Below are 144,179 nucleotides of genomic sequence, written 5' to 3'. Positions count from 1 at the left end.
TTGAGCACGTCTGGGACCTGTTGGATTGGAGGGTGAGGGCTAGGCCACGTCTGGGACCTGTTGGATAGGAGGGTGAGTGCTAGGGCACGTCTGGGACCTGTTGGATAGGAGGGTGAGGGCTAGGTCATGTCTGGGAACTGAAATGTCTGGGAACTTGCAGGTGCCTTGGTGGAAGAGTGGGGTAACATCTCACAGCAAGAACTAGCAAATATGGTGCAGTCCATGAGGAGGAGATGCACTGCAGTACTTAATGCAGCTGGTGGCCACACCAGATACTGACTGTTACTTTTGATTTTGACCCCCTTCCCCCTTTGTTCGGGGACACATTATTCTATTTCTGTTAGTCACATGTCTGTGGAACTTGTTCAGTTTATGTCTCATTTGTTGAATCTTGCTATGTTCATACAAATATTTACGCATGTTAAGCTTGCTGAAAATTAACGCAGTTGACAGTGAGAGGACATTTCTTTTTTTGCTGAGTTCAGTTCTTACTGACAGACTAGGTTGGTAGAAGGAGCCAGAGGAGGAGGGAGAGAGAGATGAGAGAGATGAGAGAGATAGGACTTATTGACAGACTGAGTTGGTAGAAGGAGACAGGGGAGGAGGGAGAGAGAGATGAGAGAGAGAGATAAGACTGAGTTGGTAGAAGGAGACAGGGGAGGAGGGAGAGAAAGACTGACATTTAAATCAGCTGAATATATTTGTGTCACTGACTTCTCACCAGTGATGTCATCATAACCAGTAACCTTTTCCTCTCTTGGCCCAGCCCAGCCTGACCCTGACATACAGCATCAGGCCTGTTGAGTTGACTTGGGTAACAGACCTCTAGCTTCTACACCACATCCCCCCTTCTCCTGCTCTAACATGAGACCTCATCAGTACTCATTTTGGGTGCTGGTACTGTTTATATTTAGGTGCTGGAACATTAAGCCAATATTCTATAAGAGGTGAACTCAAGCAGTAGAAAGTTAGAGGTGATATTATAGGACACACTATGTGTAACTTTTCTGCTCTGTCAGCAGTTTCCTGTGGAATTTTTCAAATGTCAGTCTTTCCTGTAGGTAGGTGTGTTTAACTGATCTTATCTGCTTAAAGGTTTGTCACATCATATAAGTAAGGAAGAGATGAGCTAGAAGTCATGTAGCCTAGCAATATTTCTCAGGAGGGGGAGGGGGAGAGAGAGAGAGAGAGAGGGAGAGAGAGAGAGAGAGGACTTACTGACAGACTGGGTTGAGAGAAGGAGACAAGGGAGGAGGAAGAGAGATGAGAGAAACTCAGCAAAAAAAGAAATGTCCCTTTTTCAGGACCCTGTCTTTCAAAGATAATTCGTAAATGTCACGCCCTGGTCTTAGTATTTTGTGTTTTTCTTTATTATTTTGGTCAGGCCAGGGTGTGACATGGGTTATTTATGTGGTGTGTTTTGTCTTGGGGTTTTTGTAGGTTATGGGATTGTGGTATAGTAGAGTTGTCTAGGTAAGTCTATGGTTGCGTAGAGTGGTTCTCAATCAGAGGCAGGTGTTTGTCGTTGTCTCTGATTGGGAACCATATTTAGGCAGCCATATTCTTTGAGTGTTTCGTGGGTGATTGTTCTTGTCTCTGTGTTTGTTGTACCAGATAGTGCTGTTTTGGTTTTTCATGTTACGTTTAGTGGTTTTTGTATTGTTCGTCATTATCTTTATTAAAGATGTCTGAAGATAACCACGCTGCATTTTGCTCCTCCTCTCCTTCGACGGAAGAAAACCGTAACAGTAAAAATCCAATTAACTACACAAATCTTCATTGTAAAGGGCTTAACACTGTTTTTCATGCTTGTTCAGTTAACCATAAACTATTAATGAACATGCATCTGTGTAACGGTCGTTAAGACACTAACAGCTTACAGATGGTAGGCAATTAAGGTCACTGTTATGAAAACTTAGGACACTAAAGAGGCCTTTCTACTGACTCTGAAAAACACCAAAAGAAAGATGCCCAGGGTCCCTGCTCATCTGCGTGAACGTGCCTTAGGCATGCTGCAAGGAGGCATGACAACTGCAGATGTGGCTAGGGCAATAAATTGCAATGTCCGTACTGTGAGACGCCTAAGACAGCTCTACAGGGAGACAGGATGGACAGCTGATGATCCTCGCAGTGGCAGACCATGTGTAACAACATCTGCACAGGATCGGTACATCCAAACATCACACCTACGGGACAGGTGCAGGATGGCAACAGCAACTGCCCGATATACACCAGGAATGCACAATCCCTCCATCAGTGCTCAGACTGTCCGCAATAGGCTGAGAGAGGCTGGACTGAGGGCTTGTAGGCCTGTTGTCTGGTGAGGACCTGCGTTACATCACTGGCAACAACGTCACCTATGGGCACAAACCCACCGTCGCTGGACCAAACAGGACTGGCAAAAAGTGCTCTTCACTGATGAGTCGCCGTTTTGTCTCACCAGGGGTGAGGAAGGAATGAGCATTACACCGAGGCCTGTACTCTGGAGCGGGATCGATTGGAGGTGGAGGGTCCGTCATGGTCTGGGGCGGTGTGTCACAGCATCATCGGACTGAGCTTGTTGTCATTGCAGGCAATCTCAACACTGTGCATCACAGGGAAGACATCCTCCTCCCTCATGTGGTACCCTTCCTGCAGGCTCATCCTGACATGACCATCCAGTATGACAATGGCACCAGCCATACTGCTCGTTCTGTGTGTGATTTCCAGCAAGACAGGAATATCAGTGTTCTGCCATGGCCAACGAAGAGCCTGGATCTCAGTCCCATTTAGCACGTCTGGGACCTGTTGGATCGGAGGGTGAGGGCTAGGGCATGTCTGGGACCTGTTGGATAGGAGGGTGAGGGCTAGGGCACGTCTGGGACCTGTTGGATCGGAGGGTGAAGGCTAGGGCACGTCTGGGAACTGAAATGTCTGTTACTTTTGATTTTGACCCCCTCCCCTTTGTTCAGGGACACATTTTTCAATTTCTGTTAATCACATGTCTGTGGAACTTGTTCAGTTTATGTCTCAGTTGTTGAATCTTGCTATGTTCATACAAATATTTACACATGTTAAGTTTGCTGAAAATTAACGCAGTTGACTGTGAGAGGACATTTATTTTTTTGCTGAGTTTAGTTCTTACTGACAGACTGAGTTGGTAGAAGGAGACGGGAGGAGGGAGAGAGAGATGAGAGAGAGAGAGATAGGACTTATTGACAGACTGGGTTGGTAAAAGGAGACAGGGGAGGAGGGAGAGAGAGATGAGAGAGAGAGAGATAGAACTTACTGACAGACTGAGTTGGTAGAAGGAGACAGGGGAGGAGGGAGAGAGAGATGAGAGAGAGATAGGACTTATTGACAGACTGAGTTGGTAGAAGGAGACAGCGGAGGAGGGAGAGAGAGATGAGAGAGAGAGATATGACTTATTGACAGACTGAGTTGGTAGAAGGAGACAGGGGAGGAGGGAGAGAGAGATATTACTTATTGACAGACTGAGTTGGTAGAATGAGACAGGGGAGGAGGGAGAGAGAGATGAGAGAGAGATATGACTTATTGACAGACTGGGTTGGTAGAAGGAGACAGGGGAGGAGGGAGAGAGAGAGATATGACTTATTGACAGACTGGGTTGGTAGAAGGAGACAGGGGAGGAGGGAGAGAGAGATGAGAGAGAGATATGACTTATTGACAGACTGAGTTGGTAAAAGGAGACAGGGGAGGAGGGAGAGAGAGATGAGAGCTAGATAGGACTTATTGACAGACTGGGTTGGTAGAAGGAGACAGGGGAGGAGGGAGAGAGAGACTGACATTTAAATCTACAATGTATTTGTATCACTGACTTCTCACCATTAATGTCATCATGACTAGTAACCTGTTCCTCTCTTGGCCCAGCCCAGCCTGACCCTGACATATAGCATCAGGCCTGTTGAGTTGACTTGGGTAACAGACCTCTAGCTTCTACACCACATCCCCCCTTCTCCTGCTCTAACATGAGACCTCATCAGTACTCATTTTGGTTGCTGGTACTGTTTATATTTAGGTGCTGGAACATTAAGTCAATATTCTAGAAGAGGTGAACTCAAGCAGTAGAAAGTTAGAGGTGATATTATAGGACACACTATGTGTAACTTTGCTGCTCTGCCAGCAGTTTCCTGTGGAGTTTTTCTAATGTCAGTGTTTCCTGTAGGTAGGTGGGTTTAACTGATCTTATCTGTTTAGTTTGTCACGTCATAGAAGTAAGGAAGTAATGACATAGAAGTCATATAGCCTAGCAGTATTTCTCACTCTTCAGTCCTCTCTTCATGACAGTAGACTTGTTTCGCTCATTGGAGCCCCAGTTAGAGGCAGATATGATACCTGCAGTGGTACTGATGACCCTGTTGTGGAGCAGAGGTAGGATGCTCTTATACTGCTATACACTTGTGACAGTTGCTGAGATATGATTTAATATTGTAAGATATATTATAATTTGCAGGGTTAGTAAATTAACATGCAACTGGAAGCAGACAGTAAAAATGTGTCTCAAAGCAGGACAATGATGTGATCACCTGTAAATGTACTTTACTGTAGTCTAACTGTCCATCTGGGGACAAGCACTAATGTCAGTTAAGTTGTGATGGTGTCATGCATCTGACTGTTGTATATTCAGTGTGTCAATGATTGATTGTATCTGTCTCTATGTAAATTAATGAGAGTATATATTATGAATTATATATTATATTGGTATTATGTTAGAGTAGGAGAAGGGGGGGGTGTAGATGATAGAGGTCTATGAGTAGAGTCAAGATCAACAGGTTCACTATGTCAAGAAAAGAGAGAGAGAACATGCGCGAGAGAGAGAGAGAGAGAGAGATGAGCAGCGTGACAGGGAGGAGAGAGTAGTGGAGGGGAGGGGACAGAGAAGGGGAGGGGAGAGAGGTGGGGAGGGGAGAGAAAAGGGGAGTGGAGAGAGAAGGGAGGGTGGAGAAGTGCAGGGGAGATAGATTTTTGGAGGAGAGAGAATGATAGAGAAGGGGAGGGGAGAGAGGAGGGGAGGGGATATTTGTGGAGGAGAGAGAAATTGTCAAGGAAGGGCTCATGATTGCACACTGTGGTATTTTACCTAACAGATACGGGAGCTTGTCAATATTATATTTGTTTTCAAATTATTTTGGGGTCTTTGTAATCTGAGGGAAATATGTGTCTCTTATATCGTTGTACATTTGGCAGGAGGTTAGGAAGTACAACTCAGTATCCAACTCATTTTGTGGGCAGTGGGCACATAGCCTGTCTCCTCTCTGCCTACCTCTCTCAATAGCAAGGCTATACTCACTGAGTCTGTACATTGTCCATTTTTTTCTCCGTTTTCTATCAGTCACGGTGGTCAGATAGTTTGCCATCGTTTATCTATGTTTGGTTATAATTTGTTTGGGCCAGACTGTCTGAGTTCTGTCCTGAGGCTTTGTTGGGTTAGTAGTGGTTTGTGAACTAAGCTTCAGGACCAGCTGGATGAAGGGACTTTTCTCTATGTTCATCTCTTAGTATTTCAGTGCTGGTCTCTTGTTTTTATGTGGTTATAGACATTGAAGTCTTGTTTCTGGGTATTAATTAGTGATGGATATTAATTAGTGATGGATATTAATTAGTGATGGATATGAATTAGTGATGGATATTTATTAGTGATGGATATTAATTATTGATGGATATGAATTAGTGATGGATATTAATTAGTGATGGGTATTAATTAGTGATGGATATTAATTAGTGATGGATGTTAATTAGTAATGGATATGAATTAGTGATGGATATTTATTAGTGATGGATATTAATTATTGATGGATATGAATTAGTGATGGATATTAATTAGTGATGGATATTAATTAGTGATGGATATTAATTAGTGATGGATATTAATTATTGATGGATATTAATTAGTGATGGATATTAATTAGTGATGGATATTAATTAGTGATGGATATTAATTAGTGATTTCTCCATGCAGTATTTACAATCTTGATTGGTTAGTGGACCCCACAGTTTACCTCCATAAAGGGCAATTGGTTCTATTGTAGATTTTAATATTTTGTGTGAGGTTCTAATTGGTGTGTCAATTAGAACTTGTCTTTTGAACAAACGGTGCTCACAGTGGCAGACTGTCTGTTTAGGGCCAAATAGCATTTAAATTCACTTTGAGATTTTGTAGTTGTGTAGTTCTAGATACTGTGTGGTTTATTATATTTCTAGTCAGTAAATATTTAATAATTGTGTAGTTCTAGATACTGTGCGGTTTATTATATTTCCTAGTCAGTAAATATGTAATAATTGTGTAGTTCTAGATACTGTGTGGTTTATTATATTTCTAGTCTGTAAATATTTAATAATTGTGTAGTTCTAGAAACTGTGTGGTTTATTATATTTCCTAGTCAGTAAATATTTAATAATTGTGTAGTTCTAGATACTGTGTGGGTTTATTATATTGTTGCCCACAGCAGTGAATGAAAGAGAAACCAGCAGGAATTTTGCCTCCCTTGATAAATGTTTTATTGATTAATAGCCAATCAGCGTTGAGCTAAACTGAGTGAGCTCAGCTGTGAATCACATCACAAGCCAAACATCGTTTACAGAAAAAATCTTGAATGCATCTCATTGTGTTGTTGTCTAGCTAGCTAAAATAATCACTTTCCTAATTTAGCCATGGGTGGAGGGAGTTGGACTTGTTGTTTTTATTCTCTGTACTGGACAATGATTATAACAGAGATTCTGATCCAGCCACAAATTCAACCTGCAATGGAGCAGGTTGAGAGCTTCAAGTTCCTTGGTGTCCACATTACCAACAAACTAACATGGTCTAAGCACACCAAGACAGTTGTGAAGAGGGCACGACAAAACCTATTTCCCCTCAGGAGACTGAAAAGATTTGGCATGGGTCCTCAGATCCTCAAAAGGTTCTACAGCTGCACCATCGAGAGCATCCTGATGGGTTACATCACTGCCTGGTATGGCAACTGCTCGGCCTTCGACCGCATGACACTATAGAGGGTAGTGCGTACGGCCCAGTACATCACTGGGGCCCAGCTCCCTGCCATCCAGGATCTCTATACCAGGCAGTGTCAGAGGAAAGCCCAGTACATCACTGGGGCCAAGCTTCCTGCCATCCAGGACCTCTATACCAGGCAGTGTCAGAGGAAAGCCCAGTACATCACTGGGGCCAAGCTTCCTGCCATCCAGGACCTCTATACCAGGCAGTGTCAGAGGAAAGCCCAGTACATCACTGGGGCCAAGCTTCCTGCCATCCAGGACCTCTATACCAGGCGGTGTCAGAGGAAGGCCCTAAAACATGTCAAATACCCCAGCCACCCCAGTCATAGACTGTTCTCTCTGCTACCGCACGGCAAGCAGTACCAGAGCACTAAGTCTAGGTTCAAGAGGCTTCTAAACAGCTTCTACCTCCATAAGAAGCCATAAGACTCCTGAACATCTAGTCAAATGGCTACCAAGACTATTTGCATTGCCCCCCCCCCCCCCCCCCCTTACACCACTGCTACTCCCTGTTGTCATCTATGTGTGCATGGTCACTATAATAACTCTACCTACATGTCACTATAATAACTCTACCTACATGTGACTATAATAACTCTACCTACATGTCACTATAATAACTCTACCTACATGTCACTATAATAACTCTACCTACATGTGACTATAATAACTCTACCTACATGTGACTATAATAACTCTACCTACATGTGACTATAATAACTCTACCTACATGTCACTATAATAACTCTACCTACATGTGACTATAATAACTCTACCTACATGTGACTATAATAACTCTACCTACATGTGACTATAATAACTCTAACTACATGTGACTATAATAACTCTACCTACATGTGACTAATAACATTTGATTTGATTTGAAATTCATACGTTGTGGCCCTGGCCTGACAGGATGGAGGTTCAACATGTAGCTAGATGTAGTAGGTTAATGTTAACTAGCTGGCCTGAGAGGATGGAGGTTCAACATGTAGCTAGATGTAGTAGGTTAATGTTAATTAGCTGGCCTGACAGGATGGAGGTTCAACATGTAGCTAGATGTAGTAGGTTAATGTTAACTAGCTGGCCTGAGAGGATGGAAGTTCAACATGTAGCTAGATGTGGTAGGTTAATGTTAACTAGCTGGCCTGAGAGGATGGAGGTTCAACATGTAGCTAGATGTAGTAGGCTAATGTTAACTAGCTGGCCTAACAGGATGGAAGTTCAACATGTAGCTAGATGTAGTAGGCTAATGTTAACTAGCTGGCCTGAGAGGATGGAAGTTCAACATGTAGCTAGATGAAGTAGGCTAATGTTAACTAGCTGGCCTGAGAGGATGGAAGTTCAAAATGTAGCAAGATGTAGTAGGTTAATGTTAACTAGCTGGCCTGAGAGGATGGAGGTTCAACATGTACTGTAGCTAGATGTAGTAGGCTAATGTTAACTAGCTGGCCTGACAGGATGGAAGATCAACATGTAGCTAGATGTAGTAGGTTAATGTTAACTAGCTGGCCTGACAGGATGGAGGTTCAACATGTAGCTAGATGTAGTAGGTTAATGTTAACTAGCTGGCCTGACAGGATGGAAGTTCAACATGTAGCTAGATGTAGTAGGCTAATGTTAACTAGCTGGCCTGAGAGGATGGAAGTTCAACATGTAGCTAGATGTAGTAGGCTAATGTTAACTAGCTGGCCTGACAGGATGGAAGTTCAACATGTACTGTAGCTAGATGTAGTAGGCTAATGTTAACTAGCTGGCCTGAGAGGATGGAAGTTCAACATGTACTGTAGCTAGATGTAGTAGGCTAATGTTAACTAGCTGGCCTGAGAGGATGGAGGTTCAACATGTACTGTAGCTAGATGTAGTAGGCTAATGTTAACTAGCTGGCCTGAGAGGATGGAGGTTCAACATGTACTGTAGCTAGATGTAGTAGGCTAATGTTAACTAGCTGGCCTGACAGGATGGAAGTTCAACATGTACTGTAGCTAGATGTAGTAGGCTAATGTTAACTAGCTGGCCTGAGAGGATGGAGGTTCAACATGTAGCTAGATGTAGTAGGTTAATGTTAACTAGCTGGCCTGAGAGGATGGAAGTTCAACATGTAGCTAGATGTAGTAGGTTAATGTTAACTAGCTGGCCTGACAGGATGGAAGTTCAACATGTAGCTAAATGTAGTAGGTTAATGTTAACTAGCTGGCCTGACAGGATGGAAGTTCAACATGTAGCTAGATGTAGTAGGTTAATGTTAACTAGCTGGCCTGGCACATCGTTGCCCATGAGGAGTCAACATGTGTTTTCTACTCACTCACACACACACACACACACACACACACACACACACACACACACACACACACACACACACACACACACACACACACACACACACACACACACACACACACACACACACACACACACACACACACACACACACACACACACACACACACACACACACACACACACACAAACACACACACACACACACACACACACACACACAATAGGAAAGGTATAACGATTGAGTTTACAGCCACATCATATTCAGAAACATGACCTTGCTTGACCTGCTGTAGGTCATGTATCTGTTTGTTACAGGTAATATGTTTTGTGGACTTCACTGGACAGATGTTGCTCTCTGGTTTTGTGATGAAACAAAGGTGTCTTCTTATAATCTCGGTTTTAGGCTTATAAATCACCAGTCTAGTACATAACTCAACTCTCTCCCTGACACCCACCAGTCTAGTACATAACTCAACTCTCTCCCTTGTTTATTCTCTATTTGATTAGGCCAGGGTGTGACTAGGGTGGGTACTCTAGTTTTTGTATATCTATGTTTCTATTTCTTTGTTGGTCTAGTATGGTTCCCAATCAGAGGCAGCTGTTTATCGTTGTCTCTGATTGGGGATCATACTTAGGCAGCCCTTTTTCCCACCTTAGATTGTGGGATCTTGTTTTTGTATAGTTGCTGTGTTAGCGCTACAAAACTTTACGTGTCGTTTATCTTTCTTGTTTTTTGGTGATCATTTAATAAATGTATGATGTACGCCTACCACGCTGCACCTTGGTCTAATCCATCTTTCAACGAACGTAACAGTAGGCCTATATTTATATTCACGCTGCACCTTGGTCTAATCCATCTTTCAACAAACGTAACAGTAGGCCTATGTTTATATTCACGCTGCACCTTGGTCTAATCCATCTTTCAACGAACGTAACAGTAGGCCTATATTTATATCCACGCTGCACCTTGGTCTAATCCATCTTTCAACGAACGTAACAGTAGGCCTATATTTATATCCACGCTGCACCTTGGTCTAATCCATCTTTCAACGAACGTAACAGTAGGCCTATATTTATATCCACGCTGCACCTTGGTCTAATCCATCTTTCAACGAACGTAACAGTAGGCCTATATTTATATCCACGCTGCACCTTGGTCTAATCCATCTTTCAACGAACGTAACAGTAGGCCTATATTTATATCCACGCTGCACCTTGGTCTAATCCATCTTTCAACGAACGTAACAGTAGGCCTATATTTATATCCACGCTGCACCTTGGTCTAATCCATCTTTCAACGAACGTAACAGTAGGCCTATATTTATATTCACGCTGCACCTTGTCCTATCCATCTTTCAACGAACGTAACAGTAGGCCTATATTTATATTCACGCTGCACCTTGTCCTATCCATCTTTCAACGAACGTAACAGTAGGCCTATATTTATATCCACGCTGCACCTTGTCCTATCCATCTTTCAACGAACGTAACAGTAGGCCTATATTTATATCCACGCTGCACCTTGTCCTATCCATCTTTCAACGAACGTAACAGTAGGCCTATATTTATATCCACGCTGCACCTTGTCCTATCCATCTTTCAACGAACGTAACAGTAGGCCTATATTTATATCCACGCTGCACCTTGGTCTAATCCATCTTTCAACGAACGTAACAGTAGGCCTATATTTATATTCACGCTGCACCTTGGTCTAATCCATCTTTCAACGAACGTAACAGTAGGCCTATATTTATATTCATGCTGCACCTTGGTCTAATCCATCTTTCAACAAACGTAACAGTAGGCCTATATTTATATCCACGCTGCACCTTGGTCTAATCCATCTTTCAACGAACGTAACAGTAGGCCTATATTTATATTCACGCTGCACCTTGGTCTAATCCATCTTTCAACGAACGTAACAGTAGGCCTATATTTATATCCACGCTGCACCTTGGTCTAATCCATCTTTCAACGAACGTAACAGTAGGCCTATATTTATATTCACGCTGCACCTTGTCCTATCCATCTTTCAACGAACGTAACAGTAGGCCTATATTTATATTCACGCTGCACCTTGTCCTATCCATCTTTCAACGAACGTAACAGTAGGCCTATATTTATATCCACACTGCACCTTGGTCTAATCCATCTTTCAACGAACGTAACAGTAGGCCTATATTTATATCCACGCTGCACCTTGGTCTAATCCATCTTTCAACGAACGTAACAGTAGGCCTATATTTATATCCACGCTGCACCTTGGTCTAATCCATCTTTCAATGAACGTAACAGTAGGCCTATATTTATATCCACGCTGCACCTTGGTCTAATCCATCTTCCAACGAACGTAACAGTAGGCCTATATTTATATCCACGCTGCACCTTGGTCTAATCCATCTTTCAACGAACGTAACAGTAGGCCTATATTTATATCCACGCTGCACCTTGGTCTAATCCATCTTTCAACGAACGTAACAGTAGGCCTATATTTATATCCACGCTGCACCTTGGTCTAATCCATCTTTCAACGAACGTAACAGTAGGCCTATATTTATATTCACGCTGCACCTTGGTCTAATCCATCTTTCAACGAACGTAACAGTAGGCCTATATTTATATCCACGCTGCACCTTGGTCTAATCCATCTTTCAACGAACGTAACAGTAGGCCTATATTCATATTCACGCTGCACCTTGGTCTAATCCATCTTTCAACGAACGTAACAGTAGGCCTATATTTATATTCACGCTGCACCTTGGTCTAATCCATCTTTCAACGAACGTAACTGTAGGCCTATATTGCTGTAGTGGTTCTGTGGTTTTCTGTGAAACAAAATGGTTCCTTGGTTCTGGTAAGTTAAAAGATAATCAGAAATACTATGAAACATCCCCAAGACAATAATGAAATTGACAAAATCATAAATGTTATGAAATAAAACTAAACTTGTTGATCAAGTGTAGCAATTTGAAATGCAATGACAGTAAATCAACATTGTAGATGATAAAAGATTTGAATTCAAGTTGAACATTTACTGGTTGTGATAAAGTGCATTCAGAAAGTATTCAGACATCTTGACTTTTAACACATTTTGATATTTTACAGCCTTATTCCAAAATTAATTATATTGTTTATTTCCCCCCTTAGTCTACACACTATACCCCATAATGACATCACTATACCCCATAATGACATCACTATATCCCATAATGACATCACTATACCCCATAATGACATCACTATATCCCATAATGACATCACTATATCTCATAATGACATCACAATACCCCATAATGACATCACTATACCCCATAATGACATCACAATACCCCATAATGACATCACTATATCCCATAATGACATCACTATACCCCATAATGACATCACAATACCCCATAATGACATCACTATACCCCATAATGACATCACTAAACCCCACAATGACATCACTATACCCAATAATGACATCACAATACCCCATAATGACATCACTAAACCCCATAATGACATCACAATACCCCATAATGACATTACAATACCTCATAATGACCTCACTATACCTCACTATACCCCATACTGACATCACTATACCCCATAATAGCAAACCAAAAACCAGTTTTTAGAAATGTTTGCAAATTTGTAAAAAAAATAAAAAATAAGCAACTGAAATATATTACATTATTCATGCCAGGTTTCCTCCAGATGTGACGCTTATCATTCAGGCCAAAGAATGTTGGTTTCTTCAGACCAGAGGATCTTGTTTCTCATGGTCTGAGAGTCTTTAGGTGCCTTGTGGCACCTTTTGGCAAACTCCAAGAGGGCGGTCATGTTCCTTTTACTGAGGAGTGGCTTCCGTCTGTCCATTCTACCATAACGGCCTGATTTGTGGAGTTCTGCAGAGATTGTTGTCCTTCTGGAAGGTTCTCTCATCTCCACAGAGGAACACTGGAGCTCTGTCAGGGTGACCATCGGGTTCTTGGTCACCTCCCTGACCAAGGCCCTTCTTCCCCGATTACTCAGTTTGGCCGGTCGACCAGCTCTAGCAAGAGTCTTGAAGGCAGAGTTACAAAGAAAAAGCCATATCTCAGACTGGCCAATAGAAATAAAAGATTAAGATGGGCAAAATAACACAGACACTGGACAGAGGAATTCTGCCTAGAAGGCCAGCATCCCGGAGTCGTCTCTTCACTGTTGACGTTGAGACTGGTGTTTTGCGGGTACTATTTAATGAAGCTGCCAGTTGAGGACTTGTGAGGCTTCTGTTTCTCTAACTAGGCACTCTAATGTACTTGTCCTCTTGCTCAGTTGTGCACTGAGGCCTCCCACTCCTCTTTCTGTTCTGGTTAGGGCCAATTTGCGCTGTTCTGTGAATGGAGTAGTACACAGCGTTGTACGAGATCTTCAGTTTCTTGACAATTTCTCACATGGAATAGCCTTCATTTCTCAGAACAAGAATAGTCTGATGAGTTTCAGAAGAAAGTTATTTGTTTCTTGCCATTTTGAGCCTGTAATCGAACGCACAAATGCTGATGCTCCAGACACCAACTAGTCTAAACAAGGACAGTTTTATTGCTTCTTTAATCAGAACAACAGTTTTCAGCTATGATAACATAATTGCAAAAGTATTTTCTAATGATCAATTAGCCTTTTAAAATTATAAACTTGGATTAGCTAACACAACGTGCCATTGGAACACAGGAGTGATGGTTGCTGATAATTGGCCTCTGTAGATATTCCATAAAAAATGTGTTGTTTCCATCTACAATAGTCATTTACAACATTTACAATCTCTACACTGTATTTCTGATCAAATTGATGTTATTTTAATGGACAACAAATGTGCTTTTCCTTCAAAAACAAGGACATTTCTAAGTGACACCAAACTGTTGAACGATAGTGTTTTTCTGTTTTTTATTTCTAATAAATTAGCAAAAGATTCTAAATACCTGTTTTTTCTGTGTCATTATGGGGTATTGTGATGTAATTATGGGGTATTGTGATGTAATTATGGGGTATTGTGATGTCGTTATGGGGTAATGTGATGTAATTATGGGGTATTGTGATGTAATTATGGGGTATTGTGATGTCGTTATGGGGTAATGTGATGTAATTATGGGGTATTGTGATGTCATTATGGGGTATTGTGATGTAATTATGGGGTATTGTGATGTAATTATGGGGTATTGTGATGTAATTATGGGGTATTGTGATGTCGTTATGGGGTAATGTGATGTAATTATGGGGTATTGTGATGTAATTATGGGGTACTGTGATGTAATTATGGGGTATTGTGTGTAGATTGATGACGATTGTTTTTAAATTAATATTAGAATAAGGTTATAAAGTAACAAAATTTGAAAAGATAAGGGGTCTGAATACTTTCCTAATGCACCAATATGTACATGAAGGCAGGGTAAAGTGACTAGACATCAGGATAGATAATAATAAGGTATTTGAGGTAGATATGTACATGAAGGCAGGGTAAAGTGACTAGACATCAGGATAGATAATAATAATAAGGTATTTGAGGTAGATATGTACATGAAGGCAGGGTAAAGTGACTAGACATCAGGATAGATAATAATAAGGTAGGAGGGTAGGGGGAAGGAGAGTGGGACGAGAGGGGGAGAAGAGGGGAAGGACGGGAGGGGAGGAGGGTAGGAGGAAGGAGAGGGGGAGGAGAGGAAAGGAAGAGGAGAAGAAAGGAGAAGATTAGATAAAAGGAGAGGGGGAGAAGATGAGATGGGAAGGGGGAGAAGAGGGGAGGAGAAGAGGGGGAAGGAGAGGAGAGGGGGGGCTCAAAACAACTCATGACCTGCAAACATGATATGATTCATGTGTTAGTACTAAAAGCATATGAATATAGTATATTTATTATATATGTGGGTCTCTTAATGTTTGCTGTTTTATCACTCAGAAGAACATGGGCACAATGTAACCAAACACATGTGAAACCTCATAATAAGACTGTCTTCCCATCACATCATGAAAGGTCATGTTGATGTTCATTTTCTCTCTCTTTCTCCTCTGTCTCTCTCTTTCTCCTCAGATCTCCAGGCTCAAAGTGTCAGTCCACCAGGTAGGTAGAGTATAAATCTACAGTGATTATAGCAGTTCAATATTAGTCAACTTTATTATCCCACATGGAGAAATTCATGTGTCCATACAAACTATTCTAAAACCCAATAACAAGTTGTGTTTTATGGAACTACTAATACTTGTCAACCACAAAGCATTACTGCTGTTAGAATAACAGAATCACTGTCATCATCTGTCCTCACCACTGTGTTTTCCTCTCTGCTGTTTACAGCTGAACAATCAGTCAGACTGGTGAATGGGACCACTTCCTGTTCTGGGATAGTGGAAGTCTTCTACAGAGGAGAGTGGTTGGGTCTTTGTAATAGTTGGAGGAGAATGATAAGTGAGACTAAGATTATGTGTAGAGAGCTGGACTGTGGGAATGTTGTAGCTGAATATAGAGTTCTGGTTGAATATAGAAGAAGAAGAGGAGTCAGACTGGGTGGTTGTAGGGGACATGAGTCTACTATTAGAGAGTGTAACAACATCAATGGAGGACCTGGTTTCTGTAATGGTGGATATTATCATCATGTGACCTGTTCAGGTAAGAGACTGGTCATATTGAGAGATGTATTTGTACATTATACAATATTACCATGTATCATGTTTTATGTGTTTTTATTTCATTTAAATAGAGGGAGAGATGTCAGATGTATTTAAACATTATATTTGTGTTTGTCATATTGGTTTATGGGAGATGTTCATGGGCAGATCATTGTAGTTCAGATGGTACTGAAGTGAAGCTGCCTGATGGATGTCCAGCTGTTTATTTTCTATAAAGTGAAGTGAACTTATTCCTGTCTCCTGCCTGCATTATTCCCAACCCTATCCTGAGTGACTAAGAACCCATTTCTACCTCTTACAGTATCAAACATAGCAAACTACTATCTTTTATCCAACATATTTGTATTTAGTCCTTGACAGTGTCATCAACAAACTGATTGAATGTTCAACCAACTCTTTTTCTCCAGAGTCTGTGCGGCTTGTGGATGGAGCTGGTCTCTGCTCTGGGAGAGTGGAGGTGAAGTCCAATCAGTCCTGGGCCTCAGTGTGTGAAGCTGACTTTGACCGGCAGGATGCAGAGGTAGTCTGTAGGGATCTTGGCTGTAGGGCTCCTGCATCTCTACAGGGGGGGCTCTATGGAGAAGGTGAGGGTCAGACCTGGGATAAAGAGTTCCAGTGTAAAGGCAAAGAGGCCCGTCTCCTGGACTGCGACACCTCAGACAGAGAGAACAACACCTGCCTACCTGGTAATGCTGTTGGACTCACCTGCTCAGGTAAGAAACAGTTTGTCACTCAATCTCACCTGGAGTGAAGAATATGAGAGACAATATAGGTGTGTTTTAGTGAGAAAATAGTAAGATTACTGTCTCTCTCTTTTCTTTTCTCAGAGCGTGTTGATGTGAGGCTGGTGGGAGGAGGCAGTCGCTGTGTTGGTGTAGTTGAGCGGTACGACCAGGGAGAGTGGAGGATTGTGGGAGCTGGCTGGGACCAGAAGCATGTAGCTGCAGTAGTGTGTAGACAGCTGGGTTGTGGCTCCAATGTTTCAGTACTTCCTGGACACACTGCTAAAGGGTTTTTAGTGTCCTGTTCTGGGTCTGAGTCTTCACTGAGGGAATGTCTCAGAGGTTATGATCTCCATCCTGGACTCACAGTGATCTGCTCAGGTAATAACAAGATACACTATATTGCCAACAGTAAGGGGACTTTAGTGGATTCGGCTATTTCAGTCACACCTGTTGCTGACAGGTGTATAAAATTGAGCACACAGCCATGCAATCTCCAAAGACAAACATTGGCAGTAAAATGTCCTTCCTGAAGATCTCGGTGACTTTCAAAGTGGCATGTCTAGGAGAAACAACGGCTCAGCAGTGAAGTGGTAGACAACACAAGCTCACAGAACGGACCGCCGAGTGCTGAACCACGTAGAGCGTAAAAATAATCCTCTGTTGTAAAACTCACTGCTGAGTTCCACATACTTTAGTCCATGTATTATATCTCCTTCCTGGACTCACAGTGATCTGCTCAGGAAATATCAACATATTATAATTATATTCAACTGATTTCCTTCATTCATACAACTTCCTCTGCACCTCTCATGATGACTGTTTAGCTTGTCAGTCTGCTTTACTAAATAGATCACTCAGTCAAGTAGGAATCAAATACAACTTAAATATCCCAGAATGCTTTTGCATTTGAGTGTTATCTCATTGAACGTCTCTACTCACTACCACTGTCACAAAGAGAGGAGGAGAGGAAGAGGAAGATGGAGAGAGAATATATTTTTATCACTAAGCTCTCACCAGTGATGTCATCATAACCAGTAACCTTTTCTACTCTTGGCCCATCCTGACCCTGACATACAGCATCAGACCTTGTAGATCAGATGGTACTGAAGTGAAGCTGCCTGATGGATGTCCAGCTGTTTATTTTCTATAAAGTGAAGTGAACTTATTCCTGTCTCCTGCCTGCATTATTCCCAACCCGATCCTGAGTGACTAAGAACCCATTTCTACCTCTTACAGTATCAAACATAGCAAACTACAATCTTTTATCCAACATACTTGTGTTTAGTCCTTGACAGTGTCATCAACAAAACTGATTGATTGTTCAACCAACTCTTTTTCTCCAGAGTCTGTGCGGCTTGTGGATGGAGCTGGTCTCTGCTCTGGGAGAGTGGAGGTGAAGTCCAATCAGTCCTGGGCCTCAGTGTGTGAAGCTGACTTTGACCGGCAGGATGCAGAGGTAGTCTGTAGGGATGTTGGCTGTGGGGCTCCTGCAGCTCTACAGGGGGGGCTCTATGGAGAAGGTGAGGGTCAGACCTGGGATAAAGAGTTCCAGTGTAAAGGCAAAGAGTCCCTTCTCCTGTACTGTGACACCTCAGACAGAGAAAACAACACCTGCCCACCTGGTAATGCTGTTGGACTCACCTGCTCAGGTAAGAAACAGTTTGTCACTCAGTCAACATTGTTTCTCACCTGGAGTGAAGAATATGAGAGGCAATATAGGTGTGTTTTAATTGAGAAAATAGTAAGATTACTGTCTCTCTCTTTTATTTTCTCAGAGCCTGATGATGTGAGGCTGGTGGGAGGAGGCAGTCGCTGTGCTGGTGGAGTGGAGTGGTACGACCAGGGAGAGTGGTGGACTGTGGGAGCTGACAGGAATCAGGAGGATGTAGCTGCAGTAGTGTGTAGACAGCTGGGTTGTGGTTCCGCTGTTTCAGTACTACCTGGAAACACCACTAGAGGGATTAGAGTTTTCTGTCCTGGGTCTGAGTCTTCACTGAGGGAGTGTAGAAGAACATATGATCTCCGTCCTGGACTCACCGTGATCTGCTCAGGTAATAACAAAATACACTATATGGCCAAAAGTATGTGGACTTTAGTGGATTTGGCTATTTCAGCCACACCTGACAGGTGTATAAAATCGAGCACACGGCCATGCAATCTCCATAGACAAATATCAGCAGTAAAATGTCCTTCCTGAAGATGTCAGTGAATTTCAAAGTTGCACGTCTAGGAGCAACAACGGCTCAGCCGTGAAGTGGTAGACAACACAAGCTCACAGAACGGACCGCCGAGTGTTGAACCACGTGGAGCGTAAAAATAATCCTCTGTTGTAAAACTCACTGCTGAGTTCCACATAGTTTAGTCCATGTATTATATCTCCTTCCTGGACTCACAGTGATCTGCTCAGGAAATATCAACATATTATAATTATATTCAACTGATTTCCTTCATTCATACAACTTCCTCTGCACCTCTCATGATGACTGTTTAACTTGTCAGTCTGCTTTACTAAATAGATCACTCAGTCAAGTAGGAATCAAATACACCTTAAATATCCCAGAATGCTTTTGTATTTCAGTGTTATCTCAGTGAACGTCTCTACTCACTACCACTGTCACATGTCATGTTATTGTCACATCTAAATGAGGAAAGTAGTTGAGGAGCTACGTTTTCTTTTTCTCTCCTCTTGTTCCAGATGTCCTGCTTAAGCCTGATATCAACATATGTTGTCTCAGTGACTGTAGGCCCACTACTCATGTTGCCCTGTGAGGGAGGGTGGCTGGCACTGTTACATGCTGATGTTATTGTCATATCTATAGGAAACTAGTTGAAGAGGTTTTTCTTGTTCTCTTTTATTGTTACAGATCTCCTGGTCCAGCCTGATATCTTCCTGACTGACCCAATGGGAGGGGTCTCCAGGGGCCACCAGGGGCCTGAGATGTTCAGGGGCTACAACTTCACCATCACCTGCTCCACTCAGCCACAGTACCCAGGAGGCTCCTTCCTCCTCACGTTCACCGGCTCCAACAGAACCCAGACCCAGCCAGCTGTCAATCACTCTGCTGCCTTCCTCTTCCCTGCTGCAGATGACTCCCACCAAGGGAACTACAGCTGTGTTTATGAGAATTATGTTTTCTCTCATAACTTCTCCTCTGAGAGTGAGCTCCTCTCCCTCACCATCACAGGTAACTGAACATGAACCAGACTTATGACTTTGTCATTGACAGATTTCCCACAGATCTATGTGATGATGACCAGTCCCTTCATCAAAGGTGTTTCTGTTTGCAGCCTCTCCTCTACCAGCCTTCATCATCAGACACGTTGTAGTGCTGCTGATCCTACTGACAGCCATCACCACTTCCTACCTGTACTACAAGGTAAAGACGTTTACTCAGATGTTACAAGTCATTTAAACTAGAGGGAGAGGGAGAGGGGGTGAGGGGGAGGGAGAGAGAATGGAGATACTAGAGAGTAAATGTCTGACTGTTGGTGCTGTGTCTCCCTAGCCCACCAGGAGGCAGAAGAGAGTGAACAGGGTGAGCAGCATGGATCTTTATGTCAATGCCATGGAGATGGTCTCTCTGAGCTCCAGAGCTGAAGCTGGACCGGGAGAGGAGAGAGCAGCCCAGGGGACAGAGTAGGAGTAAAATTTACGCTGACCCTACATGCTGATCTTAGGTCAGTTTTCTGTTTTAAATCGATGGTCAGCAGTGGACTGGTGTTTAAAATGTGGTGACAAACCCGAAGTGGTTCTAATTTTAATAACAAGTTCAGAATTAGTTTCTCTTTCTAGAACCTTGGAAGAAATCTAAAAGGAGTGACTGCAACCACCATTATTCATTTAGTTTGGTTTTTAACACCAGAGAAACATGGGGTTCTGGGTAACATGGGTTTCTGGGTAACATGGGGTTTTGGTAACATGGGGTTTTGGGTAACATGGTGTTTTGGGTAACATGGTGTTTTGGGTAACATGGGGTTTTGGGTAACATGGGGTTTGGGTAACATGGGGTTTGGGTAACATGGGGTTTTGGTAACTTGGGGTTTTGGTAACTTGGGGTTTTGGGTAACATGGGGTTTTGGATAACATGGGGTTTTGGTAACATGGGATTTTGGGTAACATGGGATTTTGGGTAACATGGGGTTTTGGGTAACATGGGGTTTGGGGGAACATGGGGTTTGGGGGAACATGGGGTTTGGGGGAACATGGGGTTTTGTTAACATGGGATTTTGGTAACAATCGGTTTTTAATTATTTTAAGAGAGCAGCTTAATTACGTCTGTTTCATGTTCCAGTATTGCTTCTTATCTTTATTTTTTTTGTCTTATTTAGTGTCTCTTAGATTCTTTATCTTATTTAGTGTCTCTTAGATTCTTTATCTTATTTAGTGTCTCTTAGATTCTTTATCTTATTTAGTGTCTCTTAGATTCTTTATCTTATTTAGTGTCTCTTAGATTCTTTATCTTATTTAGTGTCTCTTAGATTCTTTACCTTATTTAGTGTCTCTTAGATTCTTTATCTTATTTAGTGTCTCTTAGATTCTTCATCTTATTTAGTGTCTCGTAGATTCTTTATCTTATTTAGTGTCTCTTAGATTCTTTATCTTATTTAGTGTCTCTTAGATTCTTTATCTTATTTAGTGTCTCTTAGATTCTTTATCTTATTTAGTGTCTCTTAGATTCTTTACCTTATTTAGTGTCTCTTAGATTATTTATCTTATTTAGTGTCTCTTAGATTCTTTATCTTATTTAGTGTCTCTTAGATTCTTTATCTTGAAGTGTTTCCATTATTAGTCCAGCTATTATTATAATCATCTGTTCATTCTTTGTATTTTGAAAATGTTTTTAATAAAGGGGTTTGTTGTTGTTTACCTCTCATGATGTTATTGATTATAAACGTTATGATTTTGATTATGATGTAGATTAGTGTTATGTTGTTAGTAGTATAGAGATGTTATTGATTATAAATGTTATGATATTGATTATTGATTATGATGTAGATTGTTGTTTTGATGTTGCTCTCTAAACTGCCATGTAATCAACTGAATGTTTTTATTAAAATTACAGGCTGTCAGGCTTGTGTGATTTAATTATTAGACAGACTACAACATACAGTATGAATGAACTGAGATCAGTCTGTGTGATTCCCCTTTTGGACAGACTACAACATACAGTATGAATTAACTGAGATCAGTCTGTGTGATTCCCCTCTTGGACAGACTACAACATACAGTATGAATTAACTGGTCATACATTTGGCAGGAGGATAGGAAGTGCATCTCAGTTTCCACCTCATGTTGTGGGTTGTGGGCACATAGCCTGTCTTCTCTGGAGAGCCAGTACTGACCTGTATATAGTCCTGCTATTGTTATTTTACTGTTGCTCTTTAATTACTTTTTACTCTTTAATTACTTGTTACAGGCCAACCCAAGTGGTACTGTTCAGTAGGATAATAGTAGACCAACCCAAGCTGTACTGTTCAGTAGGATCATAGTAGACCAACCCAAGCTGTACTGTTCAGTAGGATAATAGTAGATCAACCCAAGCTGTACTGTTCAGTAGGATAATAGTAGACCAACCCAAGCTGTACTGTTCAGTAGGATAATAGTAGACCAACCCAAGCTGTACTGTTCAGTAGGATAATAGTAGACCAACCCAAGTGGTACTGTTCAGTAGGATAATAGTAGACCAACCCAAGCTGTACTGTTCAGTATGATAATAGTAGACCAACCCAAGCTGTACTGTTCAGTAGGATAATAGTAGACCAACTCAAGTGGTACTGTTCAGTATGATAATAGTAGACCAACCCAAGCTGTACTGTTCAGTAGGATAATAGTAGACCAACCCAAGTGGTACTGTTCAGTAGGATAATAGTAGACCAACCCAAGTGGTACTGTTCAGTATGATAATAGTAGGCCAACCCAAGTGGTACTGTTCAGTAGGATAATAGTAGACCAACCCAAGCTGTACTGTTCAGTAGGATAATAGTAGACCAACCCAAGTGGTACTGTTCAGTATGATAATAGTAGACCAACCCAAGTGGTACTGTTCAGTAGGATAATAGTAGACCAACCCAAGTGGTACTGTTCAGTATGATAATAGTAGGCCAACCCAAGTGGTACTGTTCAGTAGGATAATAGTAGACCAACCCAAGCTGTACTGTTCAGTAGGATAATAGTAGACCAACCCAAGTGGTACTGGTCAGTAGGATAATAGTAGACCAACCCAAGCTGTACTGTTCAGTAGGATAATAGTAGACCAACCCAAGCTGTACTGTTCAGTAGGATAATAGTAGACCAACCCAAGTGGTACTGTTCAGTAGGATAATAGTAGACCAACCCAAGTAGTACTGTTCAGTAGGATAATAGTAGACCAACCCAAGTAGTACTGTTCAGTAGGATAATAGTAGACCAACCCAAGCTGTACTGTTCAGTAGGATAATAGTAGACCAACTCAAGCTGTGCTGTTCAGTAGGATAATAGACCAACCCAAGCTGTACTGTTCAGTAGGATAATAGTAGACCAACCCAAGCTGTACTGTTCAGTAGGATAATAGTAGACCAACCCAAGCTGTACTGTTCAGTAGGATAATAGTAGACCAACCCAAGCTGTACTGTTCAGTAGGATAATAGTAGACCAACCCAAGCTGTACTGTTCAGTAGGATAATAGTAGACCAACCCAAGCTGTACTGTTCAGTAGGATAATAGTAGACCAACCCAAGCTGTACTGTTCAGTAGGATAATAGTAGACCAACCCAAGCTGTACTGTTCAGTAGGATAATAGTAGACCAACCAAAGCTGTACTGGTCAGTAGGATAATAGTAGACCAACCCAAGCTGTACTGTTCAGTAGGATAATAGTAGACCAACCCAAGCTGTACTGTTCAGTAGGATAATAGTAGACCAACCCAAGCTGTACTGTTCAGTAGGATAATAGTAGACCAACCCAAGCTGTACTGTTCAGTAGGATAATAGTAGACCAACCCAAGCTGTACTGTTCAGTAGGATAATAGTAGACCAACCCAAGTTGTACTGTTCAGTAGGATAATAGTAGACCAACCCAAGCTGTACTGTTCAGTAGGATAATAGTAGACCAACCCAAGCTGTACTGTTCAGTAGGATAATAGTAGACCAACCCAAGCTGTACTGTTCAGTAATATAATAGCAACAGTAGTGATACATGGTTAGGTAGGACACAAGATATCTGTTAGATAGGAGCAACAGTAGTGATACATGGTTAGGTAGGACACAATATATCTGTTAGATAGGAACAACAGTAGTGATACATGGTTAGGTAGGACACAATATATCTGTTAGATAGGAGCAACAGTAGTGATACATGGTTAGGTAGGACACAAGATATCTGTTAGATAGGAACAACAGTAGTGATACATGGTTAGGTAGGACACAAGATATCTGTTAGATAGGAACAACAGTAACGTTAGTGATTCAAACCCTCAATGTGAAGTGATATTAATCCATAAATACAGAGCACAAGTACAACCCTTTTATATAAACCTTTTACGGTAGTAAGAAAATAAACATTAACTTAATATTTCAATAAGTCACCTGCTAGTAAATCACCTGCTGGTAATAACTAGCGTGACATTGTAGTGCAGAGACCAACGGTGCTCGTTAGCTCGTCATTAACACGGCTAGCTAAGACAGCAACAACTTGGTTAACTGGCTGAAATAGGTCTTCAATTCATGAACGGCTAAATAAATATCTACAGAGCCACATTCGCTATTGACTTTAGGATATATGAACCAGTTTTCCAAAACCACTATTGTGTTATACAGTTTGAAACAGTTTTTATGTACAGAGGAAGAGGACTCGAACCTGCTCTCAGAATATCTGTCAGACTGAGGAGCGGGCAGACCAACTTCCCAAATAGGGGAGAAGCACTCAAAACACACTAGTTGTTCTTTCAAAGAAAATTATACAAAAATGGTAGGTCTGAAGACCTCTCGTATTACCAACCTTACTACAATGGCAGCAAATATTTTAATGAATTCAGTAACACATAATGAAAGGAAACGTAATTTATATCACCCTTTTTCCTGAGGTGAATGGTTTCACCCACTACTCTCCCGGAACTGAGGCTTTGACATCAACAGTTTCACTTTGTTCCACCTTTGGTGAGCAAAACAGCTAATAACGTAGCTAAATACTGACATTATCCTCAATCGAGATATCTGTTCATATCTAAATACATGGCTCTGCTTTGGTCTATTCCATTGATATTGTCAAACTGAACATTACATTGAACATGTGAGTCATTTAGCAGACGCTCTTATCCAGAGAGACTTACAGTAGTGACTGGATACATTTTCAGACGTTGCATTGGCAGGACAATTCCATTAGTAGTTGGGAGGAGAGCAGAAACAGCCTAACACCTCCACTGATACTGTGTAACCTGTCTGCAGCCAACCAGCCATCCAGACTGAAGTGAAGGCCTTGTTACAGAATGAAAACACCTTCTCTTTCGTCGGCATGGCAACCTGTAAACATGTCAGTGGCGTCACAATGTTGCACAACAGCAGCAGAACATTGGATGGAGGGTCATTGTATCATTACACAGTGTCCCTGTCTATTCTACTGTATTGGTACATGTGGTATTACAATACATTAGAAGATCTGTAGACGGCAGCATTGAAACAATTTACAACACATCGTCAACTAGCAACCTACTCTGTTTCAGTGCTGTTTAAATATCCCACTTATTTTATTCTGCTGTTAGAGGCCATCAGTAGAGACAGTCAGGAAAATAGTCTTTGTAGCAAGTTTTTTTCTGTCAAACCTGGGAAGTGTGTCTATATAGGTAAGTATATATACAATTAGGATTTTACTTTAAGGTCAAATGTACTGTAACTGTCTAGTTGTGAAGAGAATCTAAATATATTGTTTATTGACCTCTCCATTCTAGCACCATACATTCTGTTATTTTCTGAACTCCTCTCCATTCTAGCACCATACGTTCTGTTGTTTATTGTCCTCCTCCCCATTCTAGCATTCTAGGGCCATTCCCCCCAGAAATGTCTGGGAACTTGCAGGTGCCTTTGTGGAAGAGTGGGGTAACATCCCACAGCAATAACTGGTAAATCTGGTGCAGTCCATGAGGAAATGCACTGCAGTACTTAATGCAGCTGGTGGCCACACCTGATACTGCCTGTTCCTTTTGATTTTGACCCCCCCTTTGTTCAGGGACACATATTATATTTCTGTTAGTCACATGTCTGTGGAACTTGTTCAGTTTATGTCTCAGTTGTTGAATCTTGTTATGTTCATACAAATATTTACGCATGTTAAGTTTGCTGAAAATAAAGGCAGTTGACAGTGAGAGGACGTTTCTTTTTTTGCTGACTTTAGTTCTTACTGACAGACTGGGTTGGTAGAAGGAGACAGGAGGAGAGAGAGAGAGACTGGGTTGGTAGAAGGAGACAGGGGAGGAGAGAGAGATGAGAGAGAGAGAGAGAGAGAGAGAGAGAGAGAGAGAGATAGGACTTATTGACAGACTGGGTTGGTAGAAGGAGACAGGGGAGGAGAGAGAGATGAGAGAGAGATATGACTTATTGACAGACTGAGTTGGTAGAAGGAGACAGGGGAGGAGAGAGAGATGAGAGAGATGAGAGAGAGAGATAAGACTGAGTTGGTAGAAGGAGACAGGGGAGGAGAGAGAGAGAGATGAGAGAGAGATATGACTTATTGACAGACTGGGTTGGTAGAAGGAGACAGGGGAGGAGGGAGAGAGAGATGAGAGAGAGATATGACTTATTGACAGACTGAGTTGGTAGAAGGAGACCGGGGAGGAGGGAGAGAGAGATGAGAGAGAGAGATATGACTTATTGACAGACTGAGTTGTAGAAGCAGACAGGGGAGGAGGGAGAGAGAGATGAGAGAGAGATATGACTTATTGACAGACTGAGTTGGTAGAAGCAGACAGGGGAGGAGGGAGAGAGAGAGAGAGAAAGATATGACTTATTGACAGACTGAGTTGGTAGAAGCAGACAGGGGAGGAGGGAGAGAGAGATGAGAGAGAGATATGACTTATTGACAGACTGGGTTGGTAGAAGGAGACAGGGGAGGAGGGAGAGAGAGATGAGAGAGATAGGACTTATTGACAGACTGAGTTGGTAGAAGGAGACAGGGGAGGAGGGTGAGAGAGACTGACATTTAAATCAGCTGAATATATTTTCATCACTGACTTCTCACCAGTGATGTCATCATAACCAGTAACCTTTTCCTCTCTTGGCCCAGCCCAGCCTGCCCCTGACATATAGCATCAGGCCTGTTGAGTTGACTTGGGTAACAGACCTCTAGCTTCTACACCACATCCCCCCTTCTCCTGCTCTAACATGAGACCTCATCAGTACTCATTTTGGGTGCTGGTACTGTTTATATTTAGGTGCTGGAACATTAAGCCAATATTCTATAAGAGGTGAACTCAAGCAGTAGAAAGTTAGAGGTGATATTATAGCACACACTATGTGTAACTTTGCTGCTCTGTCAGCAGTTTCCTGTGGAATTTTTCTAATGTCAGTGTTTCCTGTAGGTGGGTATGTTTAACTGATCTTATCTGCTTAAAGGTTTGTCACATCATATAAGTAAGGAAGTAATGATATAGAAGTCAGAAAGCCTAGCAGTATTTCTTACTATTCAGTCCTCTCTTCATGACAGTAGACTTGTTTCGCTCAGTAGAGCCCCAGTTCGAGACAGATATGATACCTGCAGTGGTACTGATGACCCTGTTCTGGTTCACAGGTAAGATGCTGTTATACTGATATACACGTGTGACAGTTACTGAGATGTGATTTAATATTGTAAGATATCTTACCATTTGCAGGGTTAGTAAAATAACATGCAACTGGAAGCAGACAGTAAAAATGTGTCTCAAAGCAGGACAATGATGTGATCACCAGTAAATGTACTTTACTGTAGTCTAACTGTCCATCTGGGGACAGGCACTAATGTCAGTTAAGTTGTGATGGTGTCATGTATCTGACTGTTGTATATTCAGTGTGTCAATGATTGATTGTATCTGTCTCTATGTAAATGAATGAGAGTATATATTATGTATTATATATTATATTGGTGTTATGTTAGAGTAGGAGAAGGGAGGGGTGTAGATGATAGAGGTCTATGAGCTGAGTCAAGATCAACAGGTCCAACATTATATGTCAAGAAGAGAGAGAGACCATGCGCAGGAGAGAGAGATCAAGATGAGCAGAGCGACAGGGTAGAGAGAGGAGTAGTGGGGAGAGCAGAGGAGAGAGTAGTGGAGGGGATATTTGTGGAGGAGAGAGAAAGTGTCAAGGAAGGGCTACACTAGGGCCCTCTCAGCCAGCCGGCTCCACTAGGGCCTTCCCAGCCAGGCGTCTCCACTAGGGCCCTCTCATGGCGGCTCCACTAGGGCCTTCTCAGCCAGGCGGCTCCACTAGGGCCCTCTCAGCCAGGCGGCTCCACTAGGGCCCTCTCAGCCAGCTGGCTCCTTGTTACTGTAATTTAATTATGCCAATGTGCTTTCATCAATTGAAAGCCCTTAATCTATTTTATGAGAATTTCTAACATTTCTTGTTTGCATAAAATAGACGCAGACCAGTCTTTCAATAATAGGTAATATAATTTATTCTCGGAGCGCGCTGCCACTTAACCACGAGCAACAGTTTATATACAGATCATGACGTCATTTCATTGCTTTAACAGAATCCCCTCCTCTCGACTGGGACAAAGTAAGGTGAAAAGTTCATTCTAACTTACTAACACACTCCCAGGTAACTTTTGACCCCTCAACATTATCAATCACCACTGAACTGACAGTTGTAATTAACAGAAAACCTAGGAATGCACTCACTGCCTTATCTAAAAACCCCAGAGCTAAGTTTCTGTAGGGTCAACCATAGGCGAACGACCTTATCTGTTTTCACAGTCCACAACCCATTCGTTTTATTCCTAGTTGGAATGGTGTTCATTAACTTTTTATTACACCTTGTCTGTGTCACACAATCCCTTCTTATGAACTCATATTGTTAATCACTTATAAAACAGAGTATAAGTTTACTTAGTTACAATTCTATTTAAAATGGGGATATTGTTTATTAATTTATCCATAATAAATCCAACACTCCTCTAGGGCCCTCTCAGTTAGCTGGTGTGTGTAGGAGAGTGTGAGCTGTGTGTACAACAAGTAGAAGTACAAATGTCAAGGGAAATGAACTAAAGTGATAAATCTAGTCCTAGGTTTTATTTACTGTGGTGTTTGTTCTCCACTGGTTACCCTGTTCTCATCACAACAGGTCACACATTCTGCTGACATGATTGCACACTGTGGTATTTTACCTAACAGATATTATATTTGTTTTCAAATTATTTTGGGGTATTTGTAATCTGAGGGAAATATGTGTCTCTTATATCGTTGTACATTTGTCAGGAGGTTAGGAAGTACAGCTCAGTATCCAACTCATTTTGTGGGCAGTGGACACATAGCCTGTCTTCTCTCTGCCTACCTCTCTCAATAGCAATAGCAATACTCACTGAGTCTGTAAATTGTCAATTATTTTCTCCGTTTTTTTATCAGTTACGGTGGTCAGATGTCATTATGGGGTATAGTGATGTCATTATGGGGTATTGTGATGTCATTATGGGGTATTGTGATGTCATTATGGGGTATAGTGATGTCATTATGGGGTATTGTGATGTCATTATGGGGTATAGTGAAGTCATTATTGGGTATAGTGATGTCATTATGGGGTATTGCGATGTCATTATGGGGTATTGTGATGTCATTATGGGGTATAGTGATGTCATTATGGGGTATTGTGATGTCATTATCTGAATGTCTGAATCCTGGTTTAGGAAGACCACCAAAAATTCAGACATTTTAATTCCGAACTACAACATTTTCAGACAAGAGTTCTGTCCTACTATCCAGGTCTGTACCCAAACAATTTGAACTTCTACTTTTAAAAATCCACCACTCTAAAAACAAGTCTCTCACCGTTGCCGCCTGCTATAGACCACCCTCTGCCCCCAGCTGTGCTCTGGACACCATATGTGAACTGATTGCCCCCCATCTTTCTTCAGAGCTTGTGCTGCTAGGCGACCTAAACTGGAACATGCTTAACACCCCAGCCATCCTACAATCTAAACTTGATGCCCTCAACCTCACACAAATTATCAATGAACCTACCAGGTACCTCCCCAAAGCCTTAAACACGGGCACCCTCATAGATATCATCCTAACCAACCTGCCCTCTAAATACACCTCTGCTGTCTTCAACCAAGATCTCAGCGATCACTGCCTCATTGCCTGCATCCGTAATGGGTCAGCGGTCAAACGACCTCCACTCATCACTGTAAAACGCTCCCTGAAGCACTTCAGCGAGCAGGCCTTTCTAATCGACCTGGCCGGGGTATCCTGGAAGGATATTGATCTCATCCCGTCAGTAGAGGATGCCTGGATATTTTTTTAAAATGCCTTTCTAACCATCTTAAATAAACATGCCCCATTCAAGAAATTTAGAACCAGGAACAGATATAGCCCTTGGTTCTCCCCAGACCTGACTGCCCTTAACCAACACAAAAACATCCTATGGCGTTCTGCATTAGCATCGAACAGCCCCCGTGATATGCAGCTGTTCAGGGAAGCTAGAAACCATTATACACAGGCAGTTAGAAAAGCCAAGGCTAGCTTTTTCAAGCAGAAATTTGCTTCCTGAAACACTAACTCAAAAAAGTTCTGGGACACTGTAAAGTCCATGGAGAATAAGAACACCTCCTCCCAGCTTCCCACTGCACTGAAGATAGGAAACACTGTCACCACTGATAAATCCACCATAATTGAGAATTTCAATAAGCATTTTTCTACGGCTGGCCATGCTTTCCACCTGGCTACTCCTACCCCGGTCAACAGCACTGCACCCCCCACAACAACTCGCCCAAGCCTTCCCCATTTCTCCTTCTCCCAAATCTGCTCAGCTGATGTTCTGAATGAGCTGCAAAATCTGGACCCCTACAAATCAGCCGGGCTAGACAATCTGGACCCTTTCTTTCTAAAATTATCTGCCAAAATTGTTGCCACCCCTATTACTAGCCTGTTCAACCTCTCTTCCGTGTCGTCTGAGATTCCCAAAGATTGGAAAGCAGCTGCGGTCATCCCCCTCTTCAAAGGGGGTGACACTCTTGACCCAAACTGCTACAGACCTATATCTATCCTACCATGCCTTTCTAAGGTCTTCTAAAGCCAAGTCAACAAACAGATTACCGACCATTTCGAATCTCACCATACCTTCTCTGCTATGCAATCTGGTTTCAGAGCTGGTCATGGGTGCACCTCAGCCACGCTCAAGGTCCTAAATGATATCTTAACCGCCATCGATAAGAAACATTACTGTGCAGCCGTATTCATTGATCTGGCCAAGGCTTTCGACTCTGTCAATCACCACATCCTCATCGGCAGACTCGACAGCCTTGGTTTCTCAAATGATTGCCTCGCCTGGTTCACCAACTACTTCTCTGATAGAGTTCAGTGTGTCAAATCGGAGGGTCTGCTGTCCGGACCTCTGGCAGTCTCCATGGGGGTGCCACAGGGTTCAATTCTTGGACCAAGTCTCTTCTCTGTATACATCAATGAGGTCGCTCTTGCTGCTGGTGAGTCTCTGATCCACCTCTACGCAGACGACACCATTCTGTATACTTCTGGCCCTTCTTTGGACACTGTGTTAACAACCCTCCAGGCAAGCTTCAATGCCATACAACTCTCCTTCCGTGGCCTCCAATTGCTCTTAAATACAAGTAAAACTAAATGCATGCTCTTCAACCGATCGCTACCTGTACCTACTCGCCTGTCCAACATTACTACTCTGGATGGCTCTGACTTAGAATACGTGGACAACTACAAATACTTAGGTGTCTGGTTAGACTGTAAACTCTCCTTCCAGACCCATATCAAACATCTCCAATCCAAAGTTAAATCTAGAATTGGCTTCCTATTTCGCAACAAAGCATCCTTCACTCATGCTGCCAAACATACCCTTGTAATACTGACCATCCTACCAATCCTCGACTTTGGCGATGTCATTTACAAAATAGCCTCCAATACCCTACTCAACAAATTGGATGCAGTCTATCACAGTGCAATCCGTTTTGTCACCAAAGCCCCATATACTACCCACCATTGCGACCTGTACGCTCTCGTTGGCTGGCCCTCGCTTCATACTCGTCGCCAAACCCACTGGCTCCATGTCATCTACAAGACCCTGCTAGGTAAAGTCCCCCCTTATCTCAGCTCGCTGGTCACCATTGCATCTCCCACCTGTAGCACACGCTCCAGCAGGTATATCTCTCTAGTCACCCCCAAAACCAATTATTTCTTTGGCCGCCTCTCCTTCCAGTTCTCTGCTGCCAATGACTGGAACGAACTACAAAAATCTCTGAAACTGGAAACACTTATCTCCCTCACTAGCTTTAAGCACCAACTGTCAGAGCAGCTCACAGATTACTGCACCTGTACATAGTCCACCTATAATTTAGCCCAAACAACTACCTCTTTCCCTACTGTATTGAATTTATTTATTTATTTTGCTCCTTTGCACCCCATTATTTTTATTTCTACTTTGCACATTCTCCCATTGCAAATCTACCATTCCAGTGTTTTACTTGCTATATTGTATTTACTTTGCCACCATGGCCTTTTTGCCTTTACCTCCCTTATCTCACCTCATTTGCTCACATCGTATATAGACTTGTTTATACTGTATTATTGACTGTATGTTTGTTTTACTCCATGTGTAACTCTGTGTCGTTGTATGTGTCGAACTGCTTTGCTTTATCTTGGCCAGGTCGCAATTGTAAATGAGAACTTGTTCTCAACTTGCCTACCTGGTTAAATAAAGGTGAAATAAAATAAAATAAAAAATGATGGGGTATTGTGATGTCATTATGGGGTATAGTGATGTCATTATGGGGTATTGTGATGTCATTATGGGGTATTGTGATGTCATTATGGGGTATTGTGAAGTCATTATGGGGTATTTTGAAGTCATTATCGGGTATAGTGATGTCATTATGGGGTATTGTGAAGTCATTATGGGGTATAGTGATGTCATTATGGGGTATTGTGATGTCATTATGGGGTATTGTGAAGTCATTATGGGGTATTGTGAAGTCATTATGGGGTATAGTGATGTCATTATGGGGTATAGTGATGTCATTATGGGGTATCTGGCGGCAGGGTAGCCTAGTGGTTAGAGCGTTGGACTAGTTACTGGAAGGTTGCAAGTTCAAATCCCCGAGCTGACAAGGTACAAATCTATCATTCTATCGTTCTGCCCCTGAACAGGCTGTTCAGGGGAACCCACTGTTCCTAGGCCGTCATTGAAAATAAGAATTTGTTCTTAACTGACTTGCCTAGTAAAATAAATAAATAGTGATGTCGTTATACGGTATTGAGGATAGTTTTTAAATTAATAAGGCTAACAAAATGTGAAAAAGACATGGGGAGAAGTATGGGAGAAGAGAAGAGGAAAGGGGGAGGAGAGGGTGAAAGGGGGACAGGGAGAGTAGAGTAGCGGGGGAGAGGAGAGGAGAGGAGTTGGGGGATAATGAAAGGTGGCATCCTATGATGTTGCCATGTTGAAAGTCACTGAGCTCTTCATTAAGGCCATTCTACTGACAATGTTTGTCTATGGAGATTGCATGGCTGAGTGCTTGATTTATATATCTGTCAGGAAGGGGTGTGGCTGAAATAGAATCCACTAAATTAATCCACTCAGAGGACTATCAAATCTGTCATCAAATCACATTTATTTATTTACTTCTTACATCAGCTGATGTCACAAAGTGCTGTACAGAAACCTAAAACCCAAGATGTTCAAACGTTCATAGACGACCAGCAGGGTCAAATAATAATAATCACAGTGGTTGTCGAGGGTGCAACAGGTCAGCACCTCAGGAGTAAATGTCAGTTGTCTTTTCATAGCCGATCACTCAGAGTATCTCTACCGCTCCTGCTGTCTCTAGAGAGTTGAAAACAGCAGGTCTGGGACAGGAAGCACGTCCGGTGAACAGGTCAGGGTTCCAGAGCTGCAGGCAGAACAGTTGAAACTGGAGCAGCAGCACGACCAGATGGGGAGAGCATTTGAAGGGGTGTCCACATACTTTTGTATATATAGTGTATGTACACATGGGTGTTGTTGCACCATACCAACGATAAGCATGTCTTCCACATCACATCATGAAAGGTCATGTTGATGTTCATTTAACCTCTGTCTCTCTCTTCCTCTGACTCCTCCCTTTCTCCTTTGTTTCTCTCTGTCTCTCTGTCTCTTTCTCTCTCTTTCTCATCTGTCTCTCTCTTTCTCCTCACATCTCCAGGCTCAAAGCGTCAGTCCACCAGGTAGGTAGAGTATAAATCTACAGTGATTATAGCAGTTCAATATTAGTCAACTTTATTATCCCACATGGAGAAATTCATGTGTCCATACAAACCATTCTAAACCCCAATAACAAGTAGTGTTTTATGGAACTACTAATACTTGTCAACCACAAAGCATTACTGCTGTTAGAATAACAGAATCACTGTCATCATCTGTCCTCACCACTGTGTTTTCCTCTCTGCTGTTTACAGATAAATACTCAGTCAGACTGGTGAATGGGACCACTTCCTGTTCTGGGACAGTGGAAGTCTTCTACAGAGGAGAGTGGTCACGTCTATGTTTTAGGTGGTGGAGAATGATGAGAGATGCTAATATTGTGTGTAGAGAGCTGGACTGTGGAAATCCTGTAGCTGAATCTGGAGGACCTCTGATTGAAGATGGAAGAGGAGGAGTCATGATGTGGAGTTGTAGGAGAGATGAGTCTTCTAATAGATGGTGTAACTTAATAGGAGGACCTGGTGTCTGTGATGGTGGATATTATCGTCATGTGACCTGTTCAGGTAAGAGACTGGTCATATTGAGAGATTTATTTATACATTATACAATATTACCATGTATCATGGTTTATGTGTTTTTATTTCATTTAAATAGAGGGAGAGATGTCAGATGTATTTAAACATTATATTTGTGTTTGTCATATTGGTTTATGGGAGATGTTCATGGGCAGATCATTGTAGTTCAGATGGTACTGAAGTGAAGCTGCCTGATGGATGTCCAGCTGTTTATTTTCTATAAAATGAAGTGAACTTATTCCTGTCTCCTGCCTGCATTATTCCCAACCCGATCCTGAGGGACTAAGAACCCATTTCTACCTCTTACAGTATCAAACATAGCAAACTACAATCTTTTATCCAACATATTTGTGTTTAGTCCTTGACAGTGTCATCAACAAAACTGATTGAATGTTCAACCAACTCTTTTTCTCCAGAGTCTGTGCGGCTTGTGGATGGAGCTGGTCTCTGCTCTGGGAGAGTGGAGGTGAAGTCCAATCAGTCCTGGGCCTCAGTGTGTGAAGCTGACTTTGACCGGCAGGATGCAGAGGTAGTCTGTAGGGATGTTGGCTGTGGGGCTCCTGCAGCTCTACAGGGGGGGCTCTATGGAGAAGGTGAGGGTCAGACCTGGGATAAAGAGTTCCAGTGTAAAGGCAAAGAGTCCCTTCTCCTGGACTGTGACACCTCAGACAGAGAAAACAACACCTGCCTACCTGGTAATGCTGTTGGACTCACCTGCTCAGGTAAGAAACAGTTTGTCACTCAATCAACATTGTTTCTCACCTGGAGTGAAGAATTTAAGAGACAATATGTTTTATATGTGTGTATATATGTGTTATATGTGTTTATATGTGTTTTAGTGAGAAAATAGTAAGATTACTGTCTCTCTCTTTTATTTTCTCAGAGCCTGATGATGTGAGGCTGGTGGGAGGAGGCAGTCGCTGTGCTGGTAGAGTGGAGCGGTACGACCAGGGAGAGTGGAGGATTGTGGGAGCTGCTGACAGGGCCAGGATGTTTTTGTCCGCAGTAGTGTGTAGACAGATGGGTTGTGGCTCCACTGTTTCAGTACTACCTGGAAACACCACTAGAGGGTTTGGAGTTAGATGTTCTGGGTCTGAGTCTTCACTGAGGGAGTGTTGGAGAAGTTCTTATCTCCTTCCTAGACTCACAGTGATCTGCTCAGGTAATAACAACATATTATTGTTATATTCAACTGATTTCCTTCATTCATACAACTTCCTCTGCACGTCTCATGATGACTGTTTAACTTGTAAATCTGCTTTACTAAATAGATCACTCAGTCAAGTAGGAATCAAATACAACTTAAATATCCCAGAATGCTTTTGTATTTGAGTGTTACCTCAGTGAACGTCTCTACTCACTACCACTGTCACATGTCATGTTGTTGTCATATCTAAATGAGGAAAGTAGTTGAGGAGCTACGTTTTCTTTTTCTCTCCTCTTGTTCCAGATGTCCTGCTTCAGCCTGATATCAACATATGTTGTCTCAGTGACTGTAGGCCCACTACTCATGTTGCCCTGTGAGGGAGGGTGGCTGGCACTGTTACATGCTGATGTTATTGTCATATCTATAGGAAACTAGTTGAAGAGGTTTATCTTGTTCTCTTTTATTGTTACAGATCTCCTGGTCCAGCCTGATATCTCCCTGACTGACTCAATGGGAGGGGTCTTCAGGGGCCACCAGGGGCCCGATGTGTTCAGGGGCTACAGCTTCACCATCACCTGCTCCACTCAGCCACAGTACCCAGGAGGCTCCTTCCTCCTCACGTTCACCGGCTCCAACAGAACCCAGATCCAGCCAGCTGTCAATCACTCTGCTGCCTTCCTCTTCCCTGCTGCAGATGACTCCCACCAAGGGAACTACAAATGTGTTTATGACAATTATGTTTTCTCTCATAACTTCTCCTCTGAGAGTGAGCTCCTCTCCCTCCCCATCACAGGTAACTGAACATGAACCAGACTAATAATTTTGTCATTGACAGATTTCCCACAGATCTATGTGATGATGATCAGTCCCCTCATCAAATGTGTTTCTGTTTGCAGCCTCTCCTCTGCCAGCCTTCATCATCAGACACGTTGTAGTGCTGCTGATCCTACTGACAGCCATCACCACCTCCTACCTGTACTACAAGGTAAAGACATTTACTCAGACGTTACAAGTCATTTAAACTAGAGGGAGATGGTGAGGGGGAGAGGGAGAGAATGGAGTTACTGGAGAGTAAATGTCTGACTGTTGGTGCTGTGTCTCCCTAGCCCACCAGGAGGCAGAAGAGAGTGAACAGGGTGAGCAGCATGGATCTTTATGTCAATGCCATGGAGACGGTCTCTCTGAGCTCTAGAGCTGAAGCTGGACCGGGAGAGGAGAGAGCAGCCCAGGGGACGGAGTAGGAGTAGAATGAAGTTGATCCTAACATGGGGTTTGGGGTAACATGGCATTTTGGGTAACATGGGGTTTGGGGTAACATGGGGTTTGGGGTAACATGGGGTTTTGGGTAACATGGGGTTTTGGGTAACATGGGGTTTTGGGTAACATGGGGTTTGGGGTAACATGGGGTTTTGGGGTAACATGGGGTTTGGGGTAACATGGGGTTGGGGTAACATGGGGTTTGCAGTAACATTTGGTTTGTGGTAACATGTGGGTTTGGTAAAATGGGGGATTGGTCACTTGTTGGTTTGGGGTAACATGGGATTTTGGGTAACATGGGTTTTGGTAACATGGTGTTTGGGGTAACATGGTGTTTGGGGTAACATGTGGTTTGGGGTAACATGTGGTTTGGGGTAACATGGGGTTTGGTAACATGGGGTTTTGGGGCAACATGTGGTTTTGGGAAAAATGGGATTTGGGGTAACATGGGATTTGGGGGGAACATGTTGTTTGGGTAACATGGGGTTTTGGTAACAATCGGTTTTTAATTATTTTAAGAGAGCAGCTCAATTACGTCTGTTTCATGTTCCAGTATTGCTTCTTATCTTAATTTTTTTGTCTTATTTAGTGTCTCTTAGATTCTTTATCTTATTTAGTGTCTCTTAGATTCTTTATCTTATTTAGTGTCTCTTAGATTCTTTATCTTATTTAGTGTCTCTTAGATTCTTTATCTTGAAGTGTTTCCATTATTAGTCCAGGTATTATTATAATCATCTGTTCATTCTTTGCATTTTGAAAAAATGTTTAATTAAGGGGTTTGTTGTTGTTGTTTACCTCTCAATGTTGTTGATTATAAATGTTATGATATTGATTATGATGTAGATTATTGTTATGATGTTGCTCTCTAAACTGACATGTAATCAACTGAATGCTTTTAATAAAATGACAAACTTTGCTGCTCTGTCAGACAGGGGAGGAGGGAGAGAGAGATGAGAGATATGACTTATTGACAGACTGGGTTGGTAGAAGGAGACAGGGGAGGAGGGAGAGAGAGATGAGAGAGAGAGAGAGATATGACTTATTGACAGACTGAGTTGGTAGAAGGAGACAGGGGAGGAGGGAGAGAGAGATGAGAGAGAGAGAGATAGGACTTATTGACAGACTGAGTTGGTAGAAGGAGACAGGGGAGGAGGGAGAGAGAGAGATAGGACTTATTGACAGACTGAGTTGGTAGAAGGAGACAGGGGAGGAGGGAGAGAGAGATGAGAGAGAGAGAGAGATAGGACTTATTGACAGACTGAGTTGGTAGAAGGAGACAGGGGAGGAGGGAGAGAGAGAGATAGGACTTATTGACAGACTGAGTTGGTAGAAGGAGACAGGGGAGGAGGGAGAGAAAAGCTGACATTTAAATCAACTGAATATATTTGTATCACTGACTTCTCACCAGTGATGTCATCATAACCAGTAACCTTTTCCTCTCTTGGTCCAGACCAGCCTGACCCTGACATATAGCATCAGGCCTGTTGAGTTGACTTGGGTAACAGACCTCTAGCTTCTACACCACATCCCCCCTTCTCCTGCTCTAACATGAGACCTCATCAGTACTCATTTTGGGTGCTGGTACTGTTTCTATTTAGGTGCTGGAACGTTAAGCCAATATTCTATAAGAGGTGAACTCAAGCAGTAGAAAGTTAGAGGTGATATTATAGGACACACTATGTGTAACTTTGCTGCTCTGACTGCAGTTTCCTGTGGAGTTTTTCTAATGTCAGTGTTTCCTGTAGGTGGGTGTGTTTAACTGATCTTATCTGCTTAAAGGTTTGTCACATCATATTAGTAAGGAATAGATAGAAGTCATATAGCCAAGCAGTATTTCTCAGGGGGGAGGGAGAGGAGAGAGAGAGAGAGAGAGAGAGAGAGAGAGCGAGAGAGAGAGAGAGAGAGGACTTACTGACAGACTGGGTTGAGAGAAGGAGACAAGGGAGGAGGAAGAGAGATGAGAGAAACTCAGCAAAAAAAGAAATGTCCCTTTTTCAGGACTCTGTCTTTCAAAGATAATTCGTAAATATCACGCCCTGGTCTTAGTATTTTGTGTTTTCTTTATTATTTTGGTCAGGCCAGGGTGTGACATGGGTTATTTATGTGGTGTGTTTTGTCTTGGGGTTTTTGTAGGTTATGGGATTGTGGTATAGTAGAGTTGTCTAGGTAAGTCTATGGTTGCCTAGAGTGGTTCTCAATCAGAGGCAGGTGTTTATCGTTGTCTCTGATTGGGAACCATATTTAGGCAGCCATATTCTTTGAGCGTTTTGTGGGTGATTGTTCCTGTCTCTGTGTTTGTTTGCACCAAATAGGGCTGTTTCGGTTTTTCACGGTACGTTTAGTGGTTTTTGTATTGTTCGTCATTATCTTTATTAAAGATGTATGAAGATAACCACGCTGCATTTTGGTCCTCCTCTCCTTCGACGGAAGAAAACCGTAACAGTAAAAATCCAAATAACTACACAAATCTTCATTGTAAAGGGTTTAACACTGTTTTTCATGCTTGTTCAGTGAACCATAAACAATTAATGAACATGCACCTGTGTAACGGTCGTTAAGACACTAACAGCTTACAGATGGTAGGTAATTAAGGTCACTGTTATGAAAACTTAGGACACTAAAGAGGCCTTTCAACTGACTCTGAAAAACACCAAAAGAAAGATTTTTAGGTGGTGGCAGACAGGAGGGAGATGGTGGACTGTCTGACGCCCCTGTGTGTCACAAATAGGAAATTAGTGATAGGGGGGGATTTTAATACAGATTTAGGAAGAGGGGGGGATAGCAGTGCAGGCGCCATTGCCAGGCTAATGGCTTGCCATGGTCTGGTAGATGGTGGTCTGCACACTACTCCGAAAATGGACGGTCCTACATGGCGCAACTCCAGGGGGGTTGAGCGGAGGCTCGACTATATTTTTGTACCCAGGTCTTTGGGTAAGTTGTCTGGGCGGCTGTTGCCTGTTTTCTTTTCGGATCACGACGGGGTGCTCCTGCAGGTGGGGTCGCCAGTCTGCCTCTTTGGTAGGGGGTACTGGAAGCTAGATCGGGATGTGCTGGAGGAGCAGGCTTTTGTTGACAGGTTTTATGGTTTCTTTTGGAGGCTTGAGGGTCTCCGGTCCATGTGTGAGGGGGTGTTAGAGTGGTGGGAATTAGTTAAGGGGAGGATAAGGGCTTTTATAATAGGATATTGTAGAAGGAAAAAAAGGGAGGAGAGGAGGGAGGTGGATCGTATACAAAGGTTAATTGAACTCGAGTACGAGGCAGGCAACCTCGGCGGGTCGTTTGACTGGGAGAGATCCGCAACCCTAAAGGCGCAGCTCAGGGAGTTGCAGGAGCGGAAGGCTCGAGCTTTCCTGGAGCGTGCGCATAGTGGCTTTCTAGAACACAATGAGACTTGTTCTGCTATGTTCTTTAAGTCGGTTAGGGCCAGACAGAGTAGGAAGGTAATGCATGGCGTTAGGGAAGAAAATGGTAGTATAGTTAGAGAACCAGAGGATATGGTCAGGGTGACAACTGATCATTTCCAAGGTTTATTTAAGGAAAGGGAAATAGATGTAGAGCAGGGAAATGTGTTTTTAGAACACTTGTCCAGGCGGTTGCCGGAGGAGTGATGGAGGCCCAGATCTCACTAGAAGAGGTTGAGAGCGCTCTTAGGAGGATGGGAAAAGGGAAGGTGCCTGGGATAGATGGGCTGCCGGCTGAGTTTTATCTCAAGTTTTGGGGTATACTTGGACCAGTGGTCCTCGAAGTCTTGAAGGCCATCCTTGAGACAGGGGTCCCGGGGGGATCAATGGCTGTTGGTGTGCTGTCACTTTTATATAAAAAGGGGGAAGTAACAGACCTTGGCAACTGGCGGCCGTTGACCATGCTGTGTGTAGATTACAAGCTACTTGCAAAGGTTTTAGCAGACCGGTTGCGCACAGCCCTTCCCTACGTCGTCCATGAGGATCAGACGTGCGGGGTAGAGGGCCGCTCTATTAGATGGAACCTACAGTTAATCAGGGACTCCATCGCTTGGGTTGACGATAGAGGACTGCCTTTAATGGTAGCAGCGCTAGATCAGGCGAAAGCCTTTGATCGCGTGAATAGATCATTTTTATTCAGAGTGTTAGGTCGATTAGGATTTGGGGAGAAGTTCATAGGATGGATTCGTACATTATATGTCGGAGCGGGGTGCCGAGTTAGTGTAAATAGTCACTTGGGTGACGTTTTTGACCTCTCGTCTGGGGTCAGGCAGGGGTGCCCACTCTCGGCTCTCCTCTTCGTTCTGTACATGGAGCCTCTGGGGGCTGCCATTAGGGCAGACACAGGGGTGGAAGGCTTGTTGATCCCTGGAAGCGGTGGGCTGCGTGTTAAGATGACGCAGTACGCCGACGACACTTCCTTGCTGTTGTGCAAGGACTCGTGCCTGACAAGGTCCCTTGCCATCTTTGGGGATTTCACCCGAGCGTCGGGAGCAGTTCTGAACCATGCAAAGTCTTCCGTCAAGTTTTTCGGAAGATGGCGCGGTAGAACGGATGTGCCCGGGGGGTTATCTCTCTGTGAGGGGGCCCTGAGGATTCTCGGGGTCCATTTTGAGACCTCCGGCTCAGCGACGCTACCCTGGAACATGCGTATCGCAGTGGTACAGAGGAAGCTAGCAATGTGGAAGGCTAGGTATTTGTCTTTTATGGGCAAAGTCCTGGTTCTAAAGGTGGATGTGTTGCCGTCTCTTTTGTATTTGGCGTACATCTACCCATTGCCGGCTAGTCTGAGGAGGCCTCTAGTGAGGCTTGTGTTTCAGTTCATGTGGAGTGGCAGGTGCGAGTGGGTCGCCAGGGCACGCATGCTTTGTCCCATCGGGGAGGGAGGTAGGGGGGTACCACATTTCCCCCTCAAGCTGGACGCAATTTTTGTTTCTTTCTTGTTAACGGAGCTTGCTCATCCAGTGATACACCCGTCCGGTTACCTCCTGCGGGTGTTCTTCTCGTATCAGGCGAGAAGCGTAATGGTGTGGTCTAACACGGGTCCTCGGGCGGAACAGCTGCCGTGGCACTTTGGTCATGCGGCCAAGTGGCTGCGTGAGCACCCTGAGGTTGAAGTTGCCCGAGTAGGTTTAGATCACAGGCACCTGTACGAGGAGGTCAGAAAGGCAGGGAGTCCGGCGCCTGTAGTGGGCATCTCGGAAGTGGTCTGGGAGGGAGTGCAGGCGCGGGGTCTGGACAACAGGCTCAAGGACCTGAATTGGTTGGGCCTCCATAAGTGCTTGCCGGTACGTTCCATCATGTACCGGTATAGTTTGGTGCAATCCCCCACCTGTCCAAGATCCTCTTCTGGCAGGGAGGAGACTGTGAGCCATGTCTTTTGGGACTGTGCCTTTGCCGGAGTAGTATGGGCTAGGGCACGGGTGTTGTTAGGTTTGGTAAGGGGGGATTTTGTATTGACGTGGGCCAGGTTAGAGAGAGGTGTAGGGAGAGCGAGAGGGACGGATAGGGACAGGTTTCTGCTCTGGCTTCTCATGAGTCTCTTTAAAAAGGGACTGTGGGAAGCCAGGCAGAATTTAGTCAAGACAGGGAGAGATTGGGGGGTGGAAGGGATAGTGAGAAGGGTGGAAGGAGATTTGAGGGGGAGGATGAAGAGGGAGGAGAGGAAGTGGGGGCAGCATGCTGCCCGGGAGAGGTGGAAGGGGGGTTTAGGGCTGGGTGTCATTTAGAGTTGTAAGGGGATAGATTAGGGACGGGGAGATAGGGAAAGGTAGTTTGTAGGATGACGGGGAGGGAAGATGCTCCCCTGAGGTTTTGTTTGGGGTTTTTGTTTTGTTTAAATTAAAATACCACTATTTGAGTTTGTATGGAAATTATGAGTTGTAAAGAATGAATGGTATTGATGATAAGAAATTATTTTTATAAAAAAAAAAAAAAGAAATAGGGCTGTTTCGGTTTTTCATGTTACGTTTAGTGGTTTTGTATTGTTCGTCATTATCTTTATTAAAGATGTATGAAGATAACCACGCTGCATTTTGGTCCTCCTCTCCTTCGACGGAAGAAAACAGTAAAAATCAAAATAACTACACAGATCTTCATTGTAAAGGGTTTAACACTGTTTTTCATGCTTGTTCAGTTAACCATAAACAATTAATGAACATGCATCTGTGTAACGGTCGTTAAGACACTAACAGCTTACAGATGGTAGGCAATTAAGGTCACTGTTATGAAAACTTAGGACACTAAAGAGGCCTTTCTACTGACTCTGAAAAACACCAAAAGAAAGATGCCCAGGGTCCCTGCTCATCTTCCTGAACATGCCTTAGGCATGCTGCAAGGAGGCATGACAACTGCAGATGTGGCCAGGGCAATAAATTGCAATGTCCGTACTGTGAGATGCCTAAGACAGCTCTACAGGGAGACAGGATGGACAGCTGATGATCCTCGCAGTGGCAGACCATGTGTAACAACATCTGCACAGGATCGGTACATCCAAACATCACACCTACGGGACAGGTACAGGATGGCAACAGCAACTGCCCGATATACACCAGGAATGCACAATCCCTCCATCAGTGCTCAGACTGTCCGCAATAGGCTGAGAGAGGCTGGACTGAGGGCTTGTAGGCCTGTTGTAAACGCAGGTCCTCACCAGACATCACTGGCAACAACGTCACCTATGGGCACAATCCCACCGTCGCTGGACCAGACAGGACTGGCAAAAGTGCTCTTCACTGATGAGTCGCCGTTTTGTCTCACTAGGGGTGAGGAAGGAATGAGCGTTTACACCGAGGCCTGTACTCTGGAGCGGGATCGATTTGCAGGTGGAGGGTCCGTCATGGTCTGGGGCGGTGTGTCACAGCATCATCGGACTGAGCTTGTTGTCATTGCAGGTTGTCTCAATGCTGTGCGTTACAGGGAAGACATCCTCCTCCCTCATGTGGTACCCTTCCTGCAGGCTCATCCTGACATGACCCTCCAGCATGACAATGCCACCAGCCATACTGCTCGTTCTGTGCTTGATTTCCTGCAAGTCAGGAATATCAGTGTTCTGCCATGGCCAACGAAGAACCCGGATCTCAATCCCATTGAGCACGTCTTGGACCTGTTGGATCGGAGGGCAAGGGCTAGGGCACGTCTGGGACCTGTTGGATAGGAGGGTGAGGGCTAGGGCACGTCTGGGACATGTTGGATAGGAGGGTGAGGGCTAGGGCACGTCTGGGACCTGTTGGATAGGAGGGTGAGGGCTAGGGCACGTCTGGGACCTGTTGGATAGGAGGGTGAGGGCTAGGGCACGTCTGGGACCTGTTGGATAGGAGGGTGAGGGCTAGGGCACGTCTGGGACCTGTTGGATTGGAGGGTGAGGGCTAGGGCACGTCTGGGACCTGTTGGATCGGAGGGTGAGGGCTAGGGCCATTCTCCCCAGAAATGTCTGGGAACTTGCAGGTGCCTTGGTGGAAGAGTGGGGTAACATCCCACAGCAATTACTGGTAAATCTGGTGCAGTCCATGAGGAAATGCACTGCAGTACTTAATGCAGCTGGTGGCCACACCTGATACTGCCTGTTCCTTTTGATTTTGACCCCCTCCCCCCTTTGTTCAGGGACACATATTACATTTCTGTTAGTCACATGTCTGTGGAACTTGTTCAGTTTATGTCTCAGTTGTTGAATCTTGTTATGTTCATACAAATATTTACACATGTTAAGTTTGCTGAAAATAAAGGCAGTTGACAGTGAGAGGACATTTCTTTTTTTGCTGAGTTTAGTTCTTACTGACAGACTGGGTTGGTAGAAGGAGACAGGGGAGGAGAGAGAGAGAGACTGGGTTGGTAGAAGGAGACAGGGGAGGAGGGAGAGAGAGATGAGAGAGAGAGAGAGATAGGACTTATTGACAGACTGGGTTGGTAGAAGGAGACAGGGGAGGAGGGAGAGAGATGAGAGAGATATAGGACTTATTGACAGACTGAGTTGGTAGAAGGAGACAGGGGAGGAGGGAGAGAGAGACTGGGTTGGTAGAAGGAGACAGGGGAGGAGGGAGAGAGAGACTGGGTTGGTAGAAGGAGACAGGGGAGGAGGGAGAGAGAGACTGACATTTAAATCTACAATGTATTTTTACCACTGACTTCTCACCAGTGATGTCATCATAACAGTAACCTGTTCCTCTCTTGGCCCAGCCTGACCCTGACATATAGCATCAGGCCTGTTGAGTTGACTTGGGTAACAGACCTCTAGCTTCTACACCACATCCCCCCTTCTCCTGCTCTAACATGAGACCTCATCAGTACTCATTTTGGGTGCTGGTACTGTTTATATTTAGGTGCTGAAACATTAAGCCAATATTCTATAAGAGGTGAACTCAAGCAGTAAAAAGTTAGAGGTGATATTATAGGACACACTATGTGTAACGTTGCTGCTCTGTCAGCAGTTTCCTGTGGAGTTTTTTTAACATATCAGTTTGCTGTCGTGTGTTCAACCACTGATCCAAGATAAGTTGCTAAGAAGTTAATCTCACATCATTGAAGTTAGGACGTAATGAGAGAGAAGTCATATAGCCTAGCAGTATTTTCCACTCTTCAGTCCACTCTTTTTGACAGCAGACTGTGGAGCCCCAGTTAGAGACAGATATGATACCTGCAGTGGTACTGATGACCCTGTTGTGGAGCAGAGGTAGGATGCTGTTATACTGATATACACTTGTGACAGTTACTGAGATATGTTTTGATATTATAAGATATATTATAATTTGCAGGGTTAGTAAAATAACATGCAACTGGAAGCAGACAGTAAAAATGTGTCTCAAAGCAGGACAATGATGTGATCACCTGTAAATGTACTTTACTGTAGTCTAACTGTCCATCTGGGGACAGGCACTAATGTCAGTTAAGTTGTGATGGTGTCCTGCATCTGACTGTTGTATTTTCAGTGTGTCAATGATTGATTGTATCTGTCTCTATGTAAATGAATGAGAGCATATATTATGTATTATATATTATATTGGTGTTATGTTAGAGTAGGAGAAGGGAGGGTGTAGATGATAGAGGTCTATGAGCTAAGTCAAGATCAACAGGTCCAACACTATACGTCACGAAGAGAGAGAGAATGAGAGAGAGAGAGAGACATGAGAAGAGAGGAGGGGTGGGGAGAGATTTGAGGAGGAGGAGAGAGAGAGGGTAGGGAGAGAGGAGGGTTGGGGAGAGAGAAAGGGAGGGGAGAGAGAGGGTAGGGAGAGAGGAGGTTTGGGGAGAGAGAAGGGGAGGGGAGAGAGAACGGGAGGGGTGATGGGAAAGGAGGGCGTAGAGCAAGATAGGTGAGAGAGGAGGGTAGGGGAGAGAGAAGGGGAGGGGAGAGAGAAAGGGAGGGGTGATGGGAAAGGAGGGCATAGAGCAAGATAGGTGAGAGAGGAGGGTAGGTGAGAGAGATTTGAGAAGTAGAAAAGAGGGAAGGGTAGAGTAGAGATGATGGGAGGGAGGGGATAGAGAGATTTGCGGAGGAGAGAAGAGGGTAGGTGAGAGAGGAGGGTAGGGGAGAGAGAAGGGTGGAGGAGAGAAGAGGGTAGGGGAGAGAGGAGGGTAGGGGAGAGAGGAGGGCAGGGGAGAGAGGAGGGCAGGGGAGAGAGGAGGGTAGTTGAGAGAGGAGGGTGGAGGAGAGATGGGGAATGTGTTTACACATGGGTGTTGTTGCACCATACCACTGTCATCCCCATCATATCATGAAAGGTCATGTTGATGTTCATTTAACCTCTGTCTCTCTCTTCCTCTGACTCCTCCCTTTCTCTCTATCTCTCTGTCTCTCTCTCCCTTTCTCCTCTGTCTCTCTCTTTCTCCTCAGATCTCCAGGCTCAAAGCATCAGTCCACCAGGTAGGTAGAGTATAAATCTACAGTGATTATATCAGTTCAATATTAGTAAACTTTATTATACCACATGAAGAAAGTCATGTGTCCATACAAACCATTCTAAACCCCAATAACAAGTAGTGTTTTATGGAACTACTAATACTTGACATATTATATATTATATTGGTCTGATGTTAGAGTAGGAGAAGGGGGGTGTAGATGATAGAGGTCTGTTACCAAGGCAACAGGTCTGATGTTAGAGTAGGAGAAGAGAAGGGGGGTGTAGATGATAGAGGTCTGTTACCAAGGCAACAGGCCTGATGTTAGAGTAGGAGAAGGGGGGTGTAGATGATAGAGGTATGTTACCAAGGCAACAGGTCTGATGCTATCTGTCAGGAAGAGAGAGAGAGGAACAGAGAGAGAGAGTGAGAAGGCGTGGAGAGAAAGTGAGATGTCAACAGAGATAGGGCTGACAGACTAACATGCTGCCAACTGAATATCTTGTCTTTACTGACTTCTCACCAGTGATGTCATCATAACCAGCAACCTTTTCCACTCTTGGTCCGGCTCAGCTTGACCCCTGACCTCTGAAATTAATGATTTAAAAAATGATTTTTTTTTTTTTTAATTAGATTTAATCTCATCTGCAAAGAGAGTTATACATTTGCATTGAAGGGGAATGTACACTACATGACCAAGAGTATGTGGACACCTGCTCATCTAACATCTCATTCCAAAATCATGGGCATTAATATGGAGTTGGTCCCCCTTTGGTTCTATAACAGCCTCCACTCTTCTGGGAAGGCTTTCCACTAGATGATGGAACATTGCTGCGGGGACTTGCTTCCATTCAGCCACAACAGCATTAGTGAGGTTGGGCGATTAGGCCTGGCTCAGTCAACATTTCAATTCATCCCTAAAGGTATTCAATGGGGTTTAGGTCAGGGCTCTGTGAAGGCCAGTAAAGTTCTTCCACATCGATCTCAACAAACTATTTCTGTATGGACCTCGCTTTGTGTACAGGGGCGTTGTCATGCTGAAACAGGAAAGGGCCTTCCCCAAACTGTTGCCACAAAGTTGGAAACACAGAATTGTCTAGAATGTCATTGTATGCTGTAGCGTTTAGATTTCCCTTCAATGAAACTAAGGGGCCTAACACGATCCATTAAAAACAACCCCAGACCATTATTCCTCCTCCACCAAACTTTACAGTTGGCACTATGCTTTGGGGCAGGTAGCGTTCTCCTGGCATCTGCCAAACCCAGGTTTGTGGTACGGACTGCCAGATGGTGAAACGTTATTCAACACTCCAGAGAAAGTGTTTCCACTCCAGCAGACGCTTGGCATTGCACATGGTGATCTTAGGCTTGTGTGCTGCTGCTCTGCTGTAGAAACCCATTTCATGAAGCTCCAGACGAACAGTTCTTGTGCTGAAGTTTCTTCCAGAGGAAGTTTGGAATTCAGAAGTGAGTGTTGCAACCGAGGACAGATGATTTTTACACGCGACAAACTTCAGCACTCGTGGTCCCGTTCTGTGAGTTTGTGTGAGCTACCACTTCGAGGCTAAGCCACTGCTGCTCCTAGACGTTTCCATGTCACAATAACAGCACTTACAGTTGACCGGGGCAGCTAAAGCAGGGTGGAAACTAGACCAACAGACTTGTTGGAAAGGTAGATTACTATGATGGTGACGTGTTGATTGTCACTGAGTTCTTCAGAAAGGCCATTCTACTGCCATTGTTTGTCTATGGAGATTGCATGGCGGTGTGCTCGATTTTATTCACAGGTCATGAAGGGGTGTGCCTGAAATAGCCACATCCACTCATTTGAAGGGGTGTCCACATACTTTTGTACATACTGTAAGGTGTAGCTGGGTCGGCCCGTCCTCCACCACCCCAACCCAACACATCCCACTCAGCTTTAGGGTTTTAGTGAAACATTCACTATTGGTTCCAGGTGTGTTAGGTCAAGGACAGAGTGACAACACACAGGACAGCAGACCCCCAGGACTGAACAACCCAACAGCTGTTGAAAACAGGAAGTGGTCATGTTTTTTAGACAGAATCCTTTTGTCCTACAGTTGTCCATATAAGGTATCCTGACCTCATGAACGTTGACCAGTAAATCACATCTAGTGATACATAACGAGACATTTCTGCCGTCCATTGTGACATTGTTGAAAGATAACCAACCCTCAAATTCATTAGAATGCATTTCTCAGCCTCTATAAATGCTTGGTTACACAGTTTCTTCTGATAACTGTCTCCGGTATCAACATTTCCAAGCCAACAAATACAGGGAGAAAAGAGAATCTGTAGAGATGCTGAGATAAAAGAGCATCCTCTTTACCAGAATTCAGACAGAATTCACAAGACCACAACATACACAGATATGTCCCCTTTTGTGGATGGGGGGGGGGGGGGGGGTCTTTAATCAACCACAAGGCTGGGAGAGAGAGATAGTTCTTACTCACTGACAAACTGAGGAGGAGACAGGGGAGGAGGGAGAGAGAGAGAGATAGGAGAGAGAGATAGTTCTTACTCACTGACAGACTGAGGAGGAGACAGGGGAGAAGGGAGGGAGAGATAGTTCTTACTAACAGACTGGGTTGGTAGAAGGAGACAGGGGAGGAGAGAGAGAGACAAACATTTAAATCAAATGAATATCTTTTTGTTAGTGACTTCTCACCAGTGATGTCATCATAACCAGTAACCTGTTCCTCTCTTGTCCCAGCCTGAACCTGACATATAGCATCAGGCCTGTTGAGTTGACTTGGGTAAAAGACCTCTAGCTTCTACACCACATCCCCCCTTCTCCTGCTCTAACATGAGACCTCACCAGCACTCATTTTTGGTGCTGGTACTGTTTATATTTAGGTGCTGGAACATTAAGCCAATATTCTATAAGAGGTGAACTCAAGCAGTAGAAAGTTAGAGGTGATATTATAGGACACTATGTGAAATGTTGCTGCTCTGTCAGCAGTTTCCTGTGGAGTTTTTTTAACATATCAGTTTGCTGTAGTGTGTTCAACCCCTGATCCAAGATAAGTTGCTAAGAAGTTCATCTCACATCATTGAAGTTAGGACATAATGAGAGAGAAGTCATATAGCCTAGCAGTATTTTCCACACATCAGTCCTCTCTTCATGACAGTAACCCCAGTTAGAGACAGATATGATACCTGCAGTGGTACTGATGACCCTGTTGTGGAGCACAGGTAGGATTTTGTTATGTTGATATAGAACGAGAGGGAGGAGAGAGGAAGGGTGGGGAGAGCAGAGGACGGGAGGGGACAGAGGAGGGTAGGGGAGAGAGGAGGTAGAGGAGGGAGGAGGGTAAGGGAGAGAAAAGGAGAGGGGAGAGAGAGAATTGTGGAGGAGAGATAAAAAGAGAGAAGGGGGGGAGAGAGAAGGGGAGGGGAGAGAGAGAATTGTCGAGGAGAGAGAAAGAGAGAGAAGGGGAGGGAAGAGAGAGGGGAGGGAAGAGAGAAATTGTAAGGGAAGGGCTCCACTAGGGCCCTCTCAGCCAGCCGGCTCCACTAGGGCCCTCTCAGCCAGGCTGCTCCACTAGGGCCCTCTCAGCAAGCATGCTCCACTAGGGCCCTCTCAGCCAGCCGGCTCCACTAGGGCCCTCTCAGCCAGCCTGCTCCATTAGGGCCCTCTCAGCCAGCCGGCACCACTAGGGCCCTCTCAGTCAGCTGGCTCCACTAGGGCCCTCTCAGTCAGCTGGCTCCACTAGGGCCCTCTCAGTCAGCTGGCTCCACAGGGCCCTCTCAGTCAGCTGGCTCCTCTAGGGCCCTCTCAGCCACCTGGCTCCACTAGGGACCTCTCAGCCAGCTGGTGTGTGTAGGAGAGCGTGAGCTGTGTGTACAAAAAGTAGAAGTGCAAATGTCAAGGGAAATGAACTAAAGTGATAAATCTAGTCCTAGGTTTTATTTACTGTGGTGTTTGTTCTCCACTGATTACCCTGTTCTCATCACAACAGGTCACACATTCTGCTGACATGATTACACACTGTGGTATTTCACCTAACAGATACAGGAGCTTGTCAATATTATATTTGTTTTCAAATTATTTTGGGTGCCTTGTAATATGAGAGAAATATATGTCTCCTATATCGACGTACATTTGGCAGGAGGTTAGGAAGTGCAGCTCAGTTTCCACCTCATTTTGTGAGTAGTGGGCACAGAGCCTGTCTTCTCTCTGCCTATGATGACCTCTCTCAATAGCAAGGCCATGCTCACATTGTCTCTACATTGTCCATTTTTTTCTCTATTTTCTATCAATCACAGTGGTCAGATAGTCTGCCACCGTGTCCTGTCTGTTATGAATGTACATCAGATGGCAACAAGATCCTATTGTACAGCGATTTCCTTAGGTAACATGAATACAAAGCCAGCGGGAGGTGGTGGGAAAAGGATGGGAGGCCAAAAGTCCATGTAACCAATAGAGAGTCAGAGTCCCAAGTGTGGGAACAAACATAGTTTGTAAAGAAAGTTTGTAGTCAACAAAGTCTGCAGGAGTCATGAGGCAAATAGCAAAATAGCAAAATGAGCAATAAAAAAATGCAGTCTATAACGATCAAGTTCAGAGTCAAATCAAATCAAATGTTAATGGTCACATGCGCCGAATACAACAGTTTCCTTACAGTGAAATGTTTACTTACGAGCCCCTAACCGAGAGGGCAGTTAAACAAATACAGAGAAGAATAAGATATAAAAGTAACAAGTAATTAAAGAGCAGCAGTGAAAAATAACAGTATTTACAGGGGGTGTCGGTACAGAGTCAGTGTGAGGGGGTGTCGGTACAGAGTCAGTGTGTGGGGGCACCGGTACAGAGTCAGTGTGTGGGGGTGTCGGTACAGAGTCAGTGTGTGGGGGTGTCGGTACAGAGTCAGTGCGTGGGGGTGTCGGTACAGAGTCAGTGTGTGGGGGTGTCGGTACAGAGTCAGTGTGAGGGGGCACCGGTTAGAGTCAGTGTGAGGGGGCACCGGTTAGAGTCAGTGTGAGGGGGCACCGGTTAGTTGAGGTAGTATGAACATTGAGGTAAAGTTAAGTGACTATCTAGAAGAAAAAGAACGCACACCTATTTAGGCGAGGTGCTGGCTAGAGGTGCTGGCTAGAGGTGCTGGCTAGAGGTGCTGGCTAGAGGTGCTGGCTAGCGGTGCTGGCTAGAGGTGCTGGCTAGCGGTGCTGGCTAGAGGTGCTGGCTAGAGGTGCTGGCTAGAGGTGCTGGCTAGAGGTGCTGGCTAGAGGTGCTGGCTAGTGGAGTAGAAAACCCTGATGAAGACAGCTTGGCTATTGGTAATTAAATATTTGCATCTGAGCTCCTAGAGTGTGCAGCTCTCTTTTATTTTCAAGTTAAGTGACTATGCATAGATGACAAAAGAGAGTGGCAGTGGTTTTGAGAGGGGAGGGGGGGAGGCAATATGAATAGTCTGGGTAACCATTTGACTAGATGTTCAGGAGTCTTATGGCTTGGGGATAGAAGCTGTTTAGAAGCATCTTGGACCTAGACTTGGCGCTCTGGTACCGCTTGCCGTGCGGTAGAAGAGAGAACACTATGACTAGGGTGACTGGTGTCTTTCACAATTTTCAGGGCCTTGCTCTGACACCGCCTGTTATAGAGGTCCTGGATGGCAGCAAGCTTGACCTCAGTGATGTACTGGGCCATTCACACTACCCTCTGTAGTGCCTTGCGGTCGGAGGCTGAGCAGTTGCCGTACCAGGCAGTGATGCTACCAGTCAGGATGCTCTCAATGGTGCAGCTGTAGAACCTTTTGAGGATCTGAGGACCCATGCCAAATCTTTTCAGTCTCCTGAGGGGGAATAGGTTTTGTCGTGCCCGCTTCACGACTGACATGGTGTGCTTGGAGCTCGTTGTCGGTGATCAGGCCTACCACTGTTTTGTCATCAAATTTAACCTCCTATGGAAGAGACGGGCTAAGATCCCGTTGACGGGATCGATTTGACAACAGTCAAACAACAGAAATATCATAATTAAAATTCCTCAAACATACATAAACTTGTTGTTAATCCCGCCACATTGTCCGATTTCAAAAAGACTTTACGACGAAAGCAGATTATGTTAGGTCAGCACCTCGTCACAGAAAAACAGCCATTTTTCCAGCCAAAGAGGAGTCACAAAAAAGCAAAAATACAGATTAAATGTATCACTAACCTTTGATGATCTTCATCAGATGACACTCATAGGACATCATGTTACACAATACATGTATGTTTTGTTTGAGGAAGTTCATATTTATATCCAAAAATCACGTTATGTTCAGTAATGTTTTGCTTCTAAAACATCTGGTGATTTTGCAGAGATCCACATCAATTTACAGAAATACTCATAATAAACATTGATAAAATATACAAATGTTATGCGTGGAATTATAGATCCACTTCTCCTTAATGCAACCGCTGTGTCAGATTTCAAAAACACTTTACGGAAAAGCACACCATGCAATAATACAAGTACGGCGCACAGACACAAAAACAAGCCATACAGACACCCGCCATGTTGTGGAGTCAACAGAAGTCAGAAATAGCATTATAAATATTCACTTACCTTTGATGATCTTCATCAGAATGCAATGTTTTTAACATAAATCTTCAATAATGTTCCAACCGGAGAATTCCTTTGTCTTTAGAATTGCAATGGAACGCAGGTCGCTATCACGTGAGCGAGTGTGATCAGCTCATGCCACTCTGGCAGAGCCCTTACTCAAACAGCTCTCATCCCCCCTCCTTCACAGTAGAAGCCTCAAACAAGGTTCTAAAGACTGTTGACATCTAGTGGAAGCCTTAGGAATTGCAATATGACCCCATAGACACTGTATATTCGATAGGCAATGATGTTGGAACATTGCTGCATGGACTTGCTTCCATTCAGCCACAAGAGCATTAATGAGCTTAGGTACAGATGTTGGGCAATTTGGCCTGGATTGCAGTCTGCATTTCAAATCACCACAAAGGTATTCGATGGGGTTTAGGTTAGCCTCTGTGCATGCCAGTCAAGTTCCTCCACACCGATCTCAACAAGCCATTTCTGTATGGACCTTGCTTTTTGCACAGGGGAATTGTCATGCTGAAACAGGAAAGGGCCTTCCCCAAACTGTTGCCACAAAGTTGGAAGCACAGAATCATCTAGAATGCGATTAGATTTCCCTTCACTGGAACTAAGGGGCCTAACCCGAACAATGAAAACATCCCCAGACCATTATTCCTCCTCCACCAAACTTTACAGTTGGCACTACGCATTAGGACAGGTAGTGTTCTCATGTTATCTGAGTTTTACACCACTCCAGCCAACGCTTGGCATTGACCATGGTGATCTTAGGCTTGTGTGTGGCTGCTCCGTCATGGAAAATTCATCCTGAAGCTCCCAACGAACAGTTATTCTGCTGACGTTGCTTCTAGAGGTAGTTTGGAACTCTGCAGTTAGTGTTGCAACCGAGGACAGACGATTTTTACGCTCTACCAATTCACAGTTGAGCAGCTGTTGCTCCTAGAAGTTTCCACTTCACAATAACAGGTGGCATCCTATGATGGTGCCATGTTGGTGCCATGTTGAAAGTCACTGAGCTTTTCAGTAAGGCCATTCTACAGCCAATGTTTGTCTATTGAGATTGTATTACTGTGTGGAAGGGGTGGGTAAGGGGTGTGGCTGAAATATAATCCACTAATTTGAAGGGGTGTCCACATACTTTTGTATATATAGTGTATGTACACATGGGTGTTGTTGCACCATGAAAGGTCATGTTGATGTTAATTTAACCTCTGCCTCTCTCTTCCTCTGTCTCTCTCTTTCTCCTCTGTCTCTCTCTTTCTCCTCAGATCTCCAGGCTCAAAGCGTCAGTCCACCAGGTAGGTAGAGTATAAATCTACAGTGATTATAGCAGTTCAATATTAGTCAACTTTATTATCCCACATGGAGAAATTCATGTGTCCATACAAACCATTCTAAACCCCAATAACAAGTAGTGTTTTATGGAACTACTAATACTTGTCAACCAAAAAGCATCACTGCTGTTAGAATAACAGAATCACTGTCATCATCTGTCCTCACCACTGTGTTTTCCTCTCTGCTGTTTACAGCTGAATACTCAGTCAGACTGGTGAATGGAACCACTTCTTGTTCTGGGACAGTGGAAGTCTTCAATGAAGGAGAGTGGTTGGGTCTTTGTACTAGTTGGTGGAGCATGATGATAGAGGTCAGGTTTGTGTGTAGAGAGCTGGACTGTGGGAATCCTGTAGCTGAATCTGGAATACCTCTGCTTGAAGATGGAAGACGAAGAGTTATACTAGGTGGTTGCTATGGAAATGAGTCTTCTGTTAGACAGTGTGACATTGTAAGAGGAGGACCTGGTGGCTGTAATGGTAGAACTTATCATCATGTGACCTGTTCAGGTAAGAGACTGGTCATACTGAGAGATTAATTTTGTACATTATACAATATTACCATGTATCATCTTTATGTGTTTTTATTTCATTTAAATAGAGGGAGAGATGTCAGATGTATTTAAACATTATATTTGTGTTTGTCATATTGGTTTATGGGAGATGTTCATGGGCAGATCATTGTAGTTCAGATGGTACTGAAGTGAAGCTGCCTGATGGATGTCCAGCTGTTTATTTTCTATAAAGTGAAGTGAACTTATTCCTGTCTCCTGCCTGCATTATTCCCAACCCGATCCTGAGTGACTAAGAACCCATTTCTACCTCTTACAGTATCAAACATAGCAAACTACAATCTTTTATCCAACATATTTGTGTTTAGTCCTTGACAGTGTCATCAACAAAACTGATTGAATGTTCAACCAACTCTTTTTCTCCAGAGTCTGTGCGGCTTGTGGATGGAGCTAGTCTCTGCTCTGGGAGAGTGGAGGTGAAGTCCAATCAGTCCTGGGCCTCAGTGTGTGAAGCTGACTTTGACCGGCAGGATGCAGAGGTAGTCTGTGGGGAGCTTGGCTGTGGGGCTCCTGCAGCTCTACAGGGGGGGCTCTATGGAGAAGGTGAGGGTCAGACCTGGGATAAAGAGTTCCAGTGTAAAGGTAATGAGTCCCTTCTCCTGGACTGTGACACCTCAGACAGAAAAAACAACACCTGCCTACCTGGTAATGCTGTTGGACTCACCTGCTCAGGTAAGAAACAGTTTGTCACTCAATCAACATTGTTTCTCACCTGGATTGAAGAAATGAGCGACAATATAGGTGTGTTTTAGTGAGAAAATAGTAAGATTACTGTCTCTCTCTGTTCTTTTCTCAGAGCCTGATGATGTGAGGCTGGTGGGAGGAGGCAGTCGCTGTGCTGGTGGAGTGGAGTGGTACGACCAGGGAGAGTGGAGGACTGTGGGAGCTGAAGACTGGGATGTAGCTGCAGTTGTGTGTAGACAGCTGGGCTGTGGGTCCACTGTTTCAGTACTACCTGGAGACACCACTAGAGCGTTTAGACTTTCCTGTTATGGGTCTGAGTCTTCACTGAGGGAGTGTTCCAGAAGTTATGATCTCTCTCCTGGACTCACAGTGATCTGCTCAGGTAAAAACAAGATACACTATATGGCCAGAAGTATGTGGACATTAGTGGATTCGGCTATTTCAGCCACACCTGTTCCTGACAGGTGTATAAAATTGACCACCTTGCCACGCAATTTCCATAGACAAACATTGGCAGTAAAATGTCCTTTCTGAAGGTCTCTGTGAATTTCAACGTGGCACATCTAGGAGCAACAACGGCTCAGCCGTGAAGTGGTAGACAACACAAGCTCACAGAAAGGACCTCCGAGTGTTGAACCACGTAGAGCGTAAAAATAATCCTCTGTTGTAAAACTCACTGCTGAGTTCCACATACTTTTGTCCATGTATTATATCTCCTTCCTGGACTCACAGTGATCTGCTCAGGAAACATCAACATATTATAATTATATTCAACTGATTTCCTTCATTCATACAACTTCCTCTGCAACTCTCATGATGACTGTTTAACTTGTCAGTCTGCTTTACTAAATAGATCCCTCAGTCAAGTAGGAATCAAATACACCTTAAATATCCCAGAATGCATTTGCATTTGAGTGTTATCTCAGTGAATGTCTCTACTCACTACCACTGTCACAAAGAGAATGAGGGAGGAGGAGAGGAAGAGAGAGAGATGTGAGAGATCAAATATATTTTTATCACTGAGTTCTCACCAGTGATGTCATCATAACCAGCAACCTGGCAGGATGCAGAGGTAGTCTGTGGGGAGCTTGGCTGTGGGGCTCCTGCAGCTCTACAGGGGGGGCTCTATGGAGAAGGTGAGGGTCAGACCTGGGATAAAGAGTTCCAGTGTAAAGGTAATGAGTCCCTTCTCCTGGACTGTGACACCTCAGACAGAAAAAACAACACCTGCCTACCTGGTAATGCTGTTGGACTCACCTGCTCAGGTAAGAAACAGTTTGTCACTCAATCAACATTGTTTCTCACCTGGATTGAAGAAATGAGCGACAATATAGGTGTGTTTTAGTGAGAAAATAGTAAGATTACTGTCTCTGTCTTTTCTTTTCTCAGAGCCTGATGATGTGAGGTTGGTGGGAGGAGGCAGTCGCTGTGCTGGTGGAGTGGAGTGGTACGACCAGGGAGAGTGGAGGATTGTGGGAGCTGATGACTGGAACCAGGATAATTTAGCTGCAGTAGTGTGTAGACAGCTGGGTTGTGGCTCCACAGTTTCAGTATTACCTGGAAACATCACTAGAGCGAATGGAGCTTCCTGTTCTGGGTCTGAGCCTTCACTGAGGGATTGTTATAGGATGTATGATCTACTTCCTGGACTCACAGTGATCTGCTCAGGTAATAACAATAGATTATAATTATATTCAACTGATTTCCTTCATTCATACAACTTCCTCTGCACCTCTCATGATGACTGTTTAACTTGTCAGTCTGCTTTACTAAATAGATCACTCAGTCAAGTAGGAATCAAATACAACTTAAATATCCCAGAATGCTTTTGTATTTGAGTGTTATCTCAGTGAATGTCTCTACTCACTACCACTGTCACATGTCATGTTGTTGTCATATCTAAATGAGGAAAGTAGTTGAGGAGCTACGTTTTCTTTTTCTCTCCTCTTGTTCCAGATGTCCTGCTTCAGCCTGATATCAACATATGTTGTCTCAGTGACTGTAGGCCCACTACTCATGTTGCCCTGTGAGGGAGGGTGGCTGGCACTGTTACATGCTGATGTTATTGTCATATCTATAGGAAATTAGTTGAAGAGGTTTTTCTTGTTCTCTTTTATTGTTACAGATCTCCTGGTCCAGCCTGATATCTCCCTGACTGACTCAATGGGAGGGGTCTCCAGGGGCCACCAGGGGCCTGAGATGTTCAGGGGCTACAACTTCACCATCACCTGCTCCACTCAGCCACAGTACCCAGGAGGCTCCTTCCTCCACACGTTCACCGGCTCCAACAGAACCCAGACCCAGCCAGCTGTCAATCACTCTGCTGCCTTCCTCTTCCCTGCTGCAGATGACTCCCACCAAGGGAACTACAGCTGTGTTTATGACAATTATGTTTTCTCTCATAACTTCTCCTCTGAGAGTGAGCTCCTCTCCCTCACCATCACAGGTAACTGAACATGAACCAGACTTATAACTTTGTCATTGACAGATTTCCCACAGATCTATGTGATGATGATCAGTCCCCTCATCAAAGGTGTTTCTGTTTGCAGCCTCTCCTCTGCCAGCCTTCATCATCAGACACGTTGTAGTGCTGCTGATCCTACTGACATCCATCACCACCTCCTACCTGTACTACAAGGTAAAGACATTTACTCCGAAGTTACAAGTCATTTAAACTAGAGGGAGAGGGTGAGGGGGAGAGAATGGAGATACTAGAGAGTAAGTGTCTGACTGTTGGTGCTGTGTCTCCCTAGCCCACCAGGAGGCAGAAGAGAGTGAACAGGGTGAGCAGCATGGATCTTTATGTCAATGCCATGGAGATGGTCTCTCTGAGCTCCAGAGCTGAAGCTGGACCGGGAGAGGAGAGAGCAGCCCAGGGGACGAAGTAGGAGTAGAATGAAGCTGACCCTACATGCTGATCATAGGTCAGTTTTGTGTTTTAAATCGATGGTCAGCAGTGGACTGGTGTTTAAAATGTGGTGACAAACCTGAAGTGGTTCTAATTTTAATAACAAGTTCAGAATTAGTTTCTCTTTCTAGAACCTTGGAAGAAATCTAAAAGGAGTGACTGCAACCACCATTATTCATTTAGTCTGGTTTTTACCACCAGAGAAACATGGGGTTCTGGGTAACATGAGGTTTTGGGTAACATGGGGTTTTGGTAACATGGGGTTCTGGGTAACATGGGGTTTGGGTAACATGGGGTTTTGGGTAACATGGGGTTTTGGGTAACATGGGGTTTTGGGTAACATGGGGTTTGGTAACATGGGGTTTTGGGTAACATGGGGTTTTGGGTAACATGGGGTTTTGGGTAATATGGGGTTTGGGTAATATGGGGTTTGGGGTAACATGGGGTTTTGGTAACATGGGGTTTGGGTAACATGGGGTTTGGGGTAACATGGGATATTGGGTAACATGGGGTTTTGGTAACATGGGGTTTTGGGTAACATGGGGTTTTGGTAACATGGGATTTTGGGTAACATGGGGTTTTGGTAACATGGGGTTTTGGGTAACATGGGGTTTTGGGTAACATGGGGTTCTGGTAACATGGGGTTTGGTTAACATGGGGTTTGGGGTAACGTGGGGTTTTGGGTAACACGGGGTTTTGGTAACACGGGGTTTTGGTAACACGGGGTTTTGGTAACATGGGGTTTTGGTAACATGGGGTTTGGGTAACATGGGGTTTTGGTAACATGGGGTTTGGGTAACATGGGGTTTTGGGTAATATGGGGTTTTGGGTAACATGGGATTTTGTGTAACATGGGGTTTTGGGTAACATGGGGTTTTGTGTAACATGGGGTTTTGGGTAACATGGGGTTTTGGGTAATATGGGGTTTGGGGTAACATGGGGTTGTGGGTAACATGGGGTTTTGGTAACATGGGGTTTTGGGTAACATGGGGTTTTGGGTAACATGGGGTTTGGGTAACATGGGGTTTGGGTAACATGGGGTTTGGGTAACATGGGGTTTTGGTAACATGGGTTTTGGTAACATGGGGTTTTGGGTAACATGGGGTTTGGGTAACATGGGGTTTGGGTAACATGGGGTTTGGTAACATGGGGTTTGGGTAACATGGGGTTTGGGGTAACATGGGGTTTGGAGTAACATTGGGTTTTGTAACATGGAGTTTTGGGTAACATGGGGTTTTGGGTAACATGGGGTTTTGGGTAACATGGGGGTTTGTTAACATGGAGTTTTGGTAACATGGGGTTTGTTTTTTGTTCCAGTATTATTATGGTCATCATAATTTTGGTTTGTTGTTGTTTACTTCATAATGTTGTTAGTAGTACATAGATAATGTTATTGATTATAAACGTTATGATATTGATTATTGATTATAAAGTAGATTATTGTTTTGATGTTGCTCTCTAAACTGCCATGTAATCAACTGAATGCTTTTAATAAATTTACAGGCTGTCAGTCTTGTGTGATTTAATTATTAGACAGACTACAACATACAGTATGAATTAAATGAGATCAGTAAGTGTGATTCCCCTCTTGGACAGACTACAACATACAGTATGAATTAACTGGTCATACATTTGGCAGGAGGTTAGGAAGTGCATCTCAGTTTCCACCTCATGTTGTGGGTAGTGGGCACATAGCCTGTCTTCTCTGGAGAGCCAGGTACTGACCTGTATATAGTCCTGCTGTTGTTATTTTACTGCTGCTCTTTAATTACTTTCTACACTTTAATTACTTGTTACAGGCCAACCCAAGTGGTACTGTTCAGTAGGATAATAGTAGACCAACCCAAGCTGTACTGTTCAGTAGGATAATAGTAGACCAACCCAAGCTGTTCTGTTCAGTAGGATAATAGTAGACCAACCCAAGTGGTACTGTTCAGTAGGATAATAGTAGACCAACCCAAGCTGTACTGTTCAGTAGGATAATAGTAGACCAACCCAAGTGGTACTGTTCAGTAGGATAATAGTAGACCAACCCAAGCTGTACTGTTCAGTAGGATAATAGTAGACCAACCCAAGCTGTACTGTTCAGTAGGATAATAGTAGACCAACCCAAGCTGTACTGGTCAGTAGGATAATAGTAGACCAACCCAAGCTGTACTGTTCAGTAGGATAATAGTAGACCAACCCAAGCTGTACTGTTCAGTAGGATAATAGTAGACCAACCCAAGCTGTACTGGTCAGTAGGATAATAGTAGACCAACCCAAGCTGTACTGGTCAGTAGGATAATAGTAGACCAACCCAAGCTGTACTGTTCAGTAGGATAATAGTAGACCAACCCAAGCTGCACTGTTCAGTGGGATAATAGTAGACCAACCCAAGCTGTACTGTTCAGTGGGATAATAGTAGACCAACCCAAGCTGTACTGTTCAGTAGGATAATAGTAGACCAACCCAAGCTGTACTGTTCAGTAGGATAATAGTAGACCAACCCAAGCTGTACTGTTAAGTAGGATAATAGTAGACCAACCCAAGCTGTACTGTTCAGTAGGATAATAGTAGACCAACCCAAGCTGTACTGTTCAGTAGGATAATAGTAGACCAACCCAAGCTGTACTGTTAAGTAGGATAATAGTAGACCAACCCAAGCTGTACTGTTCAGTAGGATAATAGTAGACCAACCCAAGCTGGTAGTATTATTATTATTGAAACAGAGAAATTTACGAAGAAACAGGTTTCAGAATTTATTCAGTGTTCATAATAGTACAGACACCTGGCACTATTGTTGGATTAGCAGTGTTTCTATAGTACAGACACCTAGCACTATTGTTGTATTAACAGTGTTTATATAGTACAGACACCTAGCACTATTGTTGTATGAGCAGTGTTTATATAGTACAGACACCTGGCACTATTGTTGGATTAGCATTGTTTCTATAGTACAGACACCTAGCACTATTGTTGGATTAGCAGTGTTTCTGTAGTACAGACACCTAGCACTATTGTTGGATTAGCAGTGTTTATATAGTACAGACACCTAGCACTATTGTTGGATTAGCAGTGTTTCTGTAGTACAGACACCTAGCACTATTGTTGGATTATCAGTGTTTATATAGTACAGACACCTAGCACTATTGTTGGATTAGCAGTGTTTCTATAGTACAGACACCTACACTATTGTTGGATTAGCAGTGTTTATATAGTAGACACCTACACTATTGTTGGATTAGCAGTGTTTATATAGTACAGACACCTAGCACTATTGTTGGATTAGCAGTGTTTCTATAGTACAGACACCTAGCACTATTGTAACACAATATATCTGTTAGATAGGAACAACAGTAGTGATACATGGTTAGGTAGGACACAAGATATCTGTTAGATAGGAACAACAGTAGTGATACATGGTTAGGTAGGACACAAGATATCTGTTAGATAGGAACAACAGTAGTGATACATGGTTAGGTAGGACACAAGATATATGTTAGATAGGAACAACAGTAGTGATACATGGTTAGGTAGGACACAAGATATCTGTTAGATAGGAACAACAGTAACGTTATTGATACAAACCCTCAATGTGAAGTGATATTAATCCATAAATACAGAGCACAAGTACAACCCTTTTATATAAACCTTTTACGGTAGTAAGAAAATAAACATTAACTTAATATTTCAACAAGTCACCTGCTAGTAAATCACCTGCTGGTAATAACTAGCGTGACATTGTAGTGCAGAGACCAACAGTGCTCGTTAGCTCGTCATTAACACGGCTAGCTAAGACAGCAACAACTTGGTTAACTGGCTGAAATAGGTCTTCAATTCATGAACGGCTAAATACATATCTACAGAGCCACATTCGCTATTGACTTTAGGATATATGAACCAGTTTTCCAAAACCACTATGGTGTTATACAGTTTGAAACAGTTTTTATGTACAGAGGAAGAGGACTCGAACCTGCTCTCAGAATATCTGTCAGACTGAGGAGCGGGCAGACCAACTTCCCAAATAGGGGAGACGCACTCAAAACACACTAGTTGTTCTTTCAAAGAAAATTATACAAAAATGGTAAGTCCGAAGACATCTCGTATTATCAACCTTACTACAATGGCAGCAAATATTTTAATGAATTCAGTAATACATAATGAAAGGAAACGTAATTTATATCACCCCTTTTTCTGAGGTGAATGGTTTCACCCACTACTCTCCCGGAACTGAGGCTTTGACATCAACAGTTTCACTTTGTTCCACCTTTGGTGAGCAAAACAGCTAATAACGTAGCTAAATACTGACATTATCCTCAATCGAGATATCTGTTCATATCTAAATACATGGCTCTGCTTTGGTCTATTCCATTGATATTGTCAAACTGAACATTACATTGTGTAGCTCCCTTCAGTAACCACGAGCACAACCGTTCCTTGATTTTAACTGGCGGCTTTATTCTGTAGTTTTAGTCAGAATTATCACCTTCCGTGAGAACTATAAAGTAAATGAAAAATACAGTTAAGCACACTCTTACAACCTTATCTTACGAGTGACTTATTAGCTTGGTATAACTCTGAAGTGCTTACATACATAACAGTTTAACCGGCGTTATAACGGGTTCAAATTAAACACATGAATAAAGGAGAAAATACCTCTTGAAAAAATACGGCTGCTTATTACAGAAGGGAGGAAATCAAACTTCACACTTATTATTCCTGGCATGAATTCACACTTCATCCTAACATACACTCTTCAACCTTTATGAACTACACCCGATGACATGAAAACTTAGCTGACGCAGCGCAGGATTGCCTTCCCTCCAAAAGTGTGTTGCTACAATAAGGATCCCCGTTACAACAATTACAATTAGCTACGTAGTTCCGCTTGTATTATCATTTCCCCCGCACAGCGGACACGTAAACAATTCAAACAAAAGACAACGACATAACCTGTAAGTCTAACTGTCAGTTACACATTGAACATGTGAGTCATTTAGCAGACGCTCTTATCCAGAGAGACTTACAGTAGTGACTGGATACATTTTCATACGTTGCATTGGCAGGACAATTCCAATAGTAGTTGGGAGGAGAGCAGAAACAGCCTAACACCTCCACTGATACTGTGTAACCTGTCTGCAGTCAACCAGCCATCCAGACTGAAGTGAAGGCCTTGTTACAGAATGAAAACACCTTCTCTTTCGTCGGCATGGCAACCTGTAAACATGTCAGTGGCGTCACAATGTTGCACAACAGCAGCAGAACATTGGATGGAGGGTCATTGTATCATTACACAGTGTCCCTGTCTATTCTACTGTATTGGTACATGTGGTATTACAATACATTAGAAGATCTGTAGACGGCAGCATTGAAACAATTTACAACACATCGTCAACTAGCAACCTACTCTGTTTCAGTGCTGTTTAAATATCCCACTTATTTTATTCTGCTGTTAGAGGCCATCAGTAGAGACAGTCAGGAAATTAGTCTTTGTAGCAAGTTTTTTACTGTCAAACCATGGGAAGTGTGTCTATATAGGCAAGTACATATACAATTAGGATTTTACTTTAAGGTCAAATGTACTGTAACTGTCTAGTTGTGAAGAGAATCTAAATATAGTGTTTATTGACCTCTCCATTCTAGCACCATACATTCTGTTATTTGCTGAACTCCTCTCCATTCTAGCACCATACGTTCTGTTGTTTATTGTCCTCCTCCCCATTCTAGCATTCTAGGGCCATTCCCCCCAGAAATGTCCGGGAACTTGCAGGTGCCTTGGTGGAAGAGTGGGGTAACATCCCACAGCAATAACTGGTAAATCTGGTGCAGTCCATGAGGAAATGCACTGCAGTACTTAATGCAGCTGGTGGCCACACCTGATACTGCCTGTTCCTTTTGATTTTGACCCCCTCCCCCCTTTGTTCAGGGACACATATTACATTTCTGTTAGTCACATGTCTGTGGAACTTGTTCAGTTTATGTCTCAGTTGTTGAATCTTGTTATGTTCATACAAATATTTATACATGTTAAGTTTGCTGAAAATAAACGCAGTTGACAGTGAGAGGACGTTTCTTTTTTTGCTGAGTTTAGTTCTTAATGACAGACTGAGTTGGTAGAAGGAGACAGGGGAGGAGAGAGAGATGAGAGAGAGAGAGAGAGAGAGGACTTATTGACAGACTGAGTTGGTAGAAGGAGACAGGGGAGGAGGGAGAGAGAGATGAGAGAGAGAGATAGGACTTATTGACAGACTGGGTTGGTAGAAGGAGACAGGGGCGGAGGGAGAGATAGACTGACATTTAAATCAGCTGAATATATTCATCACTGACTTCTCACCAGTGATGTCATCATAGCCAGTAACCTTTTCCTCTCTTGGCCCAGCCCAGCCTGACCCTGACATACAGCATCAGGCCTGTTGAGTTGACTTGGGTAACAGACCTCTAGCTTCTACACCACATCCCCCCTTCTCCTGCTCTAACATGAGACCTCATCAGTACTCATTTTGGGTGCTGGTACTGTTTATATTTAGGTGCTGGAACATTAAGCCAATATTCTATAAGAGGTGAACTCAAGCAGTAGAAAGTTAGAGGTGATATTATAGGACACACTATGTGTAACTTTGCTGCTCTGTCAGCAGTTTCCTGTGGAATTTTTCAAATGTCAGTCTCTCCTGTAGGTAGGTGTGTTTAACTGATCTTATCTGCTTAAAGGTTTGTCACATCATATAAGTAAGGAAGAGATGAGCTAGAAGTCATATAGCCTAGCAATATTTCTCAGGAGGGGGAGGGAGGGAGAGAGAGAGAGAGCGAGAGAGAGAGAGGGAGAGAGAGAGAGAGAGAGAGAGAGAGAGAGAGAGAGAGAGAGGACTTACTGACAGACTGGGTTGAGAGAAGGAGACAAGGGAGGAGGAAGAGAGATGAGAGAAACTCAGCAAAAAAAGAAATGTCCCTTTTTCAGGACCCTGTCTTTCAAAGATAATTCGTAAATGTCACGCCCTGGTCTTAGTATTTTGTGTTTTTCTTTATTATTTTGGTCAGGCCAGGGTGTGACATGGGTTATTTATGTGGTGTGTTTTGTCTTGGGGTTTTTGTAGGTTATGGGATTGTGGTATAGTAGAGTTGTCTAGGTAAGTCTATGGTTGCCTAGAGTGGTTCTCAATCAGAGGCAGGTGTTTATCGTTGTCTCTGATTGGGAACCATATTTAGGCAGCCATATTCTTTGTGTGTTTCGTGGGTGATTGTTCCTGTCTCTGTGTTTGTTTGCACCCAGATAGGGCTGTTTCGGTTTTTCATGTTACGTTTAGTGGTTTTTGTATTGTTCGTCATTATCTTTATTAAAGATGTCTGAAGATAACCACGCTGCATTTTGGTCCTCCTCTCCTTCGACGGAAGAAAACCGTAACAGTAAAAATCCAAATAACTACACAGATCTTCATTGTAAAGGGTTTAACACTGTTTTTCATGCTTGTTCAGTGAACCATAAACAATTAATGAACATGCATCTGTGTAACGGTCGTTAAGACACTAACAGCTTACAGATGGTAGGCAATTAAGGTCACTGTTATGAAAACTTAGGACACTAAAGAGGCCTTTCTACTGACTCTGAAAAACACCAAAAGAAAGATGCCCAGGGTCCCTGCTCATCTTCCTGAACATGCCTTAGACATGCTGCAAGGAGGCATGACAACTGCAGAGGTGGCCAGGGCAATATATTGTAATGTCCGTACTGTGAGACGCCTAAGACAGCTCTACAGGGAGACAGGATGGACAGCTGATGATCCTCGCAGTGGCAGACCATGTGTAACAACATCTGCACAGGATTGGTACATCCAAACATCACACCTACGGGACAGGTACAAGATGGCAACAGCAAATGCCCGATATACACCAAGAACGCACAATCCCTCCATCAGTGCTCAGACTGTCCGCAATAGGCTGAGAGAGGCTGGACTGAGGGCTTGTAGGCCTGTTGTAACGCAGGTCCTCACCAGACATCACTGGCAACAACGTCACCTATGGGCACAAACCAACCGACGCTTTTTACCAGACAGGACTGGCAAAAGTGCTCTTCACTGATGAGTCGCCGTTTTGTCTCACTAGGGGTGAGGAAGGAATGAGCGTTTACACCGAGGCCTGTACTCTGGAGCGGGATCGATTTGCAGGTGGAGGATCCGTCATGGTCTGGGGCGGTGTGTCACAACATCATCGGACTGAGCTTGTTGTCATTGCAGGTTGTCTCAATGCTGTGCGTTACAGGGAAGACATCCTCCTCCCTCATGTGGTACCCTTCCTGCAGGCTCATCCTGACGTGACCCTCCAGCATGACAATGGCACCAGCCACACTGCTCGTTCTGTGCGTGATTTCCTGCAAGTCAGGAATATCAGTGTTCTGCCATGGCCAACGAAGAGCCCGGATCTCAATCCCATTGAGCACGTCTGGGACCTGTTGGATCGGAGGGTGAGGGCTAGGCCACGTCTGGGACCTGTTGGATAGGAGGGTGAGTGCTAGGTCATGTCTGGGAACTGAAATGTCTGGGAACTTGCAGGTGCCTTGGTGGAAGAGTGGGGTAACATCTCACAGCAAGAACTAGCAAATATGGTGCAGTCCATGAGGAGGAGATGCACTGCAGTACTTAATGCAGCTGGTGGCCACACCAGATACTGACTGTTACTTTTGATTTTGACCCCCTTCCCCCTTTGTTCGGGGACACATTATTCTATTTCTGTTAGTCACATGTCTGTGGAACTTGTTCAGTTTATGTCTCATTTGTTGAATCTTGCTATGTTCATACAAATATTTACGCATGTTAAGCTTGCTGAAAATTAACGCAGTTGACAGTGAGAGGACATTTCTTTTTTTGCTGAGTTCAGTTCTTACTGACAGACTAGGTTGGTAGAAGGAGCCAGAGGAGGAGGGAGAGAGAGATGAGAGAGATGAGAGAGATAGGACTTATTGACAGACTGAGTTGGTAGAAGGAGACAGGGGAGGAGGGAGAGAGAGATGAGAGAGAGAGATAAGACTGAGTTGGTAGAAGGAGACAGGGGAGGAGGGAGAGAAAGACTGACATTTAAATCAGCTGAATATATTTGTGTCACTGACTTCTCACCAGTGATGTCATCATAACCAGTAACCTTTTCCTCTCTTGGCCCAGCCCAGCCTGACCCTGACATACAGCATCAGGCCTGTTGAGTTGACTTGGGTAACAGACCTCTAGCTTCTACACCACATCCCCCCTTCTCCTGCTCTAACATGAGACCTCATCAGTACTCATTTTGGGTGCTGGTACTGTTTATATTTAGGTGCTGGAACATTAAGCCAATATTCTATAAGAGGTGAACTCAAGCAGTAGAAAGTTAGAGGTGATATTATAGGACACACTATGTGTAACTTTTCTGCTCTGTCAGCAGTTTCCTGTGGAATTTTTCAAATGTCAGTCTTTCCTGTAGGTAGGTGTGTTTAACTGATCTTATCTGCTTAAAGGTTTGTCACATCATATAAGTAAGGAAGAGATGAGCTAGAAGTCATGTAGCCTAGCAATATTTCTCAGGAGGGGGAGGGGGAGAGAGAGAGAGAGAGAGGGAGAGAGAGAGAGAGAGGACTTACTGACAGACTGGGTTGAGAGAAGGAGACAAGGGAGGAGGAAGAGAGATGAGAGAAACTCAGCAAAAAAAGAAATGTCCCTTTTTCAGGACCCTGTCTTTCAAAGATAATTCGTAAATGTCACGCCCTGGTCTTAGTATTTTGTGTTTTTCTTTATTATTTTGGTCAGGCCAGGGTGTGACATGGGTTATTTATGTGGTGTGTTTTGTCTTGGGGTTTTTGTAGGTTATGGGATTGTGGTATAGTAGAGTTGTCTAGGTAAGTCTATGGTTGCGTAGAGTGGTTCTCAATCAGAGGCAGGTGTTTGTCGTTGTCTCTGATTGGGAACCATATTTAGGCAGCCATATTCTTTGAGTGTTTCGTGGGTGATTGTTCTTGTCTCTGTGTTTGTTGTACCAGATAGTGCTGTTTTGGTTTTTCATGTTACGTTTAGTGGTTTTTGTATTGTTCGTCATTATCTTTATTAAAGATGTCTGAAGATAACCACGCTGCATTTTGCTCCTCCTCTCCTTCGACGGAAGAAAACCGTAACAGTAAAAATCCAATTAACTACACAAATCTTCATTGTAAAGGGCTTAACACTGTTTTTCATGCTTGTTCAGTTAACCATAAACTATTAATGAACATGCATCTGTGTAACGGTCGTTAAGACACTAACAGCTTACAGATGGTAGGCAATTAAGGTCACTGTTATGAAAACTTAGGACACTAAAGAGGCCTTTCTACTGACTCTGAAAAACACCAAAAGAAAGATGCCCAGGGTCCCTGCTCATCTGCGTGAACGTGCCTTAGGCATGCTGCAAGGAGGCATGACAACTGCAGATGTGGCTAGGGCAATAAATTGCAATGTCCGTACTGTGAGACGCCTAAGACAGCTCTACAGGGAGACAGGATGGACAGCTGATGATCCTCGCAGTGGCAGACCATGTGTAACAACATCTGCACAGGATTGGTACATCCAAACATCACACCTACGGGACAGGTGCAGGATGGCAACAGCAACTGCCCGATATACACCAGGAATGCACAATCCCTCCATCAGTGCTCAGACTGTCCGCAATAGGCTGAGAGAGGCTGGACTGAGGGCTTGTAGGCCTGTTGTCTGGTGAGGACCTGCGTTACATCACTGGCAACAACGTCACCTATGGGCACAAACCCACCGTCGCTGGACCAAACAGGACTGGCAAAAAGTGCTCTTCACTGATGAGTCGCCGTTTTGTCTCACCAGGGGTGAGGAAGGAATGAGCATTACACCGAGGCCTGTACTCTGGAGCGGGATCGATTGGAGGTGGAGGGTCCGTCATGGTCTGGGGCGGTGTGTCACAGCATCATCGGACTGAGCTTGTTGTCATTGCAGGCAATCTCAACACTGTGCATCACAGGGAAGACATCCTCCTCCCTCATGTGGTACCCTTCCTGCAGGCTCATCCTGACATGACCATCCAGTATGACAATGGCACCAGCCATACTGCTCGTTCTGTGTGTGATTTCCAGCAAGACAGGAATATCAGTGTTCTGCCATGGCCAACGAAGAGCCTGGATCTCAGTCCCATTTAGCACGTCTGGGACCTGTTGGATCGGAGGGTGAGGGCTAGGGCATGTCTGGGACCTGTTGGATAGGAGGGTGAGGGCTAGGGCACGTCTGGGACCTGTTGGATCGGAGGGTGAAGGCTAGGGCACGTCTGGGAACTGAAATGTCTGTTACTTTTGATTTTGACCCCCTCCCCTTTGTTCAGGGACACATTTTTCAATTTCTGTTAATCACATGTCTGTGGAACTTGTTCAGTTTATGTCTCAGTTGTTGAATCTTGCTATGTTCATACAAATATTTACACATGTTAAGTTTGCTGAAAATTAACGCAGTTGACAGTGAGAGGACATTTATTTTTTTGCTGAGTTTAGTTCTTACTGACAGACTGAGTTGGTAGAAGGAGACAGGGGAGGAGGGAGAGAGAGATGAGAGAGAGAGAGATAGGACTTATTGACAGACTGGGTTGGTAAAAGGAGACAGGGGAGGAGGGAGAGAGAGATGAGAGAGAGAGAGATAGAACTTACTGACAGACTGAGTTGGTAGAAGGAGACAGGGGAGGAGGGAGAGAGAGATGAGAGAGAGATAGGACTTATTGACAGACTGAGTTGGTAGAAGGAGACAGGGGAGGAGGGAGAGAGAGATGAGAGAGAGAGATAGGACTTATTGACAGACTGAGTTGGTAGAAGGAGACAGGGGAGGAGGGAGAGAGAGATATTACTTATTGACAGACTGAGTTGGTAGAATGAGACAGGGGAGGAGGGAGAGAGAGATGAGAGAGAGATATGACTTATTGACAGACTGAGTTGGTAAAAGGAGACAGGGGAGGAGGGAGAGAGAGATGAGAGCTAGATAGGACTTATTGACAGACTGGGTTGGTAGAAGGAGACAGGGGAGGAGGGAGAGAGAGACTGACATTTAAATCTACAATGTATTTGTATCACTGACTTCTCACCATTAATGTCATCATGACTAGTAACCTGTTCCTCTCTTGGCCCAGCCCAGCCTGACCCTGACATATAGCATCAGGCCTGTTGAGTTGACTTGGGTAACAGACCTCTAGCTTCTACACCACATCCCCCCTTCTCCTGCTCTAACATGAGACCTCATCAGTACTCATTTTGGTTGCTGGTACTGTTTATATTTAGGTGCTGGAACATTAAGTCAATATTCTAGAAGAGGTGAACTCAAGCAGTAGAAAGTTAGAGGTGATATTATAGGACACACTATGTGTAACTTTGCTGCTCTGCCAGCAGTTTCCTGTGGAGTTTTTCTAATGTCAGTGTTTCCTGTATGTAGGTGGGTTTAACTGATCTTATCTGTTTAGTTTGTCACGTCATAGAAGTAAGGAAGTAATGACATAGAAGTCATATAGCCTAGCAGTATTTCTCACTCTTCAGTCCTCTCTTCATGACAGTAGACTTGTTTCGCTCATTGGAGCCCCAGTTAGAGGCAGATATGATACCTGCAGTGGTACTGATGACCCTGTTGTGGAGCAGAGGTAGGATGCTCTTATACTGCTATACACTTGTGACAGTTGCTGAGATATGATTTAATATTGTAAGATATATTATAATTTGCAGGGTTAGTAAATTAACATGCAACTGGAAGCAGACAGTAAAAATGTGTCTCAAAGCAGGACAATGATGTGATCACCTGTAAATGTACTTTACTGTAGTCTAACTGTCCATCTGGGGACAAGCACTAATGTCAGTTAAGTTGTGATGGTGTCATGCATCTGACTGTTGTATATTCAGTGTGTCAATGATTGATTGTATCTGTCTCTATGTAAATTAATGAGAGTATATATTATGAATTATATATTATATTGGTATTATGTTAGAGTAGGAGAAGGGGGGGGTGTAGATGATAGAGGTCTATGAGTAGAGTCAAGATCAACAGGTTCACTATGTCAAGAAAAGAGAGAGAGAACATGCGCGAGAGAGAGAGAGAGAGAGAGAGATGAGCAGCGTGACAGGGAGGAGAGAGTAGTGGAGGGGAGGGGACAGAGAAGGGGAGGGGAGAGAGGTGGGGAGGGGAGAGAAAAGGGGAGTGGAGAGAGAAGGGAGGGTGGAGAAGTGCAGGGGAGATAGATTTTTGGAGGAGAGAGAATGATAGAGAAGGGGAGGGGAGAGAGGAGGGGAGGGGATATTTGTGGAGGAGAGAGAAATTGTCAAGGAAGGGCTCATGATTGCACACTGTGGTATTTTACCTAACAGATACGGGAGCTTGTCAATATTATATTTGTTTTCAAATTATTTTGGGGTCTTTGTAATCTGAGGGAAATATGTGTCTCTTATATCGTTGTACATTTGGCAGGAGGTTAGGAAGTACAACTCAGTATCCAACTCATTTTGTGGGCAGTGGGCACATAGCCTGTCTCCTCTCTGCCTACCTCTCTCAATAGCAAGGCTATACTCACTGAGTCTGTACATTGTCCATTTTTTTCTCCGTTTTCTATCAGTCACGGTGGTCAGATAGTTTGCCATCGTTTATCTATGTTTGGTTATAATTTGTTTGGGCCAGACTGTCTGAGTTCTGTCCTGAGGCTTTGTTGGGTTAGTAGTGGTTTGTGAACTAAGCTTCAGGACCAGCTGGATGAAGGGACTTTTCTCTATGTTCATCTCTTAGTATTTCAGTGCTGGTCTCTTGTTTTTATGTGGTTATAGACATTGAAGTCTTGTTTCTGGGTATTAATTAGTGATGGATATTAATTAGTGATGGATATGAATTAGTGATGGATATGAATTAGTGATGGATATTTATTAGTGATGGATATTAATTATTGATGGATATGAATTAGTGATGGATATTAATTAGTGATGGGTATTAATTAGTGATGGATATTAATTAGTGATGGATGTTAATTAGTAATGGATATGAATTAGTGATGGATATTTATTAGTGATGGATATTAATTATTGATGGATATGAATTAGTGATGGATATTAATTAGTGATGGATATTAATTAGTGATGGATATTAATTAGTGATGGATATTAATTATTGATGGATATTAATTAGTGATGGATATTAATTAGTGATGGATATTAATTAGTGATGGATATTAATTAGTGATTTCTCCATGCAGTATTTACAATCTTGATTGGTTAGTGGACCCCACAGTTTACCTCCATAAAGGGCAATTGGTTCTATTGTAGATTTTAATATTTTGTGTGAGGTTCTAATTGGTGTGTCAATTAGAACTTGTCTTTTGAACAAACGGTGCTCACAGTGGCAGACTGTCTGTTTAGGGCCAAATAGCATTTAAATTCACTTTGAGATTTTGTAGTTGTGTAGTTCTAGATACTGTGTGGTTTATTATATTTCTAGTCAGTAAATATTTAATAATTGTGTAGTTCTAGATACTGTGCGGTTTATTATATTTCCTAGTCAGTAAATATGTAATAATTGTGTAGTTCTAGATACTGTGTGGTTTATTATATTTCTAGTCTGTAAATATTTAATAATTGTGTAGTTCTAGAAACTGTGTGGTTTATTATATTTCCTAGTCAGTAAATATTTAATAATTGTGTAGTTCTAGATACTGTGTGGGTTTATTATATTGTTGCCCACAGCAGTGAATGAAAGAGAAACCAGCAGGAATTTTGCCTCCCTTGATAAATGTTTTATTGATTAATAGCCAATCAGCGTTGAGCTAAACTGAGTGAGCTCAGCTGTGAATCACATCACAAGCCAAACATCGTTTACAGAAAAAATCTTGAATGCATCTCATTGTGTTGTTGTCTAGCTAGCTAAAATAATCACTTTCCTAATTTAGCCATGGGTGGAGGGAGTTGGACTTGTTGTTTTTATTCTCTGTACTGGACAATGATTATAACAGAGATTCTGATCCAGCCACAAATTCAACCTGCAATGGAGCAGGTTGAGAGCTTCAAGTTCCTTGGTGTCCACATTACCAACAAACTAACATGGTCTAAGCACACCAAGACAGTTGTGAAGAGGGCACGACAAAACCTATTTCCCCTCAGGAGACTGAAAAGATTTGGCATGGGTCCTCAGATCCTCAAAAGGTTCTACAGCTGCACCATCGAGAGCATCCTGATGGGTTGCATCACTGCCTGGTATGGCAACTGCTCGGCCTTCGACCGCATGACACTATAGAGGGTAGTGCGTACGGCCCAGTACATCACTGGGGCCCAGCTCCCTGCCATCCAGGACCTCTATACCAGGCAGTGTCAGAGGAAAGCCCAGTACATCACTGGGGCCAAGCTTCCTGCCATCCAGGACCTCTATACCAGGCAGTGTCAGAGGAAAGCCCAGTACATCACTGGGGCCAAGCTTCCTGCCATCCAGGACCTCTATACCAGGCAGTGTCAGAGGAAAGCCCAGTACATCACTGGGGCCAAGCTTCCTGCCATCCAGGACCTCTATACCAGGCGGTGTCAGAGGAAGGCCCTAAAACATGTCAAATACCCCAGCCACCCCAGTCATAGACTGTTCTCTCTGCTACCGCACGACACGCAGTACCAGAGCACTAAGTCTAGGTTCAAGAGGCTTCTAAACAGCTTCTACCTCCATAAGAAGCCATAAGACTCCTGAACATCTAGTCAAATGGCTACCAAGACTATTTGCATTGCCCCCCCCCCCCCCCCTTACACCACTGCTACTCCCTGTTGTCATCTATGTGTGCATGGTCACTATAATAACTCTACCTACATGTCACTATAATAACTCTACCTACATGTGACTATAATAACTCTACCTACATGTCACTATAATAACTCTACCTACATGTCACTATAATAACTCTACCTACATGTGACTATAATAACTCTACCTACATGTGACTATAATAACTCTACCTACATGTGACTATAATAACTCTACCTACATGTCACTATAATAACTCTACCTACATGTGACTATAATAACTCTACCTACATGTGACTATAATAACTCTACCTACATGTGACTATAATAACTCTAACTACATGTGACTATAATAACTCTACCTACATGTGACTAATAACATTTGATTTGATTTGAAATTCATACGTTGTGGCCCTGGCCTGACAGGATGGAGGTTCAACATGTAGCTAGATGTAGTAGGTTAATGTTAACTAGCTGGCCTGAGAGGATGGAGGTTCAACATGTAGCTAGATGTAGTAGGTTAATGTTAATTAGCTGGCCTGACAGGATGGAGGTTCAACATGTAGCTAGATGTAGTAGGTTAATGTTAACTAGCTGGCCTGAGAGGATGGAAGTTCAACATGTAGCTAGATGTGGTAGGTTAATGTTAACTAGCTGGCCTGAGAGGATGGAGGTTCAACATGTAGCTAGATGTAGTAGGCTAATGTTAACTAGCTGGCCTAACAGGATGGAAGTTCAACATGTAGCTAGATGTAGTAGGCTAATGTTAACTAGCTGGCCTGAGAGGATGGAAGTTCAACATGTAGCTAGATGAAGTAGGCTAATGTTAACTAGCTGGCCTGAGAGGATGGAAGTTCAAAATGTAGCAAGATGTAGTAGGTTAATGTTAACTAGCTGGCCTGAGAGGATGGAGGTTCAACATGTACTGTAGCTAGATGTAGTAGGCTAATGTTAACTAGCTGGCCTGACAGGATGGAAGATCAACATGTAGCTAGATGTAGTAGGTTAATGTTAACTAGCTGGCCTGACAGGATGGAGGTTCAACATGTAGCTAGATGTAGTAGGTTAATGTTAACTAGCTGGCCTGACAGGATGGAAGTTCAACATGTAGCTAGATGTAGTAGGCTAATGTTAACTAGCTGGCCTGAGAGGATGGAAGTTCAACATGTAGCTAGATGTAGTAGGCTAATGTTAACTAGCTGGCCTGACAGGATGGAAGTTCAACATGTACTGTAGCTAGATGTAGTAGGCTAATGTTAACTAGCTGGCCTGAGAGGATGGAAGTTCAACATGTACTGTAGCTAGATGTAGTAGGCTAATGTTAACTAGCTGGCCTGAGAGGATGGAGGTTCAACATGTACTGTAGCTAGATGTAGTAGGCTAATGTTAACTAGCTGGCCTGAGAGGATGGAGGTTCAACATGTACTGTAGCTAGATGTAGTAGGCTAATGTTAACTAGCTGGCCTGACAGGATGGAAGTTCAACATGTACTGTAGCTAGATGTAGTAGGCTAATGTTAACTAGCTGGCCTGAGAGGATGGAGGTTCAACATGTAGCTAGATGTAGTAGGTTAATGTTAACTAGCTGGCCTGAGAGGATGGAAGTTCAACATGTAGCTAGATGTAGTAGGTTAATGTTAACTAGCTGGCCTGACAGGATGGAAGTTCAACATGTAGCTAAATGTAGTAGGTTAATGTTAACTAGCTGGCCTGACAGGATGGAAGTTCAACATGTAGCTAGATGTAGTAGGTTAATGTTAACTAGCTGGCCTGGCACATCGTTGCCCATGAGGAGTCAACATGTGTTTTCTACTCACTCACACACACACACACACACACACACACACACACACACACACACACACACACACACACACACACACACACACACACACACACACACACACACACACACACACACACACACACACACACACACACACACACACAATAGGAAAGGTATAACGATTGAGTTTACAGCCACATCATATTCAGAAACATGACCTTGCTTGACCTGCTGTAGGTCATGTATCTGTTTGTTACAGGTAATATGTTTTGTGGACTTCACTGGACAGATGTTGCTCTCTGGTTTTGTGATGAAACAAAGGTGTCTTCTTATAATCTCGGTTTTAGGCTTATAAATCACCAGTCTAGTACATAACTCAACTCTCTCCCTGACACCCACCAGTCTAGTACATAACTCAACTCTCTCCCTTGTTTATTCTCTATTTGATTAGGCCAGGGTGTGACTAGGGTGGGTACTCTAGTTTTTGTATATCTATGTTTCTATTTCTTTGTTGGTCTAGTATGGTTCCCAATCAGAGGCAGCTGTTTATCGTTGTCTCTGATTGGGGATCATACTTAGGCAGCCCTTTTTCCCACCTTAGATTGTGGGATCTTGTTTTTGTATAGTTGCTGTGTTAGCGCTACAAAACTTTACGTGTCGTTTATCTTTCTTGTTTTTTGGTGATCATTTAATAAATGTATGATGTACGCCTACCACGCTGCACCTTGGTCTAATCCATCTTTCAACGAACGTAACAGTAGGCCTATATTTATATTCACGCTGCACCTTGGTCTAATCCATCTTTCAACGAACGTAACAGTAGGCCTATATTTATATCCACGCTGCACCTTGGTCTAATCCATCTTTCAACGAACGTAACAGTAGGCCTATATTTATATCCACGCTGCACCTTGGTCTAATCCATCTTTCAACGAACGTAACAGTAGGCCTATATTTATATCCACGCTGCACCTTGGTCTAATCCATCTTTCAACGAACGTAACAGTAGGCCTATATTTATATCCACGCTGCACCTTGGTCTAATCCATCTTTCAACGAACGTAACAGTAGGCCTATATTTATATCCACGCTGCACCTTGGTCTAATCCATCTTTCAACGAACGTAACAGTAGGCCTATATTTATATCCACGCTGCACCTTGGTCTAATCCATCTTTCAACGAACGTAACAGTAGGCCTATATTTATATTCACGCTGCACCTTGTCCTATCCATCTTTCAACGAACGTAACAGTAGGCCTATATTTATATTCACGCTGCACCTTGTCCTATCCATCTTTCAACGAACGTAACAGTAGGCCTATATTTATATCCACGCTGCACCTTGTCCTATCCATCTTTCAACGAACGTAACAGTAGGCCTATATTTATATCCACGCTGCACCTTGTCCTATCCATCTTTCAACGAACGTAACAGTAGGCCTATATTTATATCCACGCTGCACCTTGTCCTATCCATCTTTCAACGAACGTAACAGTAGGCCTATATTTATATCCACGCTGCACCTTGGTCTAATCCATCTTTCAACGAACGTAACAGTAGGCCTATATTTATATCCACGCTGCACCTTGGTCTAATCCATCTTCCAACGAACGTAACAGTAGGCCTATATTTATATTCATGCTGCACCTTGGTCTAATCCATCTTTCAACAAACGTAACAGTAGGCCTATATTTATATTCACGCTGCACCTTGGTCTAATCCATCTTTCAACGAACGTAACAGTAGGCCTATATTTATATTCATGCTGCACCTTGGTCTAATCCATCTTTCAACAAACGTAACAGTAGGCCTATATTTATATTCACGCTGCACCTTGGTCTAATCCATCTTTCAACGAACGTAACAGTAGGCCTATATTTATATCCACGCTGCACCTTGGTCTAATCCATCTTTCAACGAACGTAACAGTAGGCCTATATTTATATTCACGCTGCACCTTGTCCTATCCATCTTTCAACGAACGTAACAGTAGGCCTATATTTATATTCACGCTGCACCTTGTCCTATCCATCTTTCAACAAACGTAACAGTAGGCCTATATTTATATCCACGCTGCACCTTGTCCTATCCATCTTTCAACGAACGTAACAGTAGGCCTATATTTATATCCACGCTGCACCTTGGTCTAATCCATCTTTCAACGAACGTAACAGTAGGCCTATATTTATATCCACGCTGCACCTTGGTCTAATCCATCTTTCAACGAACGTAACAGTAGGCCTATATTTATATCCACGCTGCACCTTGGTCTAATCCATCTTTCAATGAACGTAACAGTAGGCCTATATTTATATCCACGCTGCACCTTGGTCTAATCCATCTTCCAACGAACGTAACAGTAGGCCTATATTTATATCCACGCTGCACCTTGGTCTAATCCATCTTTCAACGAACGTAACAGTAGGCCTATATTTATATCCACGCTGCACCTTGGTCTAATCCATCTTTCAACGAACGTAACAGTAGGCCTATATTTATATCCACGCTGCACCTTGGTCTAATCCATCTTTCAACGAACGTAACAGTAGGCCTATATTTATATTCACGCTGCACCTTGGTCTAATCCATCTTTCAACGAACGTAACAGTAGGCCTATATTTATATCCACGCTGCACCTTGGTCTAATCCATCTTTCAACGAACGTAACAGTAGGCCTATATTCATATTCACGCTGCACCTTGGTCTAATCCATCTTTCAACGAACGTAACAGTAGGCCTATATTTATATTCACGCTGCACCTTGGTCTAATCCATCTTTCAACGAACGTAACTGTAGGCCTATATTGCTGTAGTGGTTCTGTGGTTTTCTGTGAAACAAAATGGTTCCTTGGTTCTGGTAAGTTAAAAGATAATCAGAAATACTATGAAACATCCCCAAGACAATAATGAAATTGACAAAATCATAAATGTTATGAAATAAAACTAAACTTGTTGATCAAGTGTAGCAATTTGAAATGCAATGACAGTAAATCAACATTGTAGATGATAAAAGATTTGAATTCAAGTTGAACATTTACTGGTTGTGATAAAGTGCATTCAGAAAGTATTCAGACATCTTGACTTTTAACACATTTTGATATTTTACAGCCTTATTCCAAAATTAATTATATTGTTTATTTCCCCCCTTAGTCTACACACTATACCCCATAATGACATCACTATACCCCATAATGACATCACTATATCCCATAATGACATCACTATACCCCATAATGACATCACTATATCCCATAATGACATCACTATATCTCATAATGACATCACAATACCCCATAATGACATCACTATACCCCATAATGACATCACAATACCCCATAATGACATCACTATATCCCATAATGACATCACTATACCCCATAATGACATCACAATACCCCATAATGACATCACTATACCCCATAATGACATCACTAAACCCCACAATGACATCACTATACCCAATAATGACATCACAATACCCCATAATGACATCACTAAACCCCATAATGACATCACAATACCCCATAATGACATTACAATACCTCATAATGACCTCACTATACCTCACTATACCCCATACTGACATCACTATACCCCATAATAGCAAACCAAAAACCAGTTTTTAGAAATGTTTGCAAATTTGTAAAAAAAATAAAAAATAAGCAACTGAAATATATTACATTATTCATGCCAGGTTTCCTCCAGATGTGACGCTTATCATTCAGGCCAAAGAATGTTGGTTTCTTCAGACCAGAGGATCTTGTTTCTCATGGTCTGAGAGTCTTTAGGTGCCTTGTGGCACCTTTTGGCAAACTCCAAGAGGGCGGTCATGTTCCTTTTACTGAGGAGTGGCTTCCGTCTGTCCATTCTACCATAACGGCCTGATTTGTGGAGTTCTGCAGAGATTGTTGTCCTTCTGGAAGGTTCTCTCATCTCCACAGAGGAACACTGGAGCTCTGTCAGGGTGACCATCGGGTTCTTGGTCACCTCCCTGACCAAGGCCCTTCTTCCCCGATTACTCAGTTTGGCCGGTCGACCAGCTCTAGCAAGAGTCTTGAAGGCAGAGTTACAAAGAAAAAGCCATATCTCAGACTGGCCAATAGAAATAAAAGATTAAGATGGGCAAAATAACACAGACACTGGACAGAGGAATTCTGCCTAGAAGGCCAGCATCCCGGAGTCGTCTCTTCACTGTTGACGTTGAGACTGGTGTTTTGCGGGTACTATTTAATGAAGCTGCCAGTTGAGGACTTGTGAGGCTTCTGTTTCTCTAACTAGGCACTCTAATGTACTTGTCCTCTTGCTCAGTTGTGCACTGAGGCCTCCCACTCCTCTTTCTGTTCTGGTTAGGGCCAATTTGCGCTGTTCTGTGAATGGAGTAGTACACAGCGTTGTACGAGATCTTCAGTTTCTTGACAATTTCTCACATGGAATAGCCTTCATTTCTCAGAACAAGAATAGTCTGATGAGTTTCAGAAGAAAGTTATTTGTTTCTTGCCATTTTGAGCCTGTAATCGAACGCACAAATGCTGATGCTCCAGACACCAACTAGTCTAAACAAGGACAGTTTTATTGCTTCTTTAATCAGAACAACAGTTTTCAGCTATGATAACATAATTGCAAAAGTATTTTCTAATGATCAATTAGCCTTTTAAAATGATAAACTTGGATTAGCTAACACAACGTGCCATTGGAACACAGGAGTGATGGTTGCTGATAATTGGCCTCTGTAGATATTCCATAAAAAATGTGTTGTTTCCATCTACAATAGTCATTTACAACATTTACAATCTCTACACTGTATTTCTGATCAAATTGATGTTATTTTAATGGACAACAAATGTGCTTTTCCTTCAAAAACAAGGACATTTCTAAGTGACACCAAACTGTTGAACGATAGTGTTTTTCTGTTTTTTATTTCTAATAAATTAGCAAAAGATTCTAAATACCTGTTTTTTCTGTGTCATTATGGGGTATTGTGATGTCATTATGGGGTATTGTGATGTAATTATGGGGTATTGTGATGTAATTATGGGGTATTGTGATGTCGTTATGGGGTAATGTGATGTAATTATGGGGTATTGTGATGTAATTATGGGGTATTGTGATGTCGTTATGGGGTAATGTGATGTAATTATGGGGTATTGTGATGTCATTATGGGGTATTGTGATGTAATTATGGGGTATTGTGATGTAATTATGGGGTATTGTGATGTAATTATGGGGTATTGTGATGTCGTTATGGGGTAATGTGATGTAATTATGGGGTATTGTGATGTAATTATGGGGTATTGTGATGTAATTATGGGGTATTGTGTGTAGATTGATGACGATTGTTTTTAAATTAATATTAGAATAAGGTTATAAAGTAACAAAATTTGAAAAGATAAGGGGTCTGAATACTTTCCTAATGCACCAATATGTACATGAAGGCAGGGTAAAGTGACTAGACATCAGGATAGATAATAATAAGGTATTTGAGGTAGATATGTACATGAAGGCAGGGTAAAGTGACTAGACATCAGGATAGATAATAATAATAAGGTATTTGAGGTAGATATGTACATGAAGGCAGGGTAAAGTGACTAGACATCAGGATAGATAATAATAAGGTAGGAGGGTAGGGGGAAGGAGAGTGGGACGAGAGGGGGAGAAGAGGGGAAGGACGGGAGGGGAGGAGGGTAGGAGGAAGGAGAGGGGGAGGAGAGGAAAGGAAGAGGAGAAGAAAGGAGAAGATTAGATAAAAGGAGAGGGGGAGAAGATGAGATGGGAAGGGGGAGAAGAGGGGAGGAGAAGAGGGGGAAGGAGAGGAGAGGGGGGGCTCAAAACAACTCATGACCTGCAAACATGATATGATTCATGTGTTAGTACTAAAAGCATATGAATATAGTATATTTATTATATATGTGGGTCTCTTAATGTTTGCTGTTTTATCACTCAGAAGAACATGGGCACAATGTAACCAAACACATGTGAAACCTCATAATAAGACTGTCTTCCGATCACATCATGAAAGGTCATGTTGATGTTCATTTTCTCTCTCTTTCTCCTCTGTCTCTCTCTTTCTCCTCAGATCTCCAGGCTCAAAGTGTCAGTCCACCAGGTAGGTAGAGTATAAATCTACAGTGATTATAGCAGTTCAATATTAGTCAACTTTATTATCCCACATGGAGAAATTCATGTGTCCATACAAACCATTCTAAACCCCAATAACAAGTAGTGTTTTATGGAACTACTAATACTTGTCAACCACAAAGCATTACTGCTGTTAGAATAACAGAATCACTGTCATCATCTGTCCTCACCACTGTGTTTTCCTCTCTGCTGTTTACAGCTGAACTCTCAGTCAGACTGGTGAATGGAACCACTTCCTGTTCTGGGACAGTGGAAGTCTTCTACAGAGGAGAGTGGTCAGGTCTTTGTTCTATGTGGTGGAGAATGAGGATACAGGTTAAGGTTTTGTGTAGAGAGCTGGACTGTGGGAATCCTGTAGCTGAATCTAGAGTTCTGGTTGAATATAGAAGAAGAGGAGTCACACTATATAGTTGTAGTGGACATGAGTCTTCTATTAGACAGTGTGGCATAGGAGGACCTGGTTACTGTTTTGGTGGATATTATCATCATGTGATCTGTTCAGGTAAGAGACTGGTCATATTGAGAGATTTATTTATACATTATACAATATTACCATGTATCATGTTTTATGTGTTTTATTTCATTTAAATAGAGGGAGAGATGTCAGATGTAGTTAAACATTATATTTGTGTTTGTCATATTGGTTTATGGGAGATGTTCATGGGCAGATCATTGTAGTTCAGATGGTACTGAAGTAAAGCTGCCTGATGGATGTCCAGCTGTTTATTTTCTATAAAGTGAAGTGAACTTATTCCTGTCTCCTGCCTGCATTATTCCCAACCCGATCCTGAGTGACTAAGAACCCATTTCTACCTCTTACAGTATCAAACATAGAAAACTACTATCTTTTATCCAACATATTGTGTTCAGTCCTCGACTGTGTCATCAATAAAACTGATTGAATGTTGAACCAACTCTTTTTCTCCAGAGTCTGTGCGGCTTGTGGATGGAGCTGGTCTCTGCTCTGGGAGAGTGGAGGTGAAGTCCAATCAGTCCTGGGCCTCAGTGTGTGAAGCTGACTTTGACCGGCAGGATGCAGAGGTAGTCTGTGGGGAGTTTGGCTGTGGGGCTCCTGCAGCTCTACAGGGGGGGCTCTATGGAGAAGGTGAGGGTCAGACCTGGGATAAAGAGTTCCAGTGTAAAGGCAATGAGTCCCTTCTCCTGGACTGTGACACCTCAGACAGAAAGAACACCTGCCTACCTGGTAATGCTGTTGGACTAACATGCTCAGGTAAGAAAGTGTGTCACTCAATCAACATTGTTTCTCACCTGGAGTGAAGAATATGAGAGACAATATAGGTGTGTTTTAGTGAGAAAATAGTAAGATTACTGTCTCTCTCTTTTCTTTTCTCAGAGCCTGATGATGTGAGGCTGGTGGGAGGAGTCAGTCGCTGTGCTGGTGGAGTGGAGTGGTACGACCAGGGAGAGTGGAGGACTGTGGGAACTGACGACAGGAACCAGAGGGATGTAGCTGCAGTAGTGTGTAGACAGCTGGGTTGTGGCTCCACTGTTTCAGTACCACCTGGAAACACCACTAGAGGGATTAGAGTTTTCTGTTCTGGGTCTGAGTCTGTACTGAAGGAGTGTAGAAAATCAGATGAACTCCTTCCTGGACTCACAGTGATCTGCTCAGGTAATAACAAGATACTATAATTATAGTCAACTGATTTCCTTCATTCACACATCTTCCTCTGCACCTCTCATGACAACTGTTTAGCTTTTAAATCTGCTTTGCAAAATACACTGCTCAAAAAAATAAAGGGAACACTTAAACAACACAATGTAACTCCAAGTCAATCACACTTCTGTGAAATCAAACTGTCCACTTAGGAAGCAACACTGATTGATAATAAATTTCACATGCTGTTGTGCAAATGGAATAGACAACAGGTGGAAATTATAGGCAATTAGCAAGACACCCCCAATAAAGGAGTGGTTCTGCAGGTGGTGACCACAGACCACTTCTCAGTTCCTATGCTTCCTGGCTGATGTTTTGGTCACTTTTGAATGCTGGCGGTGCTTTCACTCTAGTGGTAGCATGAGACGGAGTCTACAACCCACACAAGTGGCTCAGGTAGTGCAGCTCATCCAGGATGGCACATCAATGCGAGCTGTGGACCATATCACCTCCACCCTACCTGACACCCTAGACCCACTCCAATTTGCTTACCGCCCAAATAGGTCCACAGACGATGCAATCTCAACCACACTGCACACCGCCCTAACCCATCTGGACAAGAGGAATACCTATGTGAGAATGCTGTTCATTGACTACAGCTCGGCATTCAACACCATAGTACCCTCCAAGCTCGTCATCAAGCTCGAGACCCTGGGTCTCGACCCCGCCCTGTGCAACTGGGTACTGGACTTCCTGACGGGCCGCCCCCAGGTGGTGAGGGTAGGCAACAACATCTCCTCCCCGCTGATCCTCAACACTGGGGCCCCACAAGGGTGCGTTCTGAGCCCTCTCCTGTACTCCCTGTTCACCCACGACTGCGTGGCCACGCACGCCTCCAACTCAATCATCAAGTCTGCGGACGACACAACAGTGGTAGGCTTGATTACCAACAACGACGAGACGGCCTACAGGGAGGAGGTGAGGGCCCTCGGAGTGTGGTGTCAGGAAAATAACCTCACACTCAACGTCAACAAAACTAAGGAGATGATTGTGGACTTCAGGAAACAGCAGAGGGAACACCCCCCTATCCACATCGATGGAACAGTAGTGGAGAGGGTAGCAAGTTTTAAGTTCCTCGGCATACACATCACAGACAAACTGAATTGGTCCACTCACACAGACAGCATTGTGAAGAAGGCGCAGCAGCGCCTCTTCAACCTCAGGAGGCTGAAGAAATTTGGCTTGTCACCAAAAGCACTCACAAACTTCTACAGATGCACAATCGAGAGCATCCTGGCGGGCTGTATCACCGCCTGGTACGGCAACTGCTCCGCCCTCAACCGTAAGGCTCTCCAGAGGGTGGTGAGGTCTGCACAACGCATCACCGGGGGCAAACTACCTGCCCTCCAGGACACCTACACCACCCGATGTCACAGGAAGGCCATAAAGATCATCAAGGACATCAACCACCCGAGCCACTGCCTGTTCACCCCGCTATCATCCAGAAGGCGAGGTCAGTACAGGTGCATCAAAGCTGGGACCGAGAGACTGAAAAACAGCTTCTATCTCAAGGCCATCAGACTGTTAAACAGCCACCACTAACATTGAGTGGCTGCTGCAAACACACTGACTCTGACTCAACTCCAGCCACTTTAATAATGGGAATTGATGGGAAATGATGTAAATATATCACTAGCCACTTTAAACAATGCTACCTTATATAATGTTACTTACCCTACATTATTCATCTCATATGCATACGTATATACTGTACTCTATATCATCGACTGTATCCTTATGTAATACATGTATCACTAGCCACTTTAAACTATGCCACTTTGTTTACATACTCATCTCATTTGTACATACTGTACTCGATACCATCTACTGTATCTTGCCTATGCTGCTCTGTACCATCACTCATTCATATATCCTTATGTACATATTCTTTATCCCCTTACACTGTGTACAAGACAGTAGTTTTGGAATTGTTAGTTAGATTACTTGTTGGTTATTACTGCATTGTCGGAACTAGAAGCACAAGCATTTCGCTACACTCGCATTAACATCTGCTAACCATGTGTATGTGACAAATAAAATTTGATTTGATTTGATTTGATTTGGTAAGAAGGTTTGCTGTGTCTGTCAGCGTAGTGTCCAGAGCACGGAGGCGCTACCAGGAGACAGGCCAGTACATCAGGAGAGGTGGAGGAGGCCGTAGGAGGGCAACAACCCAGCAGCAGGACAGCTACCTCCGCCTTTGTGCAAGGAGGAGCAGGAGGAGCACTGCCATATTCCTGCAAAATGACCTCCAGCAGGCCACAAATGTGCATGTGTCTGCTCAAACGGTCAGAAACAGACTCCAGCATGACCGGTTTGGCGGTGGGTCAGTCATGGTGTGGGGTACTCACTACCACTGTCACATGTCATGTTATTGTCACATCTAAATGAGGAAAGTAGTTGAGGAGCTACATTTTCTTTTTCTCTCCTCTTGTTCCAGGTGTCCTGCTTAAGCCTGATATCAACATATGTTGTCTCAGTGACTGTAGGCCCACTACTCATGTTGCACTGTGAGGGAGGGTGGCTGGCACTGTTACATGCTGATGTTATTGTCATATCTATAGGAAACTAGTTGAAGAGGTTTATCTTGTTCTCTTTTATTGTTACAGATCTCCTGGTCCAGCCTGAAATCTTCCTGACTGACTCAATGGGAGGGGTCTCCAGGGGCCACCAGGGGGCCGAGATGTTCAGGGGCTACAACTTCACCATCACCTGCTCCACTCAGCCACAGTACCCAGGAGGCTCCTTCCTCCTCACGTTCACCGGCTCCAACAGAACCCAGATCCAGCAAGCTGTCAATCACTCTGCTGCCTTCCTCTTCCCTGCTGCAGATGACTCCCACCAAGGGAACTACAGCTGTGTTTATGACAATTATGTTTTCTCTCATAACTTCTCCTCTGAGAGTGAGCTCCTCTCCCTCGCCATCACAGGTAACTGAACATGAACCAGACTTATAACTTTGTCATTGACAGATTTCCCACAGATCTATGTGATGATGATCAGTCCCCTCATCAAAGGTGTTTCTGTTTGCAGCCTCTCCTCTGCCAGCCTTCATCATCAGACACTTTGTAGTGCTGCTGACCCTACTGACAGCCATCACCACCTCCTACCTGTACTACAAGGTAAAGACATTTACTCAGATGTTACAAGTCATTTAAACTAGAGGGAGAGGGTGAGGGGGGGAGTGAATGGAGATACTAGAGAGTAAATGTCTGACTGTTGGTGCTGTGTCTCCCTAGCCCACCAGGAGACAGAAGAGAGTGAACAGGGTGAGCAGCATGGATCTTTATGTCAATGCCATGGAGATGGTCTCTCTGAGCTCCAGAGCTGAAGCTGGACCGGGAGAGGAGAGAGCAGCCCAGGGGACGGAGTAGGAGTAGAATTAATCTGACCCTACATGCTGATTTTAGGTCAGTTTTGTGTTTTAAATCGAAGGTCAGCAGTGGACTGGTGTTTAAAATGTGGTGACAAACCTGAAGTGGTTCTAATTTTAATAACAAGTTCAGAATTAGTTTCTCTTTCTAGAACCTTGGAAGAAATCTAAAAGGAGTGACTGCAACCACCATTATTCATTTAGTTTGGTTTTTACCACCAGAAAAACATGGGGTTTTGGTAACATGGGGTTTTGGCAACATGGGGTTTTGGCAACATGGGGTTTTGGCAACATGGGGTTTTGGCAACATGGGGTTTTGGGTAACATGGGGTTCTGGTAACATGGGGGTTTGGTAACATGGGGGTTTGGTAACATGGGGTAACATGGGGTTCTGGGTAACATGGGGTAACATGGGGTTTTGGGTAACATGGGGTAACATGGGGTTTTGGGTAACATGGGGGTTTGGGTAACATGGGTTTTTGGTAACATGGGGGTTTGGGTAACATGGGGGTTTGGGTAACATGGGGTTTTGGGTAACATGGGGGTTTGGGTAACATGGGGTTTTGGGTAACATGGGGTTTTGGTAACATGGGGTTTGGGTAACATGGGGGTTTGGTAACATGGGGGTTTGGGTAACATGGGGTTTTGGGTAACATGGGGTAACATGGGGTTGTGGTAACATGGGGTTGTGGTAACATGGGGGTTTGGTAACATGGGGTAACATGGGGTTTTGGGTAACATGGGGTTTTGGTAACATGGGGTAACATGGGGTTTTGGTAACATGGGGTTTTGGTAACATGGGTTTTGGTAACATGGGGTTTTGGTAACATGGGTTTTGGTAACATGGGGGTAACATGGGGTTTTGGTAACATGGGGTAACATGGGGTTTTGGTAACATGGGGTAACATGGGTTTTGGTAACATGGGGTAACATGGGGTTTTGGTAACATGGGGTAACATGGGTTTTGGTAACATGGGGTAACATGGGTTTTGGTAACATGGGGTAACATGGGGTTTTGGTAACATGGGGTAACATGGGGTTCTGGGTAACATGGGGTAACATGGGGGTTTGGTAACATGGGGTTTTGGTAACATGGGGTTATGGTAACATGGGTTTTGGTAACATGGGGTAACATGGGTTTTGGTAACATGGGGTAACATGGGGTTTTGGTAACATGGGGTAACATGGGTTTTGGTAACATGGGGTAACATGGGTTTTGGTAACATGGGGTAACATGTGGTTCTGGGTAACATGGGGTAACATGGGTTTTGGTAACATGGGGTAACATGGGGTAACATGTGGTTCTGGGTAACATGGGGTAACATGGGTTTTGGTAACATGGGGTAACATGGGGTAACATGGGGTACAATGGGTTTGGATAACATGGGGTTTTGGTAACATGGGGTAACATGGGGTTTTGGGTAACATGGGGTAACATGGGGTAACATGGGGTTGGGGTAACATGGGGTTTGGGTAACATGGGGTTTGGGTAACATGGGGTAACATGGGTTTTGGTAACATGGGGTAACATGGGGTTTGGGTAACATGGGGTAACATGGGGTTCTGGCTAACATGGGTTTTGGTAACATGGTGGTTTTATTATTGATAGATAGTAGCTACATTTCATCTGTTTGTGTCCAGAATGTGTTGCTTTTTGCTTTTGTCTTTATGTCTTTATCGTGGTTTGTTGTTGGGGTTTGTTTTTATGATGTTGTTTACTTCATTTTGTTATTGATTATAAATGTTAGGATATTGGTTATGATGTAGATTATTGTTATGATGTTGCTCTCTAAACTGTCATGTAATCATCTGAACAATTTTAATAAAATTACAGGCTGTCAATCTTGTGTGATTCCCCTCTTGGACAGACTACAACATACAGTATGAATTAACTGAGACCAGTCTGTGTGATTCCCCTCTTGGACAGACTACAACATACACTATGAATTAACTGAAATCAGTCTGTGTGATTCCCCTCTTGGACAGACTACAACATACAGTATGAATTAACTGAGATCAGTCTGTGTGATTCCCCTCTTGGACAGACTACAACATACACTATGAATTAACTGAAATCAGTCTGTGTGATTCCCCTCTTGGACAGACTACAACATACAGTATGAATTAACTGAGATCAGTCTGTGTGATTATCCATTTGGACGGACTACAACATATATGAATTAGCTGTCCAAGGGCCAGCCGTGCTGCTCTGTTCTTAGCCAATTGCAATTTTCCTGAGTCATTTGTGGCACCTGACCACACGACTGAACAGTAAGCTGTAGCATTAACAACCATGAAAAACAAACCAAACTGTCTTACTGTGGACTAAGCTCCAGGGTTTTCCCTAGGTACAGATCAGGATCAGCTTCCCCAACCTCAAGGTCATGGCAAGAAGGGATCCAGCTTTTGTCAAATTAACATCAAAAGGTGATATTTTTTAACATTTGAGCTAATCCTAACCCTTTTCCTAACCTTAACCTAATTCTCCTAACCTGCTAAGAAAAGTCAAAAAGGACGTTTATCTGAGAAAAGTTGGATCCCTTTTAGCCATGACCCAACCCCAATCCTGTCCTCAACCACTTGTTGAGAAAAAGCTAAACTGACCCAAGATCAGCATCTAGGTGCAACTTCCCCCACATACCTACCTCTATTCTGTACCTAACAATATAGTATATTATGACAGACAGACAGACAGACAGACCTACCTACCTACCTACTAGTTACCCCTCCACTCTCTCCCTGAGTCCAGGCCCCAGACAGACAGAACAGCAACACCGTCAGAACTATAGCAGTCTTCATTCTGAAATGACTCTGGTCTTCTTCAGAAGTAGTGCAGTAGTCTACAGGGTTCAGAACTCACCTTTTTAAACACTTCTTATCACTCATATCATGAGGTTTCACATGTGTTTGGTTACATAGTGCCCAATGTGTCACACCTGCTCCCCCCTCCCCCTCCCTGGAGCCAGAAGGCGCCAGGCTCACCAGCATTACTCTCCATCCTGCACCATCATTACACACACCTGCCTTCCCCCCCCTCCCCCTCCCCCTCCCTGGAGCCCGAAGGCGCCAGGCTCACCATCATTACACACACCTGCCCCCCCCCCCCCCCTGGAGCCAGAAGGCGCCAGGCTCACCAGCATTACTCTCCATCCTGCACCATCATTACACACACCTGCCTTCCCCCCCCTCCCCCTCCCCCTCCCTGGAGCCCGAAGGCGCCAGGCTCACCATCATTACACACACCCGCCCCCCCCCCCCCCCTGGAGCCCAAAGGCCCCAGGCTCACCAGCATTACTCTCCATCCTGCACCATCATTACACACACCTGCCCCCCCCCCCCCTCCCCCTCCCTCGAGCCCAAAGGCCCCAGGCTCACCATCATTACACACACCTGCCCCCCCCCCCCCCCCCCCCCCCCCCCGGAGCCCAAAGGCCCCAGGCTCACCAGCATTACTCTCCATCCTGCACCATCATTACACACACCTGCTCCCCCCGTCACGCGCATCAACGAGTATTGGACCTGGACTCAGTCACCTCTGTCATTACCTTCCCTACATCTGTCTGGTTCCTGATCTGTTCCCTGCTTCAGCATTAATTGTGGTTTGTGGTTTTGTACCCGTGTGCTGACGCTGTTCTTGTCTTTGTCTGTTCCTGATTAAATGTTGATTCCACGTACCTGCTTCTCATCTCTGGCGTATGTCCTGACACATTGTTCTTCTGAGTGATAAAACAGCAAACATTAAGAGTGTTTACTTATCAGACCCACATATATATCAAATATACTATAATATACTATATTCATATGCTTTTAGTACTCACACATGAATCATATCCTGTTTGCAGGTCATGTGTTGTTTTGAGCCAGCAGTAAAAACACACTGACAGGACAGTTCCTCTTATGGCCACTAGGTGGTAATCTGGTGTCACAGACGCAGGACTGTAGACTAGAAAGAAAAATTGTCCCAATTATCACTCCTTTCTCCTGAAGTGTGCACTTGTTCACTTCACTGAAATGCCCACTTGATAACAGTAGAGTCCTCTGAGTGGAACGGTGTGACAAACAGTACCTCCTCTCCCCTCTCCCTCTCCTCCCCACTCTCCTCTTCTCCCCCCTCTCCTCTTCTCCCCTCTCCCTCTTCTCTTCTCCCCCCTCTCCCTCTTCTCTTCTCCCCCCTCTCCCTCTCCTCTCCTCTCCTCTTCTCCCCTCTCCCTCTCCTCTTCTCCCTCCTCTTCATCTTTTTGGTCACTGACTTCTCACCAGTGATGTCATCATAACCAGTAACCATCCCCCCTTCTCCTGCTCTAACATGAGACCTCATCAGTACTCATTTTGGGTGCTGGTACATTAAGCCAATATTCTAAAAGAGGTGAACTCAAGCAGTAGAAAGTTAGAGGTGATATTATAGGACACACTATGTGAAACTTTGCTGCTGTGTCAGCAGTTTCCTGTGGAGTTTTTTTAACATATCAGTTTGCTGTCGTGTGTTCAACCACTGATCCAAGATAAGTTGCTAAGAAGTTAATCTCACATCATTGAAGTTAGGACGTAATGAGAGAGAAGTCATATAGCCTAGCAGTATTTTCCACTCTTCAGTCCACTCTTTATGACAGCAGACTGTGGAGCCCCAGTTAGAGGCAGATATGATACCTGCAGTGATACTGATGACCCTGTTGTGGAGCGCAGGTAAGATTTTGTTACACTTATATACACTTGTGACAGTTACTGAGATATGATTTGATATTGTAAGATATATTATAATTTGCAGGGTTAGTAAAATAACATACAACTGGAAGCAAACAGTAAAAATGTGTCTCAAAGCAGGACAATGATGTGATCACCTGTAAATGTACTTTACTGTAGTCTAACTGTCCATCTGGGGACAGGCACTAATGTCAGTTAAGTTGTGATGGTGTCATGCATCTGACTGTTGTATATTCAGTGTGTCAATGATTGATTGTATCTGTCTCTATGGAAATGAATGAGAGTATATATTATGTATTATATATTATATTGGTGTTATGTTAGAGTAGGAGAAGGGAGGGGTGTAGATGCTAGAGGTATATGAGCTGAGTCAAGATCAACAGGTCCAACACTATGAGAGAGAGAGAGAGAGAGAGAATGAGAGAGAGAGAGAGAGAGAGAGATGAGAAGAGAGGAGGGGTGGGGAGAGAGGAGGGTTGGGGAGAGAGATTTGAGGAGGAGGAGAGAGGAGGGTTGGGGAGAGAGGAGGGTTGGGGAGAGAGATTTGAGGAGGAGGAGAGAGAAACGGAGGAGAGAGAGAGGGTATGGAGAGAGGAGGGTTGGGGAGAGAGAAAGGGAGGGGAGAGAGAAAGGAGGGCATAGAGCAAGATAGGTGAGAGAGGAGGGTAGGGGAGAGAGGAGGGTAGAGGAAGAGAATTGAGAAGGGGAAAAGAGGGGTGGGGAGAGGAGGGTAGGGGAGAGAGATTTGAGAAGGAGGAAAGAGGGAAGGAGAGAGGAGGGTAGACACGAGAGAAGGGTAGAGGAGAGAGGATGGTAGGGGATAGAGGGTAGGGTATAGAGAAGGGGAGGGGAGAAAGGAGGGAAGGGGAGAGTGGAGGATAGGAGAGAGAGGGTAGAGTAGAGATGATGGGAGGGAGAGAGGAGGGTAGGGGAGAGAGGAGGGTGGAGGAGAGAAGAGGGTAGGGGAGAGGGGAGGGTAGGGGAGAGAGGAGGGTGGAGGAGAGAAGAGGGTAGGGGAGAGAGGAGGGTGGAGGAGAGATGGGGAATGTGTTTAAACATGGGTGTTGTTGCACCATACCACACGTCTTCCCCATCATATCATGAAAGGTCATGTTATGTTGATTTAACCTCTGCCTCTCTCTTCCTCTGACTCATCCCTTTCTCTCTGTCTCTCTGTCTCTCTCTCCCTTTCTCCTCTGTCTCTCTCTTCCTCTGACTCCACCCTTTCTCTCTATCTCTCTGTCTCTCTCTCCCTTTCTCCTCTGTCTCTCTCTTTCTCCTGAGACCTCCAGGCTCAAAGCGTCAGTCCACTAGGTAGGTAGAGAATAAATCTACAGTGATTATAGCAGTTCAATATTAGTAAACTTTATTATACCACATGAAGAAAGTCATGTGTCTATACAAACCATTCTAAAACCCAATAACAAGTAGTGTTTTATGGAACTACTTATACTTGACATATTATATATTATATTGGTCTGATGTTAGAGTAGGAGAAGGGGGGTGTAGATGATAGAGGTCTGTTACCAAGGCAACAGGTCTGATGCTATCTGTCAGGAAGAGAGAGAGAGGAACAGAGAGAGAGAGAGAGAAGGCGTGGAGAGAAAGTGAGATGTCAACAGAGATAGGGCTGACAGACTAACATGCAGCCAACTGAATATCTTGTCTTTACTGACTTCTCACCAGTGATGTCATCATAACCAGCAACCTTTTCCACTCTTGGTCCGGCTCAGCTTGACCCCTGACCTCTGATATTAATGATTTAAAAAATGTAATTAGATTTAATCTCATCTGCAAAGAGAATTACACATTTGCATGGAAGGGGAATGTACACTACATGACCAAAAGTATGTGGACACCTGCTCATCTAACATCTCATTCCAAAATCATGGGCATTAATATGGAGTTGGTCCCCCCCTTTGCTGCTATAACAGCCTCCACTCTTCTGGGAAGGTTTTCCACTAGATGTTGGTACATTGCTGCTATAACAGCCTCCCCTGTTCAGGGAAGGTTTTCCACTAGATGATGGAACATTGCTGCTATAACAGCCTCCACTCTTCTGGCAAGGTTTTCCACTAGAAGATGGAACATTGCTGCGGGACTTGCTTCCAATTCAGCCACAACAGCATTAGTGAGGTTGGGCGATTAGGCCTGGCTCAGTCAACGTTTCAATTGATCCCTAAAGGTATTCAATGGGGTTTAGGTCAGGGCTCTGTGAAGGCAAGTAAAGTTCTTCCACATCGATCTCAACAAACTATTTCTGTATGGACCTCGCTTTGTGTACAGGGGCATTGTCATGCTGAAAGAGGAAAGGGCCTTCCCCAAACTGTTGCCACAAAGTTGGAAGCACAGAATAGTCTAGAATGTCATTGTGTGCTGTAGCGATTAGATTTCCCTTCAATGAAACTAAGGGGCCTAACCCGATCCATTAAAAACAACCCCAGAACATTATTCCTCCTCCACCAAACTTTACAGTTGGCACTATGCTTTGGGGCAGGTAGCGTTCTCCTGGCATCTGCCAAACCCAGGTTTGTGGTACGGACTGCCAGATGGGGAAACGTGATTCAACACTCCAGAGAAAGTGTTTCCACTCCAGCAGACGCTTGGCATTGCACATGGTGATCTTAGGCTTGTGTGCTGCTGCTCTGCTGTAGAAACCCATTTCATGAAGCTCCAGACGAACAGGTCTTGTGCTGAAGTTTCTTCCAGAGGAAGTTTGGAATTCGGAAGTGAGTGTTGCAACCGAGGACAGATGATTTTTAAACGCGACGAACTTCAGCACTCGTGGTCCCGTTCTGTGAGCTTGTGTAAGCTACCACTTCGAGGCTAAGCCACTGCTGCTCCTAGACGTTTCCACGTCACAATAACAGCACTTACAGTTGACCGGGGCAGCTAAAGCAGGGTGGAAATTAGACCAACAGACTTGTTGGAAAGGTAGCTTACTATGATGATGACACGTTGAAAGTCACTGAGTTCTTCAGTAAGGCCATTCTACTGTCAATGTTTGTCTATGGAGATTGCATGGCTGTGTGCTCGATTTTATTCACAGGTCAGGAACGGGTGTGCCTGAAATAGCCAAATCCACTAATTTGAAGGGGTGTCCACATACTTTTGTACATAATGTAAGGTGTATCTGGGTCGGCCCGTCCTCCACCACCCCAACCCAACACATCCCACTCAGCTTTAGGATCTTAGTGAAACATTCATTATTGGTTTCAGGTGTATTAGGTCAAGGCCAGAGTGACAACACACAGGACAGCAGACCACCAGGACTGAGCAACCCAGCAGCTATTGAAAACAGGAAGTGGACATCTTTTCAATTGACTCCTTTTGTTGTAGTGTTTTCAATATAAGACATCCAGACCTTATTCAAGTTGTTCAGTAAACCCTTATAAGAGATGAACTCAGGCAGTAGAAAGTTAGTGGTGATATTATAGCAGACACTATGAAACATTGCTGCCCTGTGAGCAGTTTCCTGTGGGGGTTTTCAGAACAGATGAGGTTGCTGTTGGTAGCTTGGTTCAACCACTGATCAAAGATAAGTTGCTGAGAAGTTTATCTCACATCATTGAAGTAAAGAACTAATGAGATTATAGTCATGTATCCTAGAAGTATATTCCACTCTTCAGTCCTCTCTCCCCGACCCCCACCAGTCTAGTACATAACTCAACTCTCTCCCTGACCCCCACCAGTCTAGTACATAACTCAACTCTCTCCCTGACCCCCACCAGTCTAGTACATAACTCAACTCTCTCCCTGACCCCCACCAGTCTAGTACATAACTCAACTCTCTCCCTGACCCCCACCAGTCTAGTACATAACTCAACTCTCTCCCTGACCCCCACCAGTCTAGTACATGACTCTACTCTCTCCAGTCCCCACCAGTCTAGTACATAACTCAGCTCTCTCCCTGACCTTCATCAGTCTAGTACATAACTCAACTCTCCCTGACCCTCATCAGTCTCGTACATAACTAAACTCTCTCCCCAACCCCCACCTGTCTAGTACATAACTCAACTCTCTCCCCAACCCCCACCAGTCTAGTATATAACTCAACTCTCTCCCTGACCCCCACCAGTCTAGCATATAACTCATCTCTTTCCCTGACCCCCACCAGTCTAGTACATAACTCATCTCTCTCCCTGACCCCTACCAGTCTAGTACATAACTCAACTTTCTCCCCGACACCCACCAGTCTAGTACATAACTACTTTTGTTCCCACCCTTGGGACTCTGATTCTCTATTGGTTACCAACACATCTGGATAGGAGCGGTGAACCCACACTTTCAATTGATCCATTTTAGGTAATAAGCTTCTATTGTTAACGTGAAGAAAACCCAGGCTTTTACGAGAGCAGAAATCAGTGAAGCAGATATAAGAGCACAAGTCAGAATTGGGGCTAGCAACTTGTTACGGTGCGTGAATGAGGACCCAAAAGCGAATTAACTTAAACAGAGCTTCTTTAATTACCAAACATAGGTAGGCTCAGACGGACCGGCAGATTCCGACAGGACAAGACAAGGTTACAGCAAACATGACGACAGTCTGGTTCAGGCATGAAACACAACAAACAAGAATCCGACAAGGACAGGAACAAAAACAGAGAGAGATATAGGGGACTAATCAGAGGGAAAAAGGGAACAGGTGGGAAAAGGGGTGACGAGGTGGTTAGGAGGAGACAAGGCACAGCTGGGGGAAAGAGGGGGAGAAAAGGTAACCTAACAACGACCAGCAGAGGGAGACAGGGTGAAGGGAAAGGACAGAGACAAGACACAACATGACAGTACATGACAGTACCCCCCCACTCACCGAGCGCCTCCTGGCGCACTCGAGGAGGAAACCTGGCGGCAACGGAGGAAATCCTCGATCAGCGCACGGTCCAGCACGTCCCGAGAGGGAACCCAACTCCTCTCCTCAGGACCGTACCCCTCCCAATCTACGAGGTACTGGTGACCACGGCCCCGAGGACGCATGTCCAAAATTCTACGGACCCTGTAGATGGGTGCGCCCTCGACAAGGATGGGGGGGGGGGGGGGGAAGACGAGCGGGGGCGCGAAGGACGGGCTTGATGCAGGAGACATGGAAGACCGGGTGGACGCGACGAAGGTATCGCGGAAGAAGAAGTCGAACTGCGACAGGATTAATGACCCGAGAAATACGGAACGGACCAATGAACCGCGGGGTCAACTTGCGAGAAGCCGTCTTAAGGGGAAGGTTCTGAGTGGAGAGCCAAACTCTCTGACCGCGACAATATCTAGGACTCTTAGTTCTACGCTTATTAGCAGCCCTCACAGTCTGCGTCCTATAACGGCAAAGTGCAGACCTGACCCTCTTCCAGGTGCGCTCGCAACGTTGGACAAAAGCCTGAGCGGAGGGGACGCTGGACTCGGCGAACTGAGATGAGAACAGCGGAGGCTGGTACCCGAGGCTACTCTGAAAAGGAGATAGCCCGGTCGCAGACGAAGGAAGCGAGTTGTGGGCGTATTCTGCCCAGGGGAGCTGTTCTGACCAAGACGCAGGGTTACGAAAAGAAAGACTGCGTAAGATGCGACCAATAGTCTGATTGGCCCGTTCTGCTTGACCGTTAGACTGGGGGTGAAAGCCGGAAGAGAGACTGACGGAAGCCCCAATCAAACGGCAAAACTCCCTCCAAAATTGAGACGTGAATTGCGGACCTCTGTCCGAAACGACGTCTGACGGAAGGCCATGAATTCTGAAAACATTCTCGATGATGATTTGTGCCGTCTCTTTAGCAGAAGGAAGCTTAGCAAGGGGAATGAAATGAGCCGCCTTAGAGAACCTATCGACAACCGTAAGAATAACAGTCTTCCCCGCTGACGAAGGCAGTCCGGTGACAAAATCTAAGGCGATGTGAGACCACGGTCGAGAGGGAATAGGAAGCGGCCTGAGACGGCCGGCAGGAGGAGAGTTACCGGACTTAGTCTGCGCGCAGACCGAACAAGCAGCCACGAAACGACGCGTGTCATGCTCCCGGGTGGGCCACCAAAAACGCTGGCGAATGGAAGCAAGCGTACCCCGAACGCCAGGGTGGCCGGCTAACTTGGCAGAGTGAGCCCACTGAAGAACGGCCAGACGAGTAGGAACGGGAACGAAAAGAAGGTTCCTAGGACAAGCGCGCGGCGACGGAGTGTGAGTGAGCGCTTGTTTTACCTGCCTCTCAATTCCCCAGACAGTCAACCCGACAACACGCCCCTCAGGGAGAATCCCCTCGGGGTCAGTGGAGGCTACTGAAGAACTGAAGAGACGAGACAAAGCATCAGGCTTGGTGTTCTTAGAGCCCGGACGATAAGAAATCACGAACTCGAAACGAGCGAAAAACAGCGCCCAACGCGCCTGACGCGCATTAAGTCGTTTGGCAGAACGGATGTACTCAAGGTTCCTATGGTCAGTCCAAACGACAAAAGGAACGGTCGCCCCCTCCAACCACTGTCGCCATTCGCCTAGGGCTAACCGGATGGCGAGCAGTTCGCGGTTACCCACATCATAGTTACGTTCCGACGGCGACAGGCGATGAGAAAAATACGCGTATGGGTGGACCTTGTCGTCAGAGAGGGAGCGCTGAGAAAGAATGGCTCCCACGCCCACCTCTGACGCGTCAACCTCGACAACGAACTGTCTAGAGACGTCAGGTGTAACAAGGATAGGAGCGGATGTAAAACGATTCTTGAGGAGATCAAAAGCTCCCTGGGCGGAAACGGACCACTTAAAGCACGTCTTGACAGAAGTAAGGGCTGTGAGAGGAGCTGCCACCTGACCGAAATTACGGATGAAACGACGATAGAAGTTCGCGAAGCCGAGAAAGCGCTGCAGCTCGACGCGTGACTTAGGGACGGGCCAATCAATGACAGCTTGGACCTTAGCGGGATCCATCTTAATGCCTTCAGCGGAAATAACAGAACCGAGAAATGTGACGGAGGAGGCATGAAAAGTGCACTTCTCAGCCTTCACAAAAAGACAATTCTCTAAAAGGCGCTGGAGGACACGTCGAACGTGCTGAACATGAATCTGGAGTGACGGTGAAAAAATCAGGATATCGTCAAGGTAAACGAAAACAAAGATGTTCAGCATGTCTCTCAGGACATCATTGACTAATGCCTGAAAGACAGCTGGAGCGTTAGCGAGGCCGAAAGGAAGAACCCGGTATTCAAAGTGCCCTAACGGAGTGTTAAACGCCGTCTTCCACTCGTCCCCCTCCCTGATGCGCACGAGATGGTAAGCGTTACGAAGGTCCAACTTAGTAAAAAACCTGGCTCCCTGCAGGATCTCGAAGGCTGAAGACATAAGAGGAAGCGGATAACGATTCTTCACTGTTATGTCATTCAGCCCTCGATAATCTATGCAGGGGCGCAGAGACCCGTCCTTCTTCTTGACAAAAAAAACCCCCGCTCCGGCGGGAGAGGAGGAGGGGACTATGGTACCGGCGTCAAGAGCTACAGACAAATAATCTTCGAGAGCCTTACGTTCGGGAGCCGACAGAGAGTATAGTCTACCCCGGGTGTGGAGGAAGAGAGGTGGCCCTGGACCGACTGAACACCGTGCGCAGATCGTGATATTCCTCCGGCACCCCTGTCAAATCACCAGGCTCCTCCTGTGAAGAAGAGACAGAGGAAACAGGAGGGATAGCAGACATTAAACATTTCACATGACAAGAGACGTTCCAGGAGAGGATAGAATTACTAGACCAATTAATGGAAGGATTATGACAAACTAGCCAGGGATGGCTCAAAACAACAGGTGTAAAAGGTGAATGAAAAATTAAAAAAGAAATGGTTTCACTATGATTACCAGAAACAGTGAGGGTTAAAGGTAGCGTCTCACGCTGAATCCTGGGGAGAGGACTACCATCCAGGGCGAACAAGGCCGTGGGCTCCTTTAACTGTCTGAGAGGAATGTCATGTTCCCGAGCCCAGGTCTCGTCCATAAAACAGCCCTCCGCCCCAGAGTCTATTAAGGCACTGCAGGAAGCTGACGAACCGGTCCAGCGTAGATGGACCGACAAGGTAGTGCAGGATCTTGAAGGAGAGACAGGAGTAGTAGCGCTCACCAGTAGCCCTCCGCTTACTGACGAGCTCTGGCCTTTTACTGGACATGAAGTGACAAAATGACCAGCGGAACCGCAATAGAGACAGAGGCGGTTGGTGATTCTCCGTTCCCTCTCCTTAGTCGAGATGCGGATACCTCCCAGCTGCATGGGCTCAGCACCCGAGCCGGCAGAGGAAGATGGTAGTGATGCGGAGAGGGGGGCGACGGAGAGCGCAAGCTCCTTTCCACGAGCTCGGTGACGAAGATCAACCCGTCGCTCAATGCGAATAGCGAGTTCAATCAAGGAATCCACGCTGGAAGGAACCTCCCGGGAGAGAATCTCATCCTTTACCTCTGCGCGGAGACCCTCCAGAAGACGAGCGAGCAAGGCCGGCTCGTTCCAGCCACTGGAGACAGCAAGAGTGCGAAACTCAATAGAGTAGTCTGTTATGGATCGATTGCCTTGACATAGGGAAGACAGGGCCCTGGAAGCCTCCTCCCCAAAAACAGATCGATCAAAAACCCGTATCATCTCCTCCTTAAAGTCCTGATACTGGTTAGTACACTCAGCCCTTGCCTCCCAGATTGCCGTGCCCCACTCACGAGCCCGTCCAATAAGGAGAGATATGACGTAGGCGACACGAGCAGTGCTCCTGGAGTAAGTGTTGGGCTGGAGAGAAAACACAATATCACACTGGGTGAGGAACGAGCGGCATTCAGTGGGCTCCCCAGAGTAACACGGCGGGTTATTGATTCTGGGCTCCGGAGATTCGAAAGCCCTGGAAGTGGCCGGTGGATCGAGGCGGAGATGGTGAACCTGTTCTGTGAGGTTGGAGACTTGGGTGGCCAGGGTCTCAACGGCATGTCGAGCAGCAGACACTTCCTGCTCGTGTCTGCCTAGCATCGCTCCCTGGATCCCGACGGCTGAGTGGAGAGGATCCGAAGTCGCTGGGTCCATTCTTGGTCGGATTCTTCTGTTACGGTGCGTGAATGAGGACCCAAAAGCGAATTAACTTAAACAGAGCTTCTTTAATTACCAAACATAGGTAGGCTCAGACGGACCGGCAGATTCCGACAGGACAAGACAAGGTTACAGCAAACATGACGACAGTCTGGTTCAGGCATGAAACACAACAAACAAGAATCCGACAAGGACAGGAACAAAAACAGAGAGAGATATAGGGGACTAATCAGAGGGAAAAAGGGAACAGGTGGGAAAAGGGGTGACGAGGTGGTTAGGAGGAGACAAGGCACAGCTGGGGGAAAGAGGGGGAGAAAAGGTAACCTAACAACGACCAGCAGAGGGAGACAGGGTGAAGGGAAAGGACAGAGACAAGACACAACATGACAGTACATGACACAACTGTAGATGGGCCAGGGTGTACATGCAGATTTCCAGATATCATCAACAGTAATACAATCAGGGCACGGCAGAGGACAGGGAGAGCTCTGCAGTGCTGATTTATGACATCTGAATGTGCATCAGATGGCAACAAGATCCTATTGTACAGCGATTTCCTCAGGTAACATGAATACAAAGCCAGCGGGAGGTGGTTGGAAAAGGATGGGAGGCCAAAAGTCCATGTAACCAATAGAGAGTCAGAGTCCCAAGTGTGGGAACAAACATAGTTTGTAAAGAAAGTTTGTAGTCAACAAAGACTGCAGGAGTCATGAGGCAAATAGCAAAATAGCAAAATGAGCAATAAAAAAATGCAGTCTATAACGATCAAGTTCAGAGTCAAATCAAATCAAATGTTAATGGTCACATGCGCCGAATACAACAGTTTCCTTACAGTGAAATGTTTACTTACGAGCCCCTAACCGAGAGGGCAGTTAAACAAATACAGAGAAGAATAAGAGATAAAAGTAACAAGTAATTAAAGAGCAGCAGTGAAAAATAACAGTATTTACAGGGGTGTCGGTACAGAGTCAGTGTGAGGGGGTGTCGGTACAGAGTCAGTGTGAGGGGGCACCGGTTAGAGTCAGTGTGTGGGGGCACCGGTTAGTTGAGGTAGTATGAACATTGAGGTAAAGTTAAGTGACTATCTAGAAGAAAAAGAACGCACACCTATTTAGGCGAGGTGCTGGCTAGAGGTGCTGGCTAGAGGTGCTGGCTAGAGGTGCTGGCTAGAGGTGCTGGCTAGAGGTGCTGGCTAAAGGTGCTGGCTAGAGGTGCTGGCTAGAGGTGCTGGCTAGAGGTGCTGGCTAGAGGTGCTGGCTAGCGGAGTAGAAAACCCTGATGAAGACAGCTTGGCTGTTGGTAATTAAATATTTGCATCTGAGCTCCTAGAGTGTGCAGCTCTCTTTTATTTTCAAGTTAAGTGACTATGCATAGATGACAAAAGAGAGTGTCAGTGGTGTGGAGAGGGGAGGGGGGCAATGTGAATAGTCTGGGTAACCATTTGACTAGATGTTCAGGAGTCTTATGGCTTGGGGATAGAAGCTGTTTAGAAGCCTCTTGGACCTAGACTTGGCGCTCTGGTACCGCTTGCCGTGCGGTAGAAGAGAGAACACTATGACTAGGGTGACTGGTGTCTTTCACAATTTTCAGGGCCTTGCTCTGACACCGCCTGTTATAGAGGTCCTGGATGGCAGCAGGCTTGACCTCAGTGATGTACTGGGCCATTCACAGTACCCTCTGTAGTGCCTTGCGGTCGGAGGCTGAGCAGTTGCCGTACCAGGCAGTGATGCTCTCAATGGTGCAGCTGTAGAACCTTTTGAGGATCTGAGGACCCATGCCAAATCTTTTCAGTCTCCTGAGGGGGAATAGGTTATGTCGTGCCCTCTTCACGACTGACATGGTGTGCTTGGAGCTCGTTGTCGGTGATCAGGCCTACCACTGTTTTGTCATCAAATTTAACCATCCTATGTAAGAGACGGGCTAAGATCCCGTTAACGGGATCGATTTGACAACAGTCAAACAACAGAAATATCATAATCAAAATTCCTCAAACATACATAAACTTGTTGTTAATCCCGCCACATTGTCCGATTTCAAAAAGATTTTACGACGAAAGCAGATTATGTCAGGTCAGCACCTCGTCACAGAAAAACAGCCATTTTTCCAGCCAAAGAGGAGTCACAAAAAAGCAAAAATACAGATTAAATGTATCACTAACCTTTGATGATCTTCATCAGATGACACTCATAGGACATCATGTTACACAATACATGTATGTTTTGTTTGAGGAAGTTCATATTTATATCCAAAAATCACGTTATGTTCAGTAATGTTTTGCTTCCAAAACATCTGGTGATTTTGCAGAGATCCACATCAATTTACAGAAATACTCACAATAAACATTCATAAAATATACAAATGTTATGCGTGGAATTATAGATCCACTTCTCCTTAATGCAACCGCTGTGTCAGATTTCAAAAACACTTTACGGAAAAGCACACCATGCAATAATCTGAGTACGGCGCACAGACACAAAAACAAGCCATACAGACACCCGCCATGTTGTGGAGTCAACAGAAGTCAGAAACAGCATTATAAATATTCACTTACCTTTGATGATCTTCATCAGAATGCAATGTTTTTAACATAAATCTTCAATAATGTTCCAACCGGAGAATTCCTTTGTCTTAAGAATTGCAATGGAACGCAGGTCGCTATCACGTGAGCGAGTGTGATCAGCTCATGCCACTCTGGCAGAGCCCTTACTCAAACAGCTCTCATCCCCCCTCCTTCACAGTAGAAGCCTCAAACAAGGTTCTAAAGACTGTTGGCATCTAGTGGAAGCCTTAGGAAGTGCAATTTGACCCCATAGACACTGTATATTTGATAGGCAATGATGTTGGAACATTGCTGCATGGACTTGCTTCCATTCAGCCACAAGAGCATTAATGAGCTCAGGTACAGATGTTGGGCGATTTGGCCTGGATTGCAGTCTGCATTTCAAATCACCACGAAGGTATTCGATGGGGTTTAGGTTAGCCTCTGTGCAGGCCAGTCAAGTTCCTCCACACCGATCTCGACAAGCCATTTCTGTATGGACCTTGCTTTTTGCACAGGGGAATTGTCATGCTGAAACAGGAAAGGGCCTTCCCCAAAATGTTGCCACAAAGTTGGAAGCTCAGAATCATCTAGAATGCGATTAGATTTCCCTTCACTGGAACTAAGGGGCCTAACCCGAACAATGAAAACATCCCCAGACCATTATTCCTCCTCCACCAAACTTTACAGTTGGCACTACGCATTAGGACAGGTAGTGTTCTCATGTTATCTGAGTTTTACACCACTCCAGCCAACGCACGGCATTGACCATGGTGATCTTAGGCTTGTGTGTGACTGCTCCGTCATGGAAAATTCATCCTGAAGCTCCCAACGAACAGTTATTCTGCTGACGTTGCTTCTAGAGGTAGTTTGGAACTCTGCAGTTAGTGTTGCAACCGAGGACAGACAATTTGTACGCTCTACCAATTCACAGTTGAGCAGCTGTTGCTCCTAGAAGTTTCCACTTCACAATAACAGCACTTACAGTTGACCGGGGCCAAACTGACTTGTAGGAAAGGTGGCATCCTATGATGGTGCCATGTTGAACGTCACTGAGCTTTTCAGTAAGGCCATTCTACAGCCAATGTTTGTCTATTGAGATTGTATTACTGTGTGGAAGGGGTGGGGAAGGGGTGTGGCTGAAATAGAATCCACTAATTTGAAGGGGTGTCCACATACTTTTGTATATATAGTGTATGTACACATGGGTGTTGTTGCACCATGAAAGGTCATGTTGATGTTAATTTAACCTCTGCCTCTCTCTTCCTCTGACTCTCTCTTTCTCCTCTGTCTCTCTCTTTCTCCTCTGTCTCTGTGTCTCTGTCTCTCCCTTTCTCCTTTGTTTCTCTCTGTCTCTCTGTCTCTTTCTCTCTCTTTCTCCTCTGTCTCTCTCTTTCTCCTCAGATCTCCAGGCTCAAAGCGTCAGTCCACCAGGTAGGTAGAGTATAAATCTACAGTGATTATAGCAGTTCAATATTAGTCAACTTTATTATCCCACATGGAGAAATTCATGTGTCCATACAAACCATTCTAAACCCCAATAACAAGTAGTGTTTTATGGAACTACTAATACTTGTCAACCACAAAGCATTACTGCTGTTAGAATAACAGAATCACTGTCATCATCTGTCCTCACCACTGTGTTTTCCTCTCTGCTGTTTACAGCTGAATACTCAGTCAGACTGGTGGGTGGGACCACTTCCTGTTCTGGGACAGTGGAAGTCTTCTACAGAGGAGAGTGGTTAAATCTATGTCCTGGGTGGTGGAGCATGATGAGAGAGACTAAGGTTGTGTGTAGAGAGCTGAACTGTGGGAATGTTGTAGCTGAATCTAGAGGACCTCTGGTTGAAGATGGAAGAGGAAGAGTCACAATATATAGTTGTAGTGGAGATGAGTCTTCTATTAGACAGTGTGACATAGGAGGACCTGGTATCTGTGATGGTGGATATTATCATCATGTGACCTGTTCAGGTAAGAGACTGGTCATATTGAGAGATTTATTTATACATTATACAATATTACCATTTATCATGTTTTATGTGTTTTTATTTAATTTAAATAGAGGGAGAGATGTCAGATGTATTTAAACATTATATTTGTGTTTGTCATATTGGTTTATGGGAGATGATCATGGGCAGATCATTGTAGTTCAGATGGTACTGAAGTGAAGCTGCCTGATGGATGTCCAGCTGTTTATTTTCTATAAAGTGAAGTGAACTTATTCCTGTCTCCTGCCTGCATTATTCCCAACCCTATCCTGAGTGACTAAGAACCCATTTCTCCCTCTTACAGTATCAAACATAGCAAACTACTATCTTTTATCCAACAGATTTATGTTTAGTCCTTGACAGTGTCATCAACAAAACTGATTGAATGTTCAACCAACTCTTTTTCTCCAGAGTCTGTGCAGCTTGTAGATGGAGCTGATCTCTGCTCTGGGAGAGTGGAGGTGAAGTCCAATCAGTCCTGGGCCTCAGTGTGTGAAGCTGACTTTGACCGGCAGGATGCAGAGGTAGTCTGTAGGGATGTTGGCTGTGGGGCTCCTGCAGCTCTACAGGGGGGGCTCTATGGAGAAGGTGAGGGTCAGACCTGGGATAAAGAGTTCCAGTGTAAAGGCAAAGAGTCCCTTCTCCTGGACTGTGACACCTCAGACAGAGAGAACAACACCTGCCTACCTGGTAATGCTGTTGGACTCACCTGCTCAGGTAAGAAACAGTTTGTCACTCAATCTACATTGTTTCTCACCTGGAGTGAAGAATATGAGAAACAATATAGGTGTGTTTTAGTGAGAAAATAGTAAGATTACTGTCTCTCTCTCTTCTTTTCTCAGAGCCTGATGATGTGAGGCTGGTGGGAGGAGGCAGTCGCTGTGCTGGTCGAGTGGAGTGGTACGACCAGCGAGAGTGGAGGACTGTGGGAGCTGTCAAGAATCAGGAGGATGTAGCTGCAGTAGTGTGTAGACAGCTGGGTTGTGGCTCCACTGTTTCAGTACTACCTGGAAACACCAGTAGAGGGATTGGAGTTAAATGTTCTGGGTCTGAGTTTTCACTGAGGGAGTGTAGAAGAACGTATGAACTCCGTCCTGGACTCACAGTGATCTGCTCAGGTAATAACAAGATACACTTTATGGCCAATAGTATGTGGACATTAGTGGGTTCGGCTATTTCAGCAGTTGCTGACAGGTGTATAAAATTAAGCACACAGCAATGCAATCTCCATAGACAAACATTGCCAGTAGATTGGACTTACTGAAGATCACAGTTACTTTCAACGTGGCACGTCTAGGAGCAACAACGGCTCAGCCGTGAAGTGGTAGACAACGCAAGCAGACCGGACCGCCGGTGTTGAACCACGTAGAGCGTAAACATAATCCTCTGTTGTAAAACACACTGCTGAGTTCCACATACTTTAGTCCATGTATTATATCTCCTTCCTGGACTCACAGTGATCTGCTCAGGAAATATCAACATATTATAATTATATTCAACTGATTTCCTTCATTCATACAACTTCCTCTGCACCTCTCATGATGACTGTTTAACTTGTCAGTCTGCTTTACTAAATAGATCACTCAGTCAAGTAGGAATCAAATACACCTTAAATATCCCAGAATGCTTTTGTATTTGAGTGTTATCTCAGTGAACGTCTCTACTCACTACCACTGTCACATGTCATGTTATTGTCACATCTAAATGAGGAAAGTAGTTGAGGAGCTACGTTTTCTTTTTCTCTCCTCTTGTTCCAGATGTCCTGCTTAAGCCTGATATCAACATATGTTGTCTCAGTGACTGTAGGCCCACTACTCATGTTGCCCTGTGAGGGAGGGTGGCTGGCACTGTTACATGATGATGTTATTGTTATGTCTATAGGAAACTAGTTGAAGAGGTTTTTCTTGTTCTCTTTTATTATTACAGATCTCCTGGTCCAGCCTGATATCTCCCTGACTGACTCAATGGGAGGGGTCTTCAGGGGCCACCAGGGGCCCGAGATGTTCAGGGGCTACAACTTCACCATCACCTGCTCCACTCAGCCACAGTACCCAGGGGGCTCCTTCCTCCTCACGTTCACCGGCTCCAACAGAACCCATACCCAGCCAGCTGTCAATCACTCTGCTGCCTTCCTCTTCCCTGCTGCAGATGACTCCCACCAAGGGAACTACAGCTGTGTTTATGACAATTATGTTTTCTCTCATAACTTCTCCTCTGAGAGTGAGCTCCTCTCCCTCGTCATCACAGGTAACTGAACATGAACCAGACTTATAACTTTGTCAATGACAGATTTCCCACAGATCTATGTGATGATGATCAGTCCCCTCATCAAAGGTGTTTCTGTTTACAGCCTCTCCTCTGCCAGCCGTCATCATCAGACATGTTGTAGTGCTGCTGATCCTTCTGACAGCCATCACCACCTCCTACCTGTACTACAAGGTAAAGACATTTACTCAGACGTTACAAGTCATTTAAACTAGAGGGAGAAGGGGAGAGGGAGAGAATGGAGATAGTAGAGTAAATTTCTGACTGTTGGTGCTGTGTCTCCCTAGCCCACCAGGAGGCAGATGAGAGTGAACAGGGTGAGCAGCATGGATCTTTATGTCAATGCCTTGGAGACGGTCTCTCTGAGCTCCAGAGCTGAAGCTGGACCGGGAGAGGAGAGAGCAGCCCAGGGGACGGAGTAGGAGTAGAATGAAGCTGACCCTACATGCTGATCTTAGGTCAGTTTTGTGTTTTAAATCGATGGTCAGCAGTGGACTGGTGTTTAAAATGTGGTGACAAACCTGAAGTGGTTCTAATTTTAATAACAAGTTCAGAATTAGTTTCTCTTTCTAGAACCTTGGAAGAAATCTAAAAGGAGTGACTGCAACCACCATTATTCATTTAGTTTGGTTTTTACCACCAGAGAAACATGGGGTTCTGGGTAACATGGGGTTTGGGTAACATGGGGTTCTGGGTAACATGGGGTTTTAGGTAACATGGGGTTCTGGGTAACATGGGGTTTTGGGTAACATGGGGTTCTGGTAACATGGGGTTTTGGGTTACATGGGGTTCTGGGTAACATGGGTTTTGGTAACATGGGGTTTTGGGTAACATGGGGATTGGGGTAACATGGGGTTCTGGGTAACATGGGGTTTTGGGTAACATGGGGTTTTGGGTAACATGGGGTTCTGGGTAACATGGGTTTTGGTAACATGGGGTTTTGGGTAACATGGGGATTGGGGTAACATGGGGTTCTGGGTAACATGGGGTTTTGGGTAACATGGGGTTCTGGGTAACATTGGGTTTTGGGTAACATGGGGTTTTGGGTAACATGGGGGTTATTTTAAGAGAGTAGCTCTGTTTTGTGTCCAGAATGTCTTGATTTTTGCTGTTGTCTTCATTTATTTATCTTATTTAGTGTCTCTTAGATTCTTTATCTTATTTAGTGTCTCTTAGATTCTTTGTCTTATTTAGTGTCTCTTAGATTCTTTATCTATTTAGTGTCTCTTAGATTCTGTCTTATTTAGTGTCTCTTAGATTCTTTGTCTTATTTAGTGTCTCTTAGATTCTTTATCTTATTTAGTGTCTCTTAGATTCTTTATCTTATTTAGTGTCTCTTAGATTCTTTATCATATTTAGTGTCTCTTAGATTCTTTGTCTTATTTAGTGTCTCTTAGATTCTTTATCTTATTTAGTGTCTCTTAGATTCTTTGTCTTATTTAGTGTCTCTTAGATTCTTTATCTTATTTAGTGTCTCTTAGATTCTTTATCTTATTTAGTGTCTCTTAGATTCTTTATCTTATTTAGTGTCTCTTAGATTCTTTATCTTATATAGTGTCTCTTAGATTCTTTATCTTATTTAGTGTCTCTTAGATTCTTTATCTTGAAGTGTTTCCATTATTAGTCCAGGTATTATTATAATCATCTGTTCATTCTTTGTATTTTTAAACATTTTTTAATAAAGGGGTCATCTTTTTCTCAAGTCATTTTGGTTGGTTGTTGTTGTTTGTTTTGTTGTTGTTTACCTTATGATGTAGATTATTGTTATGATGTTGTCAGTAGTACATACAGTGGGGAGAACAAGTATTTGAAACACTGCCGATTTTGCAGGTTTTCCTACTTACAAAGCATGTAGAGGTCTGTAATTTTTTATCATAGGTAAACTTCAACTGTGAGAGACGGAATCTAAAAAATCCAAGAAAATCACATTGTATTTCTAAATAAGAGTCCCCCTGCAAAGACAAGCTCAACTTTGAGGATATCTATTATTTTAGCACTGTAGTTCAGTACAACAGAACAAAAAAATAAATGGATAATATGACATATTTTAATATTGTATAATTTATACCAGCATTTCTTTTGACATTTTCCAAACTAAATACTGGTATGTTGAAAGCTGTTGTGTAGGTCAGTGGTGTAGTGGTGCCTGGAGAAGTGGGTATACAGTACTCTAATTTAGTAAAACATTTTCCAAACTAAATACTGGTATGTTGAAAGCTGTTGTGTAGGTCAGTGGTGTAGTGGTGCCTGGAGAAGTGGGTATACAGTACTCTAATTTAGTAAAACATTTTCCAAACTAAATACTGGTATGTTGAAAGATGTTGTGTAGGTCAGTGGGGTAGTGGTGCCTGGAGAAGTGGGTATACAGTACTCTAATTTAGTAAAACATTTTCCAAACTAAATACTGGTATGTTGAAACCTGTTGTGTGGGTCAGTGGTGTCGTGGTGCCTGGAGAAGTGGGTATACAGTACTCTAATTTAGTAAAACATTTTCCAAACTAAATACTGGTATGTTGAAAGCTGTTGTGTAGGTCAGTGGTGTCGTGGTGCCTGGAGAAGTGGGTATACAGTACTCTAATTTAGTAAAACATTTTCCAAACTAAATACTGGTATGTTGAAAGCTGTTGTGTAGGTCAGTGGTGTAGTGGTGCCTGGAGAAGTGGGTATTCAGTACTCTAATTTAGCAAAACATTTTCCAAACTGAATACTGGTATGTTGAAAGCTGTTGTGAAGGTCAGTGGTGTCGTGGTGCCTGGAGAAGTGGGTATTCAGTACTCTAATTTAGCAAAACATTTTCCAAACTGAATACTGGTATGTTGAAAGCTGTTGTGTAGGTCAGTGGTGTCGTGGTGCCTGGAGAAGTGGGTATACAGTACTCTAATTTAGTAAAACATTTTCCAAACTAAATACTGGTATGTTGAAAGCTGTTGTGTAGGTCAGTGGTGTCGTGGTGCCTGGAGAAGTGGGTATACAGTACTCTAATTTAGTAAAACATTTTCCAAACTAAATACTGGTATGTTGAAAGCTGTTGTGTAGGTCAGTGGTGTCGTGGTGCCTGGAGAAGTGGGTATTCAGTACTCTAATTTAGTAAAACATTTTCCAAACTAAATACTGGTATGTTGAAAGATGTTGTGTAGGTGAAGGTCAGTGGTGTAGTGGTGCCTGGAGAAGTGGGTATACAGTACTCTAATTTAGTAAAACATTTTCCAAACTAAATACTGGTATGTTGAAAGCTGTTGTGTAGGTCAGTGGTGTAGTGGTGCCTGGAGAAGTGGGTATACAGTACTCTAATTTAGTAAAACATTTTCCAAACTAAATACTGGTATGTTGAAAGCTGTTGTGTAGGTCAGTGGTGTCGTGGTGCCTGGAGAAGTGGGCATTCAGTACTCTAATTTAGTAAAACATTTTCCAAACGGCCCAGAGAAGGAAAGGCACCCTGTGTGAAAAGCACGAGAAACAGTGATACACTCTGAATGACCTAAATGATGAATCCCATATTGGTCTTTCACAGTCAGACCAACCCAAACTGTACTGTTCAGTAGGATAATAGTAGACCAACCCAAGCTGTACTGTTCAGTAGGATAATAGTAGACCAACCCAAACTGTACTGTTCAGTAGGATAATAGTAGACCAACCCAAGCTGTACTGGTCAATAGGATAATAGTAGGCCAACCCAAGCTGTACTGTTCAGTAGGATAATAGTAGACCACTTTTGAGGTTTGTGGAAAATTTAAGAAATGTAGATTTGAAAGTAGTTCCCCTTTAATTCAAGTGTGAACCTGTAGAACAGGCCCCAAGCACTATTGTTGTATTAGCAGTGTTTATATAGTACAGACACCCAGCACTATTGTTGGAGTAGCAGTGTTTATATAGTACAGACACCTAGCACTATTGTTGGATTAGCAGTGTTTATATAGTACAGACACCTAGCACTATTGTTGGATTAGCAGTGTTTATATAGTACAGACACCTAGCACTATTGTTGTATTAGCAGTGTTTATATAGTACAGAAACCTAGCACTATTGTTGGAGTAGCAGTGTTTATATAGTACAGACACCTAGCACTATTGTTGGATTAGCAGTGTTTATATAGTACAGACACCTAGCACTATTGTTGGATTAACAGTGTTTATATAGTACAGACACCTAGCACTATTGTTGTATTAGCAGTGTTTCTATAGTACAGACACCTAGCACTATTGTTGTATTAGCAGTGTTTATATAGTACACACACCTAGCACTATTGTTGGATTAGCAGTGTTTATATAGTACAGACACCTAGCACTATTGTTGGATTAGCAGTGTTTATATAGTACAGACACCTAGCACTATTGTTGTATTAGCAGTGTTTATATAGTACAGACACCTAGCACTATTGTTGTATTAGCAGTGTTTCTATAGTACAGACACCTAGCACTATTGTTGGATTAGCAGTGTTTATATAGTACAGACACCTAGCACTATTGTTGGATTAGCAGTGTTTATATAGTACAGACACCTAGCACTATTGTTGGATTAGCAGTGTTTATATAGTACAGGCACCTAGCACTATTGTTGGATTAGCAGTGTTTATATAGTACAGACACCTAGCACTATTGTTGGATTAGCAGTGTTTATATAGTACAGACACCTAGCACTATTGTTGTCTACAGAGCCACATTCGCTATTGACTTTAGGATATATGAACCAGTTTTCCAAAACCACTATTGTGTTATACAGTTTGAAACAGTTTTTATGTACAGAGGAAGAGGACGCGAACCTGCTCTCAGAATATCTGTCAGACTGAGGAGCGGGCAGACCAACTTCCCAAATAGGGGAGAAGCACTCAAAACACACTAGTTGTTCTTTCAAAGAAAATTATACAAAAATGGTAGGTCTGAAGTCCTCTCGTATTATCAACCTTACTACAATGGCAGCAAATATTTTAATGAATTCAGTAATACATAATGAAAGGAAACTTTAATTATATCACCCCTTTTCCCGAGGTGAATGGTTTCACCCACTACTCTCCCGGAACTGAGGCTTTGACATCAACAGTTTCACTTTGTTCCACCTTTGGTGAGCAAAACAGCTAATAACGTAGCTAAATACTGACATTATCCTCAATCGAGATATCTGTTCATATCTAAATACATGGCTCTGCTTTGGTCTATTCCATTGATATTGTCAAACTGAACATTACATTGAACATGTGAGTCATTTAGCAGACGCTCTTATCCAGAGAGACTTACAGTAGTGACTGGATACATTTTCATACGTTGCATTGGCAGGACAATTCCATTAGTAGTTGGGAGGAGAGCAGAAACAGCCTAACACCTCCACTGATACTGTGTAACCTGTCTGCAGTCAACCAGCCATCCAGACTGAAGTGAAGGCCTTGTTACAGAATGAAAACACCTTCTCTTTCGTCGGCATGGCAACCTGTAAACATGTCAGTGGCGTCACAATGTTGCACAAGAGCAGCAGAACATTGGATGGAGGGTCATTGTGTCATTACACAGTGTCCCTGTCTATTCTACTGTATTGGTACATGTGGTATTACAATACATTAGAAGATCTGTAGACGGAAGCATTGAAACAATTTACAACACATCGTCAACTAGCAACCTACTCTGTTTCAGTGCTGTTTAAATATCCCACTTATTTTATTCTGCTGTTAGAGGCCATCAGTAGAGACAGTCAGGAAAACAGTCTTTGTAGCAAGGTTTTTTACTGTCAAACCTGGGAAGTGTGTCTATATAGGTAAGTACATATACAATTAGGATTTTACTTTAAGGTCAAATGTACTGTAACTGTCTAGTTGTGAAGAGAATCTAAATATATTGTTTACTGATCTCCTCTCCATTCTAGCACCATACGTTCTGTTGTTTATTGTCCTCCTCCCCATTCTAGCATTCTAGGGCCATTCCCCCCAGAAATGTCCGGGAACTTGCAGGTGCCTTGATGGAAGAGTGGGGTAACATCCCACAGCAATAACTGTTAAATCTGGTGCAGTCCATGAGGAAATGCACTGCAGTACTTAATGCAGCTGGTGGCCACACCTGATACTGCCTGTTCCTTTTGATTTTGACCCCCTCCCCCCTTTGTTCAGGGACACATTATATATTTCTGTTAGTCACATGTCTGTGGAACTTGTTCAGTTTATGTCTCAGTTGTTGAATCTTGTTATGTTCATACAAATGTTTACGCATGTTAAGTTTGCTGAAAATAAAGGCAGTTGACAGTGAGAGGACGTTTCTTTTTTTGCTGAGTTTAGTTCTTACTGACAGACTGGGTTGGTAGAAGGAGACAGGGGAGGAGAGAGAGATGAGAGAGAGAGAGAGAGAGAGAGATAGGACTTAATGACAGACTGAGTTGGTAGAAGGAGACAGGGGAGGAGGGAGAGAGAGATGAGAGAGAGATATAGGACTTATTGACAGACTGAGTTGGTAGAAGGAGACAGGGGAGGAGGGAGAGAGAGATGAGAGAGAGAGATAGGACTTATTGACAGACTGGGTTGGTAGAAGGAGACAGGGGAGGAGGGAGAGAGAGATGAGAGAGAGAGAGAGAGGACTTAATGACAGACTGAGTTGGTAGAAGGAGACAGGGGATGAGGGAGAGATGAGAGAGAGAGAGATAGGACTTAATGACAGACTGAGTTGGTAGAAGGAGACAGGGGAGGAGGGAGAGATAGACTGACATTTAAATTAGCTGAATATATTTTCATTACTGACTTCTCACCAGTGATGTCATCATAACCAGTAACCTTTTCCTCTCTTGGCCCAGCCCAGCCTGACCCTGACATATAGCATCAGGCCTGTTGAGTTGACTTGGGTAACAGACCTCTAGCTTCTACACCACATCCCCCCTTCTCCTGCTCTAACATGAGACCTCATCAGTACTCATTTTGGGTGCTGGTACTGTTTATATTTAGGTGCTCGAACATTAAGCCAATATTCTATAAGAGGTGAACTCAAGCAGTAGAAAGTTAGAGGTGATATTATAGGACACACTATGTGTAACTTTGCTGCTCTGCCAGCAGTTTCCTGTGGAGTTTTTCTAATGTCAGTGTTTCCTGTATGTAGGTGGGTTTAACTGATCTTATCTGCTTAGTTTGTCACGTCATATAAGTAGGGAAGTAATGAGATAGAAGTCATATAGCCTAGCAGTATTTCTCACTCTTCAGTCCTCTCTTCATGACAGTAGACTTGTTTCGCTCAGTGGAGCCCCAGTTAGAGGCAGATATGATACCTGCAGTGGTACTGATGACCCTGTTGTGGAGCAGAGGTAGGATGCTGTTATAATGATATACACTTGTGACAGTTACTGAGATATGTTTTGATATTGTAAGATATATTATAATTTGCAGGGTTAGTAAAATAACATGCAACTGGAAGCAGACAGTAAAAATGTGTCTCAAAGCAGGACAATGATGTGATCACCTGTAAATGTACTTTACTGTAGTCTAACTGTCCATCTGGGGACAGGCACTAATGTCAGTTAAGTTGTGATGGTGTCATGCGTCTGACTGTTGTATATTCAGTGTGTCAATCATTGATTGTATCTGTCTCTATGTAAATGAATGAGAGTATATATTATGTATTATATATTATATTGGTGTTATGTTAGAGTAGGAGAAGGGAGGGGTGTAGATGATAGAGGTCTATGAGCTGAGTCAAGATCAAAAGGTCCAACCAGACAGCTGGTTGAGAGGGCCCTAGTGGAGCCAGCGGGCTCTCAGTCAGCTGGCTCCACTAGGGCCCTCTCAGTCAGCTGGCTCTACTAGGGCCCTCTCAGTCAGCTGGCTCCACTAAGGCCCTCTCAGTCAGCTGGCTCCACTAGGGCCCTCTCAACCAGCTGGCTCCACTAGGGCCCTCTCAGCCAGCTGGCTCCACTAGGGCCCTCTCAGCCAGCTGGCTCCACTAGGGCCCTCTCAGTCACCTGGCTCCACTAGGGCCCTCTCAACCAGCTGGCTCCACTAGGGTCCTCTTAGTCAGCTGGTGTGTGTAGGAGATTGTGAGATGTGTGTACAAAACATAGAAATACAAATTACATGATTGCACACTGTGTTATTTTACCCAACAGATACGGGAGCTTGTCAATATTATATTTGTTTTCAAATTATTTTGGGGTCTTTGTAATCTGAGGGAAATATGTGTCTCTTATATCGTTGTACATTTGGCAGGAGGTTAGGAAGTACAGCTCAGAATCCAACTAATTTTGTGGGCAGTGGGCACATAGCCTGTCTTCTCTCTGCCTACCTCTCTCAATAGCAAGGCGATGCTCACTGAGTCTGTCAATTGTCCATTTTTTTCTCCGTTTTTTCTCAGTCACGGTGGTCAGATAGTTTACCATCATTTATATATGTTTGGTTATAATTTGTTTGGGCCAGACTGTCTGAGTTCTGTCCTGAGGCTTTGTTGGGTTAGTAGTGGTTTGTGAACTAAGCTTCAGGACCAGCTGGATGAAGGGACTTTTCTCTATGTTCATCTCTTGGTATTTCAGTGCTGCTCTCTTGTTTTTATGTGGTTATAGACATTGAAGACTTGTTTCTGGATATTAATTAGTGATGGATATTAATTAGTGAGGGATATTAATTAGTGATGGATATTAATTAGTGATGGATATTAATTAGTGATGGATATTAATTAGTGATGGGTATTAATTAGTGATGGATATTAATTAGTGATGGATATTAATTAATTATTCTGTCCAACATTATTTGGGTCTTTTTCTAAGAATGTTTATGCAGATAGTACATAACTCAACTCTCTCCCTGACCCCCACCAGTCTAGTACATAACTCAACTCTCTCCCTGACCCCCACCAGTCTAGTACATAACTCAACTCTCTCCCTGACACCCACCAGTCAAGTACATAACTCAACTCTCTCACTGACCCCCACCAGTCTAGTAAATAACTCAACTCTCTCCCTGACCCCCACCAGTCTAGTACATAACTCAACTCTCTCCCTGACCCCCACCAGTCTAGTACATAACTCAACTCTCTCCCTGACCCCCACCAGTCTAGTACATAACTCAACTCTCTCCCTGACCCAAACCAGTCTAGTACATAACTCAACTCTCTCCAACACAATTTCATTCCTACCTTTTGATTTAGTTTTCATCCCAAGGGAAAGGTTTGGAAACACCTGCACATATATTAACACAGAAACATCACAATTCATCTCATATGACCTAGTAGTCCTGTAGAGCTGTTTAACATCCACACAATATACACTACATTACATCCTCCATATAATTAATCTCATATGACCTAGTAGAACTGTAGAGCTCTTTAACATCCACACAATATACACTACATTACATCCTCCATATAATTCATCTCATATGACCTAGTAGAACTGTAGAGCTCTTTAACATCCACACAATATACACTACATTACATCCTCCATATAATTCATCTCATATGACCTTGTAGTCCTGTAGAGCTGTTTAACATCCACACAATATAGCTGGGTCTCCCTGTTCTGTTCCTATATGTCCACTGCCCTGCAGAGCCCCAACCCAACACATCCCACTCAGCTTTAGGGTCTGAGTGAAACATTCATTATTGGTTACAGGTGTGTTAGGTCAAGGCCAGAGTGACAACCCACAGGACAGCAGACCCCCAGGGCAGGACTGAACAACCCAGCAGCTATTGAAAACAGGAAGTGGGCATCTTTTCAATACAGACTCCTTTTGTTGTAGTGTTTTCAATATAAGACATCCAGACCTTATTCAAGTTGTCCAGTAAACCCTTATAAGAGGTAAACTCAGGCAGTAGAAAGTTAGAGGTGATATTATGGTAGACACTATGAAACGTTGCTGCCCTGTGAGCAGTTTCCTGTGGGGGTTTTCAGAACAGATGAGTTTGCTGTTGGTAGCTTGGTTCAACCACTGATCAAAGATAAGTTGCTGAGAAGTTTATCACACATCATTGAAGTAAAGAACTAACAAGATAAAAGTCATACAGACTAGCAGTATGTTCCACTATTCAGTCCTCGCTCCCTGGCCCCCATCAGTCTAGACAATAACTCAACTCTCTCCCTGACCCCCACCAGTCTAGTACATAACTCAACTCTCTCCCCGACCCCCACCAGTCTAGTATATAACTCAACTCTCTCCCCAACCCCCACCAGTCTAGTACATAACTCAACTCTCTCCCCGACCCCCACCAGTCTAGTACATAACTCAACTCTCTCCCCGACCCCCACCAGTCTAGTACATAACTCAACTCTCTCCCCGACCCCCATCAGTCTAGTACATAACTCAACTCCCTCCCCGAACCCCACCATTTTAGTACATAACTCAACTCTCTCTCCAGTCCCCACCAGTCTAGTACATAACTCAACTCTCTCCCTGACCCCCACCAGTCTAGTACATAACTCAACTCTCTCTCCAGTCCCCACCAGTCTAGTACATAACTCAACTCTCTCCCTGACCCCCACCAGTCTAGTACATAACTCAACTCTCCCTGACCCCCACCAGTCTAGTACATAACTCAACTCTCTCCCCGACCCCCACCAGTCTAGTACATAACTCAACTCTCTCCCTGACCCCCACCAGTCTAGTACATAACTCAACTCTCTCCCTGACCCCCACCAGTCTAGCACATAACTCAACTCTCTCCCCGACTCCCACCAGTCTAGTACATAACTCAACTCTCTCCCTGACCCCCACCAGTCTAGTACATAACTCAACTCTCTCCCCAACCCCACCATTTTAGTACATAACTCAACTCTCTCCCCGACCCCCACCAGTCTAGTACATAACTCAACTCTCTCCCCGACCCCCACCAGTCTAGTACATAACTAAACTCTCTCCCTGACCCCCACCAGTCTAGTACATAACTCAACTCTCTCCCTGACCCCCACCAGTCTAGTACATAACTCAACTCTCTCCCTGACCCCCACCAGTCTAGGACATAACCCAACTCTCTCCCCAACCCCCACCAGTCTAGTACATAACTCAACTCTCTCCCTGACCCCCACCAGTCTAGTACATAACTCAACTCCCTCCCCGAACCCCACCATTTTAGTACATAACTCAACTCTCTCTCCAGTCCCCACCAGTCTAGTACATAACTCAACTCTCTCCCTGACCCCCACCAGTCTAGTACATAACTCAACTCTCTCTCCAGTCCCCACCAGTCTAGTACATAACTCAACTCTCTCCCTGACCCCCACCAGTCTAGTACATAACTCAACTCTCCCTGACCCCCACCAGTCTAGTACATAACTCAACTCTCTCCCCGACCCCCACCAGTCTAGTACATAACTCAACTCTCTCCCTGACCCCCACCAGTCTAGTACATAACTCAACTCTCTCCCTGACCCCCACCAGTCTAGTACATAACTCAAATCTCTCCCTGACCCCACCAGTCTAGTACATAACTCAACTCTCTCCCTGACCCCCATCAGTCTAGTACATAACTCAACTCTCTCCCCGACCCCCACCAGTCTAGTACATAACTCAACTCTCTCCCCGACTCCCACCAGTCTAGTACATAACTCAACTCTCTCCCCGACCCCCACCAGTCTACTACATAACTCAACTCTCTCCCCTACTCCCACCAGTCTAGTACATAACTCAACTCTCTCCAACAAAATGTCATTCCTACCTTTTGATTTAGTTTTTATCCCAAGGGAAAGGTTTGGGAACACCTGCACATATATTAACACAGAAACATCACAATTCATCTCATATGACCTAGTAGTAATGTAGAGCTCTTTAACATCCACACAATATAGCTGGGTCTCCCTGTTCTGTCCCTATGTGTCCACTGCCCTGCAGAGCCCCAACCCAACACATCCCACTCAGCTTTAGGGTCTGAGTGAAACATTCATTATTGGTTTCAGGTGTATTAGGTCAAGGCCAGAGTGACAACCCACAGGACAGCAGACCCCCAGGGCAGGACTGAACAACCCAGCAGCTATTGAAAACAGGAAGTGGGCATCTTTTCAATACAGACTCCTTTTGTTGTAGTGTTTTCAATATAAGACATCCAGACCTTATTCAAGTTGTCCAGTAAACCCTTATAAGAGGTGAACTCAGGCAGTAGAAAGTTAGAGGTGATATTATAGCACACACTATATGTGTAACTTTGCTGCTCTGCCAGCAGTTTCCTGTGGAGTTTTTCTAATGTCAGTGTTTCCTGTTGTTATGTGGGTTTAACTGATCTTATCTGCCTAAAAGTTTATCACGTCATAGATGTGACCTGAGTCAAACTCAACAGGCCTGATGCTATATGTCAGGAAGAGAGAGGGAAGGGCAGAGGAGAGAGTAGTGGAGAGAGAGAGAGGAGGGGACAGAGGAGAGATTAGTGGAGAGAGAGAGGAGGGGAGGGGACAGAGGAGAGAGTAGTGGAGAGAGAGAGGAGGGGAGGGGACAGAGGAGAGTAGTGGAGAGAGAGAGGAGGGGAGGGGACAGAGGAGAGGTTAGTGGAGAGAGAGAGGAGGGGAGGGGACAGAGGAGAGAGTAGTGGAGAGAGAGAGGAGGGAAGGGGACAGATGAGAGAGTAGTGGAGAGAGAGAGGAGGGGAGGGGACAGGCCAAGGGAAGTAGGCGTGATGAGGGTGCTGCAGTGACCCCAAAAAAATACAAACATTTAAATTGAAACTTTTATTTTCTGGAAAACCATTTCCCCCCTAGTAGTCCAGTACTGTATCAGGGGTTTGATATAGCCTTCTGTAGGGAGCCAAAAATTAACTTATTTCTATGGGCCTACATCATCATCCTCTGTCATCCTAATCCCTACCTGTAGTCTACCTACCTCTGGTATAATGTATTTCTACCTCTCACTACATCAGTGTTGGTCTGTCTGCATCCTAATCCCTACCTGTAGTCTACCTCCCTCTGGTATAATGTATTTCTACCTCTCACTACATCAGTGTTGCTTGTCCACCTTCCTGAATTAACAGACGACCAGATCAATAATGCTGGCATAACGTCATTAAATATTGCTAAATTATTTATCTATAGTGTGGATGTAGGGCTGTTTTTAGAGTATAATGAGCACCCAGATGCTGCTTATTCAACACAATAATATCAGACAGACCAGCTGGCCCGGGGGGGAAAAAAATGTGTGCTGCCTCTGTGTTGACTACTATGTTGCAATGTGAGTTGTCTTGTTGATACAAAGTGTTTCAGTTTCTCCGGGCCGCCTTGTTCGTTTAAACAACGTTTCAATATTATCAGAGCCACCTTGTTGATGCAATGCTTCAGTATTCACAGAATGCTTCCTTTCCAACATGAAGGGCACTTTTCGGCATTAGCCATATGATCAATGAGGATGACCATGTTGCAAATGTACTGTCCCTTACTGGACGTCCACGAGTTCCGCTGTTCCGGAAAATTCCACCAGATGGAGACTGGCTGCTTATTGCAAATGTACAAAACATCACCAATTTGACATGGCCATTTCTCCTAAATGATAAAGACTTTGAAGATTAATCTCGGTGACCATGGGTTTGGCCAATTGGGCTTTGAGCCGAGGCCTCATCGCTTTTTGAGTTATGGCCCATTTTCTGGGATTAAAGGTAAAAAACAGAGCTAATTTGACCGCTTCACGTCAGAGTACATTACCCTATGGTGTTAGGAAAAAGACAACAAGCCATTTATCTATCGTAATTTACGAGACATCACACAACGTACAATTGATTATGGTTAAAGAAATGTGTTTTTTTTTCAAAAAAGTGACAGAACCTTTTGCGACGTGTTCAGACTAATCCGTTAAGGCGGGTTTCGGAGCTCTACGTGACTTTTGTCCATTTGCAATATGTTTAAACAGTGATAAACCATTACCAAAATGACTTTCTGAAATCAACACCAACGAGCAGAGAGGAAGGAGAGGAACCAGAATCACTCCCCGGCCATTCTGAGTTCATCGGGCCAGTCAATTTTTTCGTGGACAGCCGTGCACCTGGTGATTGGGAAGGGTTTCCAGGATAACATTTTTATAATGGTTTTAAATGCCTTTAGGAGGTTGCAAGGTGTCCACTAGGGAGCACCCCCCATCCGTGCCCATCCAATAGGGGGCGCCCCTAGTAATTTTTGACATTTTTTTAAAAAATCATTAAAGAACGACAGAGTCCCACTTCCCTCATGTCACCATCGAGCAATGGAGAGGAACCACTAGCACTGCCCGGACATCCCGAGTTTATCGGGCCAGTCAATTTTGCATTTCTGCAGTATTTTTGAGCATGTCTAATTCGTGATGGTAAATGCCCATTGAAACATATTGCAAATGGACAGCCGTGCACCTGGTGATTGGAATGGGATATCATTTTGGATGTTTTCAATAAAATAAAATAAAAACAACAGTCCCACTTCTCCCTCATCATACATGACAAATAGACCATCTAGGTTGATTCATGGCTTAACATAGGGCTATATATCATTTGGGCAATATAAATGCCATTTGGACATGGTTCACTGACTTTTGGCTTTGGAAACCAACTTCCTATGATCGTACTTGGCAAATGGACAAAACATCCTGATTTGGCACATTCAATACTTTCATATTGCATTTGTACATTTCTTATGGCATTTGGCAATGGTTCACTGACTTTTGACTTTGACTTTTGACTTCCTATGAAATCATATAGCAAATAGACAAAACATATGCCTTATGGACAATTAAAAAATTATGACAATAAAATATGACAAAAGTATGTTCAAGTACTTATACATGTGTAATTGCCCCCAAAAATCTAAAGAATTTCAAAAAACGGTCCAGATTTTTTAAGGGGGTGATAAGTTTTTGAAAGAAAATTCACATTTTCAGAATTTTACTCTTGGGTCTTGACTTGTGTTACATTTGCAATAAGAAAATGTACAGTGGAGCATCTATTGGATTTTTGCTGTGTTACACTTGGCATTTACAAAATGGCATTTGCAATATGTTTTGAATGAAACAGTGTCCAATTGAGTGGTATTGTACATCGTGTATATGTTTCGTATGGTGCCAATAAGGTCCCATTAATTTTTGTCAATTTCAGGGGGGTGTTCCCTTACTATGGGCCAGACTGCCAACAGGCAGTCCCTCATCAGGGTAACATGTTCTATCCTCGACAGGAAAGGGCATGGTTGGGCCTCCCAGGTCTCCTTGGGTAAGTCGAGGATCCTTCAAGATGGCCTGCCATAGAGCAATTTGAATGGGGAGAACCCAGTGGACGCCTGGGGCAGGGCAAACATTAAGTGGGGCAGATTTTCCCATCTCTGGACACTACTCTTCAACATGCTTTTAATCGTTTTGTTCAGGTATTCGCACAAACCGTCTGCCTACGGGTGGAATATGCTAGTGCGTATCTGTTGAACCTGGTATAACCGACACAAATCCTTCATCAACCAGGACATGAATGGGGTACCCTGGTTGGCTAGGAACTTCTTGGGAAGGCCCACCCGGGAGAACAGCATGAACAATTCCTTGGCGATTCCCATTGACGACATGTTGCGAAGGGGTATGGCCTCTGGGAACTTGGTGGCGTAATCTATGGCAACCAGGATGTACTCGTGTCCTTTGGCGGAATACAGGAGGGGTCCCACGAGGTCCATAGCTCTGCGTTCGAAGGGAGTCTCTATAATGGGGAGTGGAATCAAAGGATTACGCTGGTGTGGCTGTGGGGCCATGCGCTGACATAGATCACACTTCCTACAATACCTGGCCACATCTCGGGTGACACGGGGCCAATAGAACCTCTGCTTGATTCTGTCGATCCTTCTGTCCTGTGCCAGGTGTCCTCATAGGATGTGGGAATGGGCTAGCTGTATGGTCTAGGCACCATAAGTAATTCCTGTTTTCCCACCTTCGTTGCCCGACCCAATACAAGAGGCCCCGCCTAATTGCATAGTAGGGAAGAGAGGACTCACCTGATCTGCCGACATTCCTCCCATTTTTCATCTTTACCTTCCTCATGGCGGGTCTCTATGCTGAGAGGTACCGAACTGTCCCTTGGGGCAGGTCGACCTCGGTAGAGGGGTGTGGAGGTTGTTCCCCATCCCCCGTCGGGGGTGCCCTAGGAGAATCCCTACCATGTTGTAATGATTTTCTTCTTCCTCTGACGAGGAGTATGAAATATCGGACCAATGCGCAGCGTGGTAAGTGTCCATAATGTATTTATTCAACTGAACACAGAATACCAAAAAAACAAGAGAAATAAATGAAAACCGAAACAGTTCTGTATGGAAAACACATACACAGAAAACAACTACCCACAAATCATAGTGGGAACACAGGCTACCTAAGTATGTTTCTCAATCAGAGACAATGATTGACAGCTGCCTCTGATTGGGAACCATAACAGGCCAAAAGCAGAAATACAAAACATAGAACAAAAACATAGAATGCCCACTCCAACTCACGCCCTGACCAACCTAAAATAGAGACATAAAAAAAGGAACTAAGGTCAGGACGTGAAACATGTTCCCTCCTCTGATGGGGCTTCAAATATATTCCTTCTGGTGGCTCCTTCCTTCCTCCATCGTGTATAACCCTTCACAGGTGTCTTCATCAGAGGATTCGGGGGCGCTGGGTCTGTATTTCTTCCTCTGATCCAGACGAGGCTGAGGCAACGTTTCCTTGTAGGGCTACTACCTCAGGCTTGGAATTATTTTTAATTCTCTGCTTTCCTGCCCCCCTGCGGTGGCCCGGCTCTTGGCGTATGATACCGATATCCGTTATTTTCCTTGCCAAAGAAAAACCTTTACCTTTACCGATAACTGATACAAACATTATTAGAGGCCTTTTAAGCATTCTAGTACAGTTAAATATATCATGTCTGGTGGCATATTGTTTTTAATTGTATTTAACCCCTTGTTTTTTGTAACTAAACTCTCTCCATATCTACTTCCATATATGTGTTAAACTGGTACCAGGAGACCTTCAGACGAGTCTTGTAAAGCTTGTGGACGTCCTAGATCAAAACAACCTGTATGTCTTCCTGAGAGACTCACCTTTTCATAGTGGGGTCATGTTAGTGTGTCCTAGATCACAACAACCTGTATGTGTTCCTGAGAGACTCACCTTTCCATAGTGGGGTCATGTTAGTGTGTCCTAGATCACAACAACCTGTCTGTGTTCCTGAGAGACTCACCTTTCCATAGTGGGGTCATGTTAGTGTGTCCTAGATCACAACAACCTGTATGTGTTCCTGAGAGACTCACCTTTCCATAGTGGGGTCATGTTAGTGTGTCCTAGATCACAACAACCTGTATGTGTTCCTGAGAGACTCACCTTTCCATAGTGGGGTCATGTTAGTGTGTCCTAGATCACAACAACCTGTATGTGTTCCTGAGAGACTCACCTTTCCATAGTGGGGTCATGTTAGTGTGTCCTAGATCACAACAACCTGTATGTGTTCCTGAGAGACTCACCTTTCCATAGTGGGGTCATGTTAGTGTGTCCTAGATCACAACAACCTGTATGTGTTCCTGAGAGACTCACCTTTCCATAGTGGGGTTGTGTTAGTGTGTCCTAGATCACAACAACCTGTATGTGTTCCTGAGAGACTCACCTTTCCATAGTGGGGTCACGTTAGTGTGTCGTCCAAACGGTTCTGACACTACAGACAGAAGTTGACAGATGGACTGTATGACCTCAGACGATGCTTATGGGGTCGTAGGACAAAACGGAGAACATCATCGTGTTCCTGAGTCTCATCTTTCCATCGTTTACAGGCCAAACTGATCCGACGTTACAGATTTCCACACGTTCGCAGAAATTGTAGGCGAAGGGTTCAATTGTAAATGAAAAGAGCATCTGCCAGACATGGATTGTGTGTGAGGGGTACAGAGATGTGGTAGTCATATAATAATCATGCTGTGGTCTACATTTTGTTCATCATCAAGCAGACCAGATCATTAGAGATGGTGGAAGAGCCTGTTAGGCTGTTTTAAAATGGAAGAATATCATTTATATACTGTAGCATGAGACTAATACCTCAATATACATTTTAACAGGATTTGAGTGACGTTTTCTCAATTGTTTTATAATAAATATATTTAATAAATTTTCACTGAGACGTCATGGCGTGTCCATCAATTTAAATCCCAACTTGTAATGAAAGTATGAATAATAAAACATCCACAACGTATTGGACAGAACTATGAGGTCTAAAGGTTTGGCTTTCCAAGACATTCTGTTCATCTGCAAGCAGACCTGATGATTATAGATGGTGGGAGAGCCTGTTATTTAAAATGGAAGAATATAATTTTGTGTCTAGGGAGCAGTATTTTTGGAAAAATAACGTTCCCTTAGTAAACAGGATATTTTGTCAGGACAAGATGCTAGAATATGCATATAATTGACAGATTAGGATAGAAAACACTCTAAAGTTTCCAAAACTGTCAAAATATTGTCTGTGAGTATAACAGAACTGATGTTGCAGGCGAAAGCCTGAGATAAATCCAATCCGGAAGTACCCCATGTTTTGAAAGCTCTGCGTTCCAATGAGTCCCTATTGAGCAGTGAAAGGGCTATCAACCAGATTACTCTTTCTCCGTATTCCCCAAGGTGTCTACAGCATTGTGACGTAGTTTTACGCATTTATGTTGAAGAATACCCGTAAGCGGCTACATTGCGCAACTGGTCACCTGATGACTCCCAGAGTGATTCTCGAGCTACAGAGGTAGCCATTATTCCAATCGGTCCTACAAAAAAAGAATTGTCTCGGTTGATATATTGTCGAATAGATGTTTGAAAAGCACCTTGAGGATTGATTATAAACAATGTTTGCCATGTTTCTGTCGATATTATGGCGCTAATTTGGAATATTTTTAGGAGTTTTCGTGACTGCAATTTCCGGGAGATTTCTCAGCCAAATGTGAAGAACAAACGGAGCTATTTCGCCTACAAAAATAATATTTTTGGAAAAAAGGAACATTGGCTATCTAACTGGGAGTCTCGTGAGTGAAAACATCCGAAGCTCATCAAAGGTAATGGGGCAGAAGAGGAAAAGAGGAGAAGAGAGGGGCAGAAGAGGAGAAGAGAGGGGCAGAAGAGGAGATGGGGAGAAGGGGAGAGGGAAGAAGAGGAGAGGGAGAGGGAAGGGGAAGGGGGAGAAGAGGAGAGGGAAGGGGGAGAAGAGGAGAGGGAAGGGAAGGAGGAGAAGAAGAGAGGGAAGGGGGAGAAGAGGAGAGGGAGAGGGAAGGGGGACAAGAGGAGATGGAAGGGGGAGAAGAGGAGAGGGATGGGAAGGAGGAGAAGAGGAGAGGGAATGGGGAGAAGAGGAGAGGGAGAGGGAAGGGGGAGAAGAGTGGAGGGGGAGGAGGAGGAGAGGGTAGAAGAGAGGGGGACAAGAGAAGAGGGGGAAGGAACAGGAAGAAGAGGAGAGGAGAGGGGGAGAAGAGAGGGGTGAGGAGGAGAAGAAATGGGCAGAAGAGGAGAAGAGAGGGGCAGAAGAGGAGATGGGTGAGAAGGGGAGAGGGGAGAAGAGGAGAGGGAAGGGGGAGAAGAGGAGAGGGAAGGGGGAGAAGAGGAGAGGGAAGGGAAGGGAGAAGGGGAGAGGGAAGAAGAGGAGAGGGAAGGGGGAGAAGAGGAGAGGGAAGGGAAGGGGGAGAAGAGGAGAGGGAGAGGGAGAGGGAAGGGGGAGAAGAGGAGAGGGAAGGGGGAGGAGAGGGAAGGGAAGGGGGAGAAGAGGAGAGGGAAGGGGGAGAAGGGGAGAGGGAGAGGGAAGGGGGAGAAGAGAAGAGGGGGAAGGAACAGGAAAAAGAGGAGAGGAGAGGGGGAGAAGAGAGGGGGAAGATTGGAGAGGAGGGATTATAGGATAGGGGGAGAAGAGGAAGAGGAGAGTGGGGAGGTGGGAGAAGAGGAGAGGAAAGGGGAGAAGAGAGGGGGAGAAGAGAAGAGGGGGGAGAAGAGAGAAAGAGGAGAGGGGACGGGGGAGGACAGGAGAGGGGGAGAAGTGATTAAGGGAGAAGAGAAGAGGGGAAAGAGAGGGGAGAATAGGAAAGGGGGAGAAGAGAGTGAGAGACGGGGGGAGAAGAGGAGAGGAGATGGGGAAAAGAGAGAGGGAGAAGGGAAGAGGGGGAGAAGAGGAGAGGAGATGGGGAAAAGAGAGAGGGAGAAGGGAAGAGGGGGAGAAGGGAAGAGGGGGAGAAGAGGAGAGGAGATGGGGAAAAGAGAGAGGGAGAAGGGAAGAGGGGGAGAAGGGAAGAGGGGGAGAAGAGGAGAGGAGATGGGGAAAAGAGAGAGGGAGAAGGAAAGAGGGGGAGAAGGGAAAAGGGGAGAAGAAAAGAAGAAAGGGGAGGAGAGGAGAGAGAGCGAGAGGAGAAGACAGGTGGAGAAGAGCAGACTATGGGGGCATAAGAGGAGAAGAGAGGGGGAGAAGAGAGGAGGAGGGAGAAGAGGAGAGGAGAGGAGAAGGGGAGAGATGTTGAGAAGAGGAAAGGGGAAGAGAAGAGAGTTGAGAAAAGGAGAGGAGGCGAGGTAGATGAGAAGAGAGGGGGGAGAAGAGGAGAGGGAGAAGTGGAGAAGAGAGGGGGAGAAGCTGACATTGTGGAGAGGAGAGGGAGAGTAGAAGTGGGAGAGGAGAGGAGTGGGGGGATGAGCGGAGATGGGGTAGGAGAGGGGGAGAAGAGGAGAAGAGAGGGGGAGAAGAGGAGAAGATAGAGAATTAGAGAGGGGCGAGAAGAGAAGAGAGGGGGGGATTGGAGGAGAGCGGAAGTGGAAGAAGAGATGTGGGAGGGGGAGGAAAGGAGGGGGTGAAGAGGAAAGGGTGAGGAGAAGCGAGCTGAGTGTAGAGAAAAGGAGAAGGAGAGGAGAGGGGGAGAAGAGGAGAAGAGAGAAGAGGAGAGGGGGGGAAAGAGAACAGGGGAGGGGAGTAGGGGAGAGGGGGGACAAGAGGGGGACAGGGGGAGGAGAATTGAGGGGGAGAATAGTAAGTGAGAAGTGGAGAGGATGGAGAAGCGGAGAGGGTGGAGAAGAGGAGTTGGGGGAAATCAAATCAAATCAAATTTGACCATCTGACTTGGAAAAGTGGCATCCTATGATGTTGCATGTTGAAAGTCACTGATCTTTTCATTAAGGCCATTCTACTGCCAATGTTTGTCTATGGAGATTGCATGGCTGAGGGCTTGATTTTATACATCAAATCCAATCAAATCAAATCAAATTTATTTATATAGCCCTTCGTACATCAGCTGATATCTCAAAGTGCTGTACAGAAACCCAGCCTAAAACCCCAAAACAGCAAGCAATGCAGGTGTAGAAGCACGGTGGCTAGGAAAAACTCCCTAGGAAGGCCAAATACATCTGTCAGGAAGGGGTGTGGCTGAAATGGAGTCCACTAATCAATCACATTTATTTATTTACTTCTTATATCAGCTGATGTCACAAAGTGCTGTACAGAAACCTAGAACCCAAGATGTTCAAACGTTCATAGACGACCAGCAGGGTCAAATAATAATAATCACAGTGGTTGTTGAGGGTGCAACAGGTCAGCACCTCAGGAGTAAATGTCAGTTGTCTTTTCATAGCCGATCCTTCAGAGTATCTCTACCGCTCCTGCTGTCTCTAGAGAGTTGAAAACAGCAGGTCTGGGACAGGAAGCACGTCCGGTGAACAGGTCAGGGTTCCAGAGCCGCAGGTAGAAAATTATATATAGTGTATGTACACATGGGTGTTGTTGCACCATACCAACGATAAGCCTGTCTTCCCCATCACATCATGAAAGGTAATGTTGATGTTCATTTAACCTCTGTCTCTCTCTTCCTCTGACTCCTCTCTTTCTCCTTTGTTTCTCTCTCTCTCTCTGTCTCTGTCTCTCTCTTTCTCCTCTGTCTCTCTCTTTCTCCTCAGATCTCCAGGCTCAAAGCGTCAGTCCACCAGGTAGGTAGAGTATAAATCTACAGTGATTATAGCAGTTCAATATTAGTCAACTTTATTACCTACATGGAGAAATTCATTTGTCCATACAAACCATTCTAAAACCCAATAACAATTAGTGTTTTATGGAACTACTAATACTTGTCAACCACAAAGCATTACTGCTGTTAGAATAACACAATCACTGTCATCATCTGTCCTCACCACTGTGTTTTCCTCTCTGCTGTTTACAGCTGAAGACTCAGTCAGACTGGTGGATGGGACCACTTCCTGTTCTGGGACAGTGGAAGTCTTCTACAGAGGAGAGTGGACAGGTGTATGTTTTAGGTGGTGGGGAATGAGGAGAGATGTTAAGGTTGTGTGTAGAGAGCTGGACTGTGGGAATCCTGTATCTGTATCTAGAGGACCTCTGATTGAAGATGGAAGAAGAGGAGTCAGACTATTTAGTATTTGTAGTGGAGATGAGTCTTCTATTAGATGGTGTAAAATCATAGGAGGACCTGGTGTCTGTGATGGTGGATATTATCATCATGTGACCTGTTCAGGCAAGAGACTGGTCATATTGAGAGATTTATTTATACATTATACAATATTACCATGTATCATGTTTTATGTGTTTTTATTTCATTTAAATAGAGGGAGAGATGTCAGATGTATTTAAACATTATATTTGTGTTTGTCATATTGGTTCATGGGAGATGTTCATGGGCAGATCATTGTAGTTCAGATGGTACTGAAGTGAAGCTGCCTGATGGATGTCCAGCTGTTTATTTTCTATAAAGTGAAGTGAACTTATTCCTGTCTCCTGCCTGCATTATTCCCAACCTGATCCTGAGTGACTAAGAACCCATTTCTACCTCTTACAGTATCAAACATAGCAAACTACAATCTTTTATCCAACATATTTGTGTTTAGTCCTTGACAGTGTCATCAACAAAACTGATTGAATGTTCAACCAACTCTTTTTCTCCAGAGTCTGTGCGGCTTGTGGATGGAGCTGGTCTCTGCTCTGGGAGAGTGGAGGTGAAGTCCAATCAGTCCTGGGCCTCAGTGTGTGAAGCTGACTTTGACCGGCAGGATGCAGAGGTAGTCTGTAGGGATGTTGGCTGTGGAGCTCCTGCATCTCTACAGGGGGGGCTCTATGGAGAAGGTGAGGGTCAGACCTGGGATAAAGAGTTCCAGTGTAAAGGCAATGAGTCCCTTCTCCTGGACTGTGACACCTCAGACAGAGAGAACAACACCTGCCTACCTGGTAATGCTGTTGGACTCACCTGCTCAGGTAAGAAACAGTTTGTCACTCAATCAGCATTGTTTTTCACCTGGAGTGAAGAATATGAGAGACAATATAGGTGTGTTTCAGTGAGAAAATAGTAAGATTACTGTCTCTCTCTTTTCTTTTCTCAGAGCCTGATGATGTGAGGCTGGTGGGAGGAGGCAGTCGCTGTGCTGGTGTAGTTGAGCGGTACGACCAGGGAGAGTGGAGGATTGTGGGAGCTGACTGGAACAAGGAGAATGTAGCTGCAGTAGTGTGTAGACAGCTGGGTTGTGGCTCCACTGTTTCAGTACCACCTGGAAACACCACTAGAGGGTTTGGAGTTTACTGTTCTGGGTCTGAGTCTTCACTGAGGGAGTGTTCCAGAAGTTATGATCTCCTTCCTGGACTCACAGTGATCTGCTCAGGTATTAACAAGATACACTATATGGCCAAAAGTAAGTGGACATTAGTTTATTTGGCTATTTCAGCCACAGGTGTATAAAATCAAGCACACAACCATGCAATCTGCATATACAAACACATAGACAAACACAGTCAGTAAAATGTCCTTAATGAAGATCTCAGTGACTTTCAAAGTGGCACATCTAGGAGCAACAACGGCTCAGCCGTGAAGTGGAAGGTCAAACAATCTCACAGAACGGACCTCTGAGTGTTGAAGTGCTTGGAGTGTAAGAATTGTCTGTCCTCGAATGAAAAACTCACTGCTGAGTTCCACATACTTTAGTCCATGTATTATATCTCCTTCCTGGACTCACAGTGATCTGCTCAGGAAATATCAAGATATTATAATTATATTCAACTGATTTCCTTCATTCATACAACTTCCTCTGCACCTCTCATGATGACTGTTTAACTTGTCAGTCTGCTTTACTAAATAGATCACTCAGTCAAGTAGGAATCAAATACAACTTAAATATCCCAGAATGCTTTTGCATTTGAGTGTTATCTCAGTGAAAGTCTCTTCCCTCTACCACTGTCACAAAGAGAGAATGAGGGAGGAGGAGAGGAAGATGGAAAGAGAATATATTTTTATCACTAAGTTCTCACCAGTGATGTCATCATAACCAGTAACCTTTTCTACTCTTGGCCCATCCTGACCCTGACATACAGCATCAGACCTTGTAGTTCAGATGGTACTGAAAGTGAAGCTGCCTGATGGATGTCCAGCTGTTTATTTTCTATAAAGTGAAGTGAACTTATTCCTGTCTCCTGCCTGCATTATTCCCAACCCGATCCTGAGTGACTAAGAACCCATTTCTACCTCTTACAGTATCAAACATAGCAAACTACAATCTTTTATCCAACATATTTGTGTTTCGTCCTTGACAGTGTCATCAACAAAACTGATTGAATGTTCAACCAACTCTTTTTCTCCAGAGTCTGTGCGGCTTGTGGATGGAGCTGGTCTCTGCTCTGGGAGAGTGGAGGTGAAGTCCAATCAGTCCTGGGCCTCAGTGTGTGAAGCTGACTTTGACCGGCAGGATGCAGAGGTAGTCTGTGTGGAGCTTGGCTGTGGGGCTCCTGCAGCTCTACAGGGGGGTCTCTATGGAGGAGGTGAGGGTCAGACCTGGGATAAAGAGTTCCAGTGTAAAGGCAAAGAGTCCCGTCTCCTGGACTGTGACACCTCAGACAGAAAACACAACACCTGCCCACCTGGTAATGCTGTTGGACTCACCTGCTCAGGTAAGAAACAGTTTGTCACTCAATCAATATTGTTTCTCACCTGGAGTGAAGAATATGAGAGACAATATAGGTGTGTTTTAGTGAGAAAATAGTAAGATTACTGTCTCTCTCTTTTCTTTTCTCAGAGCCAGATGATGTGAGGCTGGTGGGAGGAGGCAGTCGCTGTGCTGGTGGAGTGGAGGGGTACGACCAGGGAGCTTGGAGGACTGTGGGAACTCAAGACTGGGAGCAGGAGGATGTAGCTGCAGTAGTGTGTAGACAGCTGGGTTGTGGCTCCACAGTTTCAGTACTACCTGGAATCACCACTAGAGGGTTTAGAGTTTACTGTTATGGTCCTGAGTCTTCACTGAGGGAGTGTGGAAGATCAGATGATCTCCTTCCTGGACTCACAGTGATCTGCTCAGGTAATAACAAGAAACATTTTCAACTGATTTCCTTCATTCATACAACTTCCTCTGCACCTCTAATGATGACTGTTTAACTTGTCAGTCTGCTTTACTAAATAGATCACTCAGTCAAGTAGGAATCAAATACAACTTAAATATCCCAGAATGCTTTGTATTTGAGTTTTACCTCAGTGAATGTCTCTACTCACTACCACTGTCACATGTCATGTTATTGTCACATCTAAATGAGGAAAGTAGTTGAGGAGCTACGTTTTCTTTTTCTCTCCTCTTGTTCCAGATGTCCTGCTTCAGCCTGATATCAACATATGTTGTCTCAGTGACTGTAGGCCCACTACTCATGTTGCCCTGTGAGGGAGGGTGGCTGGCACTGTTACATGCTGATGTTATTGTCATATCTATAGGAAACTAGTTGAAGAGGTTTGTCTTGTTCTCTTTTATTGTTACAGATCTCCTGGTCCAGCCTGATATCTTCCTGACTGACTCAATGGGAGGGGTCTCCAGGGGCCACCAGGGGCCCGAGATGTTCAGGGGCTACAACTTCACCATCACCTGCTCCACTCAGCCACAGTACCCAGGAGGCTTCTTCCTCCTCACGTTCACCGGCTCCAACAGAACCCAGATCCAGCAAGCTGTCAATCACTCTGCTGCCTTCCTCTTCCCTGCTGCAGATGACTCCCACCAAGGGAACTACAGCTGTGTTTATGACAATTATGTTTTCTCTCATAACTTCTCCTCTGAGAGTGAGCTCCTCTCCCTCGCCATCACAGGTAACTGAACATGAACCAGACTTATAACTTTGTCATTGACAGATTTCCCACAGATCTATGTGATGATGATCAGTCCCCTCATCAAAGGTGTTTCTGTTTGCAGCCTCTCCTCTGCCAGCCTTCATCATCAGACACGTTGTAGTGCTGCTGATCCTACTGACAGCCATCACCACCTCTTACCTGTACTACAAGGTAAAGACATTTACTCAGATGTTACAAGTCATTTAAACTAGAGGGAGAGGGTGAGGGGGGGAGTGAATGGAGATACTAGAGAGTAAATGTCTGACTGTTGGTGCTGTGTCTCCCTAGCCCACCAGGAGACAGAAGAGAGTGAACAGGGTGAGCAGCATGGATCTTTATGTCAATGCCATGGAGATGGTCTCTCTGAGCTCCAGAGCTGAAGCTGGACCGGGAGAGGAGAGAGCAGCCCAGGGGACGGAGTAGGAGTAGAATTAATCTGACCCTACATGCTGATTTTAGGTCAGTTTTGTGTTTTAAATCGAAGGTCAGCAGTGGACTGGTGTTTAAAATGTGGTGACAAACCTGAAGTGGTTCTAATTTTAATAACAAGTTCAGAATTAGTTTCTCTTTCTAGAACCTTGGAAGAAATCTAAAAGGAGTGACTGCAACCACCATTATTCATTTAGTTTGGTTTTTACCACCAGAAAAACATGGGGTTCTGGGTAACATGGGGTTTTGGTAACATGGGGTTTTGGCAACATGGGGTTTTGGCAACATGGGGTTTTGGGTAACATGGGGTTTGGGTAACATGGGGTTTGGGTAACATGGGGGTTTGGTAACATGGGGGTTTGGTAACATGGGGTACTGGGTAACATGGGGTAACATGGGGTTTTGGGTAACATGGGGTAACATGGGGTTTGGGTAACATGGGGGTTTGGGTAACATGGGGGTTTGGTAACATGGGGGTTTGGGTAACATGGGGGTTTGGGTAACATGGGGTTTTGGGTAACATGGGGGTTTGGGTAACATGGGGTTTTGGGTAACATGGGGTTTTGGTAACATGGGGTTTGGGTAACATGGGGGGTTTGGTAACATGGGGGTTTGGGTAACATGGGGTTTTGGGTAACATGGGGTTTTGGGTAACATGGGGGTTTGGTAACATGGGGGTTTGGTAACATGGGGTAACATGGGGTTTTGGGTAACATGGGGTTTTGGTAACATGGGGTAACATGGGGTTCTGGGTAACATGGGGTAACATGGGGGTTCTGGGTAACATGGGGGTTTGGTAACATGGGGTAACATGGGGTTTTGGGTAACATGGGGTTTTGGTAACATGGGGTAACATGGGGTTTTGGTAACATGGGGTTTTGGTAACATGGGTTTTGGTAACATGGGGTAACATGGGGTTTTGGTAACATGGGGTAACATGGGGTTTTGGTAACATGGGTTTTGGTAACATGGGGTAACATGGGTTTTGGTAACATGGGGTAACATGGGGTTTTGGTAACATGGGGTAACATGGGTTTTGGTAACATGGGGTAACATGGGGTTTTGGTAACATGGGGTAACATGGGATTCTGGGTAACATGGGGTAACATGGGGGTTTGGTAACATGAGGGTTTGGTAACATGGGGTAACATGGGGTTTTGGGTAACATGGGGTTTTGGTAACATGGGGTAACATGGGGTTTTGGTAACATGGGGTAACATGGGGTTTTGGTAACATGGGTTTTGGTAACATGGGGTTTTGGTAACATGGGGTAACATGGGTTTTGGTAACATGGGGTAACATGGGGTTTTGGTAACATGGGGTAACATGGGGTAACATGTGGTTCTGGGTAACATGGGGTAACATGGGTTTTGGTAACATGGGGTAACATGGGGTAACATGTGGTTCTGGGTAACATGGGGTAACATGGGTTTTGGTAACATGGGGTAACATGGGGTAACATGGGGTAACATGGGTTTGGATAACATGGGGTTTTGGTAACATGGGGTAACATGGGGTTTTGGTAACATGGGGTAACATGGGATTCTGGGTAACATGGGGTAACATGGGGGTTTGGTAACATGAGGGTTTGGTAACATGGGGTAACATGGGGTTTTGGGTAACATGGGGTTTTGGTAACATGGGGTAACATGGGGTTTTGGTAACATGGGGTTTTGGTAACATGGGTTTTGGTAACATGGGGTAACATGGGGTTTTGGTAACATGGGGTAACATGGGGTTTTGGTAACATGGGTTTTGGTAACATGGGGTTTTGGTAACATGGGGTAACATGGGTTTTGGTAACATGGGGTAACATGGGGTTTTGGTAACATGGGGTAACATGGGGTAACATGTGGTTCTGGGTAACATGGGGTAACATGGGTTTTGGTAACATGGGGTTCTGGGTAACATGGGGTAACATGGGTTTTGGTAACATGGGGTAACATGGGGTAACATGGGGTACAATGGGTTTGGATAACATGGGGTTTTGGTAACATGGGGTAACATGGGGTAACATGGGGTTTTGGGTAACATGGGGTAACATGGGGTTTGGGTAACATGGGGTAACATGGGGTTTGGGTAACATGGGGTTTGGGTAACATGGGGTAACATGGGTTTTGGTAACATGGGGTAACATGGGGTTTGGGTAACATGGGGTAACATGGGGTTCTGGCTAACATGGGTTTTGGTAACATGGTGGTTTTATTATTGATAGATAGTAGCTACATTTCATCTGTTTGTGTCCAGAATGTGTTGCTTTTTGCTTTTGTCTTTATGTCTTTATCGTGGTTTGTTGTTGGGGTTTGTTTTTATGATGTTGTTTACTTCATTTTGTTATTGATTATAAATGTTAGGATATTGGTTATGATGTAGATTATTGTTTTGATGTTGCTCTCTAAACTGTCATGTAATCAACTGAACAATTTTAATAAAATTACAGGCTGTCAATCTTGTGTGATTCCCCTCTTGGACAGACTACAACATACAGTATGAATTAACTGAGACCAGTCTGTGTGATTCCCCTCTTGGACAGACTACAACATACACTATGAATTAACTGAAATCAGTCTGTGTGATTCCCCTCTTGGACAGACTACAACATACAGTATGAATTAACTGAGATCAGTCTGTGTGATTCCCCTCTTGGACAGACTACAACATACACTATGAATTAACTGAAATCAGTCTGTGTGATTCCCCTCTTGGACAGACTACAACATACAGTATGAATTAACTGAGATCAGTCTGTGTGATTCCCCTCTTGGACAGACTACAACATACAGTATGAATTAACTGAGATCAGTCTGTGTGATTCCCCTCTTGGACAGACTACAACATACAGTATGAATTAACTGAGATCAGTCTTGTGTGATTTAATTATTAGACAGACTACAACATACAGTATGAATTAACTGAGATCAGTCTGTGTGATTTAATTATTAGACAGACTACAACATACAGTATGAATTAACTGAGATCAGTCTGTGTGATTATCCATTTGGACGGACTACAACATATATGAATTAGCTGTCCAAGGGCCAGCCGTGCTGCTCTGTTCTTAGCCAATTGCAATTTTCCTGAGTCATTTGTGGCACCTGACCACACGACTGAACAGTAAGCTGTAGCATTAACAACCATGAAAAACAAACCAAACTGTCTTACTGTGGACTAAGCTCCAGGGTTTTCCCTAGGTACAGATCAGGATCAGCTTCCCCAACCTCAAGGTCATGGCAAGAAGGGATCCAGCTTTTGTCAAATTAACATCAAAAGTTGATATTTTTTAACATTTGAGCTAATCCTAACCCTTTTCCTAACCTTAACCTAATTCTCCTAACCTGCTAAGAAAAGTCAAAAAGGACGTTTATCTGAGAAAAGTTGGATCCCTTTTAGCCATGACCCAACCCCAAACCTGTCCTCAACCACTTGTTGAGAAAAAGCTAAACTGACCCAAGATCAGCATCTAGGTGCAACTTCCCCCACATACCTACCTCTATTCTGTACCTAACAATATAGTATATTATGACAGACAGACAGACAGACAGACAGACCTACCTACCTACCTACTAGTTACCCCTCCACTCTCTCTCCCTGAGTCCAGGCCCCAGACAGACAGAACAGCAACACCGTCAGAACTATAGCAGTCTTCATTCTGAAATGACTCTGGTCTTCTTCAGAAGTAGTGCAGTAGTCTACAGGGTTCAGAACTCACCTTTTTAAACACTTCTTATCACTCATATCATGAGGTTTCACATGTGTTTGGTTACATAGTGCCCAATGTGTCACACCTGCTCCCCCCTCCCCCTCCCTGGAGCCAGAAGGCGCCAGGCTCACCAGCATTACTCTCCATCCTGCACCATCATTACACACACCTGCCCCCCCCCCCCCCTCCCCCTCCCTGGAGCCCGAAGGCCCCAGGCTCACCATCATTACACACACCTGCTCCCCCCTCCCCCTCCCTGGAGCCAGAAGGCGCCAGGCTCACCAGCATTACTCTCCATCCTGCACCATCATTACACACACCTGCCTTCCCCCCCCTCCCCCTCCCCCTCCCTGGAGCCCGAAGGCGCCAGGCTCACCAGCATTACTCTCCATCCTGCACCATCATTACACACACCTGCCTCCCCCCCCCTCCCCCTCCCCCTCCCTGGAGCCCGAAGGCGCCAGGCTCACCATCATTACACACACCTGCCCCCCCCCCCCCCCCCCCGGAGCCCAAAGGCCCCAGGCTCACCAGCATTACTCTCCATCCTGCACCATCATTACACACACCTGCTCCCCCCCCCCCCTCCCCCTCCCCCTCCCTGGAGCCCGAAGGCCCCAGGCTCACCATCATTACACACACCTGCTCCCCCTCCCCGCCCTGGAGCCCAAAGGCGTCAGGCTCAACAGCATTACTCTCCATCCTGCACCATCATTACACACACCTGCTCCCCCCGTCACGCGCATCAACGATTATTGGACCTGGACTCAGTCACCTCTGTCATTACCTTCCCTACATCTGTCTGGTTCCTGATCTGTTCTCTGCTTCAGCATTAATTGTGGTTTGTGGTTTTGTACCCGTGTGCTGACGCTGTTCTTGTCTTTGTCTGTTCCTGATTAAATGTTGATTCCACGTACCTGCTTCTCATCTCTGGCGTATGTCCTGACACATTGTTCTTCTGAGTGATAAAACAGCAAACATTAAGAGTGTTTACTTATCAGACCCACATATATAATAAATTTACTATAATATACTATATTCATGTGCTTTTAGTACTCACACATGAATCATATCCTGTATGTGTTGTTTTGAGCCAGCAGTAAAAACACACTGACAGGACAGTTCCTCTTATGGCCACTAGGTGATAATCTGGTGTCACAGTGTTGTTTTGAGCCAGCAGTAAAAACACACTGACAGGACAGTTCCTCTTATGGCCACTAGGTGGTAATCTGGTGTCACAGACACAGGACTGTAGACTAGAAAGAAGCATTGTCCCAATTATTCTCCTTTATCCTAAAGTGTGCACTTGTTCCCTTCACTGAAATGACTGGTTTACTAAATATAGTGGAAAACCCCACTTGATAACAAAAGGTAGAGTCCTCTGAGTGGAACGGTGTGACAAACAGTACCTCCTCTCCTCTTCTCCCCTCTCCCTCTCCTCTTCTCTCCCCACTCCTCTTCTCCCCTCTCCCTCTCCTCTTCTCCCCCCTCTCCTCTTCTCCCCTCTCACTCTCCTCTTCTCCCCCCTCTCCCTCTCCTCTTCTCCCCCCTCTCCTCTCCTCTTCTCCCCTCTCCCTCTCCTCTTCTCTCCCCTCTCCTCTTCTCCCCTCTCCCTCTCCTCTTCTCCCCCTCTCCTCTTCTCCCCTCTCCCTCTCCTCTTCTCCCCCCTCTACTCTTCTCGAGTCTCCCCTTGTCCCCCCTTTCCTCTCCTCTCCTCTTCTCTTCTCCCCTCTCACTCTCCTCTTCTCTCCCCTCTCCCTCTCCTCTTCTCCCCCTCTCCTCTCCTCCTCTCCCCCCTCGCCTCTTCTCTTGTCTCCTCTCCTCTTCTCTCGTCTCCTCTTCATCTTTTTTGTCACTGACTTCTCACCAGTGATGTCATCATAACCAGTAACATGTTCCTCTCTTGGCCCAGCCCAGCCTGACCCTGACATATAGCATCAGGCCTGTTGAGTTGACTTGGGTAACAGACCTCTAGCTTCTACACCACATCCCCCCTTCTCCTGCTCTAACATGAGACCTCATCAGTACTCATTTTGGGTGCTGGTACTGTTTATATTTAGGTGCTCGAACATTAAGCCAATATTCTATAAGAGGTGAACTCAAGCAGTAGAAAGTTAGAGGTGATATTATAGGACACACTATGTGTAACTTTGCTGCTCTGCCAGCAGTTTCCTTGTGGAGTTTTTTTAACATATCAGTTTGCTGCATTAATATGGAGTTGGTGCCCCATTGCTGCTATAACAGCCTCCACTCTTCTGGGAAGGCTGTCCACTAGAAGATGGAACATTGCTGTGAGGACTTGCTTCCATTCAGCCACAACAGCATTAGTGAGGAAGTTTGGAATTCGGAAGTGAGTGTTGCAACCGAGGACAGATGATTTTTACACGCAACAAACTTCAGCACTCGTGGTCCCGTTCTGTGAGCTTGTGTGAGCTAACACTTCAAGCCTAAGCCACTGCTGCTCCTAGACGTTTCCACGTCACAATAACAGCACTTACAGTTGACCGGGGCAGCTAAAGCAGGGTAGAAATTAGACCAACAGACTTGTTGGAAAGGTAGCAAACTATGATGGTGACGTGTTGATTGTCACTGAGTTCTTCAGTAAGGCCATTCTACTGCCAATGTTTGTCTATGGAGATTGCATGGCGGTGTGCTCATTTTTTTTATCAACCACAAGGCTGGGGGAGAGAGATAGTTCTTACTTACTGACAGACTGAGGAGGAGACAGGAGAGGAGGGAGAGAGAGATATAGGAGAGAGCTAGTTCTTACTCACTGACAGCCTGAGGAAGAAACAGGGGAAGAGGGAGAGAGAGAGAGATAGTTCTCACTCACTGACAGCCTGAGGCAGAGACAGGGGAGGAGGGAAAGAGAGAGAGATAGGAGAGAGATAGTTCTTACTCACTGACAGCCTGAGGAGGAGACAGGGGAGGAGGGAGAGAGAGTGAGATAGGAGAGAGAGATAGTTCTTACTCACTGACAGACTGAGGAGGAGACAGGGGAGGAGGGAGAGAGAGAGATAGGAGAGAGAGATAGATATTACTCACTGACGGACTGAGGGGAGACAGGGGAGGAGGGAGAGAGAGAGAGATAGTTCTTACTCACTGACAGACTGAGGAGGAGACAGGGGAGTAGGGAGAGAGAGAGAGAGATAGGAGAGAGATAGTTATTACTCACTGACAGCCTGAGGAGGAGACAGGGGAGGAGGGAGAGAGAGAGAGATAGGAGAGAGAGATAGTTCTTTCTGAGAGAGGGTTGGTAGGAGGAGACAGGGGAGAAGGGAGAGAGAGATAGTTCTTACTCACTGACAGACTGAGGAGGAGACAGGGGAGGAGAGAGAGAGAGAGAGATTTACTCACTGACAGACTGAGGAGGAGACAGGGGAGGAGGGAGAGAGAGAGATAGGAGAGAGAGATAGATATTACTCACTGACAGACTGAGGAGGAGACAGGGGGGGAGGGAGAGAGAGAGAGATAGGAGAGAGATAGTTCTTACTCACTGACAGCCTGAGGAGGAGACACGGGAGGAGGGAGAGAGAGTGAGATAGGAGAGAGAGATAGTTCTTACTCACTGACAGACTGAGGAGGAGACAGGGGAGGAGGGAGAGAGAGAGAGATAGGAGAGAGATAGTTATTACTCACTGACAGCCTGAGGAGGAGACAGGGGAGGAGGGAGAGAGAGAGAGATAGGAGAGAGAGATAGTTCTTACTGAGAGAGGGTTGGTAGGAGGAGACAGGGGAGAAGGGAGAGAGAGATAGTTCTTACTCACTGACAGACTGAGGAGGAGACAGGGGAGGAGGGAGAGAGAGAGAGATTTACTCACTGACAGACTGAGGAGGAGACAGGGGAGGAGGGAGAGAGAGAGATAGGAGAGAGAGATAGATATTACTCACTGACGGACTGAGGAGACAGGGGAGGAGGGAGAGAGAGAGAGATAGGAGAGAGATAGTTCTTACTCACTGACAGCCTGAGGAGGAGACACGGGAGGAGGGAGAGAGAGTGAGATAGGAGAGAGAGATAGTTCTTACTCACTGACAGACTGAGGAGGAGACAGGGGAGGAGGGAGAGAGAGAGAGATAGGAGAGAGATAGTTATTACTCACTGACAGCCTGAGGAGGAGACAGGGGAGGAGGGAGAGAGAGAGAGATAGGAGAGAGAGATAGTTCTTACTGAGAGAGGGTTGGTAGGAGGAGACAGGGGAGAAGGGAGAGAGAGATAGTTCTTACTCACTGACAGACTGAGGAGGAGACAGGGGAGGAGGGAGAGAGAGAGAGATTTACTCACTGACAGACTGAGGAGGAGACAGGGGAGGAGGGAGAGAGAGAGATAGGAGAGAGAGATAGATATTACTCACTGACGGACTGAGGAGACAGGGGAGGAGGGAGAGAGAGAGAGATAGGAGAGAGATAGTTCTTACTCACTGACAGCCTGAGGAGGAGACAGGGGAGGAGGGAGAGAGAGTGAGATAGGAGAGAGAGATAGATATTACTCACTGACAGACTGAGGAGGAGACAGGGGAGGAGGGAGAGAGAGAGAGATAGGAGAGAGATAGTTCTTACTCACTGACAGCCTGAGGAGGAGACAGGGGAGGAGGGAGAGAGAGTGAGATAGGAGAGAGAGATAGTTCTTGCTCACTGACAGACTGAGGAGGAGTCAGGGGAGGAGGGGGAGAGAGAGAGAGATAGTTCTTACTCACTGACATACTGAGGAGGAGACAAGGGGTGTGGGAGAGAGAGATAGGAGAGATAGATAGTTCGTATTCACTGACAGACTGAGGCGGAGACAGGGGAGGAGGGAGAGAGAGAGACAGGAGAGATAGATAGTTCTTATTCACTGACAGACTGAGGAGGAGACAGGGGAGAAGGGAGAGATAGAGAGATAGGAGAGAGAGATAGTTCTTACTCACTGACAGACTGAGGAGGAGACAGGGGAGGAGAGAGAGAGAGAGAGATAGTTCTTACTCACTGACAGACTGAGGAGGAGACAGGGGAGGAGGGAGAGAGAGAGATAGGAGAGAGAGATAGTTCTTATTCACTGACAGACTGAGGAGGAGACAGGGGAGGAGGGAGAGAGAGAGATAGGAGAGAGAGATAGTTCTTACTCACTGACAGACTGAGGAGGAGATAGGGGAGGAGAGAGAGAGAGAGAAATAGTTCTTACTCACTGACAGACTGAGGTGGAGACAGGGGAGAAGGGAGAGAGAGAGATGGGATAGAGAGATAGTTCCTACTCACTGACAGACTGAGCAGGAGACAGGAGAAGGAGGGAGAGAGAGAGATAGGCGAGAGAGATAGTTCCTACTCACTGACAGACTGAGGAGAAGACAGGGGAGAAGGGAGAGAGAGAGAGATAGGAGAGAGAGATAGTTCTTACTAACAGACTGGGTTGGTAGAAGAAGACAGGGGAGGATAGAGAGAGAGACAAACATTTAAATCAACTGAATATATTTGTATCACTGACTTCTCACCAGTGATGTCATCATGACCAGTAACCTGTTCCTCTCTTTGCCCAGCCCAGCCTGACCCTGACATACAGCATCAGGCCTGTTGAGTTGACTTGGGTAACAGACCTCTAGCTTCTACAACACATCCCGCCTTCTCCTGCTCTAACAGGAGACCTCATCAGTACTCATTTGGGGCGCTGGTACTGTTTCTATTTAGGTGCTGGAAGATTAAGCCAATATTCTATAAGAGGTGAACTCAAGCAGTAGAAAGTTAGAGGTGATATTATAGGACACACTATGTGAAACTTTGCTGCTCTGTCAGCAGTTTCCTGTGGAGTTTTTTTAACATATCAGTTTGCTGTAGTGTGTTCAACCACTGATCCAAGATAAGTTGTTAAGAAGTTAATCTCACATCATTGAAGTTAGGACGTAATGAGAGAGAAGTCATATAGCCTAGCAGTATTTTCCACACATCAGTCCTCTCTTCATGACAGTAACCCCAGTTAGAGACAGATATGATACCTGCAGTGGTACCGATGACCCTGTTGAGGAGCACAGGTAGGATGCTGTTATACTGATTTACACTTGTGACAGTTACTGAGATATGA

General features: G+C 44.3%; 1 protein-coding gene, 1 long non-coding RNA gene and 1 pseudogene across 2 annotated transcripts; all 3 read left to right on the top strand.

The window, feature by feature from the left end:
• The first annotated feature begins 54,976 nt into the window (after nt 1-54,976).
• Nucleotides 54,977-91,141, top strand: LOC118966654 (scavenger receptor cysteine-rich type 1 protein M130-like). Its single transcript, XM_036989388.1, has 4 exons — nt 54,977-55,198; nt 83,425-83,727; nt 86,784-86,968; nt 91,136-91,141. The coding sequence occupies exons 1-4, from the start codon at nt 54,991-54,993 to the stop codon at nt 91,139-91,141; spliced, it is 702 nt and encodes a 233-aa protein (XP_036845283.1). The 5' UTR covers nt 54,977-54,990.
• A 1,046-nt stretch (nt 91,142-92,187) lies between these two features.
• On the top strand, nt 92,188-108,784 carry LOC110517287 (annotated as a pseudogene).
• Nucleotides 108,785-114,986: 6,202 nt separating this feature from the next.
• Nucleotides 114,987-130,406, top strand: LOC118936768. The gene is made up of 3 exons (XR_005034232.1): nt 114,987-115,311; nt 129,821-129,850; nt 130,081-130,406. It is a non-coding gene; the product is annotated as an uncharacterized LOC118936768 (long non-coding RNA).
• The last annotated feature ends 13,773 nt before the right edge of the window (nt 130,407-144,179 follow it).

Source organism: Oncorhynchus mykiss, chromosome 10, assembly GCF_013265735.2.
Source record: "Oncorhynchus mykiss isolate Arlee chromosome 10, USDA_OmykA_1.1, whole genome shotgun sequence".
Taxonomy (NCBI): domain Eukaryota; kingdom Metazoa; phylum Chordata; class Actinopteri; order Salmoniformes; family Salmonidae; genus Oncorhynchus; species Oncorhynchus mykiss.
This window is presented reverse-complemented; position numbering and strand designations above follow the sequence as displayed.

What these genes read in the sequence shown, in the direction of transcription:
- LOC118966654 (XM_036989388.1), top strand. Translation starts at nt 54,991, where the DNA reads ATGATGATAGAGGTCAGGTTTGTGTGTAGAGAGCTGGACTGTGGGAAT. An exon ending in TCATCATGTGACCTGTTCAG is followed by an intron (nt 55,199 to 83,424) that starts GTAAGAGACTGG and finishes CTTTTTCTCCAG; the next exon opens with AGTCTGTGCGGCTTGTGGAT. An exon ending in TGTTGGACTAACATGCTCAG is followed by an intron (nt 83,728 to 86,783) that starts GTAAGAAAGTGT and finishes TTATTGTTACAG; the next exon opens with ATCTCCTGGTCCAGCCTGAA.